Source organism: Melanaphis sacchari, unplaced genomic scaffold (genome assembly GCF_002803265.2).
Source record: "Melanaphis sacchari strain LSU unplaced genomic scaffold, SCAv2.0 Contig72_pilon_pilon, whole genome shotgun sequence".
Classification (NCBI taxonomy): Eukaryota; Metazoa; Arthropoda; class Insecta; order Hemiptera; family Aphididae; genus Melanaphis; species Melanaphis sacchari.
The window spans coordinates 203,792-347,970 of record NW_020271519.1 but is presented as its reverse complement, the minus strand read 5'-3'; the positions used below and the strand labels follow the sequence as shown (position 1 = coordinate 347,970).

General features: G+C 25.1%; 13 protein-coding genes and 1 long non-coding RNA gene across 19 annotated transcripts in view; 7 read left to right on the top strand and 7 right to left on the bottom strand.

The window, feature by feature from the left end:
- Nucleotides 1-2,327, top strand: part of LOC112600794 (agrin-like) — a 166,016-nt gene extending 163,689 nt beyond the window's left edge. Inside the window, exons 19-25 of the mRNA XM_025348097.1 lie at nt 1-175; nt 283-455; nt 572-703; nt 802-1,051; nt 1,308-1,475; nt 1,621-1,862; nt 1,925-2,327. The exon at nt 1-175 is cut by the window's left edge and continues 53 nt beyond it. Coding sequence (XP_025203882.1) covers nt 1-175; nt 283-455; nt 572-703; nt 802-1,051; nt 1,308-1,475; nt 1,621-1,862; nt 1,925-1,938 — 1,154 coding nt within the window. The 3' untranslated portion in view covers nt 1,939-2,327. The remainder of the gene's footprint in view (nt 176-282; nt 456-571; nt 704-801; nt 1,052-1,307; nt 1,476-1,620; nt 1,863-1,924) is intronic.
- Nucleotides 2,328-2,668: 341 nt separating this feature from the next.
- On the bottom strand, nt 2,669-5,154 carry LOC112600856. Its single transcript, XR_003115017.1, has 3 exons — nt 4,995-5,154; nt 4,693-4,872; nt 2,669-2,958 (listed from the first exon to the last, which is right to left on the bottom strand). It is a non-coding gene; the product is annotated as an uncharacterized LOC112600856 (long non-coding RNA).
- Nucleotides 5,155-7,032: 1,878 nt separating this feature from the next.
- On the bottom strand, nt 7,033-9,339 carry LOC112600843 (RNA polymerase II subunit A C-terminal domain phosphatase SSU72). The gene is made up of 5 exons (XM_025348160.1): nt 9,063-9,339; nt 8,489-8,632; nt 7,424-7,563; nt 7,233-7,351; nt 7,033-7,175 (listed from the first exon to the last, which is right to left on the bottom strand). The coding sequence occupies exons 1-5, from the start codon at nt 9,140-9,142 to the stop codon at nt 7,074-7,076; spliced, it is 585 nt and encodes a 194-aa protein (XP_025203945.1). The 5' UTR covers nt 9,143-9,339; the 3' UTR covers nt 7,033-7,073.
- A 1,908-nt stretch (nt 9,340-11,247) lies between these two features.
- LOC112600791 (ubiquitin-conjugating enzyme E2 G1) lies at nt 11,248-16,420 on the top strand. Its single transcript, XM_025348094.1, has 5 exons — nt 11,248-11,539; nt 11,878-11,980; nt 12,472-12,569; nt 15,183-15,503; nt 16,323-16,420. The coding sequence occupies exons 1-4, from the start codon at nt 11,494-11,496 to the stop codon at nt 15,437-15,439; spliced, it is 504 nt and encodes a 167-aa protein (XP_025203879.1). The 5' UTR covers nt 11,248-11,493; the 3' UTR covers nt 15,440-15,503; nt 16,323-16,420.
- Nucleotides 16,421-21,839: 5,419 nt separating this feature from the next.
- On the bottom strand, nt 21,840-41,119 carry LOC112600790 (alpha-tocopherol transfer protein-like). The gene is made up of 7 exons (XM_025348093.1): nt 40,978-41,119; nt 39,703-39,846; nt 36,695-36,851; nt 30,204-30,456; nt 27,326-27,436; nt 25,620-25,728; nt 21,840-22,050 (listed from the first exon to the last, which is right to left on the bottom strand). The coding sequence occupies exons 1-7, from the start codon at nt 41,015-41,017 to the stop codon at nt 21,914-21,916; spliced, it is 951 nt and encodes a 316-aa protein (XP_025203878.1). The 5' UTR covers nt 41,018-41,119; the 3' UTR covers nt 21,840-21,913.
- A 17,051-nt stretch (nt 41,120-58,170) lies between these two features.
- LOC112600848 (coronin-1C) lies at nt 58,171-67,112 on the bottom strand. The gene is made up of 9 exons (XM_025348171.1): nt 66,533-67,112; nt 64,751-64,945; nt 59,971-60,125; nt 59,799-59,896; nt 59,545-59,723; nt 59,263-59,484; nt 58,992-59,198; nt 58,639-58,926; nt 58,171-58,414 (listed from the first exon to the last, which is right to left on the bottom strand). Exons 2-9 carry the CDS (start codon nt 64,943-64,945, stop codon nt 58,190-58,192), a joined length of 1,569 nt encoding a protein of 522 aa, XP_025203956.1. The 5' UTR covers nt 66,533-67,112; the 3' UTR covers nt 58,171-58,189.
- A 3,706-nt stretch (nt 67,113-70,818) lies between these two features.
- On the bottom strand, nt 70,819-79,767 carry LOC112600796 (NAD-dependent protein deacylase Sirt4-like). The gene is made up of 9 exons (XM_025348100.1): nt 79,656-79,767; nt 79,315-79,495; nt 78,369-78,577; nt 77,949-78,085; nt 77,538-77,633; nt 76,953-77,057; nt 72,099-72,280; nt 71,596-72,041; nt 70,819-71,211 (listed from the first exon to the last, which is right to left on the bottom strand). The coding sequence occupies exons 1-9, from the start codon at nt 79,656-79,658 to the stop codon at nt 70,894-70,896; spliced, it is 1,677 nt and encodes a 558-aa protein (XP_025203885.1). The 5' UTR covers nt 79,659-79,767; the 3' UTR covers nt 70,819-70,893.
- On the top strand, nt 72,864-76,831 carry LOC112600830 (vacuolar protein sorting-associated protein 37B). The gene is made up of 4 exons (XM_025348142.1): nt 72,864-73,385; nt 73,463-73,634; nt 76,331-76,413; nt 76,478-76,831. The coding sequence occupies exons 1-4, from the start codon at nt 73,254-73,256 to the stop codon at nt 76,775-76,777; spliced, it is 687 nt and encodes a 228-aa protein (XP_025203927.1). The 5' UTR covers nt 72,864-73,253; the 3' UTR covers nt 76,778-76,831.
- LOC112600831 (inositol oxygenase-like) lies at nt 76,905-77,852 on the bottom strand. Its single transcript, XM_025348143.1, has 3 exons — nt 77,750-77,852; nt 77,538-77,633; nt 76,905-77,057 (listed from the first exon to the last, which is right to left on the bottom strand). The coding sequence occupies exons 1-3, from the start codon at nt 77,833-77,835 to the stop codon at nt 76,949-76,951; spliced, it is 291 nt and encodes a 96-aa protein (XP_025203928.1). The 5' UTR covers nt 77,836-77,852; the 3' UTR covers nt 76,905-76,948.
- Nucleotides 79,768-99,861: 20,094 nt separating the features above from the next.
- Nucleotides 99,862-102,137, bottom strand: LOC112600808 (synaptosomal-associated protein 29). The gene is made up of 5 exons (XM_025348113.1): nt 101,775-102,137; nt 101,609-101,710; nt 100,357-100,531; nt 100,180-100,290; nt 99,862-100,047 (listed from the first exon to the last, which is right to left on the bottom strand). Exons 1-5 carry the CDS (start codon nt 102,054-102,056, stop codon nt 99,914-99,916), a joined length of 804 nt encoding a protein of 267 aa, XP_025203898.1. The 5' UTR covers nt 102,057-102,137; the 3' UTR covers nt 99,862-99,913.
- Nucleotides 102,138-102,715: 578 nt separating this feature from the next.
- LOC112600807 (tetraspanin-33-like) lies at nt 102,716-107,494 on the top strand. Of its 2 annotated transcripts, XM_025348112.1 has the most exons (9): nt 102,752-102,925; nt 102,987-103,293; nt 103,429-103,646; nt 103,745-103,948; nt 106,603-106,776; nt 106,843-106,974; nt 107,041-107,088; nt 107,170-107,286; nt 107,351-107,494. In XM_025348112.1, exons 3-9 carry the CDS (start codon nt 103,551-103,553, stop codon nt 107,420-107,422), a joined length of 843 nt encoding a protein of 280 aa, XP_025203897.1. In that variant the 5' UTR covers nt 102,752-102,925; nt 102,987-103,293; nt 103,429-103,550; the 3' UTR covers nt 107,423-107,494. The 2 variants fall into 2 exon arrangements, with proteins under 2 accessions (XP_025203896.1, XP_025203897.1); XM_025348111.1 differs by lacking the exons at nt 106,603-106,776; nt 106,843-106,974; nt 107,041-107,088; nt 107,170-107,286; nt 107,351-107,494 and adding an exon at nt 104,675-105,632 and having other exon boundaries at nt 102,716-102,925.
- Nucleotides 107,495-112,830: 5,336 nt separating this feature from the next.
- On the top strand, nt 112,831-116,447 carry LOC112600805 (protein ABHD13). Of its 3 annotated transcripts, none has more exons than XM_025348108.1 (7): nt 112,831-113,013; nt 114,584-114,782; nt 114,956-115,166; nt 115,249-115,480; nt 115,543-115,736; nt 115,806-115,966; nt 116,031-116,447. In XM_025348108.1, exons 3-7 carry the CDS (start codon nt 114,977-114,979, stop codon nt 116,298-116,300), a joined length of 1,047 nt encoding a protein of 348 aa, XP_025203893.1. In that variant the 5' UTR covers nt 112,831-113,013; nt 114,584-114,782; nt 114,956-114,976; the 3' UTR covers nt 116,301-116,447. The 3 variants fall into 3 exon arrangements, with proteins under 3 accessions (XP_025203893.1, XP_025203892.1, XP_025203894.1); XM_025348107.1 differs by lacking the exon at nt 112,831-113,013 and adding an exon at nt 113,681-114,447; XM_025348109.1 differs by lacking the exon at nt 112,831-113,013 and having other exon boundaries at nt 113,681-114,875.
- Nucleotides 116,448-120,075: 3,628 nt separating this feature from the next.
- Nucleotides 120,076-128,645, top strand: LOC112600842 (farnesol dehydrogenase-like). Of its 3 annotated transcripts, none has more exons than XM_025348158.1 (8): nt 120,076-120,533; nt 120,612-120,651; nt 121,749-121,889; nt 124,369-124,573; nt 126,206-126,332; nt 126,730-126,859; nt 128,134-128,303; nt 128,400-128,487. In XM_025348158.1, exons 1-8 carry the CDS (start codon nt 120,415-120,417, stop codon nt 128,401-128,403), a joined length of 936 nt encoding a protein of 311 aa, XP_025203943.1. In that variant the 5' UTR covers nt 120,076-120,414; the 3' UTR covers nt 128,404-128,487. The 3 variants fall into 3 exon arrangements, with proteins under 3 accessions (XP_025203943.1, XP_025203942.1, XP_025203944.1); XM_025348157.1 differs by having other exon boundaries at nt 120,080-120,533; nt 128,134-128,283; nt 128,400-128,645; XM_025348159.1 differs by lacking the exon at nt 120,612-120,651 and having other exon boundaries at nt 120,451-120,533; nt 128,134-128,283; nt 128,400-128,645.
- A 14,475-nt stretch (nt 128,646-143,120) lies between these two features.
- LOC112600835 (fatty acyl-CoA reductase wat-like) overlaps nt 143,121-144,179 on the top strand; it is a 7,387-nt gene continuing 6,328 nt past the window's right edge. The window contains exon 1 of the mRNA XM_025348148.1: nt 143,121-143,371. The gene's annotated coding sequence lies outside the window, so the exon portion shown is untranslated. The remainder of the gene's footprint in view (nt 143,372-144,179) is intronic.

The window sequence follows — 144,179 nt, the reverse complement described above, 5'->3', positions numbered from 1 at the left end:
TACACCCGATTACGATTGGCAATCGGCATAAGATCATAGCCAAACGATATCAAAAAGACGGTCTGTTGCAGTTCGAAAACTTCGAGCCGGTTCGATCAGTGTCCATGGGTTCATTGAGATCGCTGGACTTAAACGATAACGCGTACATAGGATACGTACCAATCGTACATCAAAAGTAATACACATAATACATATATTACAAATAAAACTAATCGGCAGCACTCGCGAGGAACTACAGAAATAAATCAACACAAAAATGATCAAATATTGTATTTCCCACAGGATATTCGAAAACATTGGAGTGAAATCAGGACTGATCGGATGTGTGCATAGTATGAAAATAGGACGTTACTCTGTGAACTTACTAGGTTTCGAAGACAGTGATTTGGTAACTAATTCTGAAGGTGTAACAGAATGTCAAAAGAGTTGTTCAAATGGCACATGTGCTTGTACAGGTAAAAATTGCATATCCATTAAAAATAATTAATTGAAAAAATATTTATAAGACACTAAAATCATTACTAAAAGAACTATTTCGTTTGAGTTATTATTATCATACCAATGTTTATAGGCAATTCGTGCTATGACGACATGGCCTGTTCTTCAGAGCCTTGCAGCTTCGGATCTACTTGCGAGTCTTTGCCGGGCGGTCGATACGCTTGTTTTTGTCTGCCTGGATTGACCGGCGCAAACTGTGATAAATGTAAACATTTTTATTATATATATATATATATCACTAAACGTTTATTAAAAATCACTATTTCTATTGACATTTGATACAATAATTGTTTGATTTCATAGTCGAGTACGGTCTGACTAAATACTTTTCACCGGAATTCAATGGTAAGAACTCATTTCTCACCATACCACTGACCGAAGACCTCCGTAGGACCACTCGCCTAGAACTTTGGTTTGGAACGAAATCCGACAGTGGCTTGTTACTGTACAGTGGTCAATCGTACACAGGACAAGGAGATTTCATTTCTGTTTACTTGTCTGACGGTCGGGTGAAACTAATTTACGATTTGGGCAACGGAAAGACGAACATCACGTAAGACTTAGTACTGCTTTATGTTACGACAATAAAACCTATTCGTAGTTAAATGAGTGAGTAGTGTGCGCTAATTCACCTACTAAGATTTTCCTACATAAAAATGTAAATTTTATTATTAAGAATATCCGAGTATTAAAACTCAATAAAGGATGGATAAGGTTAAAATAATTTTTGAGTCCACTGAACAAATATTATCTGGGCTTCACTGGTAAATTACCTACAATTATTTAACAACGACAACGTTCATTTTTAGAACCGATGAGAAGATTGTTTTTCTACCTCAATGGAATTTACTAAAAATCAAAAGATTTGACAACCAAGCCTCCATTCAGCTGAATAATGGCAACGTTACCACTATCAGCTCCAGTTCCCCGCTTGTCGAGTTGAACTTGGAACTACCGTTATACATCGGCGGTGTACCGTAAGTCTGACAAACGTTAACTATAAGTTTTTAAAAATACTTACACTATATATTATAAGATATTGTATATACCATATTATATGGGAAGAGGTAACATTTTAATACAATAGGTAGGATTGGCAATTAATTTTGGTGTATTTTTCAGTCCAACCATTGTGTTGAACCAAGAGTCGATCACCAACAAACCTTTCAATGGTATCATCCAGAGGGTAATACTCAACGAAAAAGCGTGTAACCTATCTTCTGGTCTTAATCAAGAGGTGGTTCCCTATCGAGGTGCTCCTTGTGGTTACGCGCCATGTCTAAACGGCGGCACGTGTTTTCCAGTTCTTTCTAGATTTTTATGTCATTGTGGTCCGCAACACTTCGGTCCATTGTGCGAACACAGTAAGTGTATCTATTTCAACTGTCTTTTCCACTATCTATTATAACAATTTTTAATTATGTAGCATATAAATTATAATCACCATCCAGAAAGGACCTTTTGTTCTACGAAGCTAACCACTGAACTCAATCTAATCGATTTTTGGTAAATAAATATTGTACATAAAGAGAAAAGACTATTCGTTGAAGCTCAAAGATCCTGTTCGATTCAAATTTGTATTTTCTTTAGGATTTATTTTAGAACCGTTATTAATTTCTATGCAATTAAGTTCCTAGAAATATTTTCTTTTATACTCAACTATAAGTTTAAGACATATAGATAATGTTTACATTTATTGAACAATTAATTTTAGCATTAAGACTATTTTATGTACACGTTTATATTTGTAAAACAAATAAATAAATACTTTTAATTTGTGTATAAAATCATGATTACGTTTATATCAAACCTATTGTTATCTGTGGCTTATGAATAACCAACATAATAATTTGTGTTAATAATAATGAATTTTAAATATAAAATAAATTATTACTACCTATTGTTATTATTATTATTATTATTATTATTATTATTATTATTATTATTATTATTATCAATTATTAATTAACATAATGTAGTTATGAAAAATAAAATGAGAACCATAATTGTGTATACGAAACATCATATGCTAAATGTTTATTAAAACCCATTAAATAATTAGTAAAAGCATTGTTAGATACGTACAAAATGTATTAACTTAGATTAAAAAAAAAAAATTATATTATAAACTCTAGTTGAAAATCATTCAATATTCTAGAGCTACGTTTTATTTAAAAAAAAAAGTTTTATATTATTAGCGGTCATTCGTTCAGCGTCTAATGATAATAGCAAAAGCTTTATAATGTGAACATATTAAATCAAGGTTCTTTATGTACTCGTATCCGTCATACAAATGGTCTAGAGTCGAGACATACAAACACAGTAGTACGATTTAATATTGTGGTTTATTTGCAATCGTTCGTCTTGATAATTGCTTATCGCAAATTGCCTAGTACCGCACTAATATTATGGTGTTTGCGATTCATCGTACACGATCAATACAATCTTCAAATCTTATACCTATGAAAAATCACGTATTTAAACATTGAAATGCAGTACAATAAATGTATATTGCGTTTAACTTGATTTTGGTTTATACCACAGTTGCAGCACACCGATATACGTATCTACCTAGAGATTAACAATTTAAAGGTAAAATTATATTTTAATAAAGCAATCTCCTGCGGCTGTGGTAATAATGGAAACCCAAAACTAATAAAGAAAACCGTTCATAATTACAACGAAAACAACGAAAACAGAAACATTAATATGGCTGTATATTTATTTATTTATATTATACATATAACATACCTATACTCGTATACTCCTTTAATATTATAAACAACTAAGAGCTTTTCGAAAACTATGCTCACACAATCTCCAACTAAGTAGGTATATAATATAGGCTTCTATAATATTGTTCCTGAGGGTTATTCTCAGGTTTGATTTATTACTACTATTAATTCTAAATTTATAAACATTCTTAAGGTAATACTTTACATGACGTACTATAATTATAAGTAATATTTTTTGTTTGCGTGGTATAACAGACGAATCATTATTAACTTTTATTTTTATCATTTATAAATTTAACAATTAGAAAATGTGTAAAGCTTTTATATTGACTCCAATTTCCTAACCAAATATGTTTTATGAAACGATATTTATAGCATGTTTGGAAAGAAATTTTGACAGAAAAAGCAATAAATATACCTACAATTATATTAATATTGTAAATACAATCCAATAATATAAAATGATACATTTCTCACTTCACTCACAATATAAAACTGCAGTTAAGTGTCGCGTCACTTCGCTCGACTTGGCTCAGGATATAATATTATATTATGTATTTTTTTTTTATGGGTAACTGGTAAACCACCGATGTGTAAAAATTGATCAGCCCCTCTTCCCCTGAAAAAAAATCCTGGCTACGCCACTGTTTTCAATTTATGTTCGCGGTATATTTATCGCTCGTCAATATTCAAATACCAATTCTGAGTAAAATTTTCATTATTTTACGCATAATATAATTAATATTAAATTAATAAATAATATTTAATGAACAAAATTGGTGAAAGCTTTCTTCAATTTCCTAGAAAACGGCTTTTCCATCGTTAAAGCCAAACCTCTATTCATTTCTGATTTCCAATCAATTTAATAATAACCACTATAGTAATTTATGCAGTATACGTAAACTGGTATATTACATAGTATCTATATAATTAAAGGAAAAGACGATAGCTTCAAACATTTTGCGTTGACGTTGACATGATAATATAATGTTCAATAGATCGAAAATTAGATAGACAAACAATTTAGAAATGCAATGAAAAAAATTGTAAGACAAACTGTGACATTCGACGATTATAAATTAGAAAATCAAAGAAATAACCCATTATTTCTAAAACCATACGTTAACTATAATAATATACAGCCATACATAGGTACGAGATTTTAGTTCAACTTTAATATTTCAACTGTTTTAAAAATTATAAAAAAAAATTACTATCTTGAAAATTAAAAAAAACTAAATTGTATGAAAATTATTTTTGAAATTATCGAATTTTTAAAACTTATGCCATTCAATTAGGCAATTTTTTACTAGCTACCGTAAAAACCCCGCATTTAAATATATCGTTTTCCACGGAATATTTAAATGGAACATGGATGATAATTGATAGGTACTATACTTTTGTAACATGGGTAGCGTATAATTTCAGCAAAACAAAAAAAACGACTATACCTACTTACATGTTTAATAGTAGTCACCAGTACGTCATCAAACTATACATCGCATGTGGAACTTTTCACATGTGTATGTATACCCACCCACCTTCAACATTTGAGTCAAGCCAATACCGGTGGGTTTTTCGTTGTCGATCCCAACAAACTTAATGTGTACAAATATTGTTCCACGGTGTCGGTGAATACCTAAAAAAAACACGATACAAAAACGTGTTCATTAATGTAAATACATGATTTATTTGCCTCTGGTTTGATATTTTTTTTAATTAATTCAAAATTTAAGTATAGGTAAGTACTTAGGTACCTACTTATAATAGCATGTTCGCAAATTCGTGTTATTTCAAAGGAAGCAAAATTTTAACAGCTGGCTCTTGAAATAAATCAAAAATTACACGATTATTAACTTTTTTATCCCTAAAAGCTCCTTCTATTGACTTACAATGTAATATAAATAATATATAACCTAATTGATTCATTGGTAATTTTGAAATTATTATCGATTAGGTACTATTTGTTTAATGTGTTAATTGTCTTATCAGCCATATCTAGCCTAAAAAACTTAAGTTAACGGCTCATAGTTCACACAATAATTAAGTACATTGTGTAGGACTCTTTAACTCTTATTGGTTATAGTTATAAAACAGTGATTTATATTTATTTTTTTTAAGATTTGTTTTTATTCTTTTTCTTTTTATTGCTCGAAATGCTTTGAAACACTAGGTATATGGCACTGCCAAGCTTCTATTATCGTTCGCATAAGTATTAAGTAACCAATAATCATAAATCTTCGTCAACAGCACGAACTAATGAGGCTTTTATAAAAGCATTTCTTATATAGGCCCTCTAGCATAGACTATCACTTGTCATGGATTCATGTCACGTCGTAGATATAAAATTTAAAGGGGCAAAGGTTTTCAAATTATTAAGGCAGTTTATTTTATTTAAATGTGTAAATAACTTAAAAGTCAATACCTACGTCTTTTAGATTATTATTATTGTTACATTTTATTTTGTTTCGTTTTTTAGAATAAATAATAATCTACTGTTAGATTTACTTACGAAAATTTATTATTCTATATTGATTGATAATTAGCTTTCAGTTTATTTTTAATACACTTTTAAGTCTATATCTACCACCGCAATCCAGACATGAGGCTACCTACTTAAATTTAAATAATAACAATAATCAATTTTATTTTGCAAATAATAAACAATTTCATACTTATAATTAAAATATACAAGTAACATATTTGTAACTCCCCTTTAAGCATAGAGCTTGTTTTGGGAGGTATATAAATGATTTAAAAATCTAATTTAATTAAACAATTGTGACCATGAATATTCTGTAAACTGTATTTTTTAATTGAGATGTTAAGAACAAATTATGAGAAACATTATTTTAAATTCTCAAGTATTTTTACTCAAAAATAAATTTTTGACATTAATAAAAAAAAAAAAAAAAAAAATGGGTAAGTGAATTACTGATATGGATGTGTTAAATATGAATTCAATGATTTATCATTGTACACGAAAAACAATTCTGAAAAGGTTTTTCAGCCTATATCACCAAATATATTTCATGATATGTTTTTTTTTTTTTTGATACAGCTATTAGTCAATTATTTTATTTTTAATATTACAGTAGGTTAATATAATTTTTCCCAAAAATATTATATTTATTTTATTATTAATATTAAATTGTTATAACAATATATACCATACTTTATAAACTTACATAACTTTAAATTTAATAGCATCTTAAAATAAATTAAAAATTCCATTGCGTATAGTAAAATTCATACTAATATAATATGCAATCAATTTTTAAGTTCTTACAACTTATGTTTTTAAATTATAACAAAATAATTAGTACTGTTATTCATTGCTGAAATAAGTTATTTTGTCCAAATTCAAATTTAAAATGCCTATAATAAAATAATTATCTTTCAATATTTTTTAGATTTTATAATTTCTGCATAAATTACTTATGAGGAATCTATATTGTATTACGTTTTAAAAACTTTTGATATAAAATAAAAATATTTATGAATTCAGAAAACGTGTGCCCATGTTTTTTTTTTAACAGATAATAAAAGCCACTTTTGTGGGAGCTTATATTAAAGCAAATTACAAATACACACATCTTTGTAATACCAATACATCTTTTTATCACTCCGCTCCAAAACTAATATTAATAAACTTGGCTGAGAGTTATTGCTTTAATAATGAAATAAAATAATATATTATATTATAATTAATGATACAAATTGTTATTGAACAAAACGACATAATAAACTATTGTTTCAAATATTGCCACCAGATAGGTAAAAAATTAATAATATTTAATCACAGTATTTAACTTAAATTTTTATTTAATCCCTTAATATTTAATAGAATAGTACACAGTTGAGTAGTGACCTTTGACATTTTTCTTCATATTTAACAACTAATTGATCAATATCATTGTCAAGATCTTCACTTCTGGACAACTAAAATATAAATAAATTTACATTAATATTTAATAAATATTAATAATGTTATCTTACCAAAGTAACAAATTCACAAATTAGAAATGCTCCAATTGTTGCTTCTTCATGATTGTCTTGAATGTTAATGTTGATTACATGAACTGGCTTATTGCCAAAACTTTGAATTGTTTCAAAATCTTAACATATAAAATAAATATAATTTTGATTATAATTTTTATAGTAATGATAATATTTTTAATTTAACATACATTCAAGTACTTGATCATATACTCTCTCTTCACATGTAATAACTACAGTAAATTGTTCATTACTTTGTTGAAATCTTTCTGGATGTTGCTTTATCCGCCGATTTCTATCTAACATATTTAACAAACCATTTTGTGTATAACTAAATATAAAACTGTGTTAAGAAAATAATAACTACAACAATAAAGAATTTGTTAAAAAATCCATAATGTTTTAATAAATAATATCAAAATTAGATAGATATAAATGTATATACTTATATTAAAAATGTGTGTAAGTCGTGTAATAAAAACTATTATTATTTGTATGTATTACAATAAATAAAACATTAATTATTGAAGAATTAAACACAACTGAAGATCAATAGATATCAATTGTTAAAATGTTGTTAAAATTAACTCCTGTACAATTCTCTTCGTAAATTAACAGAATAAAATAAAATTTATTAAAATATATTTAATAAAGTTAAGAAAAAATCTAGTCTAATGGCTAAAAATTTAAATTTTACTCTGACTTTAAAACTTAATTGTAATTAAGTTATGTATATTACTTGGCCATTTTATAATATTATATAGATATTTTCAATAAACTTAAGAAAAATCAGTTTATAAACAATTTTAACTATATTTTCATTCAATGTTATAAATATTTACTGTATAAAAATATACTATAAGACAGAGTAATTCATTTTGATTTCTTTAAATTATATAGATATAACAGATTAACTGTAATTATAGTTAAAAAAAGTTATAATATTAATTAATAATAAGGTTTAAAACTTCATCACTGGGTCAAATTTGAATTTCCAGAAAATTTCAGTTCAACATATTCTTAGTATAAATTTGTCCAAAATTAAATAACGTTCTTTCATTATTTACTTAATATTATCTACTGAAATAAATTCAATTATATGTTTCAAATTGTTAATTTAAATCACTAAATATAAATTGATAATACACAAACAAAAATGGTTAATGTCTGCACTATATCAAACTATAGCCAAGTAAGTTAATTTTACAAAATAATAAAAATTATAAAACTATTAAATTTTTTATGTTAAAGGATACAATGTTTTATCTTTGTTATACAGATCTCTATAAATTTCATCATAAGAACATCCAAAATCGTAAATATTTGGCTTGTCTGGTGCTGTTCCGGGTAACTTCACTTTGTCGCCTGTTCCAAATGATCGAACATTAAAACCTTTTTTACTATAATCAGAAACAAAAATTGATTAAAATATATCATACATTGATAAAATAAATATGCAAAGTAAGTTTTGATAATACCATTAGCACACAAGATTTTAAATATAGTGCTAAGCCAGTCAAATACAATTTTGTATATTTTAACCTTATGAGTTAGGTATATTAAAAACTATGGTAAAGTAAAGATTCCTAAACTAGGATTTTATAGTTAAATAAAATAAATGTTTCATTCAAAAACATTTTTTTTTAATTGGTGATGAAAATTTAAATTTAAAAAATGTTAGTGTTGAAATTACCAACTGATGAGAATAAAATAAATATTATGATCACTTTAAAATTATAAAAAACATTTTAAGAAATATTTACAATTTGTAACTGAAGCAAATAATAAATAGAATATCCATAAAGAAAATAAAAGAACTTCATTATCTACCTTAAAAAAGCATGTGCTTCCATACTTCGATTCATGTTGCTTGAACAAACCACAGCAATTGTAAAATCATTGATTGCCATAATAACAACTTTCAAGGTAAGTTATTAAAAAATATTTAATTTTAATTTTATAATAAACAGGTAGTTTTAAAAAGGCAAAAGTAGTATAAATATAACCTACATACACTGATTTTTTTGAATAATATAGAAAATTGTTAAATATCACATACTTTTCGATTTATTCCTTCTTATAAAATATAAAACGTACAAGTAAGAATAGTGAAATACATAACCAAATATATATAAAAACAAAAGAAGAAATTAAATAATATAAATGAAAAATTCAAACTAGTAACTACAGAACAATTATTAAGAAAACATAAATAAAAATGATGGTATTTACTATTTTGAAAATTGGTGATAAAGTAACCAAAATGATAAGAGTTCATGAATAATAATGGTAAATGATTAGATAAAATTCGTGGACTAAAAAAACAGTTAAAAAAAAATTAAAGAAGCTCTGCGGCTGCTTTTTCAACCATAACATTTACATCAATTTTCAACTTCAAGCCATGGTTATCTACTCAGCAGTCAGCATATATTTTTTATTACCTACTTGTTAGTTGTTACTAATTATCAGGGCTTGGAAGTTCATGCCTTAATAAAAAACCTGAATAAGCATGCACTTATGCACTAAAAAATGACAAAATATGCCTCAAAAAGTTCAAATGTATGCATTTATATGCACTAAAATGTAAAATTATGAATTTAAAATATGCGCAAAAAAAATAGACCGAAGGTGGTTTTTCTTTTGGCATGATACAAAAACAAAGTTACCTATTGAAATATAATATAAAAGGTTTTAATGAAACGAAAAGAATCAACATATATGCACACACGTTACACATTTATTACAATAACTGAAACAATTACAATCAACAAATATCAAGTAGATAAGATAATTTATATTTTAAATTCTATACATCTTTTTCATTAAATTGTTTAATATGTACTCAAAACTCTGATAAACCAAATGAAGATTACTACTAGCATTTTATTTTTAATATTTTTATGTTGCAACCAAATTCCTATATATAAAAGATCGTATTTTTTTTTTTTTCATCATAATATGATAGGAATATCAAAATTTTGAATAAAATGCCCGATAAAATAGCAAAACGCATAAACATGCCAATTAGGTAAAAACCTCTAAATATGCAAAAACAAGCAAAATAAAACTTTACATAATATATAACCATGATACCTTGAAATGGATTTCTATATTACCTATCTTCTAGCAATAAAAACAACTTAGCAAGATTGATATGCAAATGCATGAACTGCCGAGCCCTGCTAATTATTAAAATAATTACCTAACACGTTTATAAATTTATAACAATAATTTAGAATTTAGATAAGAACTTTTATAATATAATATGTTATATTGTTAATCTTATAACATCGATTTAAAGTTCTAATATTAGTGCATAAAATCAAATAGAATATAGAATATGAAAACATTCTTCATTCAATATTGACAAATCAAAAATTCAAATTAAACATAATTTTATTTCACTTTTATGTTTTGGCAAAAATATAGATATTACCAACTAAAAAAATAACACACATACGACATACCTAGTCTTCCAGCATGATTATTAATTCACAATGAGTTACTTTCAAAAAAATAGCTCAAATAAATTAATAATAATTTAAGTAATGACGACAAGCTCTCTTCAGCATTATGGCCGAAAATCACAGTCGGCAGTTCCAAAGGGATTCTAGGCCCCATCCCTAACTATTAGACTTAATGACTATTAACTAGTTCTAAGTTATAAATTTTAACTAATAGTGGTCACATCTCGTAGTTTCACGGATAACTCATTTTTTGATAATGGTCAAAAACGTTAAAATTAAACTTTTCTAAAATCATAAACCATTGCAGTATAACCATCATCAATCGATAATAGGTTTCCGTCATTTCCGAGCAACTACTTAATACTTAATAGTGAGTCGAGTGATCGACATGGCCCGTGAGAGGGATGTTCCCGCGGTTGGCAAACCAGTCATGGCTACAGCGTAACGGTCGAGAAAACGTATCCGCTTAGTACCGCACCCGTGGTCATACTGCCGCACCAACAGTGGCGCAGACGCACTACGGCCGTCGACCCGTTCCGATAATTTATTTCCAATAAGCCGCACTGCCGTGTGCCCGTGCTGCTATTTGATACATATTACAGTTTTTATTATTATTATTATTATTCTTTCTTCTGTATTCCTTTATTTTCTATTCGCTGGAACACGGGTATCCCGCACAATTACTAAACGCTTAGCACTCAAGCTCTTGAGTATTCCAGCGCTCGGCGTCCATCCCTCCAATAGTATAAAAATTTTTTAATCTACACCACTTTTGGGTGACGAAATCAATTTTAATGTCAGAACTACAGTCGGCGCTATTACTAAAGAAACAACTGACTGGTAAGTATCTATCGCAGCGATCCGTCCGTTTTTGTTCTCCGATGTCACAATCGAAACTTTTTGATGTTCATGGCCGTTGTAGTATACATATGATCCCGACGGACACCATAAACACTTTCACGTGTCTTGATTCCGTCTGGTCTACATATATTATGTCCTAATTAATACTTATTTCGGTTTTTCCTCCTTTAATTTTTTTTAAATTTTCTCCGTAGTCATTTTTCGCAGAGTGAGGAAAAATTGAACAATAACCACAACTTATTACTTGAAAATTGACATCGATTTACAGTTAAATCAGTTGATTGGCTGTGTACATTAATGATATTTTGTTTGTTTAGAATTGCACAAGAACCCAGTAGAAGGGTTCTCTGCTGGTCTCATAGACGATAATGATATTTACAAATGGGAAGTGCTCATCATTGGACCTCCTGACACCTTGTAGTAAGTATCTATGAATGGTATCCAACTTATATGTTATGTATTTTATTTTATTTATTAGAAAATAAGTATCACTACTATTAGTAATCTTGACTACCTAGTCGTTATTGATCACTGGTATTTATTACTGTATTTAATATTTGTTTGGCCTGATTGTTATACTTTCTGCTAAATTATCAATTATTTCATTTATTATTTTTTTGTGCTTTGTTTTTTTTTTTGCAATTGATAAATGATTTAAATAAATTAGTTATTATTACTTTTTAGAAATAAGATACAGTATCTTATTTTTAATTTTAAAATTGGTTCTAAATGCTTTGGCTAATCTTATAAGATTTATTCAGGAAATGCCCTCTTTTTCAATATGATACCTATTTTGGTTAATTTTTATTTTTTGAAAATGAACTAATTAATAAATCATTTAATCTCAACCTTGGTAGGCATTATAGCCTTATCAATGATCATAGGATTAATCCAGCTTAAATATGTTACAGTGAAGGAGGATTTTTCAAGGCTCATCTTAATTTTCCAAAAGAATATCCATTAAGGCCACCAAAAATGAAATTTGTAACTGAAATTTGGCATCCTAATAGTAAGTATTTTAATCATTTAAAAATGTGATTTTACTTTTTATTCTATTATACTAAATAGAAAAAAATTAATAGATATATATAAATCTACATATTATTTAAATCCTAACTGATAAGTTATAACCAGGGCTCAAAAGTTGTTGCATTGAAAATGTTTCTTTTTAGTTTTTGAATATGCCATTAAAAACTCCAAAATATGTGCTTTAAATAGCTCAAAAAATTTAAGTATAATTTTACAATTTCATAATTTACAGTTAAATGGTAAAAAAAATTCCAAGAATTCAAATATTTTTTAAAATGTAACCAAAAAAATCATTGTTTTCAACAAAATGTGAATATTTCATATATTATGTGAAAATATACTCAAAAATAGTACTAAAAAACACTAAATTATCAAAATAGCAATAAAAACCATAAATATGCAAAAAATAGCAAAATAAAATTTTGTGTATGACATCAGAGAAGAGTTAATAATCATATTTTTATCTTACTTAAGATGTTCTAGAACGGACCTAGAAAAACATGCATTTGCTACAACTTTTGAGCCCTGGTTATAACTATTAGTTGTTAAAAATATTAAATGCAAGTATATATATATATATATGTTACAAATTTTAAAAATAGCACCTCCTTATTTATATTTTATGCTGAATATTGGTATGTCTTAACTGAGATTTCTTTTCTTTTTTTTTTCAAAAAAAAAAAAACTATTTCCTCACAGCTTCATAGTTATCTTACACTGGTGTTTAAACTTTAAATTTGATTTTTATTTATTTAAAAAATTATTCAATTAATTAATAAGAAATCATTAAATGGCTTTTTATAAGTATTAAATCAAAGGTATTTATTGTTGCATAACTACCTCACTTTATAAAATGTATCATTCTGTTTCTGGTTTGACAATCTTTTATATTATATTTTTTATACAGGGCAGTGAAATGAGATGATTTTGATGTTTAATTATTATTTAAAGAATGCATTTATTTTTATTTTAATAAATATATAGTATAAAAGTTATTTGATAATTAATACAAAAAATACTATTTTTCATGTACTACGTTTGACGTAAGGCTGATCGGCGTGGACTTTTTATTGTATCATCTGTCAAACACGATCAATATTTTCAGGAGTTTGAACTGTTCTTGAACTCCCACCTCTATTTTTAGTCGCCGATCCAGTTTACTTGAGGTTATTTACCCATGTTCAAATTACATTATCTGATGAAAGAGACTAGTGATGCAGTATTTTAAAAATATCCTTTAACAGCAAAGCCGTGTTCACACGACCAACGATCCAATGTTTCTAAATGGTAGACCGTGATTTTAACGATGGTCAGAATACGAAGCACCCACCATCGTGAAACAACCTTTTATTCCCATCCTTAAATCATCCCGTTTCACTGCCGAACCCTGTAGATCATTACACAACTTAGAAATACAAGGAAATAATATTAAAATACCAACAATTTAATTCATAATGAATATCTTTTAATTACACATGATAAAATTGGCTAATTTTCTAATAATCCTTAAATGTCATACATTTTAGTTATTTTGTTTTAAATATTAAGGTAATAACTTATATAAATTAATATTCAAAATTTTTAAAATAATTTAATAATATTTATATGATGCAAGTAACATTTACAATTTAGCTACAAGCTAACATGATTTAAATTTAAACAAATATAAGAAGTATTCATTATTTTTTTACAAATAAATTCCATTTTAAACTAACTTCTTGTAGGACATCATAGAGATACTGATCATTAATATTGAAGTTTTAGATTAAAGACTGGGGACGGGTGAAAAATTGTATACAGATCATTGGTGAGAAAATAACAAATAAATACCTACCTGATAAGATTTTAACACTGGTAGATATTTATGTACCATTAATTTATTTTTTGTTTCGCTCAGTATATACAATTTATATAATTTCATAAATAATGGCATAGAATTAATGTATCTATTTCAAAGTATTAAATTAATGAAATGCTATATTCCAAGAACCAAATCATCTAATAATTTATTATATATATATATATAAACTATGTGCTTAGATTGTATTATTAAATAAATAATTTTATTATTTCTATACATATATTTTTTGGTACAAAAAAAGTTATAAATTAAATGTTCTATAATTAAATTGGTGGTTTAAACTGCTTGAAAACTTAAACTTAAGATCATTAATACTTAAATTTCTATTTTTTAACTCTCCAAGACTGTTTTATTTCAGGTTTTAAAATAAGTAAAAATAGAATTGTCTATAATTTATTAACAGTTATTTATTATTTTCTATATATTTAAGTATTATTGTTATATACTGCATTACTAATTCATTAATTATTGTCATCTTATTATTGATGATATTTTGGTATTTGTATGAATAAAAGATGTTCCTAAAATCAGCTAATGCCAATTAACATTGTAATAAACTGTTACAATCTCTTTTTTTCTTATTTTAATATTTTTATTAATTTTGTCTCTTAGATGTTTTATAAAAATTTGTTGTCAGATATTACTCAAAAACACATCAATTAAAAATTTAAATTATCTCTTAATTATTTAATTTGAAAAATATATTTTTACATGTTTATTTTTCATTTTTAGTTGATAAAAGTGGTGATGTTTGTATATCAATACTTCATGAACCCGGTGATGATAAGTGGGGTTATGAAAAAGCAAGTGAACGTTGGCTACCAGTGCATACTGTTGAAACTATATTGATATCAGTTATTTCAATGTTAGCTGATCCAAATGATGAAAGTCCAGCTAATGTAGATGCAGCTAAAGATTGGCGTGACAATTATCCAGAATTCAAACGCAAGGTTGCACGTTGCGTGCGTAAGAGTCAAGAGGATATCTAATAACAAATTTGCCAGTTGCTCTATACACATGTTACCAACGTATAAATCAATTATTGATGCCAGGGTAAACAATATTGTTCATTTTACCTCATAATGTGTATATTTATTTACATTGTGTTTGTCATCAATATATTAAAATCATTTGAACTTAAAAAAAAAACATTAAAGACTTACTTATTAACAATTATTTAATTAGACAATAGTGAAAGAGTATTATTTGTATTTCCTATACTCATGGATAAAGTGAAATCAAATATCCAATTATTCGTACAAATTTACAATCTTTTTATTACTATGTATTTAAATTCCCAACTTAATTTTCTGTACTTAACACTAAACTATATTATATATTATGTAGGTAATAAATTATTTTTTAAACATACAAATTTATACATTATTTTTCTAATAAAAGTCAATTTGACCTTAGCTTATAATTGTTATTTTATGAATATTAATAAATATACAATAATTAAAGTTCATAATATAGGTATTTATGATTATAATTAATTTAATGTACCTGTACATATATAAGTTGAAGGCATTTAATCATGCACAACTTGAAATTATTGCAGTATTAGTTGAAAAAATTAAATTCAACAGTTTAATTATTTAAATTATTGGTCATTACTATTAACTAATGCAGTACTTGTTACGTGACTATCAAGAACTAAACATAAAAATTAGCTTGAAAATTTGTTTGCAATAGTATGAACTATTTTAATTGATACTAAAATTAAAATACTGAGTAAGTATTGTTATTTAAAATAAACAATAAAATTTACAGAAAATAATTTATTTTTGAATATCAAGGTCTTAACATTTTAATCATGTTTGTATAACACTCTAATAATTTTAAATTAAATAATAATTAATCTTGTTTCAGGTATCAAAATTTAGAGCAATCGACAACATTTTATATAATGTGATTTATAAATGTAAGTTTTTTTTTTCAAAACATCTAATAAAATATGATATACTATCTTTTAAATATTTATATCCTAAAAACCGTACTTAGTACAATAAAATATTATATTAGGATATTAACTTGAACAAATAGAAAATACTTTGTGAAATTCATGAATCTGATTATGTGTTTAAAATTAAATAGTAAAAATAAATAGTATACTTTTTTACAAAAAAAGTATGCTCTTATTTTTTACAAATTCGTGTTTACTTTTCATTTTTAAAGTGTAATCTTCAAATAATTTTAGCTTAAATTTCAGTTAAGTACAATGTAATGTTGTTGCATTCATCAACTGTTTAAGTAACGCTTAACCTAATTTAATGATTGTTCCCAAATACTATGTTGGGTTATACTTGTTTAATGTAAATAAAAACTTAATTATAATGATATTTTATAAAATAAAAGTTTATATATTTTTAAAAACAAGTAAATGCCTAAATGTACAGTTGCATATTGAAATTAATTTATATTATAGTAATCATGTCTTATTATGACACTTCTTATATTATTATCCGAGGTTAAAACTCCATTTTATAAATTTGTATTGTGTATATAGTACTAACCTATATTTCAATGTTCATCTATTATAAGAATTTATAAATACGAATTTCATGTTTTTATATATATATATATATACGTAGGGTCCTCTTGGACAATTTTTTAACAAATTTTTATTTTTATTAATATTATTAATTGTAATGATTACATTTTAGGATATTATAAATCAATTATTTTAACTAATTTTACATAATATTATTCCGTTTTAATTGTATTATTCCTTCAAATAATAATAACAATTATCTAAATGATAATGGTTATTAATTAATGTATTAGATTTTTATCATTAATAATGAAAAATAGTATATGATGATAAAATCTAAAATTCTATTTTAGTTCTACGTCGAATTTGTTAGAATTTATTTATTTAGATCGATTATGTTAATAGATATTAAAAACTAGTTAGATACTTCAACATAATGAACAACTTGACAACTGCCCTAAAAAAAATCATATTTCATTAGAATTTGAATAGCTTGCTAAGTAACTTTTGAGTATTACATCCATTATCTTAGATCCCTAATCTGATTGAATCAACCTCTTTTATGAGTGCAAAATTATTGGTAAAAACTTATTCTGTACAAGAATAACTATTTAAGACACCACACCCATTTGTATTGTCTGTTTTACAAAGGTGTTATATGATAAATATAGTAGAACCAATTTTATGTGCTTGGCTTAAACATTAGAAAGAAATTACTTAACATCAAACTTATAGGTAAGAACATTCTCTGTGTTTTTTTGATTTTTTACTACACTTCTATTTTAAGGATTTATAGATTTTAATATTTTACATAACTCACTTAATAATTAAAAAAAACGATGAGAGAATACAGATAATATTCTTACCTTTAAGTCTGATAATTGAACATTTCACTCTAATATTTAAGCTAAACACAAAATTGGTACTACTGAGTGAAAATTTGGTTTGATGTACATTTGTATAACGGAGACAATAAATGCGGATGTGGCAATCTCTAATCAATTTTTTTTACTGGTTTTTTTTTTTTTACCCATTTATGTTCCAATTTTATATAAAAATTGTTTTATAGAATATTACTCAACAGTAAGCGGTCGATTAATATCTACTTCCTATATTAAAACATAAATGTGAAAACTTCGATTGAAAGAAATAAATCGTGTTTTCATTGAAATAGCTTATTTGAACACATTTAAATATCTCTGGATTAAATGTAGACGTAATAATATGATTTGTGCCATTTTACTATTGTATATTAATTTTTTATTTTTATCATTAATACAAAAATAGTTAATATTTTTGGATCCATTTTTCCATGTTTTTTATACCTATTAAAACAACTGAAATACTTATTGATAACAAAAACTAAAGCCACAAAAATATCAAAGGCGTGTCCAGCCGGTATACTCGAGCCCGCACTAATTTTGAATCCTTAAATATACCGAAAATTTAAATTTTAAAATTTTTATATTAAACCTAATTAACACTTAATATGAATATTTGGACATACTGCATCCCTAGTTAGTTAATACTCACATAACCGTATAATAAAAATCGATCATGTTTTGCGCTGTGGCTAATTATCTAAGTATAAATAAAATTAATTGGTGCTCCCTAGGTGTTTCTAGGAAAAAAATGAATCCGTGTATAGTCAACAACCATATTATAAGTAACGAATAAATAAAAAGTTCAAAAAAGAAAGAAGCCAAAAGTCTGTAATACCAATTTTATTCTTTTGGCATAATTATTTCTTGATAATATTTTATTAACTGACAACATATTTTTAATAAATACGCATAAATTCATTTACCCTCGATATAATTATCTAAATGTTTAAAATTAGTTAATACTACTATGACAGAACTTAAACATTTACGTTTAAATGAAAATTTTAGTAACTAATACAAAATCTAAAATTATAGCTTCAATTTAAAATATTTCTTTGTCAAATAATAAAAACTACGTATGAATATTAATAGTACATCATAAGTTATAACTATAACGACTGGTTGGTTTCATGAGTATTAAAACAATCCAAAAAAGCGAGGTATGCGTTTTATAGTAGTAGATAATAACACTGAGTGAAATTAACAAAAGGTTTAACAACAATTTTGATTTTTTAAACGATAATTTTGTTTTTATAATCTGTAAGTTATTATGAAGATGATGAATATTTCTTGAATTAAGCGGTAAGTCAAATTCGATTAGCGAAAAAAAAAATATGAATTTTGGTAAAGAAATATATGGTACGGGAAAGATATTTGAGAAAATTAAATTTGTATTGAATGCGCGCTGATCTTATCAGTGAGTTCGACATCAGTGGTAAGAAGTTTTTCGACAGTCAGAAGAATCAAGATATATTTTTGGATATCTTTAACTACTACATTTGTTCTTAATTTATTGTTGGTATCAGTTAAAAGAGAGTTAAATTGTTGCGCAAGTTTACGACTATTAACGAGTTTTTGTCTAAAAAAATAAAAGAATTCGATTTACTCACTAAATAATTATTAATAAATATTATGACTAATTACTAACTATTTTAGTACTAGTACGTTTTAAAAAGTAAATCAAAAATCCTCTAAAAAGAGTAAAAAGTGTATCTACATAAAATAAATTATTCTTATAAACAGGCCTGTCCTAAATGTACCTCTACGTCGACATATTTTGGTTTCCTTGTATACAAATTTAGTTTTTTGATTATAACTACTTGGGGATTTTTTTTTGTGCGTAATATTTTTTTGCATAATCTCATATTATCTCACATTTACATAAACGGATTAATTATACTCGTAACTAAATTCATGAAAATTTATTTTTTTAAGATAACAGAGTTATCAAGTGGCGACCCGCAGACGAAGAATATATAACATTTATTTATATTTTTAGATATATAATGTACTCATTACATACAGTTTTAAAATAATACTTATTACATGTTAAAAATATGTAGGTACTTAGGATTTTAATGGCCAATGAAAAATTTTAATTGGTGACCCCTGACTTGGAACTTACAAAGTAGTAAAATTTCAGATGTGTTGATTGGGTCAAATTATGACCTCGAGTCATATAAACCGCTAAACAAATTTATAAATTAAGGTTTGTGAAACTATTATTGTTTGAGTGCATATAATGGATGGTCAAATTATCAACTGCATAGGTTAATTAGTGTTTGAGCAAAAATGTTTATCGATTATTGTAATATATTTTATATTTTAATTTTTCGAAAAATGTAATGCAAATTGCCTATATTAAACACCTTAAAAAAGATATGTAGCATCCTCGGATTTCACAGTTCATACTATACTATGTCGTAGAGTTAGTAGTTACGCATATTATTTTTTAATACGAGAGTACATTAATCATTTGATGGCAAACTAGAAAAGTTATTGAAGCCGTTTACATGATTTAATAGAAATCAAAAATTTACCTTAAATAATCATTTTCACAAATCTTGTAATAATAATATTAGCGTATACGGTGTACTAGTAACCTATTAACAAACCTAAGGATGTCATTGTCATATAACATAAACTTTAAAATGTTAAAAACTCACTAATTCTTGATAAAAATAAATCCAATATCTATACCAGTAGCGTGCCCAAAATTTTGAAATGGGGAGGGGGAGTTCAAAGCAAAAAAAAAAGATCTTCAGATAAAAAAAATTAGTAACACCATCTTTTTTTCTTGATCCGATGAGAGGATTTTATTTTAACCCCCTATCCTCCTCCCCTGGGCACGTCACTGAATTCAATATCATTAGTGTAACTCGGTAGGTGCATGGAGCCTGCAGGAAATGTTAAACACCACCCTTTATGATGTTAACCCCCTTATCCCAAGTTAATAGTTTCAAAATGTTAAAAATTTAGAACCAATGAATCCCTTTATAGAAGAAACATTGCTGTTTAAAAATATATTACAGATTTATACAATGTACCTTATGTCATAACTAGCTAAATGTTCATAAACAAATGAAATTATAAAAACATTTTTTGCAGCTAATGGAAATCATCGCCCCCTTATCGTGGTACCTAATATCTGTGTTTAAAATTGTTCTTAAAAATGAAAACGATGAGAATCCAATCATATAATGTAGGTGCACCTATGTGTCCAAAATACGATTTAAAAAACTGGTCTATATTTCACTCCAAATTCTTACCACCTAAAAAAACTAATTATATATTATGTACATTTAATATCTACTTATATAAGTAACGTATGGACCTTTATAATATGTTCATGTCGTTCATGAGCTGCACATTCTGAAAACTTTACAGCTGTTGCCTACTATTAATATATTAGTATATATAGTGAATACGCAGCCATGCAGAAAGTATTATTAGAATTTAAGTTACAATAACATTGATATATTCGGATATATAAATGTAATATATTATAATAACGTTACTTGTAGAGTTGTAACGGATGAAGTATTATGCAGATAGAGCAATATTAACCTGCACGAAGATGAATATCTATAGATATGGACGGTATGATGGTATATACAATGGTTACAAACAACCTGGTTGATCGACGGATGACGATTGAATTGGCACAAACAACGGAAATGTTTATGTAATTATCAAAATAATGCATTGTTATTTTATAATAAACATATTTATTTTCATATAAATTATATATACATATCGACATAATCTAATATTATAGAGTATTATCTAAATACTTATATATATACCTACTTGTACAGTTTGTGTACACTGTACAGCGTCGTCGTAAAGTGTAAACATAATTTAGCTTTACGTAATTTCCTATACTTATAATAATAATGAAAAATATAAATATTACATTTTACCGCAATAATATAGTTTTGTATTTTTTTTAACAAAAGAAGTTAAATAAATACTAATAAGTAACTTTATTTTTACCCGATCCGTGAATATGTAATAAATTGTGATTCTTTTCGTCTTTCAATTATTAATATATAAGAGCAACATTAAAATATGGTAATTTTTAATCAGTCGATTTCCAACGATTTAAATGAAGTTGATAAGGACTTCTTACTCTTTTTTGGCCTCTTTGATTCGTCGACTTTGTATTGATAGTCGTTTTCAAACAAAGGCTTCATTACTTTCATCCATTTGATAAAATGAGCTGTAAAATCGAAATTTAATTAACAATTATCGTTTTTTATCAAATCTTTTTCTATTATTGAATAAATTAAAAAGAAAAACAATCCGAATTCGTTTACATATTATCATAGGTTAGATACTTATTACGAAGCATGGGTGTTCTTATGGTGAGGGTGAGACAGGGAATTTCCCCCCTAAAATTTTTAATTTGTTACCTAATTGTAATAATTTAATGTATAATAATGACGAAACATAATAATTTACTTACTATAAATAAAATGTATAAAAAAAGCTTTACATATATGCTATGGAGTATGATTTTTCTTCTTAATGAACCATATTTTTTAAACTTCTTATCTCAATAAATATTCATAATTAGTATTAACCTAGTTGTGTAAAAACAAATAACAATATAGGTATCAACGTTCGATTAACAAATACAGAAACCTGTTGATTAGTTTTAAATTCTAAAAAGAAAATTGCTCTGTAAAATATTACTACAATTTATTCATTTTTTTTTTTTTTTTTTTTTTTATGATATATTAGCTGAAATGTTAAGTAGGTAGTGGAATTGATTAAAACCAAATAACGATATAAAAAAAAAATAATAATATTTTAACACATAAAATCGATTTTATATGTTCTCTATTTTTCCTGTAATCGAAATTTAAATCATATTTATAACTAATAAACTTTTAGTACGGAATTATATAGTTATAGGTCACTTTTAATTATTCAATAAATATCATATTCACAAGTTCAGAAATTTTCCGAGAGTTGTTGATAGCCATATTATTAAAATACATATAACTAATATGAAGTGCTTTTCTGAGGTTTCCAATTTATAAAGGTAAAAAAATATTGCACGTATGTGTATGTATCCTAACAATTGAATTAGTATAGTTTCTATTACAGCCTATTCAAATAACTATGGGTATGTTTAATTTTTAAAATTGGTACAATAGTAATTGTTAATTATCTCCGATTAATTCTCATGACCCAATTACAACATGTTATTTATCTCCGGCTGTCGATAAGTTATGTGGGTTATCATCGATTATAGGCTGTAGAAAAAATTAAGCAAAAGGAAGTTTTCGATTTAGACAGTCTGATAAATTGATATCTACCCCTAACCCCGGATTCTAATGAAAAAAAAATTAATCTTACCTTTTATCCTATATTTTTTTTTTTTTTTTTTTTGTAACAAATATTATCGAGTTAGAGCCAGAAAGTTATGGTATAGATGGTATAGAGGAGTATAATTTAATAATATTATTATACCCATACTATAGTAGGTACCTATATACTGCGTCCAGCGAAAAAACACGCCATGGTCTGACAAAAATCGGTTCTTTTGCGCATCCTCACGTAACACAGTGTTCCCCGTCAAACTCTTCAAATCAATCTAGATCACCTTTACTCTACACCCAATCGAGTATCCTCCAACCTACATTAACAACGCTCAAATCCCTATTTTTAGTTAAACAAAATACTAAAGATTTATTTTCAATCAGATCCTCACCAATGGCCCCCACTTAGCTCCAAATACTTACCAACGACTTAAACTACTCAGACCGCTACACCGTTCAAAACTCTCCTCGAAAACAAAACGTACGATATAAATGGCGCTTGTAGGACACATCTGGTATTATGGTATAGAACTATGAGCACCTGCGAAGCCTCTAAATGCTAAAACTATACAGACATTCTAACCGATATGTCTTTAAGACAAATAACATCAACTCTTTGAATACGTTATACATGACTCGCTCCGTAAAAACCTTTACATTCTAACATTAACTACATTTGCCACTTTTAAATACAAAAAAACTCACAAAGAATTCAATTAACGCTCAAATTAAATTGTCAATAGCCTCGCCTCCAAATAAATTTCACATAACCTTATTAGACGCCTGAAAAGAAACTGGCGTAAGAACCTAAATACTCTTTCCTTAAAAATCTTATTAAGAGTGCCGCTACTGGGCGACTTGCTTACTCGCGCCTCCCGTTTCCTTGCCTCATAAAATTTACTTTTTGTATGCATTATGAAGGTACTTAGTATAGATCGTTCAGTTTTCACATTTTAAATTTAAAAAAGCTGTTCCCAGTCTCAATGGAATGATATTGAGTGAAAATGTGCAGAATCGGCGTATTCTCTAGCTGGACAGAGTATACATGGATTGGCGAATAAATAAGAAGGCTGAACAAAGTAGGACACCAGAAAAAAATCGTCCAAAAACACAAAAAAGTCACGAGTGTCTTTCGGTCCTATAAATTATTATGATTTATAATATATTAGTACATAAAAAACACATTTATGCGTTTCTTTCATTCGCGTGACGGCAATTTAATCATTAATGTGTGTACAATACTTGCGGCATGTATAGCAATGGACAATCTAATATGTATAAATTAAAAAAAAATCTCACATGTTTTAAAAGTGACAGCGATAATGGAAAGATCAAAGAGGATCTTAAATTAAAATCGCACACGTCTACTGGTCGAGTCAAAATGCGCGATTTAACTCCTACGCTATGCCCTTAAATAATAATAATATATTGTACCTAATCACGATAACGCCGACCTACCACATTTATGTGATAATAATATTATACACGCCTATGAATACATTTTAACATACAATTATATTTTTATATACCTATAGAAACACAATACTCTTCCATCACCCCCACCACAAAATTCCTGTACATCAATATTATGCAACCACGGCGAACCTTGAGAACAGAGCGTACCTACATAAGTGTAATACGTATGTAACCTAACCTATTTATACATATATGTTGCTTTCGTAGTAGTAATCATAATAATTAGGTTAGTCCGGATGACTGCGTAAAAAATAATATGTATGTTTTTTGCATAAACAATATTACTACATTTGAATGCAAAAATATTACTACATTTGTGTGCGTGAGTTTTTTGTCGTGTATGTCGTGCGTGTAATCAACTAACTCTACACATGATATTATTGCAATATACCCGGTGCCTACATATTAACAACATAAGTGCATCATATACACAGTCAGTTCAAGAAGTCTCTAAGGTCTCTTACCTATTTACCTATATAACTAAGTGGCCTAATTCTATGTATAGATATCGATAAATACGAAATACATAATATAGACTAATATTATAATATATATATATATTTTCTTTTTTATATTTTACAGCACACATTGTAAATATGATACCCTTTTTTCCGCTAAAATTTTATGGAAATAAATAAAAACTATAAGTTGATGGATGATGATAATATTATTATATTATATCATGTACCATAGGCTTTCGCATGAGTCGCAACGATGGAAAAAGAAAATTGAAATCACTCTGTATAATATTATGCACAACCGTACACATGAGTCGTGCACGACACACATTCTTGTATACCTATTATATTGTTATCTATAGCTTTTTATACTTTGGATGAGGACGTATATATTATTTGCACGCGTACGTGTGTGATGGATACGCGCGGCTGCGTAATATTTTAATGTTGTCATTTATAATGTAAACGAGACTTTTTATATGTTATATTGTATAAGCATATGTAACGTTGTATATTATTATGCGTACCATGCATTTTCTCGCTGGATTGCGCCAGGCCGCCGTAGTCTTCAAGTAGACATTCTTTCGGCACCGCTTCGTAAATTTTCTCCTCGTCTCTTTCCGTGTAAAAGTGCACCTGAAACCAAGCCGTCCGACGACAACGATTTAATCAAATTCCCTCGTTAAAACAGTATTATATATACATAGATAGTAGATTAGATCAACAGTGATTCGCAAAACATAAGGGTTTAGTTGTTCATACTGTTATACAGATATAGCTACTTAATATCGTCATAATATACTTAGTACTTAGATTTAGATAGATAATTCACCACGCACATTATTTTAATAATACATAATACCTATTTGACTATAAATTTACATGTATTTTATAAAAATTAACTTCAAAACCATATAGCTCCTGTGTAATGTATATCTAAACGAATTAATTCGGTTTTTTTTAAATTTAATAAAGAAACATAATATACCTATTATAGCTTCACTTATGCACAAGCGTATTAAAATACCCAAGTTATAATAATGTTAAATGGTCTATTATCATTTGGATATAAATATTTCAGTATTTTTGCCTGAAACGACTGCATACGCCTATCGATCAGTGAGATATTGTCGAAGGTTTTTTTACTTATTCGTGCGATATTAAGTTCGACCAGTTCAGCTCATTAATCACTCAGTTTAGTTATTGGGTTGTACAGCAACATATTATAATAAATCTCATTGGACATAATTTTTCCATTTATAAATAGCGTTTATAGTGTGATAAGTGACAAATTGGCTTGGGTAAATTATCTTGTCACCGACTGTCGATTTAACCTATATAAACAAGATGTGGCATGCATGGATTAGACGAGTAGTTTTATCTTATGTAATTGGTGACTTCAATAATAAATATGAGAAGTTTAGGAACTAATTTCCAGTGATCGCACTGGATACTATTAAATAATACTCTAAAACGCTTATATTATGTAGCGCAGGTATAACTTTATTAAATAAATAATAAGTTGAAATTTGGATTTAATTTAAAACAACTAAGACCACCGCGGTGTATTATTTTCAAAAATATTATTGATATTAAATGGTTATTTTCGAGTTTTTCGGCGCATTTGACTCTAATAGTACCTATATATTTGTGGTGTAATGTTTACTATAATAATTTAGCGTTGGAAAGTTTGGCTTAAAGTTACGTTATGCGTCAGGTGAAATTTTGAGGGAGCGTAGGTAACATATATACGAACAATAGCTGTTAAAAATACTTGTGTTTGCTTAACTATTTAAAACAATAGAAATAAAATTATACCTTATAACAAATAGTATATAACAAATAAATCAAATAAGACTGAATAAGAAAAATAAGTAAATAGTCATCCTGATAGTATAATATATGTAGGTAAACTGTATAATTCTAGTAGAGACTATGACAATATGAAGATCGTGAACTAGTTAAAATTATGCAGCTTAAAAAAATGAATAAAAAAATATGACTTAAAATAAGAAAGATATATGAATAAAAACTAAATTTACAACAGTATGTTCAAGAATACACCTAGATATATTTTGATACACTCAAGTATACTTGTGTGCATGATACATGTAATTCAAAACCATTTTTGTTTTTTATACTGATACAAAAGCCTGAAAATGCAATTAATACATTTTATTTCAGTTTACATATAAGTACATACTAAAAATAACTAATTGTTATTCATATTTACCATACTTAGCAGCTCCTTTTTCATGAAAGGTTTGACCAGTATCATAATTTTGTCAACAATTGACTGTGTATTCAGAACATGTATACCCTTTAGACGAACAGGTAAACCTTCCTAGAATCATAATATAGTAACAGACAAAATTAATTTTACTTCAAAAACCATAATGAAAATATATAAATGGATATGATACTTTAACAACTAAACAATTAACAAATTAGTACCCAATTTAACCGGGGTCTAGATTTTATTTTATTTTTAATATATTTATCAAAATTCAAGTATTTACCTGTATTAGAACAAATTTAATAGTATTGATAAATAATATATCAATATTTTACAAAAATAAGTATAAAATAATTAAGTACCTACTCATCGTACAAACAAGTTACTGCATATTGTCAAATATATTTTATTAATTTATTAGATTAAGTACAATTGTTGTTTAATAATAGGTATCTTACTTAGTTAATATCTATATATCTATTACATAGTTCATTACACTACTATTTTCAACAAAACTACTATGACCTACAGGCCAAGGCCGTGTAATATATCTTTACGTATCTATTAGCAATAGAACTACGAGTTTATTATAAAATCAATAGTAAAAGTTACATTTTTCCTATAATATTAGTTAGATATATGAGAGTATTTTCTAAATATGTGAAATACTATTCCTACAATTTATGGTTACACAAACCAACAGCGAATAATAAATTAATTGGTTTTTAATCCGAAATGTATTTTATATAATATTGCACTGGACTGAAAAAATAGATAATGTATATAAATTATAGATCTCTGTTCTCCTTTAACCGATGTAAGTACCGAGTTCTACATCCATTTGATTGTGTATATTGTATAGTAATTAGTAATTATTAATTAACAAGTGCGTTTTCACACATTGGTCATTACTCATTACAGATTATATAAAATGTTAAATAAGCAATTATTATTTTAGGATAAAAAAAAAAAAATGTGAATTAATACTTAAATAAAGAGGTAAAATACATAAAAAATACACTTATTGGATGAGTATTAATGAAATATTATACTTCACATGAGTATTTTTTTATTGTATTTTATTGTGAATATTTTAATTTAAGCTCAACTGATAAGAAGTCATAGCTATACACATTGCCCCTTTAAGTAAGGATTATCATATTTTACAAGCATGTTACTTAGCTTGCTTTCTATTTGATGAGTATAACCAATAATTCATTTTTAATTAAATTTAATAAAAATATATATAAATTTGCATTTCTATAATAACCTAAAATACGTAATTATTAACAACACATTATTATTATTAACTTTAGTGTGAGATTAAGTAAAAAAAAAAGAAACAAAATTAAAAAAACAATATGCATTGTACAATAGATAATAGACGATTTAATTGATTGTTTATGCTGATGTCAATGATTAGGTACCTATTCAATAATAGCGAATAACCTTTATATCGTTATAAAAAAATATTATAAATTCATAATTTTATAAAATGAATAGTGTTATTATTTATTATTTATAACGATATAATGGAAGCGGATAGACAGAGTTATTAAAAATAATAATATCATCGAAACATAAATCATTCAAATAAGTAATGGATCCTTATATACAATATTAAAAAAAGTATTTTTAATACTAAATTGTAATTTTAGAATTCCGTTGAGCTAGTTCATGATTTGTTATACTGTGGCGATATGAAAATAATTTTTATTAAACTTATTCTAATCTTAATTATAGTATCTAGATTTTCTTAAAAGCAGGTTACATGTCAGAACCTATACTTCTTGTCTATTTTTTATCTCTGGCCCGCGCGTAACTTAGAAAATTTACATTTAGAAGAACTAATTTTGTGTTGTTAGCTTAAATATTTGAGTGACACGCTATAAAACTATTTTGTGCATTAACATTTTTTTTCTTCATTGATATTTTAATTTTTAATCAAGTTATAATGACACATAAAAGTTTTCATAAATTAATTTAAAATTAAAATTTCAAAAAAAGCTATCGAGGTTTTCTAGATAATATTAATATTATATTTTTAGCTGGGTAATAAACTAATTCATTTTAATATCAAAGATTTAATAAAACAAAATTGGTTTTGTCCACAGCAAGGTTACTATTGTACCAAGGTCAGAGAAAAAAAATAAATATAATTTGCCGATATCATCTTAAGCTACGATTCGACATAAACTATTAGTATATTCAATTTTAAAGTTATTACCAGTAAGTATGCACTTCAAATATATATCATTAAGATACAACATTACTTAATTAAAATAAAAGAGTTACGTTTATAATGTATCCCATACTAGGTAGATAGGTACATTTTTATATTTTTATATTCTTGTCAACCTTGATCTAATTATTTGACCCATTCGTAACACAAAAAAAAAGTAAAGTAAACAACTCAAATATGACAATTTCTAATAGTAGTCAACAGTGCATTTATTAAAAATATATTATTAAAGTACTTAGGAATACTGGTAATTGTTAAAACGCTTACCTAATTTTATTTTACCCTGCAGTTTGTGTATTTAGATAATTGTACAAAAATCTGTACCTAAATTTTATATTATGTAAAGAACCTAATAAAAATGTAAAGGCGATAAATATTTTTGCCCCAACTACCTATTACATTTTTCCCGAACAAGATGACTTTTTGATTAAACTACAAACCTTTGATGCAGCCTACAAGCCTAACCTTGGCATTAAAGTAACTACAACAGTACAGTACCTAATAAAAAAATGAGGTACATATTTAATATGAAAACCGTTTATTGTTTTCAACACCTACAATCTATATTGAAAAAAATCTTTTTAAATATAATTACATAAATGTCTATAGTAATATACTTGATTGTGTAAATACTTGTATGAAAGTGAAGAATTTTCTAAGTGAAGATATGCTCAGTCTGGTGAGATGACCCAATCGGACACCGCGCATGTCAAATAAAAATATATACCCAGGACAAGTACCGTCCACCTTGAAACACGCATCCATTGCCATAATTAACAACTTAACACCATCGTTAAACACATATTTATTGGCCTCGAAAATTCGTAATTTGTGGTAGATGATTTGGTAGCCATTTGGATTGCGAATCGGCAAACAACCATAATCTCTGCAAATATATGTTTTTATCAGTTTATGAAATTATAACAGTATATAATTAAATCAATTTATTTAAAAAATAAAATATTGTTGTAAGTTGTAACCCTACAGATCATAAATAATTATACAAATATTTTACCATGTTTTGGATTCCTAGTGAAACAGGATAATTCATATTTAATGAACATAATTCAGTTTTATAGTTAGTAAAATTTTATAACTAGCTAGTATATGTTTCTAGTGCCTATTAACAAGCACCAAAATAGTTTCATTTGATATTTATTTATTTTTTTTTTTTTGTTTTCAATATATTTAATTTGATAAAAATTGTAATTTTACATTTATAAAGAATTTAAACATCTTACAACTATAATTTATTATTATTCCTTCAAAGTGTATTTTAACAATACAAAACTGCGTTCATATGACAAGCATTTTTTTTTATAAGCTTAATCATTTAATCAAAAGTATAATATAGTAAATAGGATTTCTCTTAAAGCTAAGTAACATATCTAAATTTAATACTTAAATATCACAAGACCGTAAGTAATCTATTCAAGGATTATAATACGAAGGATGACAACTTTTCTTTTTAAATCATTTTGTGTATACTAAATTGTTTGAACATGATTTAAGACTATCAAATAATTATAACAACATACAAATATTATTTGAAAATTTTTCATTAAGTTATAAAAATAAAAATAAATTATTGTAGGTAAATTTGTTTAGTTCAATAATTGTGCAGTATGCCAGTAAGTACCTTCACATTCTACATACCTGTCTATATCTGTGGCTAAGTACATAATAATACCTATTAATTAAAATACAGTAGAGTTTAATTTATTAATCTGGACTTGATAAAACCCGTTCGGATCACCGAAAATTCAAATTAAACGAAATTAGCTTATAAACATTTGTAAAAAAGTATTATATATTAATATAATACGCAAATTAAACAAATAATTTTATCTAATACTTAACTTTATGCATCCTAATTCCTATGATAAGTGGTGATTATTTTTTAAACATTTTTAAATTAAAATTATTTATATTATTATTATCTATCAAAAAAGTGAAAAAGATAAAATGAAACAAAAAAATGCAGATATCTAGGTTACAAATCAATTTTCGGATAAGTATATTATTGTATACATTAACACAAATAACATTAATTAAACAAAAATCCATAAATTTGTACCTTTTTTTAGTATTAAATATTAAATGAAAACGTCTTCATAGTCTAAGCAGCCTACATGGCTATACATAAGTTAATATTACGTTTTAAAAATTTAACATTCCAACAATACAATAAATTTCAAAATACCATTTAATAATTTTATACATTTTTTCTTAATTTGTTAACAAAAAATAATACGGTACTTAGTTAAAGTCATATTAAAATTCTATTAGACATCTAAGCATACCAGGATACGTCTTAAACATTAACTAAGTTTAAAAGTAAATATTGTATGATGTGTATGTATCAAAATCCAAACACATCATGCAAAAATATCCTGATTAGATGTGGTTAGACAATATTTAAAATCGTATTTTCAATTTTTACACGTATTAAAATTTTAAAAATAGTTACCAATAATACAAATTAAAACAACCTTCAATTATCAGGTACGTATAAATATTTTATGGTATATATTATGTAATTGCATAGCGTACTAAATATTTATTACATTATTATATTAATATTAAATGTAATTATTTACTAAGTACTACGAAATATTTATTTTCTAAAACGTTTAATGATGTAAGTTTATTCAAAATTTTATAATTTGTTAAGATACTATTATTAATAAATAAATATATAAATATATTAATATTATCTTACGTATTTAAAATTATTATAAGTTCTTATTTCACAATAAAATAAAATAAAAAAAAAAAAAAAAAAAAAAACTGTACTAACACTAAGTTTAGATGATCTTGTCAGAAAAACTTTAAAAAAAAAAAATTTATAGTTAAAGTTAATATTATCGGCGAAGATATCCGTTAATCTTTCACTACCCTATATCGGTCTAATATAAATTCATACTTTAACAACAGGTAGGTACTTACAAAAAATTTTACAGAAAAATGGAAAGATGCAGACAATACAAAAAAAGTGTGGTAAAGTATTTCTTTAGTGAATTGTGAATTTATTTTACTAATAAATAGTTATAATATTGTTCTAACGTCAGTACAACAATTTAAATTAAATTAATTTATCAATATTTTGATCCAAAATGTATTACAATTTATTTCAATTTTTAAGTTTTGCTAATTATTATATTTTTTAAACCCTTCTAGTTCGAATAGAATACAGTTATTTCCAGGTTACTTATGCTTTTAAAATTATTTTTATCAATATTAGTTAAGAGGACAAATTTGTGTTTAGTAGTCTCAATTTTGTGTTGTAAATTTTAATAATAAAGTGAACTATTACTTATTATCAAATTTGAAAATTATCTGTGTTTTCACTTAGGTATTTTATAATATTTTGATTTTTAAATATGTTATGTGTTATAAGAGTTATAAGTTTTTATTGTAATTTTTAAATTACTAATTGCTTAAAAATTAAAATATCACAAAACTCACGAAAAAAACAGATAATATTCTTAATTTTAACTTTAAATTTTGGGTAATAAGTCAAAAAAATAAATTCGCTTCACTAAGTATATATTATTGATAACTATAACACAAAATCACAACTGCTGACTACAAAATTGATATGTCGTAAGTTTATAAGACAGAGCAGCATATATAAGTGTGGTGTTCTTTAATTCAATAATCGTAAATGAGATTGATATTAACCTTACCAAAATATCACTCAGAAAACAAATTAGTTATTAATAAATTATTTAACTATTTTTTATAATTTTTATTATTATTGCTACGACGCTACTTATTAGTTATTATTCATGATATTTTGATTTCTGAAACAGGTAATTATTATTCCTTTATATTTCCTCGTACTTGTTTAAAAGTTTATTTTTTAAATAATAACACATATTTCAATATAAATGGTGTAAATGTTATTAATTATTTTTAAAATTTTCTATTTCTTGGTTAACATAACATAACTAATTACAGGTTAGTTCTACGATATGGTAATTTTACCAAATGTAGCTAAATTTAAAATAAGATAAGGTATTTAAATGTCAGTACGTATCACTGGATTGAATCTAAATTAATGTGATTAGTTAATCAACTACGCAAATATACTGGGTTATACAATTAATAACTAGATGCTTTATACTTGTAGGTATGTATTGATTAATTATTATGGTTAAAAATATTTCCATCAGTAATGATAAAAAAAAAAAAAAAAAATTGTTAAAACTGTTAAAAGAGATAAAATTTTGGTGAGGAAAACATAAATGTATTTGTATCATAATTATTTATTTTCTGGATACAAATTTCCGAGGATTTTATTGATTTGTTCATTATTTGAAAATCACTTTAACATTATTTACATACATCAGAAAATAATATTAAATTAATTTTAATAATAATCAAATCATATTTTGTTTCACAAATGAAATAATAGATGATTATATTAATATAATCCAAAATCGTCGAACGTTTAATCATTTTTTATATTAAACTACCTATATCGAAATGCTTTAAGATTGAACTATCACTTTTAAATGACATTTGTGACTCTGTCGTTGTTATAGTATTTTTGTTTTTAAACTAGACAAAAAAAATATTTGATGGATTTTGACCTCTCATAAAATTAGACCTATAATTTACATTTATATAACAAGAAAAAATAACCTACAGTTCAATCAGTGGTTTCCTGTCAAGAACTATATAATATTATTATAATCACTTGTACAGGGTGATTACTTCATAAACTATATTAACGTCTTTGCAATTATTTTTTTTTAATTAAATGAAATTATTACAAAAGTACTCTTTGCATATCATTATTATATATTTTTAAGTTTTTAATTTTTTGAATTACATCATGTATTTTTGATTTCTTATTCTGTTACACAATTTTGTTTGTCATTCTACTCTACCCGTCTAAACATTACATATTTTATTAATTAGCTACTTGTTGGAAGTACTATTTAAATAACTAATATTATGTAAAAAAAACATTCTAAAAAACGTTAATATTTTATCATAAAAATATATTTATTTATTATACTAACTTCTATTAAAAGGATCATCTAGTAATTAGTATAAAGTTAAAAGACAAATTTAATCAAAAATTGTTAACATTTTATTATTGTTTTTATTATGGCATATGATGCATATTCAGCATTTATGTATGTCACAAGTTGTGTTAATGATAATTATAAATATCATATTACATGGTCGGTAGGGACTGTCCGGTCTTTAACAAGTATACACTTTTAATACTTATTCATTACAATTTAGAGAGTTAACAATAAAGGACAACAAAATACGTTTGAGTTATATTAATACTATACAACAGTAAAAACAATGTTAAGACGTTAAGTACCTAGCATCAAAATTCAAAATACTGCATAAAATCAGTAGGCTTTCTTCTACTCATGCAACGTAAAGACCACTCTTCGTTCTTATGAGTAAATACTTCTAAGATTGTAATTAAACTATTAAAATTAATAATCATAACTTTTAATATTTAATATAATGTATTAGGAAATATTGTATCCATTTTATGCAATAGACTGAATTAAAATATTTAATAACTTGATGTTTTATATGCTATCTGTTGTAAATTTATTTTTTTTATTAAGTTTTATGATAAACATGGATATAACTCAATAATTATTTTTATAAATGTGTTATACTATCATATATATTACGGTTTTCATAAATATAACATGCATGTAATAAAATAAAACTGTACTATGAACAATCAAAGTAGAAAATATATTGTTTATTAAAAAATATATATATAAATTCTATATTATACTAGCCGAATGACACAGCTTCACCCGTGTGTAATTTGTACTTTCTCAATATTTTACTTAATTTTATTAAGTGCTAAAGAGTAGTGGTAGATGAATTATAAATAAAACAAAAATATCACTATATATAAAATGATCACTCTTAGGAGTCTTTGGTACAAGTCAGTGAAAAAAAATTGGAAAAATGTTAAATAGTGTCGTCAAAAAATGGGAACAATTAAAAAATTAAAAAACAATCCCTCTCTCCTCCTCCCATCAAGGAAAGATAATAAAAAATCAGGCGACAAGGTGACACTCAGAAAGGCATTTTGAACAACTCTGCGAAAAAAAATAGTTGAAAAAATGTAAATAGTGTCGTCACAAAACGGAAACATAAAAAAGGGATGTTCTTTTATATATATAAGGATATATATATTATATAGTTTTATTTTTATTAACGAATATATTAAATTCATAATATTCATCTCTATACAGTATACTGTCATATGTATTGTACCTGGAAAAAATTTAATTTTTAACTTAAATAAGGATCAAAAATAAAAAACAAATAAAAGTTAAATCTTATTACAATAAATAATTTTACTTAGCGCATGTTTAAGTTACTTGTAAAATATTTTAATATTTCTTTTAGAAGATTTAATTTGATATAATTTTTAGGTACGTATGTATAAACTGTGTACGTAAAAATTAATCCAGAAATTTTTTATTTATTGATATTTTATACCATGCTTTGTTCATATGCAAAAAGTCCAACTTGGATCACTTAATTGTCAGTTAGGTATTTTACATAACAAACTACAAGTATATTATACTATTACTACAATGACAACATATTATTTACATATCTAACGACTACAACAAATGCCCACCGTTCTTAACATTTAAACTTCAGTACAATATTTGAATTGAAGTAATAAATTATTACTTATAACTATAGACATAATGAATACTAAATACTATATATTTTTATATGATTTTTTTATTTTAGTTTTTAAATTTTAAATTATTTATTACATGCAAACTAAAATTAAAAACAATAATTGGAACATACATATTTGAAAATTATTAATCAATAAGTCACGGTTCACTGTTTATGTATGATAAATTCGAATAAACTTGTTTTCAGTACACAAAATAAAATAATATATACGTTTGTACCTAGTTATTAAGACTCAATATATAGATACTTACTTTAACGCAATTCTTTATTGCACAAGTTCATACAATAAGTTTAACAGAAACGACTTAGTAAACCCAATATTAAATAACCTTCAGAAGCTTAAAAATATTAGATAGTAGTAGTAATAATACCGCAAAAGAAGAAAATGGAATAAGTTTACTTACAAAACGTTAAGAGCATTAACGAGTTCTGGCCTAGAAACGTCACGATTTGCAAAAAATTCTGGAGTTTCTGTTTTAAGTGTGTAGTAAATTTCTATGCAATTTTTGGTTTGTTCCATTTTTAAATAGCAACTGTGGTAAAAAAGTATCAGCATTTCCTCTAGAAAATAAAACAGTGATTAATTCCAATATTTCTGATATGTCTTTTTATACAAATAATTATACCTACATGTACCCAAGTACGTCTTATAAAATCATATATTTTAAAAATATTTATATTCGATAAGTATATGATCACTGCTTAAATTTTAACTAATATATTATTTAAATTTCTAATTTTATAGTTCATATAGAAAGATGTTTTTAAAGTAAAATGTGTGTATAATTTTTTTCTTATAACTCCCAACCATTGTCTATATTTGTATAATTAAAATCTCAAAGTATTAAATTTGCTAAAAATGTAGAAACTATAAATGTAGGTAATTAACACTTCAATAATTCTGTTTATGAATTGTAGAAGTAAAAATAAACAAAATAATTGTACATTTCCGTATTATGTACTTAGGAATATGCTTGTTATACACAATGACAATGTCACAAGGTATTTATGTTTTGAAGCATTTTTTTTTTTTTTTATCTTGTTGATAAATTTTAAAAGGTTAGTAAACCTAATAAACAAATTATAATTTATAAACAGAAGTACAAAAACTGATCATTTTCATGATAAATATGACTGTATAAAATAATTTATCTAATATTATACTAATGAATAATAATAGATTTTTCAAAAATTAAAAAAACGTTAAAAAAATATTTTTATACTTATTGATATTATCTTGTTTGTATTACATATATACTTTTTTTATTGGTATGGAGGTACTGAGCCATCGAGGTATTACTTACACCGTTGCACCTACCCTAAGCCTATTTATCTAACTTAAAATGAACTTTAATTGGCAGATCATACAATAATATCTAACTTATTATATCTTATTATTAGTTCGAAATTTGTTTTTATTAGACTACTCGCAACATATTCCAAAGTAAATTAATTAGTTAGCAAATTTATACTATTAAATAAAATACGCAAGACATAATACAATAAAGGATAAAAAATGCTTATTAATTAAAAACATGTTTTTATAACCTACTCGTTCATTTATATGTACAGAAAAAAAAATGCTGCAAATTGTTATACTATAAGATAATATTCAGCGAAATCTAAAAAAAAACCTTGATAGGAACATAAAGACCTATTAATATGCATTTATTTTAACGAAAACCTAAAGGTAAATTACATAATACAAACTATGTTAATTTAAATATGCTAAATTTAATATTTATTTTACTACATGACCAATATTTCATTTAAATATAAACCTTACCTGTATAATTAGAATTATAAAATTGAAAATAATTTTAACTTACTGAACTTTAAAATGAAAAACTATTTACAAATCTATAATAAGTTGTATTATTATATTCTTTAAATTATATCATATTGTTTTCCTTATAATATTAGTTAAAGTTAAAATCAAATTTTAACTATTGTGTAAAAACTTTGAAATATTAAACTACTTAAATATTAATAATTTAAAAAAAAAATTATGAGAACAAAAAATGATAAAACTAACGATTTTATCAACAAACCATTCTATTTAATAAAAATAACGCAAATTTAAAATATCTATAAGCAGGTAAACAAACTAAAACAATCAATGATTACGTTTAAAAATAAAGAACTAATAGAATTATTAGTTATTACAAGTAACTCATGATTCATGAATATTATAAGTATTAATTTATAAATTATCCAATTTTTTTAATTTTGAATAATTAATAAATACGTTTTCATCGTGTTTATGTTTAAAATGTATCCGATAAAAATAAATATTATTTAGTTACTTAAAATTGTTATTCATATTTTATGTTATTTTAATTAATTTCATTGCTTGTTGACAGTATTAAGTATTAATTTCAATAAATAAAATCCCAAATGTGTTATCATAATTCATAATGAATGTTCATTAATGGCATAAGTATAATAGTCCATAATTACCTATAGGCAGGTATCTATTCTAATAAATAATAGTCTGTAAAGGAATTCAATTAAAATTGCATTTCAATATACTAAACATAGTTATAATATCGTAAAAAGTCAACAAAGACTATATTATCATTATTTAATAGTATTTTGGTCTCTTAAAATAATCTAAAGAAAATGCAAATATATTAATTAAACACAGACCAATAGAAGTTATAAGTTCTAGAAAATACTCTTATGAAAATTAAATTATATATTTCATTCAAAAAAATTAAAAAGGTAATAAAATAAAAGTGTGTTAATATGATACTAAGTTAATAAAATATCAACGTTCATAAGTAATAATATACATAATACAGTATTACCTATGTCTGTATAATATATATGCATATATGTAGCTACGTCTCATAAATGTGCTATGATTATAATATTTTCATATTAATACTTAAAATGTATAACTTAAATGATTACCTATTTGTATTGTTTACAAAAAAATCTAGGTTACTAAAAAATTACATTAATAAATACAGATTAAATAGGTAATAAAAACATTTACATATATTCCATCTGTATTCAAATGCGTAGACATTTAACTTTATGAAATTGATACCTAAGACATTGAATATTAATATAATATTGAGTTAAATTGTGTTTAAAATAAAAACAAAAATCATAATCTTAAATGTACCTATCCATATTAGATTAATTAAAAAGTTGAGTTCACGGCTAACATGTTTTTCAAGATGAATTATATTATAATTTTATACTTGTTTGTACTTGTTTGTACGTGATAAATGTAGTATATAATTAAAGTAAAAATTTTAATTAAATTATATAAATAACGATATATTATTATAATATAATACTAACTTACTCTTTTCACATATTAAAAAATTAAGAACTGCAATTAAATAACTGTATATTTAAAACATATTTTATGGTTTTTTAGTTTCAAAAAATTGCTTACCTGGAATATTTTGTGGTAAATGTGGCTGTGTTGCTATCCATTTTCTTAAATCTTCTATATTTTCTTTGGATATTTCTGGATTTTTTGCATATTCTTCATCTGCTGTTATTGGCACAGTTGATTTTTCTTTAATTTTTATGGATTCTGAAAAATACAAATGCACCGTCAAAATTAATTTAATTTTTAAAATATTCTATCGGTAATATTTCATTGATCAAATCATTAATTATAAAACAAAGTCAGTAATAATAATTTAAAAAGTAAATTTGCATAAAAGAAGAAAAATATTTTAAAAGTTAAATTCAAAGAAATTAGCTTTTTGAAAACCATTAATACCGCATAATCATTTTAGAAAAAATCAAAGGGTACTTTAAAATAAGAATATTTGGGAAATCAATAAATAAGCCAAAGATCACAAGGAGCATCAGAATATATTATTTTACATTAACTGCCATAAACTAGCGATACCCATGGGATCCTCAGGGTGGTCTTATATGAGTTTTAATTCTATTCGTATAAATTCAAATTAACAAAAATAATGATTTTAATTAATAAACTAATGAACGCTTATTTCTATTCTTTTTTTTCAAATAAAAAAAATAATATTTATTAGTCTTAACCAATAGATCTGTAATTTTGACAAAATCCTTTTTTCTTATTTTCGTTAAATGCCTGCATTATTTATTTATGTAAATTGCGATTATTGTGAATTTTTTTTTTATGTAGGTAATTCAAAATTTAGGAGAAGGAAATATCAGTAGAAAAATCAGAGATGTAGGACTTAAAAGTATTTGATAAAAAAAATTTTAAAATCACGCTGATTTTGAATCTATAATATTAAGAAAAACTCTAACAGTAGAATGACCTAAACAAGGTTTGAAAAATGAAATCATTTTCAGTGGAGAAAGAAAATGCAAATCAAAATAAATGTATAAAAGTTACTCAAGTTTGAGTATGTAATATGGTAGCTAAGGATATTATTTTAAATGCTTAAAAATAAGTAAAGTTAAAAGGGTGATTAACAAACTAAGGAAATAAGAAAACAAGAATATTATGAACCAAAAACAGTTACCTATGTAGTGTCAAAAAGCATTATTTAAAAGTAATAAGGTGAGAAACTTAAAATAAGTTATAAAAGTACGTAGTAACTTTGTAACCATCGATAAAACCAGGTAGATTAGGTGTTATTTATGAAGGGCTAGTTCTTAGAAGAAACTCAAAAAATGCCATGTTGTTTTATTAATATTTTACAAAATGTGATGCGTATAAGCTTACCATTGAGAACGATCCCAGATTCGTCGTCTATTAAAGGCATGATTAAATATTTGCGAAAAACGAGACTGATAGTTTTCTATTCAAGCACAATAGGTATAGACTCATTGACCGTTAGCGATCAAATCGTTGTCTATTCGAATACGAGATGCACGTTTCCTTCATTTGCTCCCGTAGCAATAATTTATTAATGGAGGGGAACAAATAAACATTTAAATAAACATAGTGAAAAGGTGGTGGCAAGGTCGTCGAGTATTTAGGCGAACCAATTTTAAGTTAGGATTCGCATACGTGTATATAATATATATATCTTACGGCGAATAATTTTATGAAGAAAACAATTTGTTTTCCTATTATTGTTAATCCCATAACTATTCCAAAACGTCTCTTATAGTTTACACTGTTTGTATACGGAAGGAACTAAAATACAATTCTTGCAAAACAAAAAAATAATAATAATAAATCAATGGTTATATTTAACATTTAACCATTGTTATAAAATAAGATGTATGTTTAAAGACTACGAGATGTTCATAAATTTATACTTGGATAATATTTGTGTCTACATCGTCTGCATGATTGTTTAGCATATAATTAAGTGTTAAATAAGATGCACAATAAAAATCTTAAAAATGATTATTATTAACCAGCCATACTTTTTGATTCGCCTAATAATATATATAAACAATATAATATTTTCATAATATATTAACTGTTTACAATGAATATTCGTATTAAAAGTCTAAATAAAAAATATTATTCGTGTCTTACATTAACAATGATGGATTTATATGAATTTCTTCAAGTAACATCTTTCCCTACCTGGAATTGGCCCTAACAGATTTAATCATGGAAAAATATGACAACATATTGTGTAAAAATATTTAAACATTTACATTCAAAATTAAAAAATATTTTAAGAAAATAAGAAAATGCATTTCAGTCAATCACATAGTGTAAAATATTTAAGTAATAAATTCATCGATCATCCAACATTACGTGCTTGATACTGAGAATAAACTATATCTTATACTATCATAAATAATGTTTCAAGGGCATAGACAGCATTTTTTAATGGGGGGGGGAGGGGTTAAGGTTTATATTATAGAATGGACAACTCAAAATTGTAACGGGCCAGAACATAAAAAGCAAAAAAAAAAAAATCATTCAAAATATGCATTTTAGTTTTTTAGTTAGAATTATTTTGTTTATAATGTAAAAGTATTTGAACTTCATTACATTAACCATGGTCTTCTTGTTTCAATCGCTAATAATTTACTGAATAATTAAAAATATTAAAATAATCAATGGGGGATTATATATTTATATGGGGTACCTATATATATACTATGAAATAATGATTTAACTTATTTATTAACTTAAAATAATCATAATTATATTTGAACCATCAGAGTTAAATCTTATTAAATTTATATTAATATTAACATATAATACTAGAAAAATATAACAATAAGAATTAGGTACCTATCAAAATGTATCACTTCAATACTATTGCTATACTATATTTTGCATAATATTATAGTTATATAGGAAAGTATAATATGTATGTTTCAAAAATTATGATTGAAATTGCAAATTGTTGTAAAATAATGATATACATTTTATGCTTCTACTTAAAAACTGATTTAACAATTTCACTAAATCATAAATAAAAAAAGTAAAATTGTATGAATATGTATGACAAAATATGTATATAATATATAAAGATTACATAAGTTAAACTAAGAAATCTTATATAGTTCTTAAAACATAAGATCAGTTTATCTATTGTAGTTTAAACAGTCGAGTACATTTATAGTACTTAAATATGAATTATGATTAATTCATATATAATTGCATTCGCCAAATAGCAAAAATAGTATTTTTTTATTTTATAATATCTATAACTCACATAATAAAACATCTGATGCCTGATTAGGTTATAAATAATATGAGTTAATGATAACTAAATAGTAAATATTATTTAGTACTAAATTTAATATGTACCCAAGTGATTGTTGCGTTATTACTTATTTATTCCTATTTCCTACTGACCTTACCGCTGAAAACTGCAATACCTAACTGGTTTTAACTTTGCATCAATGCTGGACAGTGGCAACAGTAATAGGTATAATGATAGTAGGACAAGTTACTTTAGTCAATTCTATATTATAAAATTTTTATTAGCAAGTAAAAATATAATTAAAATGTTAAACTATTAACTATAATATTGTTATATTTATTTTAATGTTTGTAGATTTAATTATAAATACCTATTTAATATTTATACATAATTTACACATCGAATTCTACTTATAATCTATATAATCATAATAATAGAGTATATAAATTAGTATTTGATTAATAAAGTGGTTTATAATAATATATTAGCTATTTAGAAGTAGTATGTACACGATATAAAATATAATATATGATATTTGTGTATTACAGTAATTACCAGAATCAACTATAGAACTATATAATTTACAAGCCAAATTTAAAATATAGACATATAGTTAGTACCTAAAATTATTAACTATCCCGGTATTTGTAAAAATTCATATTTACTTTTTATATCATTTTAAAAACACTAAAAACCCAAATTAACTTTTTAGTTTTCACCTAATTACCTAGTTTAATATAAATGAATTGGTATTTTAAACGAAAACAGAATAAAAACTAAAATATTAGACAATAGTTAATACAATCTGCAAGAATATGTACAAACATTTCACTGATTTCTTTAAGACATTTAGTAGTCTATAAGTAAGTGCTTGCTACAGTACTATTTTTACGACTATACCTATTATAACTACAATAAAGACATAAAATTAAAAACACATTCTTATTAAAAAAAACTTTTAATTTTCATGCATAAATCTTTTATACACATTCATAAAATGTACACAAAAGTTTTTATTCGCAGAATTATTAAAAACATCAAAATAAAATTAATAAAAAATATCACAAAATACAAATCATTGCTTAATATTATATTAAGTTTCAAATTTAAATCCTTTATTAGGAATATCTAATTCTAAATTTGTGTGATGAAAGCTATTTTTTACAATAAGATAATTAATTTTCTATAAATTTACATCCCAAATAAATATATTACCTACCTACTTATAACTATTTATAAGTATTTAACAGTTTTAACATTGCATTAATACAAGGAAAAGATTAAAAGAATAATACAATTTTATTTAATCGAAGTTGTTAAACAAAACATTTGTATCGATAAAAAAATTTGACACGTTTGAAATTGTCAATGTTAAAGTTATAAATTATTGAGATATTTATTGAGATACAGTATACATAACATCATTGAACATCATATTTTCAGTTCAGTATTTAACATAATATACCCTGTGTGACTACACACATAAAATTCGTGAAGTATAAGACCCTGACCTACTCCGTGTACTTACTATAGTTAATGCACTATTCACTTCTGCCTACACTTGAAAATCTAACAAAATATTAAGTTAAGTTTTTTAGAGTTTACTACTTCTCTATTACTTTAATTCCTTAATACGACCATTAGTTCATCGTTTTCAGGTAGAATTAATCAAAAAAATAGAAAGGTATTAAATTAAACGTTAAACATACACGGAAACCTTTCTTTGAAATAAAACAAACACAGTAAAAAATACACTGGTTTATATCCCAATCATCACTATTATCTAGTATCTACACACGACAAAAACACGTCTGTTAGCGCGACATCCAGGCAGAAGAGATGAAACACTTCCACACAACCACACGGCATTTTATTGCCGCAATGGTCAAATAATATTTTGATGTTGCAACTCAGTCGCTTCATACACCTACTTGACCTATCTTAATAAACCAGTATTCTGCTAAAATGTAATACTTATGCCGGATTCCGTGAACTATAAATTATAGAAATAATTACTATAAATTAATGGTTTACTAAAATAGTAAAATGTATACCTAATAGCAATCATTGATCAATAAGTTTAAGGGACCATTAACTGATTAGCTCACTATTAATTTGTTAAATATTTAGCGATTTTTTATGCAACTTAGAATAATTAGTATCTATAGATATTAACTATGTTTTATAAAATATTTATAAATGACTGTAATACACGGCACTACAATATATCCTTTTATTTAAATATATATTATTATAGTATGTACTATACTATTCACGATGAACTATGACAATTGCAATAAATTTTGTTTTATTGAACATTTTCAACTTTTTTTTTTCTAAATTGTCAATTGTCATTTGCGCTATATTTCAATTTTTTTTTAAACATTTTTTATGCAAAATTAAATTTAAAAAATGTTCTATTTGACTATTTGATATTTAAAAACATCAATATAGCCATTTTTGTAAATCTGATTTTAAAAAAAATTTTGGTGTCAAAAACTTTTCTAAGATTGAGTCAATAATTTTTAAATAATTTTTATAGTTTTCTTAAATTCAAATATATTTCTTGTTTATCAGTGTTACAGCTATTATCGATAATCAATTATCCAGAAAAGCTATTCAAAATAATATAAAATTGTGCAAACTTCAAAAAAACCTTGGAAAATAAATGGCTGAACATTTATTATTATTTATTTTTTTTTTTGAGAATATATTTTAAAAGTCATATCAACAAAATGGCTATTTTTATTTCTTAATTTTACATACCGAATTTAAAAAAAAAAATCGAAAAATGTAATTAAATATAGCGCAGATGACAATGATAATTTAAAAAAAAAAAGTTGAAAATGTTCAATAGAACAAAGTGATTGCAATTATCGATTCACCGTGAAACACTTAATATAGTAGAAAAAGCATTGATATTAAATAGTAGGCGAGAAAAACAAATCATAACTTCATTTTAGCCTAAGTAAATTGAAATATTTCTAAGGAAAGCATAAAGCCATAGACAAGTTTCAAACATTCGTTTTTTTATTATGTACGTTTGTATACAATGGGAAGTGTAAAATGTAGAAAAAAGGTTATCTTCGAATGAAAGTATACAAATAAAAATAGTTGATTTAAATAATCACTTAACACCTGCAGGTTTTATGAACTCATATCATATTTATTATTTAAATAAAAATATGTTTACTACTTCAATTATGATATATACTGCTGTACCTACTATAATATAAAATAATATACAAACTATTTAAATCTGCACACTCGTTATATAAAAATTTAACTTTTTTTATATTATATTATATCAATACGAAAAACATTTATATTTTTAAAAAATTTATAATTTTACAACTTTTATAATTATATATTTTTTAATCTTTAATTTCTTAAATGACAACTTACATTTTTAATTTCATAATTTGAAGTAAAATATTGTTTAGACTAGTTAGTAGTCTTAAGTATTTTATAGTACTGACTACAGACTAACAGCTAGGAATAGGGCAAACATTTTGAAAGTTACCCCTAGCCACTCTACTCCATTCATCCAAACTTCAAATACCTAATTATCCACTCGTTTAAAATTCGATTTTAATATAATCCTTATAGAATTACCTACTCATCTATACCTAATCTAACGCTCTTAACCTATATGTATACTAACCAGGTTTACCCTCTCGTGTAGGTAAATAACTAACAAGTTTATTATATATATTTATGCGACAATTATCAACTCATACAATGCAGATTCAATGTCAAGGACTCAATTAAAAAAGTGTTCTGGTGTTATTACTTATATCTACTATAATAATATATGATTATTATATTTTTGTAATTGAATTTTTTTTAGTTGAATTATAATTAATTATTGTGAATGCTTCTAGATGTCAGTACGGAATCAAATGTCAATATTTGAAAATATTTTTGTATCATTCAAAATTCAAATTTAGTCTAATAAAAAAGCTACGTACCTACCTACATTAAATAATATTATATTAAAATAAAAATTTACTACTTTAGGCCTCTAATTTTAAATAAAAATATCACTCTAATATTTAAAATAACTATGTAAAATAATGAATTATTCTAAAAATAAAATGTGTTATGGTACCTATATATAAGACAAAGACAACCCATATAGGTATAGTGTCCTACTTTGAACAAATTAATATAGTTATTAAAGTTATAATATTTATCTATAATAGATCATAGGATTTATATATTATAAAGCATCTGCAGTGTTGTAAATTCTAATTTATACTTATAAAAATTATTATTTGAGTGTAAGCAAGTATAAAGGTCAAACCAATTTTATTAATTCAATAATTTAACCTAACATTTTTTGTAATACTCAAATGTTATATACTAAATAAGTTACATACTTGTATATTAGGTAGGTAGTAGGTACATACTTTTGTTAGTATTTTTCTTATATAAAAAATGTTTGTGAAATATTATATTTTATTATATTATAAAATAAATTATGCTTGTATGCGTAGAGATCAAGTACAAAAAGCTAAATTATTTTTGGGTATTGCCATATTGGACGAATCCTTCCCCTTCCCTTGCGCCCGACAAATAACTAATTTCAAAGTATGCCATTAATATAAAAAGTTAAATAAGTTAGTTTACAAAATGTAAATAAAATAATAATAATTGTATTATAAAATTGCGGAAAATAATAAATATTATATCATAAAATTTAATAAGAGGTATCTACGCAGAATAAATTATACAAAATATTGTATAAAGTTGTTTAATAATAAACCAATATATAAATCATTAATTCATTATTAGGTATAAAACTATATCCAATTTTTATTTTTAAACTTAGAGCTGTAATTTATTGAATAAGGCTTAAGCCATTAAAATACTTGTATATACATAAATGATAGATACATTATTCCTATTATTTATAGAAAGGTTATTATAATACTATATTACTGCAACAATAAATGTCTTTATTCTACCATTTTAAATTAATAATTAGTAATTATTATAATTTTTGTCGTGCAAAAATATTATATGATTAAATAAATAACTCGATGGTAAAAGTATTTATAAGATTTTATTGTTGTACACCTTTTTTTCTATGTAAGTAGTAGTATCTATCAACGTTTAGATAGCTAAATTATTAATTATTACGCAAAAATGAATAGCGAAAATTATTAGGTACACAAAACACATACTGTAAATATTTTGTAATTTAAAAAATTCTTATAGGCAAAATTGTTATTAAGACTTTATTCAATCAAATTATTTATAAAATGTTAAAAACAATATTCATTTTTAGTTATTTTTTCAGCTTAATTTTAAATTTAATCGTAAAACCTTAAGAGTATAGCAGGTCACTACGTCATGTATAATTAAACATGTATAATAAACGTCATGTATACGTATCATAAACGTGAAACCTATTATAGTAAATTTGCTTTTAACAAAACAAATTTTGTATTGTTAGATAGCTATTAAAATAAATTAACTTAATAACTATTATAAACTTAAAGGTAAGAATAACATTATCTGTATTTATACATAAATTTATTACGATATTTTAATTTTTAATTAAGTTATAAGTATCTTTAAATTTTAATATTTTACATACTGATAACTAATTAAAAAACTTAATCTTCAAACAAAATCGTTGAACAAACATAGATAATGTTCTTACATTTAAGTTTTATAATAAATTAATTAATTTTATTATAAAAGCGCATCCGTGCATGTAAAATTTTAAAATTACTTCAAAATTAAAATATTATAAAAACCTGTTAATTTAGTTTTAAATAATATATCATAACATCAAGTCAATTACTCACTCTAATATTAAAAAAATAATAATAATAAAAACAGAATAAAATGGATTCTTCATTGTACAATTTTCCATGTTAGATATTATATTAGTAAGACAGCGTCAACGCTTACAAATTTGACATACTTAAACATTATTACATTACTTTACTTAGATAAATTCAATTCAAAGTTTATTTTAAAAGGTACCTATAATAACAAAAATCTTGTTTGCGGTGTTTATTACCATTGATTATAGTTATTATACAATTCAGTATTTAATAATTTCTAACAACTAATAAATGATTACTGATTATTAATTATTATGAGTAACCAAAATTTGCCAACATTATTATTTGTTATTCTTAACTTGACTACAGTACTTTCCTATTTATTTAAAAATAAATTATCTTATCAAATAAGAACCTATATAATATATTATTATACAAATGATACGTGTTAAATGTATAAACTATTAAATATTATCAATCGGCATCATTATCGTGCAGATAGTATTTATGATATCGCCCCTGGATCAGGTAATATTTATAATAAGGCATGGATCGCCGTCCAATTTATGCGTAAGAAACATTGTCAATCATAAGGCGTCGTATTATATTACCTAAGAACAATCATTTTAATAGTGTGTTATTTCAATATTAATTTAATAATAAATAAGTCATCAATTATTATATATACAGTCTACTAGTATTTTTATTTTTTTATTAAATTATAAACTTAGCCGAAACACCACGTACCTAGTAGAATCTATAAAATTATAACTATGTATATAATTATGTGCCTATCTATCAACACTGGTTCGAAAATAGTTATTAACCGTTTTAAATATTCAATTTTTGCATCATTTGAAGCATTTTTCTTTACAGATATGCTTGTAAAAAATAATAAATATACTTAGCAACAAACATTTATAAAAAAAAAAGTAGAAGCTAGGAATTTTCAACATTTGATCCCCAGGCTGAGAGTTAGTTGCGGCCCGACAATATCTTACCTACAGGTGAGTTGCGGCCCAAGTAGTTATCTTTACCTAAATTATATTATATACATAACTATAAATGAAAGATTCGCTATGTATATGGGAAGTTATATTACTTATATTTTTATATAATATAGATTAATGATTCCCAACCTTTTTGCTACTACTGACCACTTTGAGAACTTTCGATACGTCACGGACTACCTCAATGAGAATCAATTTTTTTCACACATTTTAAAATTTAAATTATAAATAAATAAAAACAATGAAATTCCTTACAACAATCTTTAATGTTTATAATTGATAATGTTTTACTAAAGCTTAAAATAATTAACAATTTAACGCAAATTACTATTCTAAAAAAATGTACTTTATAATATTATAATTATTTAAGGTTGAATTATTATCATTATATTATATTATTAATAAAGTTTTAAATTTAAATTAATATATTAGTGGTATACATTTATACTTAGACTAAACTTAAAAATGTATTATCTTTTGTTGGATTTGATAAAACTGAACTAAAATAAATACTACAAAAACACACGTATGTCGGCATAGTGACTTGGTAGCATACTAGCATATTATTATATTATATTATATTATATTAATTATATTTGTCATGATATTTATGTTGAGATCTTACAATTATACACCAACCCGGACTTAGCTACTAACCCCTCTATTTCAAACATGAAGCAATTGCTTCAAATAATCTTACATCCCACTGCCACGTATATATTACATATATATATATTATTGTATGGCCGCAATTCATACGTACCCTTTATAAACCCGGGCCGCAACTCGTACGTTATTTTGGACTGGGCCGCAACTCACAGACACCGGATCCCCAAGATACCAAGTAGATCCAATTTATTATCTGTAATCACCCCCAATCCTAAAGATTGAAACATATTTTCTATCCCAAAATCTAACAAAAAACATAAAAGACGGCGAGAAAAACCTGCAATATTAAAATGTAACTATAAATACCTATATATTTAAATACAAACTGATATGAACAATATTTATTATTAATCGCTTTATCAAATACCACAGCAATAATAATATATAATAAATAAACATATTACCCTATAGGTAAATAAATTTAGTGTGATCTAGTTTAAAACTAACACTAATTTATGTTAAAAACTAATTTTTCTAAAATAACTGTACATTTTAATATTATAGATAACTGATAAGTCGTCCTTTAAAATACAAAAATCTCAATCAAATTCATCGATTTTTTCAAATCAAAATATTTAGAGTTATATACCTTAAATTGTAATTACACTAAATACTTACGAAATTACAGATATTTATATGTAAACACATACAAGTACTAGGTAGGTTAAATTAAGTAAATAACTAAACTAACCTAACCTTGTAATTATTATAATATCTATGCTATACCTAGTCTTTGTTTCAAATAAGTCATAAACAGAAAAATAAAAAATAGAATAATAACTGTTTCATTTTTTTATTTATCTTTAGGTAAGAGGTACTCATTAGTTATTTTAAGTTATATTTGTACATTATAAACGAAACAGTTACACAATTTTCTTAATGAATTTATATTGGTATCTACCTAAATAGTTATATTAAATTTATAAGCGTCAGTTACAAAGATGTTATATAACATACGTGCTTGGCATCTGCAGTCTTCATATATTTCAGCAATTAGTGGGATTTTAGAGTATAATATAAGTATAGCCATATAGGAACCAGTCTATCAATTGCATATAAGGTGAATGCCCAAGGCAAGCGTTTTTTAACTTTTTTAATATTATATGGATACATATAATTACAGCCAGTTGCCACACGTCAGGCGTGAACGACGTGTTGATAATATCTAGATATTAGGTATATTCGTCTGTTTTTAAATAATTTTAAATTGCACGCCATTATTGATTAGGATAATATTTATAATAAACGGTATTCATATAAACGTATTAGAATAAGTAGGTATGCGATTAAAAAATTATATACTAGATAATATTTACTTACTCTTTATTACATTATATAGTTAATCAGTTTCCCGTAAACCATTGTGTTTGATTACAAAGGAAATGAAAGCTCTAACTTTGTTTTCGAGTGAATTATTTGGTAGCTTTCAATAATAATCGACACCGGTACATTTTTAGCGTATACTCATATTCCACCTTACCAGTTACCACTAGCGGTTGGAGTAAGATTCACTTTTAAATGTTGTGATAACTTTTTTTTTTTTATATAATTATTATATGATTTGTGAATGAAAAAGCAATATCTGATTTTTAAGTACATTTAACTTTAATAATATTATTATTTAGACGTTAAATATCAAAATGATATTGAGTATTTAAATACCCGTCATCTGATATCAACATAATCTGTAATCTATTAATCTACTTATTTGCCTCAGATATACCACGAATTACCTGATTATACAACATAGTATTATGAAGTGCTTGATGTGTAAGGTTTATCGAAGATAAGAGTGCGAATGTATGAAATCATGCTTACGACTATAATAGCAAGAAAGAGTTATGGTTGAAAGTGAAAGGCATTCGAGGTTGTTTTTAAGAAAAAAGACATACAATTTAAATATTTTGTCAATTTGTGAATAATATTATAACATCGTCCATTATTTTTAATATTTTTATTTTCATAGTAGATTATATAGGTAATGACTATTTTATGGCAATTCGAGTTCTGTAATGATATAAAACAAATAAAATTAAAATAAACCGTAAACCTTATATCATAGTTGATAATACCTATTAATGTACTATTGTTTTAAAAAATTTAACTGTTATATTTACAATTATTATTATTAACATAGTTATAAAATTTCGCAATTATTTACAAGAATACATCAATACATAACTCATGAAATCTACATATATATTTATACATTAAAATCAATGTTTCCTTCTCAGTCTATTATAAGCCCAACGTTGATCATTGAGATTCAGCGGATACTTATAGCTTATTTTTTCAATCTTTGAAGGCTCCTAGAGTATCTCCACCTATAAATAAATTTAGTTTCAGCAGATGAAAATTGAATATTGTTTTGTTTACCTAATTAAATGGTTGCTATTGGTTACAAATTATATTCCTATAATATAAATTAGTGAAAATATCACCTACAATTTTTATAAACTTATAACTTGATTATAAAAAAATATATAAAATTGCCATGGAGGAGGAGGTCCCTAAAACAGTAGAATCCTTCTCAAACTCCAATTCACCGAAGAACCACAGCTTACCAAGGTTAAAATTTAGGAAATTCTATCCTTATCCTAACTTAGGGTAGAGCAATCAAATAAAGTATGAGAAGGGTCACAGTTAACTTCAAAAAAATGACAAATGCATACAAGGAGATATATGCGATTCATAGAGAGGTAGTGAATTGTGACCAGTTCTAAGTCTACAGAGTGTCAAAGTGTACTGACTTATGATATTGGAAAGTTAAGGCCATTGGAATATTACTGAACTGGGGTTTTTATTTATAATAGATAACTATAGTGATTATTTTTATTTATTTATTTTTTTTTTTTTGAGGGGAATTTAGGATTTAACGAGATAGATAAGTACATTAAACTCTCAACACTTACCTCAATACAGCAAATAATCAACTTTTCTCTTTTATTTTTTGTATTAATAGCTTTGGAAATTACGCTTAGGTACCTTACTGTATTCAATCAAATTGGTTACAACTATAGACTATACCAAAAAAAACGAGCGTTACCTACTTGTCTCGAATTATTATCTTTATTCCACTATAATGGAGATTTCGACTTTTTTTCAATAAATATTCTGAAATGTAAATTTTTTTAATGCAGAAATAGCAACATTGATTGAATAAATAAATACATTAATAATTATTAAATAACAGAGGTTTCGTATTTACTAACAACATTATCGTTATTAAATGAAGACTTGACAATACAAAGAGTTTATAAAAGTTAAACAAAATTCAATCAACTTTATATAAATCAAACAATGGTAAATAGCAATTGGTATATCTCATTCACATTCGAAATAATTGAAACACCGGTTATTGAAGTAATCTATTATGATAGGATAATAGTCATTATTGTAGAATTTGTCTAGCACACCAATCCATAAATCAAAATATTTAAGGGCACACAAATGGATTTCCGTATCATCGGAGAGAGAATGATCTCGCAAAATGAGAGATATAGTGTTAAGTAAGCTTGAATTAAACAACAATATTTTGACACCAACCAAATCGATCAAATATCGTGAAAACAGAATCATCAGCTGATCATTATTAATAATAAGCCTAATCTGAACAGAATGATGGATGAAAAAAACACCAACATTTAAAAGCCAAGTAAGTACTTACTCATTTTTTACGTTACTAATAAAAACTCTCAGAGAGAATACAGGTAATACCTATTATTCTTTAAACTGTTTAAAATTTTTGTTTTGCAAAAGAGAATGTACCTTGAATAATTTTAATTCTTGTAAAGGCTTTTTCGACGCTCGAAATACGGGCGAGAGAAGTCCTCCTAAAGTAACCCAAAAATCGTCTGGTCTATCAGACCGAAAACGTAAAAGCATGGAAAAGAGATCTGTATTTTGAGGAGTGAAGGCCAATTTTCAGAAATTATAACTATGAAACAATTATCATCAATTAATAATAATAAATCTAACAATTGATTAATAAACTCTGTTCATTCCTCCATTGTAAAATGAATAAAAAAGGAATACTTACCACCTAATGACCTAATATGTAAAATTATATTCAAATTATCAAAAAGTCTCATAATCCTTCAAAGAAAATCGTAAGAAAATTAAGGATAGCAGGGAAACAAAAACTCATATCAAACAACGTAACATTTCTACGCTTTGAGATAGTTGAAAAACACGCGACATCAAATAATTACTTGATCATTTAAAACCTGCAGTGTTTGGACAACTGAGGACGTCTCGGAAAGGTAAGTGATTTTATTTTGTGTTTAATTATTTTAACTATTTAAAGTAGTTTTCCCTTCTCTTTTTTTAATTATTTTTATCACACAGAGTACCCACCAGTTAAATGACAAATATAAGAAAATAGATAATAGTTAAAGCACATAAAATAATAATTTAACTATACGTCTATAAATTATTTCTAAAATGTTGAAAATCAAAACAACGTTATAAAAATAGGTTATTTTATAATTTAATTAAAATATTAAGTTATTATGTATTATGAAATTATGTACATATTATATATTGTATGAGTATCCATCAATCCACGTTTTTAGATAAAATTAATTATCTCAAATTACTGAATTCAGGCAATCCACATCCACGAATAATTTGAACAAACGATTTTATGAAATTTTTATTTGATTCCTATAACGCCATACGCTCGACGTTTCTTTTATTTACATTGACCAAAACATATTATTTTTTTTTTAATAAATATTACTATGAATGTATAAATTGGCCCGTCAGCTACAAAAAGTTGGACCAACCTGTTGCTTGAGCCATACTATAAATTAATCAACAATTTGGTGTTATTCAACTAAATATTTACCGTTTCAATGGGCGTTAATTTATAGACTATACACCTAATGGTGTTTTATTTGATTAGTTATTAATCAAGATTTAAATTGAAAGTAATGAAATAATTATAAAATATTATTTGATAATTCACTGGTGGTGGTTACTGTTTATTAAAATAATTTTTTTGACAGAAGTAACAAATAGCATTCATTTATGCAAATAAAAAAACATATTTCAAATATTTAAACAGAATACAATTTTTTTGAACATTCAGTGATCAATAAAATTTACTGTAAGTTAAGATTTCGATTAACTGTGTTAATACTTTCAAGTTCCAATATTAACAAATCAACTAAACATAATTAAGATATCAAACTAAAAGCCTTTAAATAGTTTAATTTGGGTGATTTCATATTTTAATTTAATCATTAAAACACTTAACTATCAAAGTTCTTGTTTAATACACCGTAAAAAAAAATATGAATAAAAATATTCCATAAAATGTAATAAGAGAATACAGTAAGCATATTTTTAATGTGATTCCAATTGGTTTTTATGGCAATTAATTTTTACACCAAAACTTAATAAAATTTCTGGGTGAAATGTAATAAAAATAGATAAATTACAAATAATCATTTGTCATATAAAAAGCAAATACACAACTACTGTGTGTAAATGGCACATCACTGAACATATTTATATATTCAACAAAACAATACATACAAATAAATAAATGGTAAAAATTCAAACCGTTTTACAATTTGTTTTCAAAAAGTTTAATACACTCTGTTTAATATCTCATCACACAAATACACACACATACACACAATTATTTAATCTAATATTATACAGATGTGTGTATAATATATAATACATATTACATAGATATGTTATACATAAGAAATGAGTACAAAATACAATGCATGTTATTATCATAATAAAATACAATTTTTTTTTTTTTAACTATATTTAAAGTATATTAAATTCAATCAGTTGACAATAGGTAAGACGTAAGGGAAGAAATAATGGTTAAAATATTTGGATTAAAAAAAAGCATAATATCCTTGTTTGGATAAACTCGTATATAATGTTGCATGTTTAAATAGCCATTAACTAATATTTTTAATAATAATAATAATAATAATAATACATTCAAATGACAAACATATTACAGAAATGTATAAAAATAGATAACAAATGTATTAAAAGTATAATATATTTACACATGAATTAAAAAAAAAAAAAAAAATGATAGTAGCTACAGTTTTATTTCTAATGTACTAACTTTGAATTATCTTAACACAATAATGTGATGCTCAGCTATGATAAAAGATATTATAGGATGGTCACTCAGTATCAATTGCATTTTCATGGTAGTAATTATGAGAACAAAAAAAAAAAAAATTGAGCATTTGTTTTAAAAAACTCATTATTATAAAATATGACATAGTGAAAGTAAGTTTTATAATATTGGCACTTGAGTACTTTTTTTTAGAAATAGTTTATTATTTTATTTATATTAAAATTCGCATAAGCACCCTGTTTATTATAAAAAAGGTTGTACTGTTTTTTTTTTTTTTTTTAATACATTTAAATAGTTTTTTTATAGATGGAATATTAATAAATGATTCAGCATTTCACTCTATTATAAGAAAAACACAACACAGATTGTTGTTTTAATGCTTTAAATAACAAGTGAAATTTTGTTAAAACTCCCCATGATAATAGTATGTAACAAACTACAATTGTACCACATGTTCATATTGTGTCTTATTGTTGTTAGATAGGTACTTATTAATAATGCAATTTATAAAATTAAAAATATTAAATGCATAATAGGACGATAAAAAATATGAATCAATACAAGATTATTCTAATTATAATATTATAACTTTATGATCTTTCTTTACTATTTTTTACAAAATAATATTAAAATATTTTAATAGGTGTTGACTACAATTTCTAATTGCAATATTCGATCATAGATATGAATAATATTAGATATTTCAATGAAATAAATTATGTTTAAAGAATCAATAGAACAATTTATAATTGAAACACCCATATCAACAGTTTTTAAATTACTGTATTTAATATTATATTACTGGCAGAATTAAAACTAAAATAATAATTGGGTTACGATCTTATAATTAACAAATTTATTATAAGTTATAGCAAAATAACTAAAGTTCGTTGTTAAATGTAAATATATATTAATGTAATCAAAAATGCTAATTAAAAACTATTAATAAGTTTATCATATTAAATGTTGAATACAATAGTTTTTGAGAATTTGTTTTTAACACAAGCATTTAGTTACATTATCTTATAAATAAATGTTTTATTTTATTTTAATTAATCATTGTTTATAATTTACAGTCAAAATTGTCTCTATTATCGAAGATACATAAATTATTTTTAATTCTATCAGCACAAAACATTGTTAATTTCATGAAACACTTTGTATTCATACCAGCATTTATTTATATGCAATAAAATATTATTTCAAATATTTATTATAATGCTCAATAAAGGACTAGAGATTCATGGAGTAATTAAATTTGTTTGGAAGCACATATTTATTTAGAAGATTATAGATCGTGATTGATATTATATGTAATTTACCAATTTCACCAAACAAACAATAAATAATTAACATTGTTTTTGGTTGGACATAACTATTCAAATTATTCAATATGAATTTAACAAAGTAACTTTGTGTATTAATAAAAAGTGCTGAAAGAATACAAATAATAATATAACTCATTATACGTTAAAGGACAATTACAAATCGAGGGAAAAAGAGGAACATGACTTAATATAATATATCGATAATAAAAAATTTTAAAACACACACTGAAGACTAGAGAAAAGTAGAATTGTAACCACTTTGAGCATGTTATTTTGAAATTAAATAATGTATGTTGTCATAAATAAAGCAAATAAAACTGGAATTACCAAGTTTATCTCAAAGTTCTTAAAAAATTGTTTAAAAAAAAAATTGTACCATAAATTTAGTCATCTTCGTCATTGGTATCAACATGTTCTGTATCATTATCTTTGGTTTCCACATCATTCTGGTCATTATTTTTAAGAACAAGAGAATCACCACTATCTTTGGCTGTATCAGTAGTATCCTCAGCTGCTCGAGCTTCTAAAGCTCTAATACGGTTTTCATGTTTTACAATCATGGCTTTTAACTTTCGAATTTCCTCTTTAAATTCTTTAATGATATCATCCTAAAAATAAATAATATTTAGTTTGTAAAAACTCAAAATGTACAAAAAAATATGTTTTTATGCTAGGTTGCATAAACAATCACTAAACATTTAATGAATTAAAAGTGAACTAATAGTACTTAAGACATGAATTAGTGGATCATGATTAGACATTACATTTTGGTAAACTATTATGCTAATCAATTTTTCATGTAACCTAGCATACATTTTATGTTTTTACTAACTGGAATTGATTGTTGTGGCTGAGTAAACTGTGGTTTAGCTACAGGAGCTGCAGTTGTTGTATTGTTTGAGCTGGACTTGACTGTTTTATTTGCTGATGGTTTATCCAATATGTTTGGTTTTTTAGCCACTTTCATTTCAGAAGCAGTGGGCAATCGTGTTGGCTGATGATAATCTTTTAATGATATCAGAATAGGTTCAGCATCTTGACCATTAAACCAATCTTCGGCATCTACTGCAGGAATATCTCCAATAGTATCCGGATATAAGTCTTCTTGAAATAACTCTGACTAAAAGTATAAAAGAAATTAAAATGTTTAAATTTATAGTTATAAAGTTTTTAAAAATAATTTACCTTTCTTGGAACTGTCATGCTAATTGCTTGACACAGTCCAGAATTATTTAAACGATAAAACTTAGATATCTCACAAATAGATACATCACAACCACGTTTCGGCATCATACCAATTCCTCGTTGAGGATCTGGCGTTTGAAATGTATTAATGTAATGGACAAATGGATGTTCCGCAGTAATTTCAAAATATCGAATTACACTATCTCCCTAAAAGTACATAACATTTATTCAAATGCAAACTAATGAAACATCATTAAAAATAAGACATTACCTTGCCACACAAGTAAATCATACTAGTATCAGGATCATACAATGGAAACATAACTCCATTACTTGTATCTAATTCAACCATAACAATAGGATCATCTAGTTTTTCTGGGGATCTCAACGAATACTGTCTTTCAGAAAGTTTACTAAAACCAGTGGTAAATATGAGGCCTCCTTTTAAAAATATACCTCGAGATGCTTTGCTTCCTTCATGACATATTACTTCCTACAGTAATAATGAATAAATATAAATAATACAAATTAATTAATTAACTAAAATGCATACCTGTACAACTTCTCCACTTCTAGGATTAATTAGTCTCAGCTTTTTATCTTTACATGTTGTTAATAATTGTGATCCGTCATAATTCCATGAAGCACTAAATACGATATCTGGATGGCAATCTATATGAATAAGTGGTTCACCAACGCCAACATTCCAGATTACTACTTGATTATCCGATCCTATAAACAGAGCCAGTATAAGTATTATATTTTAAAATAAGTAATTTAAAACGAAAAAATACAAGAAAAAATTACCAGCAGATAATAAAATATTTCGAGCGGTTGGGTGCCATAATACCAGACCAACTCTCCTTTGGTGATAAATTAAATCTACAACTGACTCAGTTAATGTTCTAAAAATAAAAATAGATTTGAATTAAAAAATAAAATAATATTAATTTAAATAAAAAAATAAGTGTATACATACCGTGAAATACCACCATCAGGAATTTGCCAAACCTTTACCACACAATCTTCTGAACCGCTAGCAATCACATTATCATTGTGTGGACACCATGCAATGTCCAATACTGGACCTTTATGACCACCAACTACAGGTTGATCAGCAGGTAATCGACCAGTCTATAAAAGCATTTATTATGGAATTAATATCTCAAAATCACAAACAAAATAAAATACATTTTGATTACTTAATATTGATATTTTTTTTTTCAAATCTATTTCTGGTTTTATTTCTTATTAATGAGTAATTAATTAAAAATAGCGCAGATATAGATAAAAATTTAATGTTTGATAAATATAGCCATATAGGTGGAAATATCCATTCTCCATCATTTAGAGAAAATAAGTAACAAAGTATAGAGTTTATTAATAAATTAAGTTTAATTTTGCATAAGAAATGAACTTTTTAAGGAATGAGTTAACTTCTTTAAATTGTTCTGTAGGTCTAGCCAAATTTCACAAAAACATTGAATTGGTATAATGAAAAAAAAATCTTCTTAAGAATAGCACAGCACGTGACTTCTATAATTAATTAGTCTAAAATTCACCATAAACCTAAAACTAATTTTCAGATACAATAGTGAAGTTTAAAATAAACTATTGTTATTTTTCCAAAATAATATCACTAAATATTTAATAACTTTAAAAATAAAAACAACCGATTACTGTTGTACAAATGGTTTCATTAAAAATATATTTCGTAGAATTTTCAACAAACTTATAATAAAAAATTTCTTTTAAAAATAATTAATGATTATAATTTTTAAATATTTATTGAGTATACATATAAATAACCTTCAATCAAAATAATATCATCTAAAATCAAGAATCCAATTAAACTAAGTCTCAATATAAATATTTCCTTAAGATTGATATATAAATATATATATGTATATTGACATATTGTACCTATACAGTTAAAACTTAAAATATTAATGAGGTACTCTTGGCTACCTAAACTAAAACTAAATTGATCTTATATTCAGTTATCTAAATTGAAATATAACTGAACAATCTATCAAATTAATGAAAATTATTTTGTGTATATTGATAGTTGATACACATATTTGGTAAACATTTTCAGTCCTACCATATATATTTTTTTAAACTATACCAAAATCATTTATGTAGGATTTTATTTAATTTCTTATTTTTCAAACTACATTCATCAGAATTTATTTTAATATATAAACAGAAAAAAAGTAGCAATTTCAAAAAAAAAGTCAGTTTAAAAAATAAAAATGATGTTTTACTCAGAATCAAAAATATATATTATAATACTTTGAGTTTATAAATAAATTCAAACAAAAAAACACACCTGATATGGAAGTTATGGTATTATGAAGTATCCAACAACCTATTAAAAAATAACTAGATACGAAAAAAACAATAAGGAAAACTATAAACTGTAAACTATTGTTTAGAACTTAGTTCTTTATACGTGTACGGTGTACACATTCATATCTTAGAAATGTGAGTCACTACTTACTAGTTGCTAGTTAGTATACATTTACCAAAGACAACTATGTATAAATTCATACGATAATAATGATTTTGTTTTGTTCTCCATACATAATTATTATACTTGAAAATAATGTAACATAGTAACTATGAGTTATGACTCAAATGATACTATTCTTCAATATAACATTAAAAACAATGAAATAAATGAATTTTAAAAAAACCAATATAATATAGCACGAATACAAATTCTTTTAAATTACGAAAAAAATATTAAAGATAAGATATAATATGATCATTATTTTATAGAATGTCATTGAAATCATTGAATGAAATATAAACGAATAGTTTAAATAACAACTAAACATAGGCTAGCATTCTTCATATAATCTAGGTAGGGGGTCCATCATTTTTATTCTATCCGTATTCTTATTTCTTGGCAATATGTTATGTATGGATCATGAATATTAAATATGACGTCATTTCGCTAAGATAAATACATTGAATATGGACTAAATGAAATTAAATGACTTTTTTTTTGTTTAACATCATTTTTTATTAAGCAATCTGTTACAAACAAATGAACAATAGGCTTAATTGATAACATATATACATAATAGTCATTAGAATGACGGAATGAAGAGATCTCCCATTGGAGATACTCCGTTGGGGGAAAAAAAAGTTAAAAGTTAGACTTAGTTACTTTTTTTCTGATTTAATTAAATAACTCAGCGGTTCCCAATCTTTTTAGTTTCGCGGACCATTAATTTTGTAAAAAAATATTTGAGGCCCATCCATAGCATACCTTACCTATATAATATAATATGTTTTCATAAAATTATAATATATAACATAACATAATATGTCATATATTATATATATTATATATATATATATATATATATGTATATGTATATAGTTATTAATATATAAAAAAAACAATTGTTTATTAAAAAAAACTTAATTCAACTTTATCACAAGATAAACAATTTAATGTGATTTTTGACATTGCTTATTCTTTACGAGAAAGTCAATATTTGGATTAAAACTTGTTACTTTTAAACTTATTGTACACTATAGTTAAAATTGATTAAATATTATTATGATCAGAAATATAATAATAAATATATAATAATATTATTTTAAATATATATAATATTAAATATTATACCTATGGCTCGCGACCCAGTACCATGCGGCTCACGGCCCATGGGTTGGGAACCGCTGAAATAACTTATACAATATAATATTATTTAGAATTCAAATATTGTTATAACTCACTGATATTTTATACGTGTTTATTAATTTATTATTATAACTTAAAACTTATAATAGTAATATGCATGATAAAAATACCTAAATTATTTTTAAACATATTTTACAACTCTTTAATCTGTACCAATTTATCTAATTAAGAAAACTGTTAATATTTTGAATCAACTACATATTAACTACTGTATGTTTATAAGAATGTTATATTATTGTCTCAAATTAATACAATTATCTTCACTAAAAATATCGATATTGAAATATATAACAAATTGCACTCGAGAGAAAAAATTGGCATTTTGCACACGGCAACCGTTCAAATGTATTTTTGATGATTTTAATCTCCGGGGAGAACTTTAAATATAGAAATCACGATGAACAGTTATTATATATAAATTATTTTAGGCGTACGTCACTAAGTGGGGTTGCCCTGATTATGTCGTGCTGACCACAGAAAATAAACGAAACAAAATAAAAACACGGCACCATACAGATTTCTAAATTATGATTATCGTAGGTTTTGGACAATAGAAATATAGCTAAGAGTTTAATTTTAAGAATTAAATATTAATATACATAATATATAATGACCCCCATGTTTTATTTATATTATTTTGATTTATTCGTAATAATAATAAATAAAAATGATGCCATCATGAACTACTGTATCGAGTAGTAACTCATTTTTTATTCATTTTGTAGTATGTGATCGCAAATCAATTTTAAATTAGATAAATATGGTCTACAATTAATATGTAAATTTATAATATTTTTTTATGCTCTTACCTAACAAAAATCATAATTTTTAATTAATTTAATTCAATTAAAAATAAATAAATTGCTTAATCACATGGGCATAGTTATATTAAAACAATTTTATGTTCAATATCCAATATTTATTAAACATGTAAGGAATTTTTAATTAAAAAAAAATATATATATATAAGAATAAATTAAAATTTAGCTTCATATTTAAGCTCAACTTATATTTTTAAATAACACTAAAAATATTAAAATACCAAAACATTTAAGTATTTAATATTTATTAATATTTTAAGTTTTCTAATATAAAATATAAAAATTAAAAAAAAATAAATTAATGAATTAGAATAAAAGTATATAAAAAAAAAAAAAAAAAAAAACTAGTTGAAGCATCTATATTCGAGTTTATATATTTTTTTTTTATTTCCTTCTAAAAATAGATAAAGCATATCTAAAAATGGTTATAATATAATACAATATATCATAAAAATAAAAAAACGATATTAATACATATATTGATATTATTATTAGTTTCTGATGTAGTTGTTACTTGTTTAACTACTATACTACAATCATATTTAATTACAATGATTGTACAAATCATCACATTACATTACATATAGGGTATCAAATAAATCAATGATAATATCCACACAGGAATAGCTAAGACATTAATCAATTCAATACTTAAATTTCAATATTTAATGTAACAGTACCTAATTTTATGATGAAATGATATCCATAGTGTAAATTATCTCGTTACTAAAAAGATAAATTTATATTTAATCCTTTATTCATATTATGGTAAAAAAAAATACATTAATAACTGTCATATCCAAACTATAATATGTATATTGTATAAGATCTATTAAAACTTATACCAAAATCTTTTAATGAAAAATTTATAATTTTATTTTACTTTTCCTATGAATATCTAGTAAAATTAGTAAAATTGTTGACATATTTTAATTATAATTATTCTAATGGAAAAATTAGCTCTTAACTAATATAAAAAAAAAAAAAAAAATATGTGTGAATAACTTTAAAAGAAAAATATTGTTTATTGAGTCAGTAGGAATGAGAAAACAAATTTCTAATTTTGAATAATCCAAGTACACGACACAATAATACATACTTCCTCATTAAATTAGATATATTTTAATTAACGTAAATATATCATCTTCAATTTCTATGGATAATTATTTACATATATATGAATGTACTTATAAATAAAACAATTTTAAATAACCTACCTTTGAAAGAGGTAGAACAATAAAAGCACCTCCGCCAGCTGATTCAACAATGCAGGCCATAAATTTTGGATTCACTGCACAAAATGTGGAATCCCAAGAAGATTTGGATACTCGAATATTGTCATAACAATATTCACGTTTTAAAGCTGTACCGTATACATGACGAAACTTACTACTTCTTACTTTAAAAGACATCTAGAAAATAAATAAACAAAATTATTGAAAAAATGTAATTATACAAAGCTAATTGCACTGGGATAGAACAAAACATTGTTATCTTAATTATTTCATGTATAATACAGTTAAAAGATATTTATTATTTCCTGAAATATCGGTTTGATAAATTGTGCAATAATATTTATTATGTAAACTACTTCAAAGATTACTATAATATACCTAGATACAAAAAGAAAAGGTGTTAGGGGCAGATTGGCTAAGGTATGCTTAAGCGCTACAGGACACCATGACAATTAAAATTGCCAAAGAGGAATTACAAATAGAGCTGCTAAACATCTTACAATATCACTCATAAGTTAATCATTGTAGAATATATAACTGCTTACCTCCTAATTCACCTCTGATAGACATGTTCAAGAAAGTTGAGTACAGTCTTTAAACTTTAATCAAAGAATACTATAGGTTAATTCCCCTCAAAATTAGAAGTATACAATAATTGTATATATATAGTAATTATTACTATTAACTAAAACAAATATGAAGGCGAAAACTTTTTCATACATATTAAATATTCAAATTACATAAAACAAACTCAAAAAGTCCAATTCAATAAAAAAAAAAATTGGTAGTTTTAATAAAATTGTTTATGAATTGGTAGGTATTGGTATCATTTTTTTTTTTTAATAAATGTATTTATTTTTGTAGATATAAGTGGATATGTAAACATTTTGAAATTTTCTCTTTATCAATATCATATTTTCAACTTTAATTTTAATATAAGTAGGAGTTATTAAAAAAACTAGTATAATAATAACCAACAATATTTAGTTGATTAAAGAAAATGACTAAAGGTGATCAGATAATATTTGATTTTCAGACATTTGTTTAAATAAATAAAATAACTACAATGAAAAGTGTAAATAGAACCAATGAACTTACAAATTAAATTTTTTTTTATAGTAATATGAACAAAATTAAAGTTGAAGATACCTACATATTATTCTGTTAATATTAAACATTTAAACTTTATCAATAAATAAGAGTCATACATAGATAAATTAGATACCTATACTTTTTTTTTTCATTCTCGTGTGAATTAAATTGAGAAATAAAATAAATAACTTCATAGAAATTGATAATAATTAAGTATGTTTTATAATTTGAATAGTTTTCAAATGTTCAAAAAATAAATTCCCAATAACAGTTATCTATATTCCAAACATCTAGAATTCAAATTGTTTGTTGTTTAATGTCCTAATAAAAATGAGTTTCAGTCCTTATGTCAAAAAAATTAAGTATACTTAATATACAGATTTCCTCTATAATTTTGTCATTGACTAATATTCATCAACACTGTCAGATTCAAAAAAGAATGGGCGTGTTACAGAGAAACCATCAAAGCACAAACATTTTGTATTTAACATTCCATTGATCAATTGAAATCAAAAACAAATTATATCGCTAAGAAATTCATAATAACCTGGGTAACAGTATAATAAGACTTATACCCTGAGGCATAAGTTTAAAAGTTATCCATAAGTCGAAATGAAAATCCAATTCGACGTACTAATATATTATAAAATAAATTGCTTAACGTGTGCTCACCTCGGTGACTCATGCAACGGGAATTTCTCCTAATATAATCTGTATATTTGATTTTTTTCTGGCGTTATCTCGGATACAGCAAACGGAGCAACGGCGGTCCAGCAAAATATGTATATGTATATATTGCGTTAACCGTGAGTGGCGTGTGGCGACGACGTATGTGTAAAGCGGATGAGAATTCTAATAGTACCAAAATTCGCGATTCCGTTGATCAGTCGAATCACAGAACTATTACAGAAACGTATCGAGTAAATTGACAAGAAAAAAAAAAATGAAATAAATAGACGGACAAGATAACCGGAACGTCGTTCGACGGCGTGGCGCGGGGGGAGAAGACGATATTAAGCGCGGACAACGGCTGTATAGCGCGGCGAACTGGCCGTGAATCGGAGGGAAAAAAAAAGGTCGCCGTCTAATATCACTGAATCACTCTACCATATTAGGCGTTTGCGAATGGAAACGCGACGGCTGGCTACTGAATCGGCGTGATGGATGGATGGCCGGGGGTCGTCCGCGGTCCGCCGGTTTATTTACAATCAACGACGCACGGGGCAGTGCGACACCGAGCACCTGGGCACAGTGCCGCCAACGTCACGGAACCCCCACGCGAGCGGTCCCGCGGTCGACGCCGTTGTAGTTGTCGGTATACCATTTAACTATTTAAGTTTAACTGTATGATGATGATCACTGATCAGTGATCACTATTCAGTATTCACTATGATCCTATGACCTATGGTTAAAAATGTTAAAATGCTATAGTGTCGCTCGTTGTCGTTGCCGTGCACGTCTTGACACGTAAAATGACTAAAATGTATTTATACAGTTAGTCAGTATGACAGTATAATATACTATATCGAACTCGGCCAGCCAGACGCGTGATAAAATAACATGTTATTTAATATTTTATAATGCTCGGACAGTCGGACGTATCGAATCTCGCCGTTCGGTGATACGCAACTACTGAACAACGCCATAGAGTTGACCAACTAAAATTATATAATTATTATTAATTCTACCGTTCGTCGACACTGCTGACATGCGTTTCGTATTCAGGTCGTGTCGTGAAATCTTGCACACAGCACACGCATCGCATTTTATTATTATTACCTATTATATTCTCGTCAACAACTAACAAGATACGATTTATTATATTTATAATATTATGCAACGTCGAACGACAAACTATATTGTTTATAAATATTCGCAGTTTGATCATGATTGTTCATCATGTTTAGTGTGATGAATTATGGCACAGGCACCTATTATTATTATACGAATTCTGGCAAAAAATTTTTGTTTTACAGCACATCAGCACTAACGCATTTTTTCAATAAATATGATCAATACGAAATTAATTCTTTACAGGCAAATTGAAGTTCTTCGCTTCGTCTTGAATACCACAGTTAGTTTAGCTTAAATACCTTGGAGGAAAGGTGTTTGAGTCCCATCAAAATACAATATGATGTAAACAAATATATATAAATATATAATACAATATGTTATGTACCAAATGAGACGCACCAGATCTCTGACCCCACGAGTCCGCAACCTCATGTCATATTAATTCATTACATGATATGTAATTGTAGTATAATTCTATGTAAATAATAAGTAGTAGTTGTCGGTCGAGGAAATAGTCCCTTAAAAAATATTTAAAGTCATCTTCAAATTAATGGATGCTTATTCAGTCAGCGTATCTACCTAATTGTTTTCATCAATTGTTAAGATAATAAAACGTATTAAAATATTTTTAGGTATAATTCGTTTATGTTGTGCCTCGTGGGTGTACATTGTATATTGCAAATGGAAAAAAAAGATTTTATTCATAGTTTTATAACTAATTTTAATAATTTGTTTCAAATTTTTAATTAAATATCTAGATCATAATTCGATTTTTTTAATGAGCGTAAATTAATATATCCGTTATAGTTATTAACATTATGATAACAGTAAGTTAATTTAAGTTAATATCTTCATGCACGATGTAATCACTGAGACTGAATAATATATTTAAATTGTAATTCATTATTTTAAGTTAAATATATTTTAAATTTAGTGGTGGCATAATTTATAGTAGATATTAGATAACACTGAATTAAAATATTTGTACAAAATCGAATAAGTATCGAGTGATTCGTACATTTTTTATTTATTTGATGATCTATTGAATATCCTGTAGATCTATTTAAAATGAATATGACTACATTCAGTCAGAAATGAGTGTATAGTTAAAATCATTATACAACTGGGAACCGTCGAAAATGGAATAAATCAGGGGTGTATTTATGAGGGTGGCTGCAGGCTGCAACCCTCCCCCACGAAACGCCTGGGAACCTTTTAAAAATGTTTTAAATGTAATATGCATTGTTGTTTCAATCTTTTGTTTTCTATTACTATAGGTATAAGAAAAGAAAAATAAACGGTTTTTCCGAATAATATATAGGAAGTAGGTTAGTAGACCTTTTAAGTCTAAATCGATGCCCGATGGTAACTTATAATTGCACATTAATGTACATAACATTATCACTGGCTTAATAATTATAACCTACCTTATAGAAATAACATGACTAATCATTTAAACAACAAACTTATACCTAAGTAACATGTGAGTAGTATTTTGCCAATAAAAAAAAATTGTACTTAATGGCTTGTTCTTACTAATATCAAAGTTTAACTATATAGTTGAATACAATAAATACTAAAATACATTATAGGCTTTAGCTATATTACTATAATAGTATAATATGCCTGTTATGTTAGTGATATTCTTATATGTCTGTTGTTCATAAAAATATTAGGACCTTAACCATTTTTGTTTTTTTATCTATGTATTTGTATCAAAGTATTTAAAGTGTATTGATACAAATAAACATTGATCTTAATACCTTATATTTATTATATCATATAATATATATACACATTGTAGTCATAAGCATTTTTGATTATTTCCTAGTTCTTATAATATTACAATCACAACAATCCTACTTTAGTAATTTTATTATACAATCATGAAATCATTAAGATTGTAAAGTATAAATTAGGTAGGTACCTATCTCTAGTCTTCATGCATAAAATTAAAAATTAAAAATTATAGGAGTTATTGGGTTATACCTTGGAGACAATCTTATTTCATTTTTAAATAATAGACAGTAAAATAATCACAATTTTCAATTTGTTTAACAATTATGAATAAAATACAGTAGAAATAAAAATTACATAAATTTAACATATTTTCTGGATATAATGAAATAAAATATTTTAAAAACATAAACTTTAGTAGATACTAAATAACTAAGCGGTCTAAATATATATATCTATATAACTAAACAAAGATAATATAAGACAAAGAATTAATAAACTATGAATAATGTAAAAATAAAAGCAAAAATAATTTCATAGAACATTTAAAGAAATCTAAAAATTACTGACAAGTGGAAAAGCCATATAATTTTGAGAATAATGAGAAATATAAAAAATTATTTTGCTTCTGATGTCATGATTATTTATTTTGAAGAAAATACTGGTTAGAAAGGAGGAATCATAAATTGAAGATTATATATATCTTTTAGATATTTTAAATTTAAAAATCAAGAATATTTTTGTAGCTAGAGAAAGAGGGTCTAAGTATGTTTAAGATAAAACAAATGAAACAATAAATGTTTTAAACTTTTTTAAAATAACCATTATGGCCAATGTAATTTATTTTTCATATAATTTAAGTAGGTATATTTGAGATGAGAATGAATAATTGAGGTAAAAATGTTTTTTAACACAAGTGGATCATTGTATAAGGATCAATTTTGCTTGATCATATACAAAGAAAAAGTTTTTTGTTATTCTAAATATATGAAGATCAAATAAAAGTTTTGTTTTAAAGATTACTCCAAGATTTTAAATTTGAGTGGATCAAAACAAATTTTGCCCTAAAAAAATCACTTTATTTTAACTTTAAATTTTATTAATAGTTCAATACTCAAATTACAATTAAAAAGAGAAATGCTTATTGATGACAATAAAGGATATCAATTATTTTTATTTTTTTATCTATTTAAATAATGTTTATTAGTAATACATTTTAACAATAAAAAGTTAAGTATAAATATTCAAAATTAAATATTCACTCAAGTTACACCATTTTTTTTTCTGTTTTGAACTGACAGTGCTACGGGGACTGCTTTTGCATTACTTCCGTGATACCCAAGTTATATCTAACTCATATACTGATACACACATTTATATTTTAAATCCACTTTTTTTTTTTTTTTTAATTAATGGTAAAAAATAGATAAAAGTAAAAAAACAATATATTTTTTTTTATTGAAAATATATAATGGTTACAATAATCAAATCTTAAAGATAGATTAAAGATTTAATAATGGTAATATTTCACCAAATTTAGCTTCAATTTTAAAATTTATACAATCATCAGCCCTAGTTGGTCCTATATTTACTACAGCAACAGATTTATTAGCTGATTTTGTTTCTAAAACTATTCTATAACCTGAATACACAAATAGAGATGAGCCCATAACCAAGAGTGAATCACATTGTTCTACAAATTCATTCACTCTCTGAACGCGTTTTTTTGGAATGTTATCTCCAAAAAAAACAATGTGTGGAATTAATAAATTTCCTTCACATTTTGGACATTTGGGAACCTTGAATCCGCTAATTTCTTCCTATTGAATCATAAATAATAAAAATATATTATACAAGATGTTATAATTTATAAACCATACTTTATAAATGATAATGTATAGCATATGGGATATTTTATACCATACAGTAAAGAAATTTATTTTAAGAGTTGTTATAAATTTAATTTTTGCGTTCTAAATATTCATTATATTCTTTAATAAATATCAACTATTTAGAAAATATAAATGCAATTTAATTAAATATTTCTATATCACAAGTGAACTATATATTTTAAAATAATCAAATTATTTAAATTTGAGTTTAATATGACCATATTATTATGTTCTAAATGAAAAAAATAGTTTAATGTGTGTAATTAGAAAGTAAAAATAAATTAAAATAATTTAAAAATGTTTTTTCCTTACTGGAGTGAGTTCAACATCACCATCAGGCCTGAGATTGTACAATTCTTTAATGGAAACTTGAGGGTTTAAACTTGATAAAACATCTTGAAATCGATGTCTATCAATTGTATAATCACAATTTAAGCAATGTACAACATAAGCAGTTCCATGCAATTCAAGAACATTCTTACTTCCTGCTTTTGTATGCAAGTTATCAACATTCTGAGTAATAATATGAACAATTTTATTTTTATCTTCCAATTTTTTTAGAAACTCATGTGCATAATTAGGTGACATTGATGAAAATCTAGGCCATCCCACATAATTTCTAGCCCAATAACGTATACGAACTTCTGGATCATTTACAAATTGTTGATATATTACTGGGCGATTTTTACTTCTTGCATATAACCCAACATCAGCAGAACGATAATCAGGTATACCACTTTCAGTTGATATTCCAGCACCTGTGTTAAACAAATATAATTACAATAATTAAATCATTCTTTTATGATACACTCTACCAGTTAATACAAGAATTTTTTTGTGTTCTTTAATGAACCGATCAAGAGTATTTACATCAGATGATTGCACAGGCTTATGTTTTGGTACAAAATTAGAGTTGCATCTAAAAATTAATCTTTTATTTGAACATAAAATTACTTCACATGTTTTAAAAATCATTTTACTAAAATTTAAAGCGTACATTAAAGGTTACAATATAATATAATATATGGTATATATTATACACAGATTATGAGTTATACGTCACTTGATTAAAAAAAAATAAAATTAAAATAATATTTTTAATTTGAGAAAATCAATATAGTAACAAAATAATAATTAATAATACCGCGTTCAAAAAAAAAATTATAATTTACGAAAATATTAATAATATTAAATTTTACTGTAGTCTGTAGTGTTTATAAAATAAAGATCGGTATTATTTTATTATCATTTATCACAGAATAGATTATCTATTATGTAATATTTGGTATTAGTAATAATATTATGATCTAAGCCCTAAGGTATTCTTTGATGATTTTTGTCTATGTTTGATAGGTCTATTATCTATGACGACAATAACACATTAACACTGTTAATAAATTATTAATATATTAATAATTTATTGGTCTATGATTTTTCTTTCTGTCCCACACCTTAAAAAGCGCATTTTTTATTTTGTTGCTAAAATATATATTTTCTGTTGTCTAATATAGAACTACGTATTTCACATTTTCATTAGTCCAGAGCTTTTGATAAAAAACAACTTATTTTCGATTTTGTATTACTTTGCCATCTTATAATAAAATATCCCATAAAGTAATTATGTAATACCCATACCCAAATCGTTTAATCTCGTAGATAATATGCATGTAGCTAATTGGCTTCGACTGAATGCTGATACAGATTACAGATGTTATTTTTTTTACTTTGTTAACTATAATTTGTTATCAATTTATCAACTTCACTACTTCAGCAGTTCAGTCTTCAATATTATTTCATGATCGTGAAAATCATTTTTAAATGATATTAGATTTACTTTTATAAATAGTTATTAATAGTTTTATTCATTCCTAGAATCATTCTTGTTGTCTTATTTTCATTCTTAAAAATTTATTTAGACTACCTAAAATCTATTTGTATTTATATTTTATACTTGAATGTATCAGTAAATCATGTATAATAGTTCAACTTCAACAGCTGTAGGTTCAGTAATGGGACTAATGTCTCATTTGACTGCTTCTGAACTCAAAGAAATACTAAATGATGATAGCAAGTTTGAAATGTATGCTAAGGAACTGAAACTGGTAAGTAATTATGATTGAGATTAATTGTTTAAAGTAATTTAAAGATGATTAATATTTAAAAAATCATGAATTTTCAGAACAATGAAAAAGATACTGAAAAAGAAATGTTAATTGTAAGTAATCAATCTTTGGCTGAATTTAATCTTACCAAAGAACCAGAATTAGTTAGTGGCAAAGAAAGATTATGTGAAATGTATGATGAAGCGGAAAAACTGTATAAAAGTGTTACTGAAAAAGTAAATACTTTAAGTAAGTATAATTATCTAAATTTTTAGAGTTTCATCATATATTCAAGTGTAACATTTAATTTACAATAGTTACAATTTGTATTTTTATTTAATACGTTCAATGCTAATGCCGTATACTCTCTGACACTGGATATTGATGCGCTTGGCCAATGTCGGAGCGTATCTGACACAACGTATTTTTATAACGTTATAAAATATAACTGAATACTAAGCTGATAGTGTATGACCATAATATTTGATATAGCCATTCACTATATATTATTTAATAAATGAATACAATTGGATTTTAGTTTCCATTATTTTTGTGATAATGGCAAGGTTTAATGTTTTTTTTCAATATCGTTGTAGTGTCTGATATAAGATAACAAACCAATGTCAACATTGAACGTTTTAAACAGAAATAAGGAAAATTAACCATACTGTACTTTAGTATAAAGTTATTATTTCTATAACTATAAAATTAATTTTTTTTAATTTCATATATATTTCCATCATGCATAAATTTTATTTTATATTTTTAAATATTAGTATTTGTTAATAATATAAAATCTAAGTAGTTACGGCTCCATTAAAAAAGTGATGGACATTTAGTCCTTGGCAAATATTAGATAAAACATTTTGTTCCTTCTAGAGTTATTAGTCACATGATGTCTAATCCTTTAATATTTTAAATCATTATTTTTCTTAACTTCTTCATACCATTCAAAGAAATAATAAGAAAATCATATTAGTATATTATTTCTAAATCAATAAGTTAAGTAATTATTTTACTTTTTGTTTATTATCCTACAAAAATTACAAATATATTAATAGATAATAACTAATAATTAAAAGTTAAATAGCTTACGTTTCAAAATTTTTAAATATTATACTTTTTAATTTTTATACTAATTATTTTTTCTTTTAATAATATGAAATGTAATTATTATTGTTATATTTTAATTCTGTGCCACATAATAGTATTTAGTTTTTGTAGAATTTTTTTTTAGCATATTTATTTAATTAAAAGTTAAAAATACAATTTTTCAAAATGTTCTATAAATAATATCAATATTTGATACAAAGTTGATTTGTAATGGCTCAACTTTAATTTCAAATATTGTATACTATTATATTAAATACTAAATACCAAACCAGGTGTTTGAGTTGAGTTATATAAAAAATATTTGCACAACTTGTTTGAGATGTAATGAACAATTAATATTGAATTGATTTATGAAAATATTACTTTTTTTTCTGGGATGAAATGTCCATAAATTGTATGTTTTTATGGGAATGAATAGTCCCAATATTTAACAATGAATTATTATTAAAATCTCAGTAACAAACTATATGTAACTAATTTTAACTAGGTGTCATTATTTTGTTATATGATATGATAATATAATAATATACCAATTTCTGTTATTTAAAATTTGTTGAGGGTAATTTATTAAAAAATTTACTTTTTTACTTTATGTTTTTTGTTTTATTTTACTTTATAAGTACAAAAGGAATAAAGAAAGATACTCTTTTGAATATGTACTCACGTATGATAAACTTAAACACTTATTCAATTACTTATATTTATGCTCTGAAAGTTTAAGTAAACATTTTAAATTCCAAAGTATTTCATGTATAGAATTTGTTAAATACATCTTTAATTACAATAATGTGATTGTACACATATTTTCTTACCACAAAAGATTATTATGCTAATCTCTGATATTTTTACTTTAAAGAATATTATATATAGGTAATAAAAAAATTCCTTTTAGAATATTTTAATTAAGTTCAATAAACTCTATCCAAATAAACTGTTAACTCAGAGTGTAACTTTAATATATTTTTAGTTTTATCTTGTATTATTAATTAAATTATATATTATATTAATATGTAAGTAAAACTTCTATGAAATAGAGCAGCCTAATTCATATTTTAATTTATGGCACTAAACTGCAAAACTTAATTTAAGGTACTTTAAACATTAATATTTAAACTTTAAGAAGACTAATATTAGTATATACAAAAAAATATCTAAATTTATAAAACGAGTAACTTAAATCTAATTTTACCTCCAGAATAATCAACTATAAGCACAACTATTACATAATATAATATACTAGAAACTAGAATATTGTAGAACAGTGTTTAGATTAATATGTATTAAATGTTTGGCCAAAATAAATTGATTGTTATAGATATAATAAATAGGTTTCTGTTGTTTAACATTAATTTAGTTATTAAAGAACCCATATTTCACCTAGTAAAAAAACTTTTATTGCTGAATGTTGTGTCATTAAACATTATTTATTTATTTTTTTTATAACTCATGGTCTTTGAGCAATTTTATTGTTGACAATATGTTAAGCATAATTTTATTAATAAATAAAATTTTAAAAATCTATACAATGTTCAAATGAAAATTTTTTTTATACAGAATTAATTTAAAACAAATAATATTAACTTAATTATTTATATTATTAATCAAATGAGTTATCTATTATTTATTTTTTTGAATATTGACTATTGTAAATTTATACATCCATATTTTTTTTATCAAATCAAAAATAAATAAATAGTATAAATAAAAAATTGAAAATTTTAGCAACATTTTTCTTCTATTGAAATTGCAATCTAATTTTTCTTATACAAATATTAAACTTTTTTATTTTTTCTGATTACCCTATAATAAGATATTAAAAATATTTTTTTTAGAACAACACAAAGGTAGTATGAATCCAGAAACTATATTAGCTTTGTTGCAAACTAAATCATGCGAAACTGAAGAAGAATCAGATGTAAGTATTAATTACACTGAACAATAATAAGAAAATATTTGAAAATTTTTTCCCATGATTTCAGAAATTGGCTGAACAATTTTTAAGTAGCAGCATTGACTTAGAAGGCTTTTTAGAAGAGTTCCTGAAGCGACGTAAGGATATGCATTTGCGTAAAGCTAAAGCAGATAAAATGGCCGAATTGCTTAGTAGACGCAATAATTCCTTCAGATCACCAATAAATAACATTCAACCAATAACATCAGGATATCCACAACCTGGATACCCCAATTCATTTTATTTTCAACCTACTTCAATGCCATATCCAAATGTACCCATTAATATGCCTATGCCAGGCAATCAATTTATGAACAGACAATTTTAATATACTATTTATTAATTAATAATTATATACAAAAAATAATGTTACATTTATTATTTTTATTATCAAAATATACATTTATAAATTTGAACTATGTATATAGAACAAAATAAAATTATTATAATGTTATTATTATTTTTAAACTTTTTATCAACACCATTTTAATTTTTACATTTACCACTTAAGTAATCCTGGAATGTATTTATCGATCAATGATTGATAATATGGCTTCAATTCTTTTACATCTGGTATGACACCTCCTTTAGTATATAAATCAAACTTACTATAAAAAATAAAAAAAACTTTAATTTTCCATGATAATTTATTCAATTATAATAAATACAGAATAGCAAATAATTTTTTGTTATTTAAAACTATAAATTTATTTTTTTTAATGATATGATCACACGACCTTTACATATTAAGAAAATGACTTATTTCCCTCCAAATACATTTTTTTTCACTATTAAAATTTACTAATTTAAAAATCTAAGTAGGTACCTATTAGATGTACCAATATTTTATGTATTATTGTACACGTGTTTACTAAAGATTTGAGACAATAAATTTATACTTCCTAGTTTTTAAGTTAATTTTCAAAATGCTGATTATATGTAATTAATAATTATCATCTTTAGCAAAGAATAAACTATAGATGATAAGCATTTATTTAGTGCCTTTAACATGTATTATACAAGATAAAAAAAATAAAACTTAAATCCTACCAATAAATTGTTTAAGTTTCATCTGAATATCTACTTACTTAAATTCTAAGACCCATTTCTTCATTTCCAAATCATCTTCATTGCATAAATAATCATAGTCACCACCTGAGTGCCATGGGTAAAATGAATGAAATCTATAATCCATTGTAAATAATTGTATATTATAAAAAATAAATACCTATTCTTAGGATAAGCTAAATATGTGGTAGGTATACATAGCATATCAAAAATAATTAATCAATTTAATTACCTAATCATATTTAGTCCTACTTTAGGTATTGTTGTTTTATTATGTACTAAAACTCTGTATAAATATTCATCATGTCCCCAAGACATCAAAATATTGTTTAGTCAACAATTTTTTGAGTAAATACCTAATGTTGTGCTAAAAATACAATAGTATTAATTTGGTACTTGATTAATTGCATTAAATTAAGTATTAAAATTACTTGTATCTTGGGTCATAGGTGTCTGGGTTCTTGTTAAATGTGGTGTCTTTATAAACTATAGAATTTGCCCATGCACATCCAACAGGAAATGTATCACCAACCACACTCCACTGAGGTTCACCTTTGAAAGCCATCACCTAAGTACAAAGGAAACCAATATGTTTGCGAGGAATGAAAAAATTATCCAAATAAGAATTAAGTAATCAATGTTGTCTATAATAGGTACCGAACTAGCATCGTTATTTGGGTAGGTACCAATTACAAAATATGTATTATTAGTTCTCTATTTTATTAGTATAATATAAACATTCACATATTTGCTAAAGATTTTATTTTTTTTTTTAACGATAATAAAATAATTTATAATGTAAATACACGTTAAAATGCGTTAAAATTACATAAAGGTACCCATGTACTCACTTTCCCTAAATCGTGTATCAAACCAACCAAATGAAACCAATCATGGTGTGGGTGAACGGCGCGTATACGTTCAGCAGTTTGAAATGCGTGAACAATATTAGGAATATCTACGTCAGGATCGCTTTCGTCCACTAAATCGTTGAGGGATTCTAATGCTTCCATAATAGTCGCTTCAAATTTATCGAAAGACAACCATTCAGCCATCTTCTCTTCATTACAAATGTGTTGGAAAATAAAACAATTTTTAATTAATTCATTTTTATTGAGCTGAGGTTACAGAATACAATTCAGCTATTTCAACTGCTATAATTTGAATAACTATTTTCTGTTATAACATAGATAGTGTTTAAGATCGTAACTAGGGAAGTCAAGGGTTCGGACCCCCATCCTACCTTAACAATTTATTTTTAAATAGAACCATTTTAGTGAAATATTGTTTATATTACCTATTATATTTTTAACATAAAAATGATAAATGTACAGTATTCATTAAAAAAAAATCTTGAACCCTAGAAATTTTTTTTAGTTACGGCTTTGCAATCGATATATTAAATCATTACCTATATTTATATCCATAAATAAATGTAAAAATGGAAATTTTTGTCACGTATGTTCTCTAAAACTACCTACTTGTCTAATAGATAAAATGTCAATAAAAAAAAAAATGTATTTTTAAATTTTTGTTAGAATAACTTATGCCTTTTGGGTAACCTTTGAACTAAAATTTCAAGCTTCAGTTATAAAACGAAATTATTGAGTAAATATCCCTGTCATAAATTCAGGGATTTAAAAATTACTGGGAATTGTTTACATTTGCCCTCCGAAAACAGCTACTATCTAAATTGAATGTTCTATTAAAAACTACCTATTCTTAAATTTGAGATTGATTATTTTTTTTTTTTGTACTCTAAAAATAATGTTTTACTAATAATTTGTTTGGACTTACTTTTTACATAATCTATTGTTTGATTCGTATGCATCTCTGTATATGTAATTCTCACTCTTTCTTTAATAGGATCTTCGTAGTCTATGTTATAATCCCTGTATCGTCCAATAGGTTTGGAAGCGAATGCTAACTCTGGTCTCATTAGTTCTGATACATCAAGCATAGCGATTTTATTTTTTACCTAAAATTAATTTTTTATTGATATTTAATTTAATAGTAAATACTAACAATACTTTTAATACATGTAATATATTCACGCAGAAAATAAACCAAATTATAAACAAAAAATTCAAAAGTATATAATAAATATGAAGTCATGTAATAAAAAAATAAATAAATACCATTTTATTTTAGTTGATATACAAAATATAAATTTTGACAATATAGCCTATCAATTATTAAAGACTAGCGCTATGCAACTAATGCGAACGGGCTGAGTATGTAACGAATTTTTAACTTATATACTTCCCAATAATTATTATTTTTAACATTTTTATTTGTACTTTGGTATTAATCAGTAATTACGTCATTAGCATAAGCGATCGTAAGATAGGAACTGTGTATCTATAGATAATAAAAATAATAGGTAATATTTTATTGGACAAACAACCGATTAACAATTTATATCGACATTATAATAACACATGTTATTTAATTGTATCTACATCAATAAGTAAATTATTATTTATTAATGAACTATAGATTCGTACACGATTAGTATAGTGTAGGTATAGTGCATACCATTCTGCATATACCTATCTACAGTCTATGGTCTATGTCTATATAATATAATTTTATTGATTAAGCGATTCATTGTTTTCTACATATTTTTTATATAGTTTATACTATTATATTTAATAGTTTATACTTAATATTACATTAATATGACGTTTGACGTATAAGTTTTTACACATTTTTTCTTATCTATTATTGAACCGTTTAACAAATTAGTAATATTATATAAATTTATTATACATGGATATATATCAACATTTTAATTTTTTTATCTATTCATAGAAGTATGCGCATGGGAAATAAATACAAATATATATTAATTGATCTATTTATTCACAGGAAGTTAGATACTAAGGTAGAGCCGGACTGGACAGGTGGGATACCGGGAGTTTCCCGGTGGGTTGCTTGTTTGAAATGGGTTGCTTATATTATATTCATAGGGACTTTTTTTTGAAGTCTATCGGCTAAGGCATAGTCGACACAATTTCGTAAAAGAGCTCAAACCTTAATAAATTGCTTAATACGTATTAATATGTATTTTGGAGTCTAAACATATATGTATTTAAAAAAAAATGAAAACATTTCTTTGCTAACCAATTTTTAATTTTTTTAATTTTTAATAATAATTTTAAGTGTTTAAATTCTTAAAATGAAATACTATCGTTTTATATGAAAATATATGTTGTTTTTTTAAGGTTGTTTTTATAGGTTTTTCTAAATGCAGAGTCGATTTTTTTTATTTTCCCGGTAGAAATTTTTGACCCAGTCTGGCCCTGTACTTAGGGAATATTTTATAGGGATATAAATATAATGTTTTATATGACCTAATTTTATTGATTTAATGTATTAATTATTAATGTATAGTTGATAATAGTTGTAAATACCTAGAATACAGTATTGTAGACAATATATTAGATATTACATCTTTATTATTTTTGTTATAAGTTTTTACATTTTATACAAACTTTAGGTACGATTATTGGTCTGCCCATATAACGCCAGCAAGTCAATAAACGACGACTAATCTTATTATAATAATATATACCATTACGTTATAAATCTGTAGCCCAATAGCTGGTGACTTTTAAAAATTTTATATAATATATATATATATATATATATACTTGGCTCAATACCGGGTAATAAATTATAAAATCAAAAATATAATACGAAGCATGTAGATAAAATGTAGCCTAATTGCTGATCAGTGATCACCTATATTTATAATTATTACCTATATTATATCAGAGGTCGGCAAATAAATTATATGATAGGTCCAGATAATTTAAAAAAAAATTTTCGAGAATCAGAAAAAAACTAAAATATTAATTAATAATTAATATATTTATTTTTGTGTTAAATATTCAATTTAAGATATTATATTTAATATAAACTGAATAATTATTAATTAACTGTTATTAATCAACTTATGATCATTAGGTACAATGTCCAGTGTTATGTTATCGTCTTAACTATTATTGTAAACAGCAAAATACGATTCACGCCATCGTAATCTCCATATACATCATAAAAATAGATCAAATATCTATAATGTGCAGAAAACCAGCATTTATTTTTTTATTAGATACCTACATTATAGATTTTAAGAATGATATAATTTATTCCTGGTTATTATAACGTTTTATAATATTAATTTTAATAGATACTTTCAAAATTCTATTTATTTTAGTTAATAAGTTTAAATGTACGAGTATAAAATGATTGATGAATAAAATATGAGCCAATATAATGTAAACTATATTCTGTATAGGTATATATGTACTTCGGTGTACTTTTATCAACCTTGAAGTACAACATATTAATACATTTTACTTAGTGCAGTGGATTTTTAAAAAAATTATTAATATAATTCATTAGTTGTCTAGATAATAAAAAATAAACCGCTTAGGTGATAGCAACAAAGCATTTCTACTTTCCAAGAATTTGCATATTTATTAATGTACTATATTTCCACAGATATCTATTATTATTGTATTTTTATTCTTAAATAATACAATGTATATTTATATTATAATTTATAAATTACACCATAATCATTAATCATGTTGTACTTACATACGATGTAATTGTTACATTTATTTAATATCAGTAATTTCTGTACATTCTGTTGCTCGTATTAAATGCATCCGTGTAAAATTTGGAAATTTGGTTGTCAAATGCTAACTTTTATGAATAAATAATATTTTTTGGTTTTCTGATTTGGTCTATAGATGATAATTCGGATACATCAACTATACATAGTTGTTTCGTCTAGCGTTGCTTTTTTGATCATTATTAACAGCAGCATTTTTTTTTTTTTTTTTTGAACAACTCATATTTAAATTTCTTTTAATTCTGGACTGAAAATCAACAACTTATAATTATAAAGTTTCAATAGGGTGTGTAAAAATATCAAAAATGTATTGTACTGTTATACTATATCAACTATTCACTAAAATATTAATTGCTTAAAGTAACTAATAATTGATAAAACGGATGAAAAAAATAATATTTTTATGTGCGTATTTTTCGATTATTTAAAAACGAATAACTAAATTTTTTATGAACTTATAAAATTATAAATAGACTAAAAACCTGCTCTGCAATGTACATTCTTTGATACAAAAAAAAAGATCGAAATGATCCGATGAGTAGTTTCAGAAAACATACATGACAAAGACTTCCATCTTCATAATTATATATATGGATGAGTATGGATGGTTGTGTATGCTTATATATATTATAAAAATGTGTATCACGAATAAAATTTCAAAGGTTAAAATTACTATTCTAATTACTTATAATATGTCATGTTATGGTTTTATTTATTAAAATATTTAATAGTAATTATAGACATTATACGTAGTTAAAAATGTTAATATCTACTTATAATATGGTGCTTATATATTATAAAATTACAAAGGTTTAAATGTTACACGCTAATACACAGAATATTAACACGAAAAGGTGATTTAAACTTTAAAGTTATCACATAAGGTTAAAAATCCATAAAATAATTCTTAGTATACTTAATTATCATATCTAATTAAATAGCTTGTATATAAAAGAAAAACATACCAATACATACAATACAACCTTTGTTTATAAATTTAATACTTCAAAATAATCATTAAAACAAAAGGTAAGTGAATACGGCTCTGCTATGCTTTAGGTGTAACGAGTGGGTCACTATTATACGTGTGTTAAATTTGAATTCAATGCTATATCGCATTTTATTTATAAACGAAAAACGGTTCTGAGCTGAAATAGTCTATCAGCCTATATCGCCAAATAATAATGTTTTTTTTTTTTTTATAACTATTTAAGTAATTTATTTTATATTTTTAGTATTATTGTAGTAGCCAGTAGGTTGATATAATTTTTTCTGAAAATATTGCATTTATTATATTATTCTAATAATATGTATTTATACTATATTATATTAATTTTATGCTCAAAATTCAACAAAATCTTTCTATAAATATCATAAAATAGTAATAATAGGTTCATAATATAAACAAATAGTGTTTTAAAATAAATCAAAAATGTCATTGAGTATTCTAAAATTCATTTTAATATAATATGTATAAAAGTCTTAAGCCCCCGCGAATAATGTTTTTAGAGTCTAGGACAATTTGCCCACGACCGGTTTGCTGCCGCTTTTTTCGCCGCGAAGAAAACCTCCCTACGAAATATCAGTAAAATCAATCGTGTACTTATCATTAAATAATATAAAACAGTCAACAATATTAAGATTATGACATTTTTTCAATTCTCGCCACCCGACAATTTACACATGTTTGTCCCTGATTGACACACTTTGTCCTTTGAGTTGTGAAACATTAATTTTGATATGTTCCTTAATTTAAATCAAGCAAATTTTATCTCCCCCACACTGAAATTTGCTACTACGTAAAAATAGGAGATTTAGCAATATTAAAATTAAAGAAAAAATTATTAAATAATAATAATTAGTACCTATCTACTTTGGAATTTTAAATTATTACCATTGATTATTATTTATTAGTTTATTACATAATTAATTTTATTGATTAATACATAGAAGTAAAACTTCTCGTTATATCAGCATACAACATAGATAAGTCGTTAATACTTATGATCTATTCGGTGACCCATTGACCGTGGTATCATATTCATTATTGTACAACAGGTACTTATAATTTATCGCTGTATAATGATTTTAAACTGTTTCAACAATGAAATAAATAAAAAACTAAAAACACAAAAAATAAATAAATATAACTATGAAAGTTAATGCTGAACGTTAAAATAATCTCGTCGAATTATAATAAGTAATAACTATAATATAGCAGGAAACACTGTTATTTTTCGACTTAACGACTATAATGTATTCGTAGCTATCTTTTTCCACCACTCTATGTGTTATTATTAACTATACATACCTACTTACAAATAATTATTTTTTATTATCAATTATACTTGTAATATAGGTTAATTATTAAGTATGCAGGTAAATATTATTACTTATTAGTTTAAAAATTAAATTGTATTTGTTTATAATTTTGTACGAATTTGTGCAAGAACTACAATAATGTGTACATTTTAATAAATCAAGTTTAAAAAATTGAAATAATTTCATTTTTATTGTACTTACCTACACAAAGATTGCAAAATCAATCAAAATATATAATAATAATTAGAAAGGACTTACATGAATTAATATATTATTTTCCATTGTCGTTTTAAATACTTAGTCAATAGTCGGTAATTGTCAAGAATCGCTTTATAATCATGCACATCTATTTTAGATTTTGAGTGAAGAGATAATACAACGTTCAATATTGAAATCTAAAATCTTTATATAAAATAACTAATAAGTACTCATTATAAATATTATAATATTTTGATTTTCAACTCTGATGATAGTTATTGGTTTCTGAAAATAAATTGTATTTTGTTTCTTAATAACAAAGGATTTCAATTTCATTGTGATATGTATATTAGATACCTACATAAGATTAAGTAAATTAGGTGTAGAGTGGGATATTTTAAGATATTTTTAATTGGGATATTAGCGTGAAAACGCTGTACATATAATATGAGTATATACTACGTATATACAATATTATTTGTTATTTTACAAATTAATTATTGTTATTTAAATTGTATATTACGAGTACATACATATATTGGAATTTTATGTTGACGTCAATTGGATGTAATATAAATTTATTTTCTGACGTCAAGTATTAGTAATTTGTTGTTTTGAAATTCTGAAAGGAAACCAATAGATAGGTTTCACAATAAAAACGATTTTGTATAGGTGCTAGCCATGGAATTTAAAATTTTTAAATAATAAAGTCAAAATTTTACATAGGTATGATGATACTTAAGCATATTATTATATATAAATATTAGGTTTTATATTTGTTTTATATTAGCATATACTTTAGAATAATATGAGAGAATACAATTTCCCTAAGTATAACAGTTTTGATTATAATGTTTAATAACTGGTTAGAATCGGAGTGCAGGGGGTAATGTAGTTCAACAGAGGACTTACATTTCCCGGTTCAATTCTAAACCAGAATATTAAACTTTTTACATGCATCGTGAGATATTTTATTATTAGTTATTTGATATAAAACCAATATTGTTAAACATTATGCAGTGATATTACTGTGTATTCTCCTAATATAAAGTGTACGCAGGTACGTTATTTATTTTTCAATAGCCGTAAGCTATTTTTATTATAAATGTTTTGAATATACATTGATTATTGACAAAATGACAACTAATATTTGAAATAATAACTGTTAACATGTGTGGTAACTGATAATCATATATATGATAGAGAGCGGCGGCGGCGGATGAGGTTTTTGAATCGGTTATTTTATCCTACTGTTGTCATAAAGATAAAAAATATTAAAAAATACAATTTAAAAAAAAAAAGAAATGTTGTTTTATTTTGACTGGAAATTATGTAAAATACATGGTTGTTGGCAGATTGAAAGACTTGCACATTAATGGTTATCCACCAACATGTTATAATAAGTTATATTAATTATAACTTATAAGTATACAAACTAAAAGTAATAGAGTATTTAGGATAAGAAGATTATATGATAACGTACATTGTACATATAATAATTTTATAATAATAAACTTCTATTATTAAATAAGTAATAATTAATTTTTATTCGAAATTTTATTTTTTTATTTTACAATTTATCTTTGAAAATTGGCTATTTTACTGCCCCATGGTATATATATGTATAGTATATTATTGGAAAGCAAAAAATAATGACGAAAATTGACTGAATGAGACAAGTAAAATTATACCTATAAAATAACACTACGTGATAGTAAGTGACTTATTAAATACTATTGATCATTATTAACTCAATAAGAAGAATGAAAATAAAACAAATTTTTTTACACTTAGCATTATTTAATGTGTGGAAAACTGTAAAATACAATGAAGTGATGAACACACTATGTATATACTTAAATATATCAACGACCTACAACATTTCAGTAATATACACATTTTTGCCTAAAATATACGTCGTATATTTCTTTATACTTGCGTGAGCCTCTAAGAAGAAATATGTATATTTGTAAAATAATATATTATTTTAAATATTTATATTTTATGTACATAATGTTTTTATCAATATTTTTATCGATGTATAAACTATAAAGCACATATAGTAAGTATTAAATATTTTACAATTATATAATGTAATATAGTATTATATAATGATAAACTTCAACATAAATTTGGTTGATATCAAGATGCAAGACTGGGTTTTAAATTCATTAGAACAATATAAACTAAGAAGTTATAATAGAATAAATATACGAACTCCGTTTTTGAAAAAAATACTTTTTTCTGGATATAAAAATGGGTTAATAATTAAAAAACTCTACATCTGTAATAACTATAATCCGATTCATAATAGGAATTAATCATATACTTGAAATTTTTTATATATTCAAATATTTATTATGTTTAATTCATTAATATTTCAATATTGAAATTGTGTAAATAATTAAATTTAATTATCTATTATCACTGTATCAATACAATGTAAAAATATCTCTATCAAAAGTTAAAAATAAAATAATTTAAGTATAATATTATATACTATGAAAATCAGCAAGAAGAACACGATCATTGATATTATGAAAGTATTAAGACTTACAAACAAATAAATTCAAATAATGGATGTCTTAATAGTTTTTAATTATTAACATTCATTGTAAATTTATTTTATTTTTAATTTGGTCAAATGTGTAATAAGATGTCTATTTTTGAAAAAAAAAAATTAACAATTTATTATAAGATTCTTTATAATTTGTTATTATTGCAATTTGAAAATATCAAAATTATAATTGCACATTTTTTTATTACACGCGTATAAGTACAATATATGTCGACAAAACTGAATATTTTAATTAACAATTAACGATCTTTTGAATTAACGATTATAATTATCTATTTTGTTGTAAGTTATTCCAAAAATATTAATTTAAAACACAATTTAATGTATTATTATATATCATCAACAGTGAAATATTCAAAATATTATGTAGATCAAAATTAAGCTGTTTATCCCACAAACCTATTAACGCCAATTGGTGACATCGACTTATAAATTAATAACAGCTAGTAAAAATACACGAATTAATATTGAAATATACATAACTACTTATAAATATATGTGATTTGTTTCTAGAATTAATTACTTATTACTTATTAATTATTGTTTAAAATCTGATTAATAATAATATTGCAACATAGTACAATATAATGGTTTATGGATTTGTCATATTAAAATATCTATCATCTATGGAAATTTTCAATCATCGCTATTCGTTGGAAACGATTAAAAGTTGTAATAATTTCAATGTAGAAAAAATATACGTTCTCAAACAGTTTTCATGCACGCGTTCATAATATATGTTAACCTAACCTAACCTAACTTAACTCAACTTATCTAACTATCAATATCTGAGTTAAGGGAGATTATCGGGAAAGGGAAAGTGGTTGTGTTTTAAGTGAACCTAAGTTAAAAGGTTGATCATTTGCCAATTAAAAATACTAAAAATACGAAAATATATTTTGTTGGTTTAATTGTTGAGTATCAATCTATATATTGGGATTTGTAGAAAGATTATAGTTAAATATCCTTGTCGATTTTGTATCTTGACACTGTAAAATACTTAGGTCTAAATCTCAATAAAAGACTAACATGGCAAAATCATATTAGAAGAAAAATATTAATACTCAACGCTCGTTCCTGATCTTTAAAAATATTATTTAAAAAAAAAAGTTCTTAACTATAAAAACTAAATTACTAATGTATACATCTATACATATAACCCATAGGACGTACAGAATCTCACTATGGAAATCGACAAAAAAGTCCAATTAAAATAACATTCGGGTATTTCAAAATATCACATTTCGTAAAACTACTAATAATCTGCCATATGTCCCTAACCCGATCCTTCATAAAAATTTAGGTCTAAAAACAATAGAAGAAGAAGCCGCCTATATTTACTACATACGTTTTTATAATAGATTAGAAAACCACGAAAATCCTCTAACAAAAAGCTTACATGTCCCCCGTCACTTCCTAGAAATTTACATTGTAGATTTAAAAAAATGGTGTAGAGATCATTTAAATTAATCCTATAACAACGTAATTTCCAAGTTAAGTGCTACTATTAGATGGCTTTTTATTTACGTAGCCCCAATGCTGTTTATACATTCCCTATCAACTATCTTACATAATATATATTTATCTTGCTTAATTGTATAGATTGAATATTTCTTAAAAAAATCATTAAAAAAATAAAATCAATATTTTAATAAGATTAAATTTTATAATATGTAATAGGGTATTTAATAAAATTATGAATTAAGTTTACCATAGTTTTAATCGCATTTAAACATTTTGTTTATTTTGAAAACAAAGATTAAAACAGTTTTAAATTTTTAAGAAACCATTTTTAATTTATATTTTTTTTTACAAGTTATTGAAATATAACAGCGTCAACAATGGTTAAAATAAGTGTAGAATTATTGATTTATAAAGCAATAAATGCCGCAAAAGTGAAAATTTGATAAATTTCCTATAAATAACATTAAATAATGATCGAAAAATTTTTCAGGGACATATTAATTATAATTTATTGATAAGACTTCTAGAAGTCATTATCAAACATTCGCAGCTTGACGATTGTTACATCGACTTCGAAAAAATAGAAGAATATCAAGAGGAAATTCGCATGGTAATAATTATTATTATAAATTATAATACAATGTATTAAAATATAGATAAATAATTACGTTATTTGTTGAGGGAGGGGGGGCATGCAAGATGTACTAAGTACACATATTTTTCGTGTATTTTGCCTGTCATAATGTAAATTGTTAACCATAAATATAATGAAGTATGAAAATTATGAATTTTGAACTATTTATATTTATTATTTTTTGTTTTAAACATAGAATAGAATTATTATGAATTATGATTTCGAAAGTTGAATTAAATTAGCCTTAAAACAAGTACACTTTGCTTTAAAAAGCAACTAAAATAACCTTCTTCTCTCGTTAATGAAGAAACAGTTTATTTTAACGTTTAAACAACTTTATGTTTTACTTGCTTTAATTTGATAAAATTCGAAGAAGCTGGTTGTAAACTTTCTGCACAAACCAACCTTTAATAATTCCATGTTCAGTTTCCAATTGGTATTTATCATTTTTTTGATCAACCACTACTCCAATGATGTTCGCTAGATCCGACGAATATCTATCCTCCTTAGGAACTGAAATAATCACACAGTCTCTAATTTTAAATGTAGGTAGTTAAACGTTTCTATCATTTAGTTGAAAAAATTGTGAAATATTATTATAAAAAAATAACTAGGATACTAGGTAATTAACAACTGTAAGATAGGTAATAAAATAGTTTCTAAACTGGAGACACCAACATGACTAGGCCAGCTATTCGATAAGTATAGATAAACTTTAGATATATGCGGTGATGATTTTATATTATATCAGCTAGTCGTTATAAGATCACTATAATAGTAGGTATTACTGTAACTTAAATAGGTAATCTAAAATACCGGAATATTATGGAAATAATAGTTACTCTAATTTAAGTATCTTATATATGGTTAAGTTAATAATATAGTTTTAATATACCTACATATAATTATAAATATTGTTACGCTAAGTGTTTTTCCAGATGACGGAATTATCTCCGTTATGTATAGCTTAGGTAAGTATCCATTTCGTAAAATGTTATCCAGTTAGTGGAATTACGCAAAGTGGAAATAAAGCGTTTCCATTTCGTGAAATGGATACAAACTTTGTCCATTTTGTGAAACGTACAATTATACGATATGGGTGCGACATATACATAAAATACATGTATTTAGTATTAAAAAAAAACATGCGAGCTTATAATTAGTATAAAAAGAGGAGTTATACATCAGCCGCCATGCCGCCACCATCACCGCCATTGTTACTGTTAAGCAAGGTCATGGCCCATGGAGGCGAGTAGTGGCGGTAGTGGCGGTGATGGCTGATGTAGAACTCCCCTTTTTATATTAATCTTATAGTATCCCTCCTAAAAAAAAAAAAAAAATCAAATAATGCTATTGTCGATAAACTTGCTACACGAAGGCAGCTGCAGATAGGTACTTGATATAATATTTTTCTTATAAACTAATTATTGTTTGTTTTTTATCAAAAGTTGGCGTTTAAAGGATCTTATGAAAATAAAAAATTTCCACTTGAAAAAAGTTATAAAGTATGTTACTTCGATGAAGATGAAAATGTCGTAAAACCGAAAGAACTACATGAACAAGCTAAAAAAAATCACTCAAAAGAATCCTCATCAGTAAAAATTTTATAATTTTAAATATGTATAATGCCATATTATTATAATGATACTATTAAATTATAATTAGTTAAAAAAATTTCAAGTTAAAAAAGGTAAAATAGTTCCATTAACCTCCCGCGGCTCCTTTGTATATAATATATGAATCATATATGTATTTAATTAAATATGAATACATTAAATCAATTTATGTTGACTTCCATTGCTATAAATAAAAATAAAAATAAATTAACTAAGATGCTAAACTATTAAAGAAAATCAATAAAAGCATTAATAAATACACAAATTATTTTGTTTTTGAGTCTATATTACATACCACAAAGTCTTTGGAAGTAACAAAGTGATTCGGAAAATGATTTATATTTAAATATAATACTTTCAGAGTGTAAAATTTAAAAACATAATTTTAATGGTCCTTATAAAATTTAATTAGCTTAATTAATTTGGTAAAATATGATTAAAAAATTAAAATAAAATTTATAACTATAAAATATATTATTGAATTTGATACACTCATTCCAACAGGATGAAAATATGGAAAATTTAATGGAAAACTTGAAAGAAAAACAATCAATAAAGATATTTGAAAAAATAAAAAAAACCAATGATGAACCATTAAGCATGTCGTTTAGGGATTTCAAGGAATTTGATATACATTATAATAAAAAATTTCAAGCTATTCTTAGTGTTCTAGAGTTACAAGTAAATATATATTTTTTTTAAATTAAAATATGAAGTTCAAGATACACTGAGATACATCGAATATTTGTATTATTTAAAATAGAACGAAATGTTGAATAAAGTAAAGCTTGAAAGCAGAACTATTATTGATGAACATTTGGCATTTAAAAAGGCGGTATTATCGATACTAGATGAAATAATGAAAAACGTGTAATGCATATTATAACTTATTTAAAAAAAGTTAAAACTTAATATTATCATTAAGAAAATCATAATATAAAATAGTTTATTATTAGGAAATAGATTTATATGTAAATGCATATTTTTATTAGAAGAACAAGATATTTAAAATTTGATAAGAAATCTTCACGATTATTTAAATCATTTTTGTTAAAATGACGCTAATTTTATTTTACATATTTTTAAATACTTCACTAATTTGTAAATATTTTTAAACATTATTCATACATTTTTAAACCGAGTTGTAGGGAACAAAAACAGCCATTTATCGGTATATTGAGGTGTGATTCAAGATGGGCCTATTGGGTGTCCATCGATGAAACGATAGACTTAGAGGAAGATTCATTGGAAATTATGTAGTTATAGGGATATTATGCGATGAGTTTACTAATCTTACACTACTTAACCGTAAAAAACTAGAAAAATTTAATCATCAAACAATAGAAAATATATTTAATGACTCTGAGTTTATTCTGGCTAAGTGGCGTAAAAAATGAAAATGTACTTTTGTTTGTTAGTGGTACAACTTTCTTTATGGCGAAGACAGGGAAAGCATTAAATATTTTTAATTCAAAATTAATACATCTTAGATATTTAGCGCACGGTCATCATGGTGTTGCAAAGACAATCAGGGCGGAATGCCGTATTGTCGATTCTATCATAACTACTGTAAAAATAAACTCCAAATCGTACCACCACTTTTAAATATACTTCAATCTTGCTCTACTACTGTAGCCAATAATTATTAGATGGGGTACACGGTTGTAGCTGCTCAATATAATAATGAGCGTTTTTTAAAAACGCAAAAAAATGCTTAAAAGTTAGATTCAAAAACTTCTATGGCTATTAGAAAAGTTTAAAATATTATGCAAAATGAAATGTTGAAAAAAAATTTAATTTTCATTTTAGTTTTATTTCATAAACAATTATAATGTTAAAGACAAAAAATATGTCCTAAAATAATCGTTGAATCAGCGATAGAAAAATTAAAACTCATAAGCGGATAAATGAAAGATGCTGTAATAATAAAAATTTATGTTATAGAAAAAAAAAGCGGGCTATATTATTTTTAAAATACTCAGTGAATTTAATGATTGGCAGACATCCTTCTGAGAATTTGGAATAATAGCCTTCAGATATAATGTTCTCTAATTTTATCAGTTGATGTGGGACAATCGTTTAGTTGTTTTAAAAATATTTTGAGACCTAATAATAGATAATATTTAATATTCAATAATTTAAAAGAAATTTTAATAAAGAACATATCATTTTGATATTTTTATAATTATATTTAATGTATTTTTTTTAATAAAATATGCATTGTACTTGTACAGAAAAGAAATTTTTTCCCACATATTTTATAAATTATACTTCCATATTTATGTTTATACTTTTGTATTTTTATTACATATAATTCCGTTTCCTATTTATTAAGTCATTAAATTTTCCAACCTATTTACCGTTATAATAGTTATTAAGCAATAATTACCTACTTGAATATCAAATAAAAAACACGTGATTAACTATTTGAGGAGCAAATAAAAATACACAAATCTACAAAAGAGGGCGTATTAGAGTAGAAAATTAAAAAATAAAATTATAAATATTATTGCAATACATTATAGACATAATATACCAATCAATTTTACCAATTACTTATAGTATAACTAGATTTCGTGCTCAATAAAAACTATAAATTGCTGAAATATTTTTAAATAATTTTATTTCACATAAATAAAAATAAAAATAGTAACAATAAAAACATTATACATACAATAAATTATATTAAAATAAAGTATAGAATAACTTTAAAATACAGTTATTTAAATCATATCAAATACAATAAAAACAAGGTAATAATTAAAAAATGTATTGAAATTTTAGTCAAGTTGAAATATACGAATAATTTAATAATAAAATATTTCTATTAGTTTTGTAAAAATTCAAATAATTCTAAATGTTTATTTTGATACAAATACTAAACTAAATCAAGCCATTTACTGATGACTCTTAAATTCTATAAAGCTTATCAACATTATAAATCATTAAATTTTGCAGTGAAATGACACAAAGTAAGCCGATACAAAAAAATACAAACAATCAAACTGCAAAACTGACCACGAACTCAATAAAAGACACAACAGTTAATTTAAGCACGAATGATTCTGTGCCAGGGATTGAGTCAAACACGACGAAAAAATCTTTGAACCTATTAGATAAATTAAGAAAACTTCAGAATAGGTAAACATGTACAGATAAATTTCAATCTATAATGTTAAAAACATGTTTTTATAAGATACTTTTGTGGTTTCTCCATTACAAAAATTGTGTTAAGTACAAGCAAATTTACAATGCATGCTCATCTCATTTCTTACATCATATATTTAGATAAATTATAAATAATTTTAATTTTAAGTACAAATACTAAACTTAATCAAATCGTTTAATGATGACCTTTAAATTCTATAAAACTTATCAACATTATAAACAATTCAATTTCGCAGTAAAAAGATACTAACAAATACAAACGATCAAACAGCGAAACCAAAGTTAATAAAAAATAAAACAGGTATTTTAACCACAAATGATGTTTCTGTGACAGCGGTAAAGTCAAAAATGATGAAGAAAAACATAAAATTAGACGATATGAAAGAATCTCGGAATAGGTATTTATGTATAAATAGACCATAATGGATTTATTAAAATGCATTTATGGTTTCTCTATCATAATAATTGATTTACTATATTTTGTCAAAAATCAAAATAAATAAAATTACATTAGGTATATATATATATAATATATATGAATGTAATTACTATGACATTACCTTAGTGTAATTAAAAGGGAATACCCTGAAATATAATATACTAGTATTTACTTGTTTACATTATGTATGATGAATGGCATCTCAGTTTTAATGTTTTATGCTAAATATAATAAGTGAATAAATATATATGATGAATAATTATTAATTTATATGAACTAATTTATGGTAAGGATAATTTTATATCGCATATAAAAATATTTAATAATGTCTCTTTCAATTCCTATTTAAATAACAGTTAATATTTAGATTTACAATAGTCAAAAATTATGTAAATTATGTTACATTAAATGAAAACTGAATTTTGTTAATAAAATTTGTAATTATTATTTTTTACTTATTAGGCAACCAGGCCATTATAATATATTATATATACCATTAAATTATAATTTTACGAATAAAATGTAAATACAGTGAACTTGATTTGTTTAATATAAAGGGACTAATAAAATATAAAATTAACTGTATTTTTATATTTTATCCTAAGTTTTTTTTGAAATATGATTTGGTCATACATATATCTGAGTATAACTCTTATATATTTTTAATTTTTGTTTATATATAACAATATAACATTATAAAAACTTAATATATTCTCTACTAAAATGTTACACTTATAGCTTGGCAAAATTCTAACTAAATATGTATAATATAATTTGATACGAAAAACAAAATAAATCGTAGTGAAATGATGACTTTTAAAATTTCGTATAATTGATCGTTATTATAAGGCATTAATTTTCGCAGTGAAATGAAAAAAGTCAAGCTGAGAAAAACGAATACTGCAGAAAATAAAACTGCAAAAAATAAAACTGCAAAAATAACTAAAATGTCATTAAAAAACTCACTAGCTCCAACCACAGATAATGTTTTTGTGCCAGTAGTTGAATCATTCTGGACGAAACAAACTGACTACTATAGTGAAGAGTTAATAAAAAAATCTCAGGAAAAGTAAAAAATCTATAAATACATTATAATACCTACAATTTTTAAAATATGATTTTTTTAAATACTTTTGTGGTTTCTCCATTACAAAAATTGTTCAATTTGATAACAAGCAAATTCACAATGCATGATCAACTAGTCACTTAATAATTTCTGACATATGATATTATTTACATTAACTTTATAAATTTTTAAATTTAGTTCATACATATGTCATACCTCTCATAAATTTCAGACTTTTAACATAAAAAAAAAAAAAAAAAACAATTAAAAAATTTAATCTTTACAGCTCTACATTTGCTTATCGTCTTGGAAACTTCTGTAATGATTTAAAGGACATGCATTTCTTTAAACATTTTATTCAAACTATTAAATGATGAAATTTTAATACTCTAAAACTTATCGACATTTTAAAACATTCAATTAAACAGTAAGATGACATCAAACTTATCTGGGACATCAATTCATACATACCAACAAAGTGCGAAACCTACCACAGTGTCAATAAAAGATAAACCAGCTCCTTCAATCACAAATGATGTTTCTGTTAAAATGATGAAAACAACTCCAGATAAAGAAAATTTTTTTATGTTAGACCATTTACAAAAACTTCGGAAAAGGTAAAACATCTATAAGTAAATTATAACTAGTAATGTTGAAAATATGTCTTAAGTCTTTTATAAAATACTTTTATGGTTTATCCAATGCAATGATTTGTGCTAAGTACAAATAAATTTATTAATCACCTCATTTTTTACAACACATATTTATAAAAATAATAAATAATTGTAATTTTAGTATATGTATTTTATCAATATAATATCATAACCTTAATTTATTGTCTCTTCCAGTCTCACTGTTAGTTTTATAAAAACTTAACCAATTCTTTATGCTTATTTTGATACAAAAACTTAATCAAATCGTTAAATAATAATGTTAACATACTATAAAATTTACCAACATGCTATAAACCATTCCATTTAGTATTCAAATGATACATACCACTAAAAAACAAACGGATACAGAAAAAAAAAAGGTATATCAGACTACGAAACCATCTAATAAAACTCCAAACAAAGAGGAAATTACAAAAGAAATTATAGATTATCCAAATGAACAGACTAGTATATGTAACAAGTAAAAATGTAATGTGTACATTAATAATATCTAAAATATTAATAACATATTTTTATAAATATTTTTACTGTTTTTTCATCACTACAAGCATTGTGAATATTATTTTAATAAATACAAATATATTCACAAATTATACTTACCTAGTAACTTCATTTATGACCACACACAATTAATTTCATATATTATCTCCTCAGTCTTACTTACTGATAGTTTGGAAAAAGCTTACCAAAACTTATATAATGTGATACGAAAACGAAACTAAATCGAGTAGTGTTATGATGACCTTTAATATAGCATATAATTAATAGTTATTTTAAATTGTGCAATTTAGCTGTGAGGTGGCTAAATACAGCAACAGTGAAAATTCGGTGTCGAAATCCAAAAATTTAGAAACATTAGTAGAAGAAATGTTAAGTCTACGAAATAGGTAAAAATTAATATATACATTAATGCCTACAATATTAACAACTTATTTTTATAAAATATTTTTGTGAATTTTTCATCACAATGCGTGTAATAAATACAAGGCAATTATAATAAACCATTATCCCCTAGTCAATTAATTATTTTCAGTATATGATAATATTTAAATCATTTTACGTAAGTTTAATTTAAATTTTTATATTATAAATTGTAACTTCATATTATGAAATTAATTTATTTCTTCCTTCAGTCTTACCGATAATGTAGCAAAAATTCAGTTTAACCAATAAGTGAAAACTTAATTAAATCGAATCCCGTAATGATGACCATTATAATTCTTTATAATTTATCGTCATTCTAAACAATCTAAATTGTCCAATTTAGCATGAATAAGGATAATATAAAACAATATAAACCGAAACGAAGGATTACGAAAACACGATGGCGAAACGTTTAACCACAATAATTATCTGCCAATGAAGAGAACAAACACGAAAATAAAAACATTACACTTAATCCATCAAGAAAACTTCAGAATAGGTATAAACTATAAACGCAACATAAAAAAGACTTATAAATATAAATAATCACCATTTTTGAACTATAAACAAAATTATTTAGTATTTACACGGCATTCTCGCCGTTCACTTAGTCACTTCATTTTTCCTATAAAAATAAACTCATACAAATGATCATTTTTTTAAATTTGTTTCAAAAATAAAATAAAATGTTATCGTCTAAATAACTTTTAAATACCATTCAATTTATTATAACCATAAACTGTTCTTTCTAGGGGTACACTGATATGACAGAAGCTAAAAACAAATTTATACTCTAAGAATTTCTTGGGAAAAACATTTGAATTGAAAAAAAGATACAAGTCGTTAACCATAATATTTATAAAGTATTTCATCATATATTAAGCTCTGATTGAAAATAAACGAATAAGGTATAGTAGCAAACTACATGTTCGGGCGATAGTCAACGAATTTGGGTGATACGTGAGTTAACAGGTGACGTTGATTAAACGTCTCGAAATCAGCTTCGAACATTATTAGTGTTGGACTTTTCACGGACATAATGGTTGATTAATTAATTATACTGTCTATGAAAGAATGCCATTCAATCTTTTATAACCACAAGTAGTTTTTCTTTTATTATCTTCACTATAAACAAATATTTTTACACTTATCATCCGAACATTCAGTAATAAATAATAATCGTTATTATATCACCACTCTATAATCTATAATTTTTAAACGCATTTTTCTGACACATTAAATTATATATTTTTATTGATATATATTGTTTTTTACAATACATTATTGATGATAAATAATATATTAATTATATAACTGGGACCTGTGATTCATAAAAGAATAGTTAAAAACAACAAAGATAAACTAAAGAAATATAAGAAATCAGTGCATGATCTCAATTCACTGGATACATCGAAAATAATATAAGTAACAAAATCAAATACAAGTATATTTGGTATCATTTTAAATTTTTTAAATCGTGTATCAATCCTTATGTGTACATCATTTACTTAAATCAAAGTTCTTAAAATAACAAAAATTATCCTTTCATAACCACAAAAAAATTCAAAAAATAACATCAACAGACAACAAAAATAAAACATCAAAACACATAACATTTTATTTTAAATCCCTTTACTTCATCAATGAAAATCAAAAATATTTAAAAATTCGCAACAAACATATACATGATACTTATCTATCTCATAAACGAAATATACCTATCTATCATCAAAATATTTAATATTACATAATATAAACTATTATGGAACGCTCCAATATACGCAACATATAGTCTTTAATCATAATATAATATGTTCATCTTCAATAATGGATGTTTATTGTGTTGTTTAGAACTTGACGTTTTCGTATATAGCTATTTCATTTATTATTTTATCACGGTTGTCACTAAGTCTTTACTGAAATTAATGCATGACAGGGTAATAATATTTTTACTCAATAATAATTTAACATTTATCTAGATAAGGATAAAAAAAATAATGACAATATTTATCTGGATAGAATGGGAGATAAAAATTTTGATTTTAATAACTGAACTACACTTTATCTAATAAGTATCACTTCAAATTTCAAATAGTGAATCATTAGTTACTAAATCATGTTTAAGGGACCATTAGCTCACCATTGATTCATTAAATGATTAGTAACTGTTCATGCAACCTGGCATAAGAGATTTTTCTTTTATTACATGTGTTAAAATTATTTAATTATTACAAGGTTTGAGAGTAAATAAAATGTATTTATAATTCGTATGGTAGTTATAAACTTATAAAATCATATAATTTAAAACACATATTTTTAAAATTTTATACAATATAAAGTATAACATATAACTATAGACTTGAAAGATGAAAACACCATATAATTATTGTGCAAAGCATTATTAATTAGTATACAAATGACTAATGAGTAAATAATATAATTGATACAAATATTTACTTCATTAATGTAATTGACACATATTATGATACATACTTCAATGATTCTAATACTTCATAGCTAACATAAAAAATTGGAAATATAAACATAAATAGAGAAATAAGTTCCATAATAAATGTATAAATAAGGTATGATATTATAAGTAATTATAATAAAAATCTTATTTTAAAATTATATCTAATGTGATAGGAATGTTACACAATATAATTGATTATTTTTTTAAAATACGATTTATCTCTTTGTTTTGGCGCTCCATATTTATGTCAGCTTTGTCTGCTTTACCAATAATGTTTTCGACTAAATCATTTTGAGAATCAATTTCTCCACCAAGCCCCAATGCTAAACCTATAAATACAGTAATAAATGTTAAAAAGATACAAGAAAATATTTATTTATTTACAATTTTGTTTTTGTTAAAAACTACCAATTTTTATTTAAGAATAAATTAGTAAACATTATTTATAATTATTTATAAACCTTTTAATCGAGTTACTGATCCAAGAATTTCATCCAAATTGTTATCTAAACTAGATTGTACATCAGTTGGTGTAGTTGATTCATTATCTACCAATCCTCTGATTCTTAAACCTAGTTAAAATTTCAAAATCATATTATTTACATAATTTATGAAGAAATAAAATATATTTATATTACCAGGATGTTGATCCATAGAGCTAATATTAGAATTTGCTTGCATTAAGGTTTCACTTAATGTACTTCTACGAACTTCATTTGTTAATGGAGCTGTTGGCTCGACTTCAGTTGATACACTACGAGATGGTAAGTTTGATTTACCACTAAGCATATTTTTAAAACTTCCAAAAATACTCTACAAAATACCATAGTTCAAAAAAGTAATTATAATAAATTATAGTACCTAATTTAAACAGTTAAATAATATTAAACGAATCAGTGCATAATATAGGTAAAAAAAATTAAAAATTAATTTAATCACCAATCATTCAGAAGATATTAATAGACTATTTATTTATCACTGACCAACATTCAACTTAGTAAATTTGCGTTCAGTATATCTAATACTGTGATGTAAACTAATATAAGAAAAGTTAATTAACCCACCTATTATTAAAATTAGGAAAAAAATATATGACTAAACATGATTTTTTATTTATGATATTTCAATTAATTATAAGCATCTAAGTAAACTATTACAATTTAAAAATACTCATATATTACAGAAAAATAGAAATATTGTAAAAAACAAGCCAACAATCAAACATAGATTATGTTTTTCACTTGAGATTTATTAAGATATCAATTCACTTTAATATTAAAGCTAACAACATATAATTAGTTAACAAAATTTGAATGTTATGCCAAAGTTTGAATTGTTTGAGAGAGAAACCCAATAGTACACTGAGAATCTGATATTTTAATAGAACATTTAATCTGCATGTGTTGTCTCCATTTTAATGATGCATACCATACAAAAATATACATTCAGCAGTTCCAATTTTGTATGTTTAACTTAAGTATTAGTGTGAATTGACCTATTATCAACTTAAAGATAAGAATATAATTTAAATTCTTTTGTCGGTTTCTAATGATATAATTTTTTAATGAATAATGAGTATTTCTAAATATTAATACTTTATATACTCATAACTCGCTTAAAAATTAAAATACTATATAAAATCAATGAGAAAACATTTATATATATAATATTTATACCAATAAGTTTGATAATAGGGTATTTCAAGCTAATATTTAAGATAAATGTACAAAATTGAAACTGCCAAACTTTGGTATGGTATGCATCAGTAAGATAAAAACAACACAATTGTCATGCAGATACGATTTCCTCTTAACCATATGCAAATAATATTAACTTATGGTATAATATGATATACACATAATTTTTTTATATAAATTATAATTTATTTACTTTAATTCCTTGTATATGTTTTTGGCTGACACGTAAGTTAGAATTAATTTCATCAAGCCGTTTATCAGTATTTTGTAACTGTTCTCTTTGTCTAACCAATTCCTGTAAAAGTTAAATTAAATTATTATTATCATTTATTTAAATATATTTATTTAAAATTGTTTACTTCAGCTGTAGCAGTACCAATATTTTCAGACTCTCTGAGTAAACGTAATGTTCTTTCTGTAGACTGTAAAGTTCTTTGTTCTACATCTCTTGTTGTTTCTATAACTTGCTGTTTTTGTCTATGAGCATTTTCTAATTCTTGATTGCCAAAATGATTACCCAAAAGGTCGTTTCTATAGTTAACGTTAGGTCGAACACGGGACAAAAATTCATTGTCGTCTACATCATCATCGTCGTCAAATATTCCTCGCGAGGAATTACTTACGTATCGATTATTTGACATTTTGCAAAATACAATATAGAAATGCAAAAAAATAAAATATCTATGTAGGTAACTACTATAGTATTAATAATATATGTAAGACGAAAAATAATTTGAAAAATCACTTGAAAAATAATACGGTGTCTCAAAGCAAGTACGTAATAAAAAATATAATTAGTAATTTACTATAAATATATTATTACCAAATACTAGTTGCAACTTGCAATATTGTAGAACACCATACCTAGACTTGAAAAATATTTTTTAAAGAAGTACGATGAGTGATGACGTAGAAATCGCTTATCATAATAACAAATCAATAGTACCTGTAGTACCTGTACTTTGTCTAGCGAGAGAAGGGACAACTATCATAGTATCACCATAGAAAAAAGATTAAAACTGCGCAAGTTGCAAATGCCACCCTAAAGCCCCGTAGTATTCCCGCTCCGATTAAATCGGCGGTCTATGTTCAGCGCGTATACATTTTCAAGGTGATAAATTTTTTATGCAAAATAAATGTTTAAATGTATAGTAGGTATCACAGACTATATAAAATACTAAATTTAATTTATTAATTTAAATTATTTTATTATTTTTTTAATAATAATAATAATTTAGTGATATAAATATTGAGTTTCGAACTTCTTTGCATGTTGTTATCACTGAATCGTAACAATAGTAAGTTGTGATTGCTGGTAAAGTTTTTAATGTTTATATATAGTTGGCGAATGATGAGTGAGGTCGTTGTAGACTGTAGTGTATAATGTAAAATGTTTATATTCTATAAGTCACACACACACACATACGTCGATTTTATGTTTATTTAAATACAACTACAACTGTACTCATAGCTTCCTTTGTTTTATGACTACTACCGCTATTAACGGGTGGTGAGTAGTGAGTTTTAGTTATAGTTATTATTTAATATTTATTACTTTATTATTTTATTAGTTAATAGTTATAGTGACGGTCGACGGGTGACCACTGACCAGTGAGTACCGAACTATCGTAACACTGAAACGTCTAAAACTAATTTCATCGGATCTCACCCACGTCTCACGACAATAATTATTGCGGATAAAACTTTTTTGACATTATATGATCAAGAATTTAATAACATGTCTAAGTCTGGTTCTGTATTATTATTACGTTTCGTGAACGTTGTTAATCTCCAGACATTCGGGGCGTGTGCCATTAAATTGTCCACGGCCATACACAAAGAATAAATTTGATTTCACAACTGTAAACAAAAGAAACGGTAATAATAATAATAAGAATAAGAATAATCGTTTGTTTCATACATCAGATAGTTAGACATCAAGATCATTAACGAATTGATATTCGTTGTGCCGTTATTATTGTTTCTGAATATTGTTTTAAATTGTATTTGTAGATAATAAAAATATATTTTTCCTAACAAGTCTCACGTGTCGTTTTATTGCTTCTGGTATGCAATACGACAGTCACCTCTCATCATTGCTTGACTAGTGTGGATCAAACGCCCGTGTTGTAAACATGCCCGTGGCAATGAATCGAAGACGTGTGAGCAATTTCACATATGTCAGTCCATGCGTCAAATACATGATATTTTTGCTGAACTTTCTGTTTTGGGTATGTGTTTTCTATGTATATTGCTATGTTAATTATTAATTTAAACAACTATTTGTTAATCCAATAGTTTAAATATATCTTTATAATTGTTGATTTAGTTATTTGGTGGATTGTTGGTGGCAGCCGGTACATTTGCATTTTATGAAAAATGGAATACCATGGGTTCTATCAAGTTGAATACATTCTCAGACGTAATACTTAATATCTCGCTAGTTCTGATTATAGCTGGACAAATTATATTCATTGTTAGCTTTGCTGGATGTATTGGTGCTCTACGTGAAAATACAACACTTCTTAAATTTGTGAGTATTTACTTAATCAATCTTAGTATCTTATAATATTTATATTTTAAATGGTCCATTGTCACTGGCATATTATCCAAAGAAAATTGTATTTGTATGAGTTAAAATGTCCTCTGCTATCTATTTTTATTGATAAATATAAAATTGGTAGTTTATGTTTAATCATTTAATGAATGATGAACATTTACTCTTAAGAAAAGTCATTTTGTTATTAAACTAAAAGTTATAACTTTACTAATTATAGTATAAAATGACCGTCCATTAGACCCATCCAATTAGTAGACGTTTTTTGGGAACATTATGCAGTTTTAGCGACTAAAAGTGTCCTGTTTTAAGAGGTTTTTATGTATTTGTTTAAAATTTGGCTATCAAAAAATACAAAACTTTTTTGAAAATCTGTTTCCATGGAATTTATTTAACACTTATTTACATAAATGTTAAATGATAGAAAAATTTTAATTATTTTAGTTAAAAACTCATGCATATAAACTCAAAATTAGGTAGGGTAGTACTTACATATTTGTTTTATAAATTTATATTAGTGTTCAAAATAATATGTTATGTTTGGTGTAATATTTTAAAAATGATTTTTAGAACTTTTAAAATTGTGAGTTACTTTTAATTATTGTAATTATTTTTTGTTCATTTTTGTTCATTTTTAAATTACATTAGGTTAATGTAAAATACATCAATCTTAAACTTTAATACTATTCCCTTTAATTTCAGTTACCTTTCAAAAATATTGCTGCCCAGATTGCAAATGTTTTTGTCAGCAATCTAAAAGTTGTACAGTCACCAAATTTCAGTACAAAAAATATTGATAAATTTAAGAAATCAAAACCCAATTATAATGATACGATTATTTTTAAACAACTTGATTGTTATGATGAATTACTTAATATCCAAAACAAATCTCCATTGTATACTAACAGTTTAAAACCAATGACTGACAGCCAACTGAATTTTTATGAAAAATATGTTGTTATTGATAGAGATAAAATATTTAATCTAATGTATAGTACTATAGAACAAGCAAACAATAGTGCTTGGAGATTACATAGGCAAACAAGACTCTCAGCAAGTTCTAAAGCTCATCAAATAAGTACTAGACGTAATAGGAACGAGGAATTAGCTGAACGTTTTGTAAAAGACAAAAAAATTGTAGGAAAAGGTTTAAAATATGTGGAATATGGAATTAGAATGGAAGATTTTGCTATTAAAAAGTATTCACTCATACATAATGTTAATGTTATGAAGTGTGGTCTGGTAATACATCAAAAACAACCTTGGATTTGTGCAAGTCCAGATGGTTTAGTCATTCATAACAATATTGTAACAAAGTTATTGGAGGTAAAGTGTCCATACACTTGTAAAGATACCTTATTGATTGATGAAGATAATGGAAACCTTAGAATTCCATATTTAAAATACAACAAAGAAAAAAATACTATTGATTTAAAACAAAATCACAACTATTTTACACAATGTCAAATTCAAATGTATTGTACTGGGATGGAGGAATGTGATTTATTTGTTTGCACAAAATCTGATTGCATAACTGTTTCTGTTAAGAGAGACGATTTATTTCTTGAAAAATTAGTCAGAAAAATGGAATTTTTTTATTTTAATTACTACCTTCCTGAATTAACTAAAGTTAATTCGTAATTTTTAACTTATTTTTTAAACTTTTAATAAATAGAGAAAATGTAAATGTTTTATTATATAAATAAAATATTTTAAAGATTTTTAATTATTTTATATGAAATAAATTTTTATTTATAATATATATATATATGCGTGTGTGTGTTTTAGAGTTATATTTTATCTTATGATTTACTATATCAACAATATTGTTATATTGCTTTTAGTCATGAACTAGGCTATTCATCTTGTTATCTAGATTTATCTATTTTCTAAGATGTGCAGGAAGAAAATTGTAACATGTAATGGTTATTTTTATTTAGGAAATTGTTAATAATTATAATTTCCATTTCAAAATAAAATGCTATGACTAAACTGGGGAAAATGTATTTAGAGTGTAAATGGTTTTACTTATAAAAGTAGTTTTGATGAACAGCATGGTTCCTCTATATTAACTACTGAATAAGCAATAAATAATTCCTTAATAAGCTGCAATATTATCAATAATATTATTGCAGCTGTTAGTCAATTGGAATGTTGATATAACATTATAAAAGTTATACCTTGTTGATAAATTTAAGACTTCCTTCATTTATGAACATATAAATTGGATAGACAGCCAATAAGTCATTGAAATTGTTTTTCAACTAACATGCGATCTTTGGAAACCAAACTATTGATTTGCTTATAAACTTATTATTTTTCATAATGAACTACGATATAATGTTTAACATTACTGGAGATTCTATAAGAATTTTAATAGTTGTTAAATATTTACATAGAATTAATAAATATAAATTTAAACAAATATTAACTATCTTTATTTGAATTAGTTTTTTGTAACTATGATTGTCAAATTTTAAAGTCAACAATTTAACATTAGCCAAGGAATTAATAGTCGTGCCTTGACTCATGCTTATCAAAATATATTTATTTTTGAAGTTAAATTTTAATTTTAGAACTGCATTTATAAATATAATATTAGATAACTTAATAAGAAACATTTTTTTCAGTACTCATTGTGTCTTTTAATATTCTTTCTACTTGAAATGGGAATTGCAATTGTTGGATTTGCATTTCCACACAACATGCAAGCTACTTTGGAAGAGTCATTTACTGATAAAATTATTCATACTTATCGTGATGATCCAGATTTACAAAACCTCATAGATTTTGCTCAGAAAGAAGTAAAAATATTTTGTATAAAAATAATAGTTATATATTAAAAATTTTACTTATATATTATGTTGTAGTTTCAATGTTGTGGTCTTAGTTCAGAAGGATATATTGATTGGTCCAAAAATGAATATTTTAATTGCACATCACCAAGCGTCGAGAAGTGTGGGGTGCCCTATTCATGTTGTATCAACGCAACAGATATTTCAGTATGTATAACTTTTTTTTGTATTTAACTGTATTCTTAATATTTATTGCCATTTATTATTTTGTAGAAAGGACTGGTAAATGTCATGTGTGGTTATGGTGCTCAAGATAGTTCTGTAAGTGTATAATAAATAAATATAATATATCATATACATTTATAATACCCATATTTTGTAATATTTGTATATATATATAAGGTTGCTGAAGCCAGTAAAAGAGTTTGGACTAGTGGATGTATTGAAGTTATTCGTATATGGGCAGAAAGAAATTTATATACAATTGCAGGAGTAGCATTAGGTGTTGCTTTATCTCAGGTAACTATGAACAAAATTTTATTTAATTATGTCAACAATTTATTATAAATATTTCATATTTTAGCTTCTTATTATCAACTTGGCCAAAACATTAGAAGGGCAAATTGACTTACAAAAATCCAGATGGGCTTCTTGAAAAATAATTAAGGTATGGGAAACAAGATAATGTTTTCATAATATTATTTTATGGTATTAAGATAATATTGTATTTAGTTACTTGGACAATTTTTTAAAAATTTAAATTATTACATAAGTGATGTTTATATATATATATATAAAAAAAAAAACTATTTTAATTATTTAAATTTTTGTTTTTATTTTATCAATTTTCAATTAATACTATTAAAACTATTTTTACTTGTTTTTTTTTTTTTATATTTATACAATTTGTATGTTTATAATTTTTAACTGATGGACAATTTTTTTTTTTTATGATTAATAAGTATCTTTCAACTTTTTAATTTAGTCAATTCAAATTTAAAGTTGTAAATAATACAATAATTAAGTTTGAAATCGCCCTGTGATAATGGGCTCAACTATCTAAGAAATATAATGGAAAATAATATATTTTTTCTTTTAGCTTACTTACTCTAAAATGTCCATTATTTTATAATGATTATATTGATTACATTTATTAATAAAATTAATGTATTTATCACTTTTAATTTTATTTAAAATGCCAATTATAATCTCTTATTTAAGATTAGTATTTTACAATTTAATTTTTGCTCATTCATTGTTAATTTAGTTCATGAATACTGTGTAATTCCTACATTATTTTGTAATTTATTATTTAAATCAATTCATAATTCACTATTCAATATTGATTTAAGCATACCATCATTAATACAAATTAAAAACATTTGTAAAATATAATTATCTATTGGATATATTTTAGAATATAATACTAAAATAATGGGTGTTTTATTATAATTGTATTGAAATGCCTACCATTTTTGTAATGTAGATTTCAAAACTCCCTGCATATTTTTACCAACATCATACATTATTAATTAATTAATTTTATAATGTTAACTAAATGATAATTTTTTATTATTTGTTTATTATTTTACAAAACTATTTTTTACATTTATTTTTAAATACTTAAAGGAGCATATATTACAAAATAGTCATCTCTTTAAATTATTATTACAGAATAGATGTTAATTCTTAGTCCTATCTATCAAGAAAAAATTGATATTAAATCCATTCAAAAAAAAAAAATTATTATATTTTGGAAATGTTATTATTTTTACTTAATGTCATTTTACTGAGCTTACTGTAATTGTCTATCACATGTAAAATTTGTTTACTTCACATCATTATTTATATACCCAAAAGTTATATTTTGGATATTTGATTAATGAAAGCGTGATTTTTATGCTAAAAACGAAAAAAGAATTAAAATTTTAATATGCGTTTAATTTGTAAACATTAAAAATATTTGAGTTAGTACATAAACAGATCTTGTTTATTATATCAAATAAGTGAATGTTGTTGTTTGTTTAACAAAAAATACTCATAAGATTTTAAATATTTAAAAAAAAACTGCTATTGAAATTTTGATTCAATTACTTTTGTCTAAAAACATTAAATATTTGTAATAAAAGTTTTAAGATACTTGATTATCGCATAAAGTAAGTAAATTTTATATATTAAATAGGTAATTACGTCAAGTCCAGTCCAATGACGTCGCATAATTTTCATTTCCTCAGAAATCATAAATTATTGAATAATGTGAGTAGATAGGCGAAACCTATTCCATTTTTCTTAGAACTGAACATACTTTTAAATAAAATTGACTTATTTTTTTGTACATGCTTCTTTAAAATATAGTTAAAAAAATAATCTGATGTATTTTTATATGATATTATAAGTGTTTATAGTACGTCTGTATTATAATAAAATGAATAATACTAATTAAGTGTGATACATTTTTATTACTTTTTTTTACTGTTTAGATTACCAAAGATAATATATAAACAATTAAAAATATATTTTTAACACTACTTATTGACTGTTAATTATTCAAAAACATTTTATCTCCAATACTATAGTTATGTCTCTTACGTTCCCTCCACCAGTGTTGACTGGAATATTAGAAAATTAAAATTAATTTTTAATAAGTCACAATTTGGAATTAAATAACACATTAACACAATTACTATTTATAAATGTGCATTGTGCATATTATGTAGATCATAGGTTCTCATTCCTATGTATATATGTATCGGGTTAATACAATAACATACATCAATTAATTAATATATGTCACAATCTCACTGAAGATGTTCAAAAATATAAAATATTAAGTAAAAATTCTCAACTATGCGTGATGTACATGGTTTCTTAATTTTTTTCCTTTCATTTATTTATATAAAACATGAAAGTATAAAACATTTTTACTTTTAAGTTTTAACCCTTCAAAAAACCAACTTTAATTTTCTGCTAGTTAAGATATTGAAGAGAAAATCAAAATATTTTTTCTACTTTAAAGTGATTTTAGATATAAATAATTAAAATCTCCTATTTTAAAATAAATTACTTGTGAAAATATAATAATAAACTATTTTTAGAAGCATGGACTGGTAATTAGTTCAATTTATCATTGAATTAAAATCTAATTCATCCATTATAGTGACTTTCTCAATGAAAAAGTATACACTCGATATCTACTATTTTTATTAGTACCTATATTATAATTTATATGTAAAATGAGTTTCCCGATTTTTCTACTTTCAAATCATAGTACTAATAATATGTAATATATAACCAAGATTGGTTGCATTATTCTACTCTAAAATGACAAATCGCATGATTTTTACAAATTAAATTAGACATCGCAAAGTAGGTAACAATGTATCACCCTTCATCACAATGGTTGAACGTTAATTAATAGTATGCTTAACAATTCATTGATAAATTTACTGTTTAAGTAAGTACTAAGTACCTATTAGAATTTAACATACGATTTTATGTTGATTTACTTTACCTATATAACCCATAATAAATGTGGTTAAACAAACCACTTATAAATAGAGATAATATTGAATATGTTTAGATTGTATCATACGATGTACTGAGAGTTGAGACCGCTAATTATTAAAAAGCAAGTCAACTCATATTTTGTAAATAGAGATTGCGTGCTTGCAATTGGCACTAAGATTTAAAAAAAAATCTTTTTGACAATAATTTAATTCTTTTGTTTTTATATACGTTATATAATTTAGCAAGATATTTTGAGATTTATTTTAAATTGTTGTAGGATTTACATGTTCACAAATTAATATATTTAGTAGCAGTTAATGACCATTATCCACGTCATCCTGCATAGGAAATAATAAAAACAAATTAAGTGTATTATTATACAATTTAAAAGAATTTATTATAATTTATAATTATATTATATAGGTATAAGCAGCATAACTATCTAATTTAAATGTATTCACTATTCAGTCAGAAAGTTGAAAAATAAAATAATTATCAATAATTGTCGTCACTTAATGTTATAATCAGCCGATGTAATTTTTCCAAACATGCCGAAGTATCTATTTTTAGATCTAAAATACGACGGTCGTAACATAATGTGGCAGAATGGGACAGATGTCCATGTCCTCTTCCAACCATCTCTATTTTCAACAATTTCATAATATTTTGTACTATCGATATTTATTCATTATTGATCTTTAAGCTCGAGAACAATTACTATTTACATTATTATTTACAAATTTAAAGTGTCGTTTGTTAAAAATGCTAACAAAATAACTAATATTTATTTATTTTTTAATTCACACGATGTGTTAATATTGTGTCGTGTTAATGTGTAATCTTTATGAAAATTGTTTAGAATACTAAAATTTTCAATATTGCCCCCTCCAAATTCCGCCCTAGGCTATGTTGCCAGTTGCCACCACTTGAATCGAACTTGTAATTATGGAATATTAAACTTGATGAGTATTATTAACTATGTGTATTTTTTCGTCCACATCGTCACAATAACGATTATTACATTTTATTTTATTAAAAGTCTGTAGGTAGTCTGTACAGTGCACTACAGACAGCTCTTTGAACTTTGTCGACATATGCCGGCTGATCGCGCATCTATGCGGTGTAGTAGGTATCGATTAATGATTATTGTTTTACGCTGCGTATGATTTTTTTTTAAATGATTTTCTTCTTTCGAATGTGGCCATAACCACATCGTAAACAATTTATGTGAACTAAAAATAGTATTCTATCTTTTAAAGTTCTAACAGCAAACACTAAATATAGGCTCGTAAAAAAAATACGTCTGGAGATAAATCCCTGTCCTTTCCACACACTTCCCGCTCACCACCATACCAGGTTCCGTTACTGCTGCCGGTGTGACAGGCGAAACGAACAACAGTGCCACAGTGGTACGACGGTTATTGCCGTTATTGGTATACGAGACGACAATGATGCGACCCCGATTAGTGGTGACCATATGATTGCGACCTATTAACGGCAGAGGCTGTACGGGGTAACTAGCATCTTAGAATAGAAAATAAAAACGTCAGTAGTACCGACCCAGCAGTTTCCGAGTACGCCGTACGGTGCAAGGGCGGCGACCGGATGCAGACATTATCGACGAGGCTATAATTATACAGTAAATCAGCCATCAGGACCCGTGCGGTAGTCCACCGTTTACTTCTATTACGCTTTGGGATCTCAGCGACGGCTGAATTGCGCTGCCGGTGGCTACAGATTTCATATCACTTGACTTGTGTATTCGCCGCCATCATACATCGCATACCATGACCGTTTGAAGTTAATCACTAGTCGCAACACTCCCCAACTCGCAGGCAATACGCCCTCGCGAAATCCTTCCACCACGGACGACTGTCCACGTCCGCGTGAATGTGCATTGAGGCGACGACCAGTACCTATAGGAACTAATATACGTAATATCCTGTAATAACTTATAATAGGATATTTGCGTTATCCTAGCGTTGTATAATACGGAAAATAATGTGCAGATGAGGTAATAATGGTATTATGTAAATTATGTAAATTACAGCGACAGACCGAGACAGATACCAAATATCAATATACATTTTACATGATTTATAACTTACTATATAGTCGAGTAGGTTGGTTTGTGTGAAACGATCGCCCTATATAAACATAATATTTTACCAATATCTCCCATCTACTGCTCAGCAAAGTAACATGTCTAACATGATGACGCGACGGACAATTGTAGATTGTAATGACTAATGATATTATGCACATTACGTCACGCATCACAAACCGTAATAAGCACATCATAAACTAAAACACTTGACATAAAAATATAAAAACATTAACATTAAAATGTAATTCAAGACTTAATAATATGACGGTACTGTGTATCAAAATTAATATCTAAAAATGATAAGTAATTAAGTCTAACAACTAAAAATATCAAAGGTCAATCAAATATAAGAAAAATCCAATATCAACACCATAGCCATTCCGTCTCCTACAGCCGTTTCTGCCTTAAGCAATATACTGGTACTCCGTTCTGAACTAGCAATAACTAAGCCATAATATCGACTCATTAACCTAAAGTACCTTTATTAAATTTACACTGTCTTTGTAACAATTCAAAATATAGTGTTTTATATTATCTTTAATTTTTATAAAATAATTGACTCCATTTGCTCGGTGGGCTTTCATCCTGTGAAGTCATTCAAAAGAATCTACCTACTGCAGTACTGTGCACAGGTACGTAAATTGTATTAACATATTTATCCAAGAATGTATAATCACCTAGGAAACATTGAAATCTGTTAAGCAGCCCCTAAGATATCTAAATGTTCGTACTACACATATAGTTAGGTTAGGTTTGCTGTTTCTAGTTCTCACTGAGTATATACGCATCAATAGACAATATTCATGTACCTAGGTAATTTTTTTTTGAATTAAACAAGTCATAGATCCATGTATTTACCAAACCAACTACATTCAAATTTAACTTATCAAAGGATTTTACAAAATAAATTGAATGCTCAAATAATAACTGTATCAGCTATACATCGATGTTCAACTATTCAATTAACTCGACTATCCTGCATTCAGCAAACAACTACACTTAACACGTTAACAGATAACTCTTTAGACTCATAATATACTCAGACATAGTACACACTACACTCGTCACCTACCTATCGTATAGCAGAGCAGTTACTAACTTTTTAAATGTCTTGTCAATAAAAAAAAATTGCTTAGTTAAAATTCTTGAAAATTGAATACACGATTCTTGTAAGATTACCGCATGTTACCGGACGTGTAAAGAAAATTTGAATACTTCGATATTCAAGTTACTTTTAAATTTTGAGGCAGATAGAGTCTATTTCGTCAGGATCATAAATAATATAATGCAATACTGTAAGGTTAATAATATGTTATCTTCCATGGCAACATATTTTATAACATTATATATTGTATGTTACGGACTGTTATCATCCGTTAACAGTTAGTTAGTTGTCAGTACTCAGTAACGGTTCGTGCCGTGAGGGTCTTTCGAATATATAACGTTTTAAAAGAATATACAAGTGTTAATAACGGATTAATTCGTGTTGTTTATATCATTGTACTAAATATATTACAATACCTATGTATAAAACATAATGTATGAATGTATGATTAATATCTGACATCTATGATGGTCAGCACAATCTTAAATATTTTAAATCGGGTAGTCTAAGTTTTACATAGATATTATTAAATAATAAACAGGTACTACATCATCTATAAGCCTTGGGGTAGTAGCACGGCTGAAGTTACTCTGAAAGTCTGAAAAAAATAGTAATCTATAGCCGTGGTGGTAGTGTATGCTATACGTCTATATAGAGTAATATTACTCTATGACCTATGTGGTGGCTGGCAGCCAGGGTTATCTGTAACCTGATTGCACGAACGATAAACTCATTGATAATTCGACCTGATAACAGTACATTTAATATTTCTATGTTGATTTTCGGATACTTAGTTGTTTTTATTAATGTATAATTATGTTATATTTCAGTTACAATAATATAAATGATTAATAGAATAGAATAACGACAAACCGTCTACAGCGACCGTAATTAACTGTAACAGTGCAACTGTTCACTGTTTTACTGGACAGAAATTCGTTCCGTTTCGTATTAGTATTAGGTATCTCGGTTTTCATGTTTAAAATGTAGATAACAACTATAAATGCAATAAGCATCGTGATATTAATATAATATTCTGATAGCGTTTATTGGGACCGGAGATCGTTTTTTTGATTAAATTTATTTACTTTTTACAGCTTTGTTGGGCTCACGCACTTTTTTCATCGTCCTCACAAACAGAAGTATTATTAAATACTTGTTTCTCTTTCTGATTTTATTTTTGCGCTACAGTTTCGATTTTCGCGAATCGCATTGTCTCCGTGGTGTCAATTGGTCAATGTAAAATGGAAAGCGGGCAGAAAACGAAGAGAAAAAAAAACAACGTTTGATTCCCAGGTAAGACCTTGATAACAATGGTGGACATATAACAAGGATTTATATACGAAAGGTCCATATTCTTCCATTTGTACACGGGTCTAATATGTTTGGGTTTGTAATTCCTTGTAAGATTTTAAAGAATACGGGTCAACAGTTTCTGCTTTAATATTCTATGATCTATTTAATTGTAGTGTAATCAAACTTGTCTTGTAATGGAACGACTGCAAACATGGTTTGTCCGTGAGGACAAACTGAGCCTGCCTCTTTGGAGAACTATATCAACAAAATGTTATATGGCATTCGGCGCTCTCAGTGCTGGAGCAACAGTCATCACATTTTTTTTGATATACTGGTTCTGTGGTGGATTAGTGGCACTATCTTTTTTGCTAATGAGTATTGTTGGTAAGTAAATTCATTCTATTGGTTGTACACCCTAATATCGTGCTAAATCATTGGTCCTTATTTTAATATTTTTTATCATTAGGTTTTATTTACCATTCGGAAGACTACTTATTATATTATCCAGACCTGCCTGATCACTCTCGTATTTTTGTATCACAGCCATCAATGTATGGTTTGCCATATGAAAACATATTTATCAAAAGTTTAGATGGTACACGGTTACACTTATTCTTGATAAAACAACCAGGAGATTTTTCTAAGATGGTACCAACCATTTTATTTTTGCATGGAAATGCAGGAAACATGGGTCACAGGTATGAACAATATTTTTATTTAAGTATTTTGATTTCAAAATATTTTAAAACATCCTTTGTAGGTTAACGAATGTAGTGGGCTTTTATAATGAGCTGAGATGCAACATAGTAATGCTAGAATATCGTGGGTATGGGTTGTCACATGGATCACCTTCAGAAAGGGGTTTTTATATGGATGCAAGTGCAGCAATTGATTTTATTTTAACTCGTAATGATTTAAATCTTGGTCGAATCATAGTATTTGGACGTTCATTAGGTAATCAATTTTTCTATAAATATTTTTTCAATTGTTAAAAAATATTTAATCATGGACATTGTTTTATAGGTGGTGCGGTTGCCATTGATTTAGCTGCTCGATTAGAATATGCCCAAAAAATTTGGTGTGTAATTGTTGAGAATACGTTTACATGTATACCAGATATGGCAACGGAACTTATGTCTTCTGAACTTTTGAAATACATCCCTTTATTTTTGTATAAAAATAAGGTAATTTTAATGAAATATTTAACAATTATTTAACTTATTAATTGTTTTTTTTTCTTCATCTTAGTATATGTCCAATTGGAAAATGGGCAAACTACAAGTACCAATATTATTTGTTTCTGGTGAAGAAGATACATTAGTTCCTCCATCAATGATGACCAACTTATTTGATGCTTATTGTGGCCCTTTAAAACAGATTGTCAGGTTTAGAAGAGGTTCGCATAATACCACATGGAATTGTCCTGGTTATTACAAGAAGATAAGAAAATTTTTAAAGATCACAGCCAAACACAGGCCGTCTGCTGAAGATCTCCATTGTGTCATCAAAATTGTTTGACATTGATTGTATTAGTTCCTAAACATGATTAAAAACAAAAACAATGGTATAGTTAATATGGAAGAGTAGATTATTGAAAAAAATAGTATTAAATAATTTTTTCAATATTAATTTTTATATTAATGCACATAATTTTTAAAAATATCTGTAATTGTATATTATGTACCAAATGCCTGAATTTTTTTTTAAAATATTTATAAAAATATATATTGGAGTTTATCTACTTACTTGTCATACTTAATTTATTTTTAAATTTAATATTTATTTAAGTGTTAGTCAACTATTTTACATTATACCAAGAAATAACTTTAAATGCTTTAATATTATGTATTATTAATGCTGGCATTTTCTTAAATAAAATTGAATAATTTTTTACTATAATATAGTAATATACTTTATTGTCTTTTATAAATCAGCTAAACAATAATAATTGTAGTTATGCCATTTTGTTATTACTTTTGTGGGCAGAGTTTCTTCTTATATTTTTTTATTCAAAATAAAATTATTTATGTAATTTTCCAGATAATTAAATACAATTATTTTAATTAATTTTTTAAATTTTATCTCAATAGTTTACACTTAACAAAACTCATTGCTCCTAAAAAATTGCCCATGGTTAAATAGCTACTGCCTACTAGTGGTGTCTAGGTCAGGGGTATCAAACCTATAGTATGTATGCTAAAATTGTCACATTACCCATATTTTTATGGCACGCAAAAATGTATTTTTTTACTGTTTCATGAAAAAAAAAAAAATAGCAAACAAATTTCATTTTAAATTAACTCAAATTGTATATCAACAAATAAAATATATGAAGGTTTAATTTATAAAATGGACTATTTAAAATCAAAACAGGAATAATATATTAGATGAAACTAATATTGCTCGTTTTTCATTAAAATATCTAAGATTAATACAATATACGACTGATTTTAAAATAAGTTAGCTAAATGTTTACTAAAAGTTTTTTATATATATCTATGATCATATATTACTAGCATGTGAAGTTTTTTGAGACCTATTACAATTTTTTTAACATTTTGTCACATGACCAAAAAATACTAGTCATCCTTTATCTAGGTCATATTAATTGAGATTTTGCAGCTACATTATGATTTATTATAATTTATATTTTGCTATGAACATCTTCAAACAATGTAGATGTATTTATATAAAAATAATAAATTGAAAAATTTATCAGCATAAGCATGCGCAGGTCTACTTGCCAAGAGAGGCAATACCTTTAATTAAAAAGGTTAAGACTCCAAATCCCTCCAGATTTTTTCAAAACCTTGATGTGAGGCAATAATAATTTTAATAAATCCTCATACAAAATCAGGTTAATACTACTATTCGGTTAAGAGTTAGGTTAAACATAAGATTACCAAAAGAGTTTTTAATAATAATATCTCTAACAATTAAGAATATATAATAACAAAAAAATAGTAAATAAAAAAAAATTTTGATCAATTTTTAAAATATATAATATACTAATTATATATTGTATATAATATAATATTAAACTTACTATTTTAATAGCATAGTTATTGATATTTAACATATTTTTTAAATATTACAAAAATTAGTAGGTATTAAAGTATAATAAAATATTTTGGGAGCGGGAAATTTCACAGGTGAAGCAGCTACCTCTGTTGCCTCCCCCATGTGCATGCTTATATTTATTAGGGCCTTAAAATCACATCCATTCAGAAATTTAATACCTATATTATTTAGGTTTGACTGCATTGTTTGCATTTAGTATATAAGCTTAAATAGCTTAATTTGTGAATTAGTAATCTGTTGAATTCTTTTAAAAACACATTTATCTTTGAATTAAAAAAAAACTATTGATAAATTATAAAAAATAATTTTTTTTAATTGTAAAGAGCAAAATAAGCATCTATATTTAAGAATCATTACCATTTGTTGATTGTGGTCATAAGATGATTATGACAAAAAAATATTAAGTATTAAGTATTCATTAGAAAATTGCAAAATGTTAAATATTCACTTCACTGTAAAATGAGTTAATTATAGAAATACTGAAAAAAAGATTATAACTTAAATTAAACTATGTTAAAATTAATGAAGTAATACAGGCTAGTGTAATAAAATATAATTAGACAATTTAAAAAATGCTATTAATTGAAATATTAAGTACCTTAGTCCTTAATTTAAAAACCTAATTTAAATTCCATAATAACTTAATATTATATAATGCTAAGAGGAACCACCCACATAAATTGACTCTATCTTAAGTACAGAACCACATATTTTCATTCAGTGTTTTAAGTTTTTATTTATCTGCTTTAGTTTTATATTGAATGTAGGAACTATTTTTCCCAATATTTTAATTTAAAAGCGAGTTATGAAAATTTTAAAATTTTAATTTTTTAATAAATCATTAATCATAATTCATAACTCAGGTAACTAATTGTATTTGTTTTAGTTTCAAACAAAAAAAAGTATTTCTAAAAGAGTTTTATATATTAGGTATGTTAAATAGCACCTATCTATACTTGATACAAACAATGGACTAAACCTTTTTAAAGTAGATATTGAAGTTTTATAAAGAATATTGATTAATTAAAATAATGAATGAATAAATTAATTAATTTTATTCAATTAATTATATTTATATCAATTGAAATATTTGGGTCTTATAGGACATTCATAAACAAGACTAGGAAGTTTTAGCAATTGCATATTATTTTTGATTTGTCATAGAACATTAAAAGTAAGATACCTACAAATTTATTTCACACTTTCATGATATTGTATAAAAAATTTTATTTTTCTAATTTATGCATATTTATGGTTTCTAATGCTATTTTGCTAATTTCGAATTATGCTATTCATATAGCCATATTTTTATATATTAAAGAAAATATACAATATAACTTCAGTAAAGTATAGAAATACGCGAACGAAAACGGTATCTTGATTTTACAAAAATAGTAGGCAAGTATTACGTTATCGGTTGTCATCATCGATGATATCGGACAATTTATTCTATTAATTTTCAATAATTTGGTTATTTTTAAAATGTATGTCAGACGCATATCGGATTCGTCGTATTTATGTTCCAGAGCTAACCAAAAGTTCCTTAATACCTACTACTATATTCTACAGTAAAAATTTTGTTGAAATTTTATTTTACATATTTATCAATTTTTAGGGTTATTTTTGCGCTTATTTTGATGTTTCTAAATGCATATTAAAGCGTTAAAAATGTCATTTTTTAGTGCTATAACTATCGACCCTATTTATAACAAAAAATAAACATTAGCATAGGTATACCATAACTTATTATACAAAATCTCAAATAATAGAAGGTTAATTGTTGTACAATATATTTATGCATAAATTGTAGTTTTACCGCTTACAATCAAGTAACGGGTTATGAATTCATTATAAAAAATTTGAAATATTTATTTCAAAATCCAAGATAATAAAGTTTAGTTATATCCTAAATTATTATAAATTTATGGTACATAGTAAGTTTACTTGCCACTTTACGACCGAGGTACTACTTGTGCGGTTATAAATGTCTCAGAACGTTTATCAATGATTGTGGTGGAGCGGCTTAATTGGCTTATCTCTCTAGTCTCTAGTCTTCTTGCAGGTTGATTAATTTGACTTTAAAGTCTCTAGGTAAAAGCTATGCAGATAACAGAGTGATTAATTTATTATATTAGGTAGGTACTCACAATAATTGTGATTAATTATTATTATTTATTTAGGTTACTTATTACCTAAGAGTCTTGTAATGATATGCTCTCATATTATGATTGTAATATTGCTTATGCTTAATTATTCAATAAAATAAATAACGGTCAAGTTTTCGCATGCAGATAATCGTTAAAAAACTTATAAACACAATTAATCACTGATTAAAGGAACGATTTTCATTATTTGGTTACGTAGGAACTCAGACGTAGTTGTGATAATTGGCGCAACACGTGTGATCTATTTCGTGTGCCGCCAAAGACAAGGATCAAAAGAGTCTTTGTCGCCTAGGAGACAGCCAATTTCTTTAGAAAACGCGGAGACCTTTGATAGAACTGCCTGCGACACTGGCCGGCTTGACCAGGTCGTCTCCGCTCATCAGTGCATGACCATTCAAACTATCAAGTGCAAACGCATCTACCTCACGAGCAAGAGCTCTCCACACGACTACACAAGATTCTGCGAGCGACAACTGGACTTCTTCCTTTCTCATAAGCTAAACAAGTATTGTTTTTTTCTTATTTAAACTTAAGTTTTTCTTAAGTTATTTCTTAATTGGTATTACCTTACCCTTTTCCAAAGAACATACAACATATACATTCACTGCGGAGAATCTAGTAAGGTGCATGACTAAAATACTACTTATTACTACTATAGATTTTTTAATATTAAATTTACGTAATGGTGTACTTGATTACTTTTACAAGACACGGCCTCGAGAATCCTCCGAATATCAGGAGGAAAATAATAATTATCTTTTAAAACTTTATTTCTACTATCAAAAATGTATTTTCTTAATTTTTACGTTATTACAGTCTAATTATTTGTAAACAAGTAATTGCATTCATGAATAGGCAAGTAATAGAGTTTAAATTGAATATTACATAATTAAATTATTATACATAAAAAAAAAAAAAAAAAATACTAGAAATAGGTACATATAATCATAAATCCTAATATTAAGTCGAAAAATTAGCTATATTTTTAATAGGTTGGTAATTATATTGAAACATTTTGAATAAATATTTAAAAACTTATGGTGATGTTTAGTAGTTATTGAAATCCAAAATTATTAACTTAATGATGATTGATAAGTATTAAATTAAAACGATTTTTGTACTATCTTAATCGTATTGTCAATTCACTACGTTCTGCGGTACATGGTTTTTTAAAATCGCTGTGTATGCTTATGACATGTAATAGTAATACCACAGATAAGATTAAATTTAATCTATTCTGTATTAATATTACCTATTATTATAAGAATAGATAAAGTTGTATCGTTGTTCAGCTTAAACGCTTGAAACTACTTAAACATTGAAATATAAAATAATATCCAAACACAAATTTACATAATTATTACCGTCGTGAGTTTCTAGACGATCTTCATTTTTCAATCAAATAAAATAGCTCGAGACAATTGCAATTAGATTAAAATTTGTTGTTTTTAGTTTTTGTCATAATATTACTTATCTGCTTATTTGTTGATAAGACACCGTTAGTCACTCGTCACTCGTCAGTCGTTGGCTACCTTGCATAAAATTATTGTCGCGTCCCGCGTTTAAATTAACATTTAGTCGATTTTAGTTGATACGTGAACCGAGAAAAAATATTATAAACTTGTTTCTTATCGTACAATAAGTTAAGTTGTATAAAATACCGCTGTTACTCGCCGTGTACCTAATATTAAGTGATATTGAAGTCACCGTGTCTATACAGGATATTAAAATGGACCAGTGGAAAGGCGGAAACGCGATTGTCACGGGCGCGGGTTCGGGCATAGGAGCTGCTACGACAGTGGAGTTGCTCCGACACGGTGTTAATGTGGTTGGATTGGACGTCCAATCAGCAAAGCTCGAGGTAGGTTTTCCTCAAAACAACCCAAACCGTGTATATGACTTCATATTCTCACTTATTACACGCGTTGAAAATACGCCACTGAGAGAGGGAGAGAGATAGAGCTAATTTATAATCATATCAGTAACATGCAATATTGCAATGGCATTCGTTGAATTGGGATGTAAAATGTATGTCATGTACCTATACAAATATGATAGGAAAAAAGTATTCTAAAATAAAGTACTATAGAAAAAATAGTCTCTAAAGCATTTTTAGTATAACGTACCTATAGAATCTAGAATTTAAATATTATATTAATTTTAAAAAAAGTTTACTGCCTACTGTTATCATTAGAGCTGAAAGTCTAGCGCAATGTATCATTTATTTTTTTAGTGTTTTAAAACATAGTACTCTTTGAATGGAAAATGCAGTGTTTTAGGTGAAACTAATTATTTTAATGTGGTTTTATTTTTTGTAAACATTCTTTTAAAAATCGTTTTAATCTTTGTAGTCATTTCTCTTCTTGTTCTTAGTATAAAAGCATCAATCTTTCATTTGTATCTACAAGATTTTAAAATTGAGTTTGCATGCGGGTAGATTATGTTGGAATTTCAGGAAACAAGTATCTGAAGTATCCGATTTTCTTGTTACTTCTACCAAATATAAAACAAAATCATTTTTAGTCAAATTTCACCTTTCTATCTACTAAATATGCTTAAAATCAATTACAAATGTACTTGGCAAAATATGTGGTAATCAGCTGCACCCTACTTTGCTTCTTGGTATAGATCTATAATCCCTGATAGTTTCTGTAATATTATCCTAGCCGAGGTTTCATTAACAGCCCTTATCTAGATCTCATATCGTTTATTTTTTAAAATTAAGATTAAGATTTGATTTATTTCCTGCTCATGCCTTTTACCTTTCCTTAAATAACTTTCCTCTTTGTAGTCACCATATTTCAAATTTTTATCTCTATTAAAAGTTATTTAATTTTTTGTATAGTATCAATATCATCTCAATGAACTCATAAGTTGTTTTAAGTTCCTCTTCTAGATCTGTTACTATTAATAAATTAAACTTTTTTTAAATTTGTTGGATTCTTAATTTTATCTTAATATAATTACGTTTTCAGTTGTATTTTTTATATGCTAGATCAGCGGTTCTCAATCTTTTTAGTACCGTGATCCAAATTTTCCCCGAAAAATTTTTAGTGGCCCACATAGTTTCACTTTTCAAAAAGTAGTTAAATAAAAAAAAAAATTTAATTTAAAATAATATAATTTTTTTAACAAAATTTGTTTATTAGGTTTAAATTATTATTTTTATTATTCTATAGGTTTATAATCAATGTATTTTTACAAATGTACTTTTATTAATAATGATATACTTAATATTAATTTAACATACATTTCTTGGAATCTGTATAATTTAAAATATTGTTCGCGACTCACCAACAATTGACCGACGACCCACCAGTTGGTCGCGACCCACAGTTTAAGAAACGCTGTGCTAGATTATTTGTAACAGCCGTTCTTTTATTTATTTATTTATATAGTTGTAATCGTTGAACTGTAATGATTTAAATATTAAAAGCTAATAATATATATATATATATTATACATAGACAAATATATTACTATAGGAGTTAGTCGTACCGACAAGTCTGCACAGATAGCTTATCAGAAGATGTAATATAATAAATAAATAAATAAAAAACTACAAGATATATACGTCATACATATAAATACTTATGTGTATTAAACTAATATTTTTATTTTCTTATCTAAATTTAAATTTTAAAAACTAAAAAGTTAAAATAAGTATTATAATAGCTAATAATAATAGATTATATACATGAGACCTATACTTCATATGATATAATAAATAATATTAATATATGTAATACCTAATTTAAAAAGACCTATAATATTGGGATTCAATTTTATACCTTTAAATTGATTACAAATCATCAAATTACCTTTCTTATACTGGCAGCGACTTCTCTATTGATGCTGTAGTGAAGGTTTTGAGTATGTAGTAAGGTGACCAGTATATATTAAATAATTTAAAGATTTTCTTTACTCAAGTAAACTTATTAACTTTATTATAACTTTTCAATACACAAATTATTCAACATATTATATTTGATTTTAATTATAAATAATTTTAACATTTACGTATTTTTGTATATTCGATCTGCGTAGTCTTTTACACTCGCTTTTGATCGTCTATACAAAAAGATGGGAAGAACACTGTTCTTTGACTGGCAGTGACCGGCCTTCTTATAATTAATGTCCTGTATGTGTGTGCGTGTGTACAAGTACTATCTATTATCCCTATAATTTTATCTCATTTAATACTAATGACTTATTGTAATCCTTAATAACTATTTAAAATTATTTTATCATACTATATTTAAATATTTAATTTTATTTATACATGGTTGCTTAGGCGCACATCATTATATATATATATATAATATTGGTTATCTACATAGAAACTTGCAAATTTGTTAGAAGACGACGCGACAACTGGTATGTTGACTCCAGAAAGAAGTCGGCGAGGGATTTTTTATCCTAAGACCTGCGACATTACTGACGAACGAGCAGTACAGGATGTGTTTGGTTGGGTGGACACTGAACTCGGTGGCGTCAGTGTGTTGGTCAACAACGCTGGTATTATATTGCGGAGCAGTCTTTTGGGCGAGTACCATATTATAATGTGCATAAGCGTATTTAGGTGCCTGGCCTATTGTCAGATTATCGAATTTAAATCAACTTATTGTTTTTTTATCACGTATGCTATGCATAAAAGATAAAACAGAAGAAACAAAATAGATTAAAATATAGATTAACGATGTATTTAATGCGTTTTAATGTAATTTTTGTAGATTCCTCAAACTTTTGTATAGAATAATAGATGTAAAGTATTTTTCTTAATTAATTAACGATTTGATAAACAAAATAAATACCTTTAGAATAAGGGAACAAATAAATTTAGAAAATAAATAATCTTATAAAATAAAAAAATTAATATTTTTTACTGACATCTTGGTTAAGGCGATTACAAATAAGTCCATGTATATAGTGTCGGATTAAGATCGATCGTAGTCTTAAGCAAACATTTTTTTTATAGCTCATTGTAAAAAAAAAAAATTATAAAAATGTTTAGATTTATTTAATTATTTTAATTCACAACTTTTTTCTGCTTTTTTAGAACTGAAGTCATTTGTTACATCATTTAAATCAGTAGTATTTAATAATTAATATTCAGTATAGCTAAAGCATTTAACCTTTCTTCAGGCATAGAAGATCGTAAGTAATTTTTTACCCGGTCGTTATAAAACTGAAAATTCCCGTTCCTGGTAAATTACCTCTAAGAAACATTCTCTCAGGAGTCAGGACTATATAAAGATTTGGAAAAACATCATCAAGCTCTTTACTTTTAATGAAAGTTGACAAAGTAAATGTCATTGAATTTTCAACCGATGTAAACAATTTTTCTTCTATTTTCATTAATTCTTTAAAATGAAGACACTTATCTAATAACACATCTGAACTTTGAATATCTGCCGGAAATTATTTTTCAATTAATTGACTACCAACTGTTTTTGATAGTTTGAACTGAATCTGTTTTGTTTAACATGGGGATACATCTAAAAATATTTAGAATATCTGAGTAAACTTCAGATTAAATTTTTAATTGAGTTTTTAAGGTATCAATAATGATATAAAATGTATTTATTTGAAAATTTGTTTTTCCACTATATTCAGTTTCTGATTTAGTTGATTTATCAGCTTTTGCTATAATAATAATATAATAATAAAAATCCATAAGTTGTTATTTTTATTTAATTAATGATTCAGAATTTAAATTATTAAAAAAAAAATAGCTCCCTCTGATGGCCACTTTTATCTATCCCTAGGCATGTGCTTACCCTGCCTATACGTTAATCTAGCACTACATGTAAATATTATGCATCCTACACAGTATAATATTATCATGTAAAATATACATATTATTGTATTACTGTATTACTGTATACATTACTATTTATTCATAGACAGACTCCAGGTTTCAGGTATCTATAACGATATTAAAGACAATCATATTATCAACTATAATAAAATAATATTATAATATAATTAACAGTTCGAGAATCGAATATAATATATTTACTGATATTAGTTACGTACTTTTATTACTCTAAAAGTTAGGTATAGTTGATAACTACAAATTACACCACTATTAATTTACACAGCTGTATTACATTACGTATGATTTTAAACTGTATTTGACATAATTTTATGTTTCCGCTATACTGAACTTCGCAGACGGTACATTGAAAGACTGGAAGTTATTCATGAATATTAATGTAATAGCACAATGCGTATGTTCAAGAGAAGCGTATCAATCGATGTCTAAGAACGACATAAATGGGCATATTATTCAAATAAACAGGTAAATATAATACAAACATTAAATAGCAAACGCGCGGTGAGTCGTGAGTACAAAATTATTTTGTCATCTGATAATCTAATAATCGTCATATCATATAAAATAGTTACTAGTACATGATAATATCGAGGATAATATGTATAACAGTTGTGAAACTATTTTTTTATAGAGGTATTATATAATTTTTTAATCATAATATTATATGATCATATATCTTTTAAATAGCTGTACCGATCATATTGCAATACTGATAATAATTGAACAATTAATAATATACGCAATTCTGTTCGCATTATTACTGCATATCTCGTATATGTAACAATAAAGCGCATTATTACCTATGTGATATAATACATAATACCTATTACTTGTATAATAATATCGATGTATAAATTCATAGTATTGGCGGTCATTCTATAACACCGTATTACGCACATAAAATGTACAACGCTTCTAAGACGGCGATTACGGTGCTGTGTGAAGGTCTTCGACACGAACTAAGTCTCGTCAATTCAAAGATAAAAGTATCGGTGAGTTTTTCAGTGTACTTACAGCAGACTGCAGCTGCCAGCTATATATATATATATAATATTTGAAATCTCAGACAAGAAGTTCAATTTAAAAATAATAGAACAATAAATGTCCATAATACAAAACAAAAATAGTAGTATTAATTATTATTGTAGGTATACTAATTAAAATACATTTTTAAAGTATAATTACATATAGTATATTTAGATTGTTTACAGTATTTATATTTTAGTGATCCATAATGATTATATAATTTTAAATAAGAACATACGTCTTAATGCCGTTCAATTAGAAATTTTTGACTTTTTTAACAGCTGCTTATTGAAGTCGTTCAATAAACTTTATTAGTTTGAATTTTTTATTAATTTTTTTGTTTATCCTAACGACATCATTTAAATTTTTGAACTAAAATTTTAACCAGCCCGTGTAAAAATATAACTAAAATAAAAACCATTCACTAATTCCCAGTTATATTTTATCTCTAAACAATTGGCATCTTTCATTATTTTATACATGTATTATCATAGGCTTAAATAGTATAAATTGCTTAGAAAAAATATGTGGGTGGAAGTTAAATCAATATAGTACCTAATAACTAATATCTACCTCGTCTGTGACGTCGTTTTAGATTTTTCTAAAATGGCCGTAAAATTAAATTATAGTAGTAAACACAACTTTGTTTTTTAAATAATTATTCTACTGTCCTAAAAAATCAAACCATCTCGTTTTAATGTTCCTATTGCTATCATTCACGTTCTTTGGTCATTTTTACATACGTTTCTCTTAGTCAAATAGCGATTCTTTATTTTTACTTCCTTACTATAGCTATCTAAGTTGTTGAATTAAAACTACCTATATACATTTATACCGCGGTACTATACCTATCTTGTTATATTGCTTATTGGGTTCGAGTGCAGTGGCGTCCCTAGACTCTTTTATAGGGGGGGGGGGCGAACTTCATACATCACCTGTATATATATATATATGAAAATACACCAATTTATAATAAAATAAATAAGAAAATAGAGGTCGTGGAGGGGGCGACTGCCCCATTCGCCCCCCCCTTGAGGACGCCCCTGTTCGGGTGGTATTTTATACTCCAATTTTGTAATAATATTAATAATAATTTTATTTCGCGAACTTCTTGATTACGAACTAGTAACTATATACCTATCCATTTTACATGATATTCTATAGTTTTTGATATTTTGTACGTTAGGTATGTAAATACCTATTGATAAATAGTATAGATAGTTTAAAAATCGTGTTTCAGAGTATTAGTCCGGGAAGCGTGGATACGGAAATTTTCAACACCGCTAAATTCAGACCTTCTTCTCAGGTCGTAAGTTCAAGACCAGCTTTGAAACCTGAAGATGTAGCAGCCATGGTGATCACTACGTTGAAGACGCCTTCTCGTGTTGAAGTCTGTCTTATCAGACATCAGTTATAAATTATAATTATATATTATATGAATATTTAGTACTCGTAATATTAGCGAACTTGTGTTATGTTATATGTTTGTATTTTTTTTTTTTACAGATAGCAGAACTTACAGTTATTCCCACTGGATCAACCATACAATCTCACGGAATGCCTCGTCCAGTAAATTTATCTGATAAATAATCACAGTTTTATAATTAACTTTATAGTCTATTTAGATTAACCTAGTATATACTAGATTCCACTCAAAATCAATGTATATCGATATTTACTCGAAATGTGTATACTGAATAATAAATATGTTTATATAATATATTGTTCGTAATATTGTATGTATGTAATATCTAGAAATAATAACAATTGTCAATTAGAAATTATATTGATTAACAAGTTTTTAAGTTAAGAATTCAACTAAATTTTAAATATAAATTTACGTTGTTTGAAATATTTACCTAATATATAATTTTTTTGACACATTCGCACATTCTTGAAACTTGATTTTTTTCTACCTCCCTATAGTGAAAATAATTATTTCTGGTTCCAAGCGATTCCGCTATAGAGAGGTTTTACTGTATATATATTACTATGCCTATGTACACATTTTTATAAGCGTATACCTATATAATATTACATATGTGAATGTTGAATATACTTGTCTTTCCGTTCAATAGTAAACAAAACAATAGTTATTAGCCAAAATCTATAAAAATTTTAGCTTACACAATAGCAATTTAAAATATTTATATAATATATGTACTAGAACAACTAAACAAAAACACAACAGTAATTTTATATATATATATATATTTTTTTTGTATTTAGTGACTAATATTAAACAGCAATAAATCAAAAACGTTCAGTGAACAACAACAAAAATCATTATTTTGTTAAATTATGATTTGTTTGGAAATATTTCCACATAATTCAATATCGTTGTTAAACATAATGAGCATTTTATGTTTTATTTATATTATTATTATAATTATATTTTTACTATCTTTTATCATTTCTTTTTTTAATTTTTCACTTTTTAGATAACAATATAGTAACATTTTTAATCTTATGTTTCTAAGTAAATTAGCAGAATATTGTTAGAAGTATTTCTATGTACGGTTATTAAAATTTAACATAATATTTATAAAGCAATATATAAAATTGGTTCAAAATTAAATAATTAGTTTTATTATATAATATCCATTAAATAAAAAATATTGAAGTATAAAATATATAATTATTATTTTAAATTCTTCAAATTTTATATTTTTATCCGGTTTATACCAATATTAAAAGACGTAAATTACAGGTTATATACATGCGTTATGTTATACGGACTATATGAAAATACGTAGAAATGGTCTACATGTGTATTTTAGCTATGATTATGTTGAATTGTGTGATTTGGCCTTGAACATCATGGCAATACATTTTTACGAAACTATAAAAAAAACTAGTTAACTTTTTTTAAACAAAAAAAATATACCTTCAGGCTTTAAGTTAATTCCAAGATATTCTCAAGAGTTCGAAAACGAAATACAGAATACTAAGACTAATAATAATTTATTGCAACAATAAAATATTATAAATTATATAAATTCTTAAGTTTATACATTGCGGGTCCTCCTATAAGCTTTACTTGTGTTAGGGGAGCGATCCTTATCTAAATATTAAACAATGAGAATTCATTATATTAGGTAAAATAGATTATAAGAATAAAACTGTAACTGATTATAAATAGAATTAAATAAAAATATAAAACAAAGATATAATGGCGAATATGATGCTTACAAATATGGATAAAAAATTACCTAGTCAAAATGAGATTAAAAACATACTTTAAATAATCGTTTACATTAATATTTAATTCTTGACATAGTTTTAGACCTTTATATAAAACACATTTTGACCAAATACTTTATTATAAATGGGTAGACTTATATTAATATTATTACTGTATCTTGTATCATGATGATGATCAAGGAAAGGAATTAAAAGTTTGTGTTTGTTAAGTTTAATAAAAGTAAATAAATTGAAAATAAACTTAAAATCGTTAACTTTTAATTTATTTTATATCAAGTTAGTGTTAGTTTGGATAGATACATTTAATAAATATTTAATAATGCAATTTAAAGTAACTATTAATCTGGATAAATAATTATTGAAAGTATTTCCCTACATTGAGATTCCATACGAATAAATTTACTGTACCAAAGATAAATAAATTATTCTTTTCTATGAATTATTAAATATATATTTAACATCTTTAAATATGAAGAAGAATTTACGTATAATATTGTTTAAATCAGCGATCGTTAAGCTTTTGGGCTTCAAGGACCACTAAATCCACAACTCTAAATTCTACGGACCGCTTATGTCTTATACTCATAAGTCTAAAATGCCAAATTAAAATAAATTAAATTAATGCATATTTTATAAAATACCAAAAAGGGTTTTTTTTTGTTTACAATAAAATTATTTAAGTTAGTTTTATTATTATTGATTACAAAAAAAAAAAGTTAAAATGAATATTGGATTAAAATTATAAGTGTTCTTAGAACATATTATGATAACGATATTAGGTCTATTTATTTTATAACATGCGATAATAATGACAATATTATTGTTCGTTTATTTTTATTTGTCGTAAACTGAACCTACCTACAATGACATTATACAATACTTTTGTATATTACGATTATAAATACAATATTACAAATAATGTTCAAATTTTTATATGGACCACCAAATTTTTACCGTGGACCACTAGTGGTTCGCAGACCATCGGTTAGCGACCGCTGATTTAAATAATTAATATGACTATCCCATTTAAGACTATAATCAATGATTAAACCAAGATCTTTAAATTCTTTTACTTGTTCAAATACAACGCATTATGGAGTACATATTTTATTAATTTAAATTTTAGATCATAAGAAAACAAAACCTCGATCCAATAGATACATAAAAAAAAGCTTAGGAAAAAAATATGAAAACATAAAAAAAATAAATAATATATTTTATTGAATTATAATTATAAATCTAAATCAATAATAATCGTGATTAAAATTATATTTACTTGTATCTAAAAATTTATTTAAATAATTAATATTATAATAATGTGTGTAATATAGTAATGTACATAATTTAATTTTATATATTACCTAGTTTATAGTTATTAAAGACAATAATTGTTATATAGCATATAGCTATTGTAACACTAGAATTAAGTATAGTATTAAGTAGTTTTAAGTTCTAATTTTTCAAAGCGTTTGTGATAAATTATGGAAATAATTACATCAAATAAAGGTAAATAAAAATTAACACGCAATAGTTATATTTTGAAACATCCAGGGTTTTTCCTATTATTCAGAGGAATTTAATAAAAAGAGCTCTTTCAATTGTACAGATCCATACGTCTACAATATTTAAAATTGATCCAACATTTAAAGTTACACATAAGCTTTCAATTGAAAAATCAAAGATTCAAAATGCGAAATCAATATATAAAATTGAGCAGACTGCAGTGTTTGGAAGCTAATTTGTATCAGATGTAAATGGCGTCTCAATTAAATGACTAACTGCAGACGATATAGTATAAACAAAATGGAATTAAAAAATAAATAAATAAATAAAATTAATTTTATAATACTTTTATACGATCGTTATGATTTATATGTTCTGTATTTCATTTATTTACTAATTTCATGATAAAAATATGAGTACATATACATAACTAAGACACCTGGTTAATTGGATTTTTGATATTAATCTATAACTGGTTTATTAAAATTTGAAACGATAAAAAAATTTGGTTTTTAATTTCATGATTTTTTTTAAAATTTTTCTTTTTTTTTGTGGTTTTATTTCCATGATTCGACCTTGCATTATTTGTTTAATATTATTAAATGTTATTTAAACTAAGATAATCGTAAATGTAAAACAAAATAAATACTCGTAAAAATAAAAAATTGTTTTTGCATTAATTATTTCCGAATTAATTAACCGTGAAAGCTCTCTGTATGAAAACCGGTTATGGTGAAGAATAGCTAGTTCGTGTGCCATTGATATTGTGTGGTATCATGAACAAATGTATGTTTTTCGACGATTGGAAAATAAAAAAATAGAAACTATGACTTAAACAGTTAAAAGCAGTCGTTATACTCACTTGTCTGCTTGATCACCATGAGCATATTTGCATCATCTAAAAATTGTAACTTTTAAACTGAAAATATACTTAAATACTTTTTATACTACTCAGACCTTGTTGATCTTAAAAACATAATTGTTTCACCAAAATAATTTTAAGAAGTACTGTTAAAAAATAGAGGAGCTCTTTTAATATTTTAATTTGTCTGGGTAAAATTTATTTTACAAATTTCCAGAGAAAAAAAATAATAATAATAATTACTAAAACGATTCTTATTCAACGAGAAAATTCAATGAAAATATTATTTAATTATGGCTGAAGTATGCTGGTGTTATCATTATTACCGGCCTAAAAATAATGGGTATTAAAATTATTTCTTATATCGTATTTAGTTTAATACTGCAATTTGATCAAAAATATCGTTATTTACTTATCATTAATATTTTAATTCCTTAATTATTTACGTTTTTTAGTGGTAATATATTTTAATATAAATAATGAATAATATTTTTTTTATTTTTTATTTTTTTTTTACCTGGAAAAAATAATGTTACAGCTTGCATGCTTGTACTAGGTTTTTAGTTTTTACAATCATGATTGAAACAAGTTCTCAACAATATTTGGGGAAAATGTCAATTAATAATTATCAGATTAAACGCAATATTATGAAAATTTTTGTTGAAAATTAATATAATAGTTTAAGATATGTAGTTACATAATAGGTAAATTCATAACCGTTACTTATAAATAACGTATTTAGAATTTTTTAAGAAGGAAGTTGTTAAATAATGACTGAACATTTTTTATTTTTGACGCTTCCTTAAACGATAACTAGATCCAGATTTTCTACCATATTTATGATTGCAGTACTTTTACTGTTTCAAAAAGTGACGAATGATGATAGAAAAAAATTCATTCATTAATCCGTGTTAAAAACTAACTTACTATAAATGATGTGAGATATACTTCTTTTTTATTTATATTATATTTTATTATTTTAATATACTTGGCATTTTTACAATTTTTTAAGATAGGAATAGTTATACATAAGGAAATGTAGTTTTTTTAAATGATACCGACTTTATAAGTAAATTTTTAATAATTATAGTTACGATAGTGATAAACGCTGTTTAACGCATAGAAGTATCATATTATAGTTGTCTGAAGCTATATTATAATTTATATATAAATTATTAAACGTATCTATTGCATATACACGAGATTTTTTCCACATGACATATACACTGAATTATAATGTTACTGTACCGTGTTTTAAACTCTACTGATATTAAAATATGAACTATTACATGATAAATAAGTATAGGTATATAAAAATATTGATATACCTATTTTAAATATGGTATTGTCTAACGTCCACAGAAATCTAGTACAACCTGTAAAACCTGTACCTATACAATATGAAAATTATCATATTTTTTTTTTAGACAGGTTTTATTTTATTCAGGGTCATAGAAAAATATTTATAATTACTAATTCGTCTGAGTATATATTTAATATATTTATACGTTGCTTTTATGTGTATATTGTACATTTTAAATTAATAAATATTTTTAAAATTATTGATTATTTTAACCATTGACTATAAACATTATACACAAAATTTGAGTTACGTAATATTAATATGTATAAATTAATAAATATGGAAGGGTCCGCATCGGCTCCCGTTTGTCCGTTTCGGCTTCCTTCTTTCATTTGAAGGTGGCCGTATTGGCTCCGATCCGATACCAGTGGTATAGACGTATCGGCTCCCAATCAACAACATTTTCCTTCCCATTTACAGACTAAGGACTGGTTATGGTGAGAAGAAATTTTCTGTAGGCATGGATAAAAATTGTGTTGACTTAAATTTTTTTTTGGAGTTTTAAAAATAATGTAAAATTAAAAAGTAAAAAATTAAAAAACCGGATGCAATACGGCCATTCAACGTATGGCAAGGAATAACGACCTGGAGCCGATATGGACTCATTAACGTCTAGTGGGAACCGATATGGTATCATCCATAAATATAGGTATTAATACAATAATCAATAGTTAAAACATAATAAAATTAAAAATATAATGACCAGCGAGAATATGATATTAGGAGTATTTAGCTCCCTGTCATTTGAAATTATTATTTTTATTAGTTTGTTCAAATTATATTTTGGATTTTGTATTATAATCATAAATTATGGTTTTAATGTGTTTAACGCACAAAAGTATTTTTTTTAAATCGATGTAAAGAAAAACCTATGTTTCTGAATGTTACGAAAATAGTATTAACAAAAGAAGAAGTGGTTGTGAAAACCAAAAGCTATTTGTTTCCTTAGACAAAACGAATTTAGTAAAACGGTACGTAGCAAATATAATTATCAGTACATTGAAAGTCAGAAGCCCAGATAAAATATTTTTGATAACTTCAGAAGTTTTAGAAAAAGTTCATCATACCACCATCGCTAAATTATTAGATAAATCTCTATATAATTTATGGCCTGAAGGAATAAAACATGAAAACATTTTTTTGTTTTTGAGCGATACCGCCCTTTAAATAAACTAGCAGAGGTATAAAAATATCATTTAATACCAAAATGGAACACGTAAGTTGTTTGGCCCATGAATTACATTGGGTTGCAGAAGTGATTCAAAAACAGTTTCTAAAAGTAGATCAATTGATATCAAACGTCAAAAAATATTTTTGAAATGCTCATCACGTGTTCAATATATTTTAAAGAAATGGCTTCTAATATATCATTACAACCGATATTTGAGCTAAAAGCTGCTACTTATTTCAGTAAAAATTTTAAAATATTAAAAATATCTTATAATTATAAGTTTAAAAAAAATAAGTTAAATAAAGATGATTCCAAATCAATTATAAAAACACAGGATCCTATGAGTGATGATAATATTAAACGTAATTTAATTTACATTAACGCTAATTTTGGAATTCTGGTTGATTCTATTACTAAATTAGAAACTTTAGAACTCAGTCTTTATGAATCGATACAAATTATTAAAGATATTAAGATTAAAATTGAACTAGCTACAGTTAATAGAATTAAAAATTAAATTAAAAATAAATTAAAGGCTGTTTTTGAGAAAAATACTGGATTTAAAAGTATGTTCACAATTAAAAAAATTCTAAATGGTGAAGAAGCTTCAAACGAGTAACGAATGTTTTCTTGATGACTTCAGTGCTGGATATTTGGCTAATTTAAAATTTACTCCAATCACTTCAGTGGATGTGTAGAGAAGTTTTTCAAAATATAAATATTTACTATCTTATAATACGTTGTTAATTTAATTTTAACAACATCAAACATGCTTTAATAGTAAAATGCAATAATTATTTGTAATTTGTAGTTTTTTTAAATGTTTAGGTTATTTTTGAATGTTTCAAGGTCATCAGTTTTCGTCCACCTTATATAAATATAAATACATAATTAAAAATAGTTGCTTCCTCATAAATTACGCTGAAGACACGATCTAAGACAAATGGACTCGGCCGTTTGGGCGCGCGTAAGTTTAGACACGAGGACAAAATTATATTAATTTAAACAATATATTATATATTTTATAAAATTATAGTTTTATAACAATATTAAGGATTATTCTTAAAAAATATATTGATGTTTATAAGAGAATTTTGAGAATAGTTAAAAGAATATGATCAAAATAGAATTTTGTCATTTTTAAGAAGGATAGCCAAAAATATTTATGTAAAGTAAAAATTAAATTCTTAATTATTATATATTTTAGTAATATTTTTAATTTACCCAATTATGTAAAAATTTAAATACAATGCATGCTTATAAATTATAATGCTATTATGCGAATATATGTACATTTTTATATTATTGTCATATTTAAGATTAATTTAATTTTGTCCTTGCATCCAAATTTACGTGCACCCACACGGTTGCGTCTAGTGCGTTTATTTGTCCTTGTTTGTTGATGACATAATCATAATTTCTATCTCCTCGGATATGTCACAGTAAAAATCATTCAAAGAGAATGCAAAGCATAAAACATATTTATATATGCGATATTTATTTTTTTAAATAATTGTATTCGCTTATAAAATTGTATTTTATTAAGTACTTATTAAATAGAAAATACACGGGTAAATAACAAAAAAGAGTAGGTAGGTTTTTTGTTTGGCGGCGTCATGGAGGCAATGCGCAAGCAGTTTCCGCGGCGTCGTCGATTTAAAACCGAAAAAAAAATGTAGGTTTTTTATTATGAACAAGGTATAGAAGTTAGTATCATTTTTTTTTTTTAAATTCGCCAGTATACCTGTTAATATTGTTGTTTTTAGTTTAGTGTAAAACTAACCGGTTCTTTTTATATTTACTAAAAATTATAATAAAATATATTTTATAATTATTGTAGATAGAATAAATGAAATAATGGTGTTTACTAGACGGTCTAGTAAGACCAGAATTTTTTTTTCAGTTTTTTTTTTAGGGGGGGGGGTTCATATTGATATTTATAAGGGATCATGAATTAAATCAGTTTCTAGTGAATTTACATTGCGTTCATAACACTGCAAAAATTACTATATAAAAGCTAAAAAGTTATTGTAAACAACAATAGATTTATTTGAGTCATAATAGATTGTACACCATTTTTCACGTAAATTGTGGCTTTGATATTTAATATAATATATCGAAAATTCATATCCTAAAAAAGCATTAATAAACATGCACTTAAAAACTAAAAATTAGCAAAATATGCATTGAAATATGTCTTAAAAAGTTCAAATGTATGCATTTAAAATATGCGCATTAAACAATTATATTATTAACAATTTTTCGAAATAACAAGAATTTTCTAATTATTTTCTAAAAGTTGTACTTTATTTTTAATAGGAGAATGTAAAAAAATTAATAGATTTTAAATATTACTAAGTCTTCATGAACTTGCGTCAACTTCATTACGCGTCTTTATTAATTGTTTATTTTAAATTTGAAACTTTTGAAAAAAAATTATTAATTCAATCTTGAATACTTTATTAAACAGTTTATATTCATCTAAGGAATTGCATTTTACTATATAAGTATTTTTAATGCTGTCAAACTTGAATGAACGATGGTTATCTGTGACCAAATTTTTGAACATTGAAAATGACCTTTTAACATTAATAGAGGTAATCGATGCAAATTTAAAATATGAAAAATCTTCAAGGGTTATGTCTTCGGGTAATCCTAGATTAGTTATACAGTCAAGTCGCAATAACTCGAAGTTGAAGGGGAATAAAAATTCACCTAGGGATATGTATTATTCGAAATACCTAACTCGAATTCATCAAAATAAAATCAAAACTTCGAGTTACCCATGTAATGAAATATAATTTTAAAATTTTACGATGAAAACGTTATGACAATTAATATACTACATTTATGTATAATGTATATACATAAATGCTATACAAAAACTAAATAAAATTAAAAAAATAAATACAATAAAATTATAAGTATGTATATAATATGTATTATTTATGAGATACAGTAGAAAAATAATTTGTTATTAGTTGTTGGTTTTTTGGCTGTTTATTGACAAAATTTTCTAATTTGCCTATGGATTCGAAAATAGAAGTATCCACGTCTTCGACAGATTCAACAAATTGCCTAACGGTTTGTAATAATGACATTTCTTGGTTTGCCGTAATCATATTTAAAGTTGTTTCAGGCTCATTATTTTCATTATTTTCGGAATCACTATCTGATATATTTATACCCATGATTTCGTTATCAGTTAACAGTTCACTGACTACAATATTTTCATCGATTGTAGCAAATGATTGAAATTTAATCTCTTGATCGATATTAAGTTTATCTGCTAAAATTTGCCAATCATATCCACCATCATCATCGTCATTGTTTTCTAAACCATCATCATCACACTGCTTATCATTAAAATAGAATCCAGCTTTTTTGAAACAATTGACAATTGTACTTGGTTGTATATTACGCCATGCTTTTTCACACACACGCATGGATTGTTATAGATTTATTGAGCATAGTCTGCCTTCATCAATATCGTAAACAATGTTTTGAATATTTCTTTGCGGTATAATGTTTTGAAATTTTGTATTATTCTCTGATCCATTGGTTGTAGTTTAGATATAGTATTTGGAGATAAAAATTCGATTTTTACAGATTTTAAATTAATATTACAATGAGCTGTACAGTTATTAATATATAATAAAACATTTCTTTGATTTAGTCGCATTTTTTGATCAAATTTTACAAGCCAATTTTTAAATAAATCACCAGTCATCCATGCCCTTTTGTTTGACTCATAATCATCTAATGGTAAACTATTAACTCCTTTAAAACATCGTGGCTTAATTTTTTCAAAACCTGACATATTTGATTCTAAAATAATTGTTATCTGTTCTTTGCTTGGTTTGCCACCTGAACAAGTTTCCCCTTTCAAAATAAAAGTGCGTCGGGTAGGCATTTAAAAAACAATGCTGTCTTATCCATATTAAATACATCATCGGGAGAATATTCTTTTATGATATTTGATAACTTTCCTAACAACTTATTACATAAAGAGTCATTTACTGAAGCACTTTTACCACATATTTTACGAAAAATTATGTTATGACGATTTTTCCAATTTTCTAACCAGTCTTGACTTGCGAAATATTTTGAATTTTCCTTTAGTATTGGTCCACTTATAAGTATATTTTTATCTCTACTTTGAGTAAACCATTTAAATAAACATACCTCTACATTTGGATATTTTACTAGTTTTGATCTTTTACAGTCATCTTTATTGTTTTCAAAATATCCGCTTTATTTTTTAAAAATGTTGACAGCGTATTTGGAGGAATATTAAATTCTTTTGCAATATCTTGTTTTTTCTGGTTACCTTTCTCCACTAATTATATCACATGAACTTTGTTAGCTATAGTTCAATGGTTTAATTTTCATTTTTGAGACATGTTTAAAAACATTCAAAAATACGCACGACAAACACGACGGGTAGAGTGTAGACACATACTAACCAATACATACTTATTATTATTGTGTGTGCGCTAATAATCAGTTTCTATCTACATGCACCATTTTAATGTAAAATATCTACTTGTAAAATAACGTGCTGCTTTCTTCATATAAGACGCTGCATCTGTTAAAAACAATAGCACGTCATCATAATGTATCCCTTCAAGCCTAATAAGAACAACGATCTGTCAAAAGCTTTACGAATAGTACTATATGGTTAGATTTATCAAGTTCTTCGACATTAAAAATATTTCACCAGGGCTATCGTGTGACAGAATACCAATAATTGTATTGACTATATATCTTCCTTTGATATTGGTCGTTTCGTCCATTGATATCCATATTTTTTTATCATTGACACAATTTTTAATTTCATTCATTATTTCGATGTAACATTCATCAATATATCCAATTCGCAATGTAGATTCATCAGGAATATTTAGTTCAGTATATTTAACAAGAAAATGTTTAAATTGCGGATTGGCTAACTTGTATAACGAAATGTTTGTAGCCATCATAGCTCTGCACAGATCAAAATTAAAGTTTGTTTTTTTTTTAAGTTGTAGGCAAAAGTTGCTCTAAATTTTTTCTTTCATTATTTTTTTGTTGTCGAAGAATTTATGCTTTGTGTTTTTCACTATTAATATGTTGCACAACACTAAAGCGTTTTTCACTTGCTATTTTTACTTCGCAAACCATAAATATAATATTTTGCGTCAGTTGAAAATATTTTTTCACTAAAATCAAGAACTAATCCTTTCAATGTATAGGCCGAAGGCGGTTTTTCTTTTTGTATGATATAAAAATACGAAGTTATTCAAATATATAAAAGATTTTAACGAAATGAAAAGAACAAACATATGCGCACACGTGTTACACATTTACTACAATAACTGAAACAATTAAAGTCAATAAGTATCAAGTAAATAAGACAATTTATATTTTTAATTCTACACATTTTTTTTTATTAATTTGTATAATACGTACCCAAAACACAAATAAACCAAATGAAGATTAATACTAGCAATTTATTTTTAATCATTTAATGTTGCAACCAAATTCCCATTTATAAATGATTGTATTTTTCTTTTTTCATCATAATATGATAAGAATATCAAAATTTTAAATAATAGGTAAATTTGATAAAATAGCAAAACGCATAAATATGGAAATTATGCAAAAACCTCTAAATACGCAAAAACATACAAAATAAACCACATATATAACCGTGATACCTTGAAGTAAATTTCTATATCATCTAGTATTAAATACAACTTAACAGGATTGATATGCAAATATATGATTTTTCGAATCCTGATTATAATATTGGCAGTAAGTTAACCTTGGAGTTAGTAGATAGTGGCCAGTCAGGAAAAACTGAAACTTTGTCTTTCAAATTAAAATCATTATGTATCCTCATAGATGACAAAATATAATAAGCTAAAAATAACTAAAATATATGTTAAAGTGGTATTTTTTTCTAAATTGATAAATAATCGTGTTATTTTTGTTGTCATTATTGTATTTAAAAAAATAAATCATACAATTAACAAGGTATGTACTTAAAATAACAAACCATAGTAAGTAGGTAACATGAGCGTCTTTAGGGGCGGCAAGACGGGGCACTTGCCCCCTCCCCCCTTAGAATTTTAAATTTGTTTCCTAATTGTAATAATTTAATGTTATACTGACGAAACATAATAATGTTCTATAAATAAAATGTATAATAATAATACCTAATTGTAATAATGACAAAACATGATAATGTACTATAAATAAAATGTATAAAAAAAATCTTTATTTATTTTTTAAATTAATTTTGCCCCCCTCCTTAAAAAAATGTGTGGGAACGCACATGGTAGGTAGGTATCTAATTTATGAATGCCAGAGTTATTTGAGATACAATTGACGAATTAGAATTTATTGATTTTCTACAAAAATTCACTATTCATAAACTACATTATGAAAATTCAATTTGTTCATATAAAAAAAAAAAATGCAGTTAAACCAATTTAAAAAACTTTAAAAATTCAAATTATGAGTAAAACCACTTTTTATGGTCATATTTAATATATTTTATTTTCCGTAACAATATTTTTTTCAATGTGGACCCATAAACAGATTACATTCCGCCATTCTTTTGAATGTACCTCTTTCAACCTTATAGTTTTTATTATTATATGTTAATTTGAATATAGATAATGGTTACGCTTAATTATTAAATTGGTTGAAAATTGAATGGCTATTACTCACAGTTACTTTTAATATTAGTATTACACAAATTATTACTACAACGAAAATTGAAATTTTCATTTTTTAATTGCTTGTAATCCCTAAATTATTTAAAGTTTTTCTCTTCGTGTGAAGCGAATGCTGTTCTTTTTTATTATGTTAAAATCAAAGGCTAAACTAAAAATATGTTTAATTGATTTTAGCCAAAACTCAAAATGTTTATACGATTTATCATTTATCAGCAAAAACAATGTATAAACTTAGAAATTTAGGCGTCACTGAATGACTTCCCTTTTCACACCTCCTTTTCCTTACCACCATTAAATTTGCTTTTATTGTACTCATTGTATATTGTATAGATTTTAAATTGCTATATTTTAAATAAAGAAAAAAAGCTTAAAAATATTGCAAATTTATAATGAAACAAAAAAAAGTTACGGACAAGAATTTACTTTAGTATAGTTATGGAATACTTTATCGGTTTCCTTTAACAGTTGAAAACAGTACTAATTATGTTTACGCTATTGTAAAAAATAGCGTTGCTTAAACTAAAAAAGTATTTTAATGTGAGTATTCAATAAAGTATAGTATCTAATAGTTGTGATTAAAATTTTAGTTAAATTGTATAGATTAGGAGTTGGGAACCCACGCTCCATGTAGCGATTTTATACGGCCCGCTAGTATATTTTATAATTGATATAAAAATATAAAATATCACATAATATTAGTTGATAACCTAACTTTGTTAATATATACCTCGATAAATTAATATAGGTACCAAACAGTGATGAAAAATTAGGAAACTTAAATAAATTAAATTAAACTTTGTTTAAAATTTAAACTGTAAAATGTGAATAAAATAAGATGTATGGCCTGTGAATATTTTTTATTATTTTTTGGCCTTTGACACCAAAAAAATTGTCGACCCCTGATATAAATGAATAATAAATAATTTCTTAGCATTAAAAAATTATAATAATTAATATGTAGGTATGTATACATAAGTTTCGTTAACTTTTTATTCTCGATTGCTATATCATAATGCAAAATTATGTATAAGTTGTACAACATTTGTTTATATTTATTTGTATTTTGATTATATAATATAATTAAAATTGCATTTCTCGAAAAAAAAATACGATACAAATACCAGTTGCTTATTTGAATGCAACCAAATCAATTTTCAAAATTTTAAGTTTCCTATTAAAGACGATTTACTTACATAACTTTAAATCCTTAACCCGTTGCTATGTATAAAGGAACAAAGCACTGTGGATACTTAAAAAATAAAAAATAAAACTAATAAATAAACTGGTTAAGATCTCATGGTCAATACGCAAATAATATACGTTTCTGAGTTTCCATCTGAGGAACTCCCTCTATTATTTACCAACAATATTATGTATAAATATTCAAGTGTAGTGTAGAATCGCAATAGTCTGTGATCAGATTCGTCGAGAATCATATAGAGCATAGAGCATATAGATTAGTCATTTTTCGAAATTAAGTTTTGAGAATATAATATCTGTTTTTATTTAAATTACTACACCATATTTCGTATAAATTGATGTATTTATTAAAAACGCGATATTTTGTCTCATTGTATTAACTTAGTTTTTGATAAGTGAAATTTTCGTCGAAACATTAAGATTTAATACAAATAAAAATTTAAACAGCAGGTAATAGAATTTTTTGACTTAAATACAAAACTCCATCAAGTTTAACAAAAAAAAAATACAATAACTATTATAGTTTAAGTTTATTCTGTTTTGTTGTAAACTTAATTTTTAAATATTTAAAATAAAAATATAATCGAGAAAAGAAATTATTATAATTTAAACGTGTAAGTTGTTTTCTAAGTACACGGAAAAATATATAATTAATAAAAGTAAATTGTTATAATAATTTTTTGTATTACATTTCTAATTAATTTGTCTATTGATATTTTTTTAAATTTAATTTTAATAAGGTAAACAACAAGTGTATTTAACATTTAAATTTACAAATTATATACATTTATTTACCTATTATATTTCTATTTAATAGTTTAAGATATTAATAGAGGTTAATATTAATTTATCTTTGTGAACATATAATTATATGAAATTATTATCTTGATATAAAATATAACATTATTGATTACTTGAATGCTGACATATTTATTAAACAAAAACACGGTGTTTATTCGTATATTTAAATTAACATTATAATATTAGTATAAATATTTTTTTAGAATCAAATTTATCATATTTTTCGATGACATTTTTTCATTGATGTTTTAATAAAACCTTTTTATAAATAAAGAGTAAATTAATAATACAAAAATATAACGATACAATTGATACATATGATTTTATTGTAGACAATAGACACTTAATAATCTATTATACAACTAATTATACTACTATAAACTATTTCTAAAAACATCATATATAGTTTTTGGTAACTTTGGCCTGCTACTATTTTATGCAAATTCAATTAGTTATA

Excerpts from the sequence above, each read along its gene's own strand:
- LOC112600848 (XM_025348171.1), bottom strand. The coding sequence starts at position 64,945 with ATGTCTTTTAAAGTAAGAAGTAGTAAGTTTCGTCATGTATACGGTACA. Across the intron at positions 59,485-59,544 it reads GAAGTGGAGAAGTTGTACAG|GAAGTAATATGTCATGAAGG; the intron begins GTATGCATTTTA and ends TTATTACTGTAG. Across the intron at positions 58,415-58,638 it reads AGCCACAACAATCAATTCCA|GATGATATCATTAAAGAATT; the intron begins GTTAGTAAAAAC and ends ATTTATTTTTAG.
- LOC112600807 (XM_025348111.1), top strand. The coding sequence starts at position 103,551 with ATGCCCGTGGCAATGAATCGAAGACGTGTGAGCAATTTCACATATGTC. Across the intron at positions 103,647-103,744 it reads TGCTGAACTTTCTGTTTTGG|TTATTTGGTGGATTGTTGGT; the intron begins GTATGTGTTTTC and ends TTGTTGATTTAG. Across the intron at positions 103,949-104,674 it reads ATACAACACTTCTTAAATTT|TTACCTTTCAAAAATATTGC; the intron begins GTGAGTATTTAC and ends CTTTAATTTCAG.
- LOC112600796 (XM_025348100.1), bottom strand. Across the intron at positions 77,634-77,948 it reads ACCTATGACCCAAGATACAA|ATTTCATTCATTTTACCCAT; the intron begins GTAATTTTAATA and ends AATGGATTATAG. Across the intron at positions 71,212-71,595 it reads GTGATGTTGAACTCACTCCA|GAAGAAATTAGCGGATTCAA; the intron begins GTAAGGAAAAAA and ends ATGATTCAATAG.
- LOC112600805 (XM_025348108.1), top strand. The coding sequence starts at position 114,977 with ATGGAACGACTGCAAACATGGTTTGTCCGTGAGGACAAACTGAGCCTG. Across the intron at positions 115,481-115,542 it reads GCAGGAAACATGGGTCACAG|GTTAACGAATGTAGTGGGCT; the intron begins GTATGAACAATA and ends CATCCTTTGTAG. Across the intron at positions 115,967-116,030 it reads TATTTTTGTATAAAAATAAG|TATATGTCCAATTGGAAAAT; the intron begins GTAATTTTAATG and ends TCTTCATCTTAG.
- LOC112600842 (XM_025348157.1), top strand. The coding sequence starts at position 120,415 with ATGACCATTCAAACTATCAAGTGCAAACGCATCTACCTCACGAGCAAG. Across the intron at positions 120,652-121,748 it reads ACTGCGGAGAATCTAGTAAG|GATATTAAAATGGACCAGTG; the intron begins GTGCATGACTAA and ends GTGTCTATACAG. Across the intron at positions 126,860-128,133 it reads ATTCAAAGATAAAAGTATCG|AGTATTAGTCCGGGAAGCGT; the intron begins GTGAGTTTTTCA and ends ATCGTGTTTCAG.
- LOC112600843 (XM_025348160.1), bottom strand. The coding sequence starts at position 9,142 with ATGGCAATCAATGATTTTACAATTGCTGTGGTTTGTTCAAGCAACATG. Across the intron at positions 7,352-7,423 it reads ATATGATCAAGTACTTGAAT|ATTTTGAAACAATTCAAAGT; the intron begins GTATGTTAAATT and ends TTATATGTTAAG. Across the intron at positions 7,176-7,232 it reads TTTGTGAATTTGTTACTTTG|TTGTCCAGAAGTGAAGATCT; the intron begins GTAAGATAACAT and ends TTTATATTTTAG.
- LOC112600830 (XM_025348142.1), top strand. The coding sequence starts at position 73,254 with ATGTATAATAGTTCAACTTCAACAGCTGTAGGTTCAGTAATGGGACTA. Across the intron at positions 73,635-76,330 it reads TGAAAAAGTAAATACTTTAA|AACAACACAAAGGTAGTATG; the intron begins GTAAGTATAATT and ends TATTTTTTTTAG. Across the intron at positions 76,414-76,477 it reads AAACTGAAGAAGAATCAGAT|AAATTGGCTGAACAATTTTT; the intron begins GTAAGTATTAAT and ends CCATGATTTCAG.
- LOC112600791 (XM_025348094.1), top strand. The coding sequence starts at position 11,494 with ATGTCAGAACTACAGTCGGCGCTATTACTAAAGAAACAACTGACTG. Across the intron at positions 11,540-11,877 it reads ACTAAAGAAACAACTGACTG|AATTGCACAAGAACCCAGTA; the intron begins GTAAGTATCTAT and ends TTGTTTGTTTAG. Across the intron at positions 12,570-15,182 it reads TGAAATTTGGCATCCTAATA|TTGATAAAAGTGGTGATGTT; the intron begins GTAAGTATTTTA and ends TTTCATTTTTAG.
- LOC112600808 (XM_025348113.1), bottom strand. The coding sequence starts at position 102,056 with ATGTCAAATAATCGATACGTAAGTAATTCCTCGCGAGGAATATTTGAC. Across the intron at positions 100,291-100,356 it reads CTCTATGGATCAACATCCTG|GTTTAAGAATCAGAGGATTG; the intron begins GTAATATAAATA and ends AATTTTAACTAG. Across the intron at positions 100,048-100,179 it reads ATCAGTAACTCGATTAAAAG|GTTTAGCATTGGGGCTTGGT; the intron begins GTTTATAAATAA and ends CTGTATTTATAG.
- LOC112600831 (XM_025348143.1), bottom strand. The coding sequence starts at position 77,835 with ATGTCTTGGGGACATGATGAATATTTATACAGAGTTTTAGTACATAAT. Across the intron at positions 77,634-77,749 it reads GTAGGACTAAATATGATTAG|ATTTCATTCATTTTACCCAT; the intron begins GTAATTAAATTG and ends AATGGATTATAG. Across the intron at positions 77,058-77,537 it reads AAATGGGTCTTAGAATTTAA|TAAGTTTGATTTATATACTA; the intron begins GTAAGTAGATAT and ends TATTTTTTATAG.
- LOC112600790 (XM_025348093.1), bottom strand. The coding sequence starts at position 41,017 with ATGCCTTTAATAGACGACGAATCTGGGATCGTTCTCAATG. Across the intron at positions 39,847-40,977 it reads ATCTGGGATCGTTCTCAATG|AATCCATAAAAATTAAAGAA; the intron begins GTAAGCTTATAC and ends TGTATTTTTCAG. Across the intron at positions 25,729-27,325 it reads AAAAGGAGCTGCTAAGTATG|GTGCACTTTTACACGGAAAG; the intron begins GTAAATATGAAT and ends GCTTGGTTTCAG.